The 112,444-nt window shown below is 43.2% G+C and overlaps 3 protein-coding genes across 4 annotated transcripts; 1 reads left to right on the plus strand and 2 right to left on the minus strand.

The window, feature by feature from the left end:
- Positions 1-2,180: 2,180 nt before the first annotated feature.
- Positions 2,181-65,742, minus strand: ZFYVE16 (zinc finger FYVE-type containing 16). Of its 2 annotated transcripts, XM_073679316.1 has the most exons (19): positions 65,593-65,742; positions 62,064-62,168; positions 55,531-57,467; positions 53,650-53,746; positions 51,844-52,014; positions 47,810-47,961; positions 45,122-45,368; positions 44,175-44,297; positions 43,921-44,076; positions 32,356-32,580; positions 31,153-31,235; positions 30,181-30,285; positions 29,847-29,997; positions 27,970-28,050; positions 16,598-16,760; positions 15,667-15,772; positions 15,004-15,171; positions 12,393-12,512; positions 2,181-11,452 (listed from the first exon to the last, which is right to left on the minus strand). In XM_073679316.1, exons 2-19 carry the CDS (start codon positions 62,131-62,133, stop codon positions 11,300-11,302), a joined length of 4,308 nt encoding a protein of 1,435 aa, XP_073535417.1. In that variant the 5' UTR covers positions 62,134-62,168; positions 65,593-65,742; the 3' UTR covers positions 2,181-11,299. The 2 variants fall into 2 exon arrangements, with proteins under 2 accessions (XP_073535417.1, XP_073535425.1); XM_073679324.1 differs by lacking the exon at positions 51,844-52,014.
- A 315-nt stretch (positions 65,743-66,057) lies between these two features.
- LOC141167960 (histone H2AX-like) lies at positions 66,058-67,858 on the plus strand. The gene has a single exon (XM_073655031.1). It carries the CDS (start codon positions 66,190-66,192, stop codon positions 66,625-66,627), a length of 438 nt encoding a protein of 145 aa, XP_073511132.1. The 5' UTR covers positions 66,058-66,189; the 3' UTR covers positions 66,628-67,858.
- A 5,337-nt stretch (positions 67,859-73,195) lies between these two features.
- Positions 73,196-101,301, minus strand: CCDC125 (coiled-coil domain containing 125). Its single transcript, XM_073679337.1, is given in 13 exon segments — positions 73,196-73,428; positions 73,430-73,699; positions 75,017-75,150; positions 78,437-78,617; positions 79,500-79,604; positions 84,735-84,850; positions 85,867-85,949; positions 86,732-86,817; positions 89,728-89,805; positions 92,399-92,485; positions 93,178-93,236; positions 95,990-96,306; positions 101,177-101,301. Coding segments are annotated over 12 exon segments (1,572 nt in total). The 5' UTR covers positions 96,285-96,306; positions 101,177-101,301; the 3' UTR covers positions 73,196-73,350.
- Between the last annotated feature and the right edge of the window lie 11,143 nt (positions 101,302-112,444).

A 112,444-nucleotide genomic window follows, 5' to 3' on the forward strand; every position in this document is an offset into this window, starting at 1 on the left:
TTTATTTTTTATTTTACAGTATTAAATGGGAAAGAGGCTGGGGATTGTTTCTTTCAAATATAGGACTGTGTATTTCAAATAAAAGACTTTACTCTGTGTCTGTATTAAAAATTTGACTATGGGGTTAGTAATGGGGGAATCTTATAACCGCCTCTCCATTACTAACCCCTGGGCTTGATGTCAGCGGTCAAAAAACAGCTGACATCAACCTCAACCCTATTAACCCACTAGCCACTGCACCAGGGCAAGTGGGAAGAGCGAGGCTAAGCACCAGATTTGGCACATCTTAGGCATGCGCCATTTCTGGGGTGGCTGAGGGTTGATGTTCTTAGTCTGGGAGTGGAGCCAATATCCCTGGCCCCTTGCCAGGCTATTAATATCAGCCCATAGCTGTCTGTTTAGCCTTTGCTGGTTAGTACTTATAGGTGGACCCTACATCATTTTTTTCTGGGGTCCCCTGTAAACTAACCAGTAAAGGCTAAGCAAACAGCTGTGAGTTATTAATAGCCTGGGAACCTTTTGGGATATCATCCCTTCTCCCAGATTATCAGCCCCCAGCGGTCAGCTTTCCCTCTGCTGGTTATGAAAATTACGCTTGAGCCCACGCCATTTTTAAAAAAATTATTTAATACACGATGTACACAGCAGGTGCCGAATACAACTCCCATCATTGTCACCTGGTCACGCTGATTGCAGGGAGACCAACTGACAATGATGCCAGTAGTATTCAGCACCCAGCGCCTGGGAACAGCGTTAAATGTACGGCTTTTCCTAGGCGCCAGGTACCTGTGATACAGATGTGGCACATGGACGGCACAGGAATGCCACACGTATGTTGCACACTGACATCTCCGGAACTGTTTTTTCCAGTGCTGGAAATATCAGGATGTGTGAAAGAGGCCTTAGGGCCCACTCACACGGTATACAATCGAACGAGTGCTATCTGATTATTTATGGACAGCACACTGACCAATGTTATTCAATAGGGCAGTGCTGATGAACAATTTTTTTTTTCTTTAAAGGCAGAACCGGTCTGGAAAAAAACACAACTTGCTGATATTTCACTCTGAAATTGGATAGGTGCGAGAAAAAACAAACAATCGATGCCATACAGACCCACAGTATAGCATGCGATTTTTATGAATACATTACAATTCCATAGCATAGGAAACTGTAGGTGGTCCTGTAAATGATTAATAACTGCTGAATAAAAAAATCCGACAATTGAGGGGGAAAAAAAAGTCCCTCTTTTCTGGATGAAAATCGGACCGATTTTTTTTTTATACGCTTGTGTGACCCTAGCATTAACGTCCATGTGTAGACCAGCAATATGGTGTTGGCACTGCACCTTCTGGCAGTTTGTGTGTGCCCCCATAATGTCCTATAGGCTGAAGACATAAAGAAACCTGCGGCCTACTAGATAGAGAGCAGAAGAGCTGGAAGACCATGGTGCTCTAATCCATCATGTTTTAACTGTATCAGAGTCATGTAGATACAGATACATTGGATAATGGTGGTCTCCTGAAGATCTGACAGAGTCACGCCGTGTAAGGGTACTTTCACTTTGCCTTCTGGCACCTGTTCGTTGGTCCCGTCGGGCTTACGTCTGAACCGCCTGCAAAAAGGGATTCGGGCTAATGAGCTGACAGGGGCATAGACTATAATGGTGCTTGCAGAGCTTGGTCGTGCATCATTTTCGGGCGTGTATGCCTATTGGAGGTGGACACTCAAACGTAGTAGATGGCATCTTGGTGTCAGTCTCCAGTAGGAGTATACACCCGAAAATGCGCACGTTCACTCTACCGGCACCATTATAGTCTATGGCCCCGTCGGCGCATACCTCCCAATTCCCATTTTGCAGGGGGTTCAGACATAAGCCCCGATGGGACCAACAAATGGGTGCCTGAACTCCGTGTGAAAGCACCCTAAGCAGGGTCCCTGCTACTGATCTCTCCTCACTGTCTACACAGCTATATCCCCTCTGATCTCTCCTGTACCCCTGCACTCAGATACTACCTATGCGATTCCTTCGCCCCCTCTCACCATACACTAAGATGTGGGTTTTCAGAAGCAGTGAGCGGTGGCACCGTGCCATGGGCCCACAGTTTTGTAACACGCAGGCAATACCGTGTGTGTATGGCAACAGCTCAAGAGGTGCATTCAACAAACGCGGACACGACTGGACTGAATAACATTTATTTGCAGTTTATTAAATACAAATTGCTTTATTGTACAATGAATTAACATATTACAAATTATCTAAAAAAATCAAGACAAATGCAAAAATAAAGAAAAAATATAAAATAGGATAAAATTGTTTCCCAACCTTTACAAAGTGCAGAGGAATATTCCTATCTCACTCCTTGCTGCTTCTATCACCATTTTGTGCCATTTTTAATTATAATTGATTTTTTTTGCATAAAAAAAATCCAATATAACATTGGGTAATAGGTTTGGGTGATTGTAGTGAACATTTGGTGATGCTCAGGGCCACGGTTTGTCACTCATACTAATCCAGAAGGGTAAAGCGAATTTGTCAGCGTTTTACAACTACGTAAATAATATATATTACAATGTGAATGAACTGCATAATCTGGAGAAGAAAATGGATATTTCACACCAAAATGACATTACACACAGTTGAACAGGGCCATTGTGCATGACCGTTTTTGGTCAGTATTTAGCATTTTTTTTTTTTGTCAAAGAAAAACCAGGAGTGGGGTTAAAATACAGAAGTGGTACAATTCTTTTCATTAGGGCATTTTCACACACAGCGTTTTTTTCTGTGCAGGAAAAAAAAAGCAGCGTGTTACACAAGTAGAGAACAGATAAGATTTCTAAAGTGTTATTCACACAGTGCTTTTTGAGCTCTGGAGCATTTTTTTTTTTTTTATCGTGCATGCCAATGCTTTCGCCGTTTTTACTGCATTTTTTTTTATACATTCAATTGAATAGATAAAAAATATGCATCAAAAATAAAGGAAAAAAAAAAACACATGAAAAACTAGTCAAAAACACAGGTAATATGCGCATTGTTTCTCCTGCCAATGTTGGGTCTTTCAAGTGAAGTAAAAAAAACAGTGTGAACATACCCATAGAAAAATTAGGTTTTCCATCCACTCCTGGTTCTCTCTTACAAAACCTAATGCAAAATACTGACCCAGAATCCGGTCATAGATGAATTGCCTAAAGGGATATTACTGTTCCAGCTGCAGATGAGTAAAAAGTTTTGCAGTACCCAGTTGTGACATGTGGTCCGTTCCGGTGTTGCAGCTCTGACTTCAGCCCTGTGGCCAGCACCACTGGTATCTGCTGGGCGCCTGTCGCTTCCTGGACCCTGCAACATCATGACGTCGGGTGAGACCTTTGCACTATGAAGATGCCAGCAGCAGAAGTACGTTCAGCCGCAACAGAGGACCGGATGAGAGGTCGGAACGGAGTATTGCAAATTTTTTTGCACATCTCTACTTCCAGCAAATGAGTGTTATTCTTTGCATATAAATAATAGATATATAATCTTCCAATATATTTTCTATATCAGTTCCTCGCTGTTTTCAATACCTCTGCTTGCAGTCATACCACAGAAAGCAACATTATTACTTCCAGTGGATACAAATCTGGTTTGGTCATATAGTGATCACACTGAAAACCATTGGAAACCAAGAGAGAATGAATACAAATATTATATCGGATGGTTGTAAAGCTTTTCATTATACAAAATAATAGACAGAAAAGAATACACAGTCACAAAACAGATATTTGATCCTGTTGTGTAAATGGACCTTTGGATGAAATGGTGAAATGAGCACACAATGCACCGGACGTTGTTTAGTCAAATAATAAGCTTTCCAAAATCCTGGCTGCTCAGCATTACCGAGCTGTGTCCGTGAAGCAGGAATGCTTGATCTACGTGCAATGGTAGATAATGTGAATAGACTGCACGTAAGCTATGAAAATCCTGAGCGCATATATATATATGGGCACCGTTGTTAGGATAAATTCATGCTTGGCTTTTGCATATAAAGTTACAAAAAATAAATAATGGAAAAGAAAAGTAATTTCTCAAGAATGATGTTAAATAAAGTATGTTGATGGAGAAAGGAAGAAAAAAAAAAAAAAAAAAAAAAAAAAAACAAGCAAGAACCTTTATCATAAAAGAATTTTACAAATGTTAGAAAAACGCAGTAATGTGCATAACGAGCATTATGGAGGCCGGTATGTGGCAATCATATGGACTGACATGCCGAGCCTTTTACAAAGGAGGAAAAAAAAATCAAAGTCTAAATCGAGTATTTTGTCCAAATGCATAATTGTTCAAAACTGAACCATAAGGAGAATATTTAAAAGTCATTCTAATAAACTCTGATTTATTGATGTGCAATACCTATATAATGGAATTGAGGGTGCTGGTGATGTGACAACCTTCTACAGCCTCCGGCACAGGTGGCAGCACACGTATCACACTTGTCATTTTTCTGTTGTAAAAGTCCCACATGGGATTCAGACATCAGTTTTTTTTGGGTGGTGTGGGGGGGTGGGGTGTCTGGGGGTTTTGCATATGGGAAATAATGGGCTCTATCAGTGTGCTAGATCTAATTTGTATCCATTTTTGGTCCATGTGTTCATATTAGCCATCAGTATGGCATCCGTTTTTCTTGTATAGAAAAAAGACCAAAACACAATCTTCTCCTACCCATTAGAAAATTAAAAAAATCGGACAGTACTCAGATGACACCCAGATGGCATACACGCACAGTCCTTTATTTTTCACTGACTCATTGGTTTAAATAGGAGAGTTTGATCTGTTCCTTTTTTTTCTCTTTTGTGGACACTCCTGCTTAGCACCATAGACTATAATGGATAAGGTCTTTACTTTGCAGAAGCTTATGACTGGGAATGACTGAGAGTCAGCACACTCCCTTACCAAGTCAATCTTTAGCGTTCTGGCACAAGGCTGCATGTAAGATTATCTTTTTATGCAGATTAAATGTAATAGTGTTATAAAGTTGATTTAGGTTTAGCTGAAATAGAGGTTTATGGGATATATCTGGATTCGTTGGGATCTAAGAGCTAAGTCGTCACATTCCTGTTATCAAAGAGAGCCATGACGCTAATGTGAACCAAGCCTAGGCTCGTAAATATATTCCATTAAAAGAGGTTATTCCACGGAAAAAAAGTACATTTTAATCAATAGATCTTGACATAATAGTATGTTCCACAATTGGATGTGTAAATTTTTTTTCCTGTTCAGAGATAAATCTTAGAAATGTGCCCCTGATATGCACTCTGTAATGATTGTGTTTGACCATGCAGAGCTGCTCCAATTCATGGTCAGTACATATCACAACTCCTGGCTGGGATGTGGGAGGGGAGCACAAGTCACTTATGGTGAGTATACAGACGAAACCGCAGGGGCTTGCAGCTGCTGTTAACACATTTCCCTCCCTGCTTTATCACAGGAGCAAGTGTTTCTGCCACGTCTCCAGCCCTCTGATCCCATCATAAATCAAGTCAGTGACATATGAGCTCAACAGCAGCCGGAGATCCTACCTCATTGACTTGATTTATGATGATTTCAGAGGGCTGGAGACGCGTTAAAAAAAAAAAAAAAAATTTGCTCCTGTGATGAAACAGGCAGAGAAATATTTTATTTCAAAGAAAGCCCAGCTGCAATCCCCTGCCCAGGAGCTGTAGTATGTGTAGACCATGTTCCTGCATGGTGAGACACAGACATTACGCAGTACATAGCAGGAGCACATTTAGGCTATGTTCCCACGATGAGCTTTTGATGTTGCAGATTTTCTGCACCCATTAAGTAAAATAAATTACTTGCATTTTTTTTCCTTCTTAAATATGAGTAAAAAGCTCACCAAAATCGCATTGTGGGAACGTAGCCATATAATCTCAACACAGGAACATTTTTTTCTTTTTAACACATCCAATTGTAGAGCTTATTATTCCAAGATCTCTTGATTAAAATGTACTTCGTTAGTGGGACAACCCCTTTAATATTGAACTGATCCTGAGTGACATTAAGTGTTTTATTTTACGCTTCATTCACAATTCAGGCTTCAGTGCTGAAGTCTCAGAGCATTCTCTTGGCTCAAAACATGCACAGATCATTTTCCTAATTTCCAAATCTCTTTATAGGCATTGTACAATTATTATTGTACAATTATCTGGCTCAACGCTTTACAGAAGCCTAGCTCAGGGATGACAAACTTGTCAAGTGTTTGTAATAACTACCAAAAGAATTGTGAATGTCAGTCTAGGCTTATACAGCACCATCATATTCCGCAGTGGTGCATTTAGCATTGTTGCACACACAGGACCCTGCACGGGGGACCCAAGGGGCAGTATATCCCCCGTTTTTGTATTAGATTTTATTTAATCTTTGACAGACAAGTAGAAAAATGTACAGAGATTCAATATAAAACAAATGCTAATGCCTGTGACATTTACAAGAGATTTTAATGCACTGAAAAGCTAAGGACTGCCAGCAGTTTAGGGAATATATAGGATTGCATAGCTGAAATTTGCTATTTTTCAAGAGCTTCAGTTTAATGCATTGATCTTCACTTCATATACAAATACATGCTTTTCTAGCTTTAACCAATGTCATGCTACTACTATGAATGGGTCTGCATGTGACCCTAAATTATTTTACTACGACACCATAAAATACAGTAGTAGGAAACAATCCAGTTCATCATGGCTTGTCTATGGAAGCTTTGGATAATTGTACCTTGTGAAAGTGACTACAGCTCATCAAGGATGAAGGTGATCAAAAATGAGCGACCATGAAATTCTGATATTTTAAGATTTATTTTCATATAAAATCATGAAATAAATAATCTAAAGAACATGCAAGTATAAAAGTTTTTCCTGTTCAGAAGATGGTGATCAAAAAACCAAGATGTTTTCATCTCAGAGGTGGAGAAGCTTATCATTCGACATGTAGTTAATTAGGGTTAGAAAACTTACTGAAAAGACTTGCCCAAGATTAGCAGAATGTCCATCAGCTGCGTCGGGTATTTAAGTGAATAAGACTAAGCGGCAATACCAGACACCACCTATGGAAAAAATGGCGCTGTTTATAGGGAAACTGGGTTTAAAGGAAACCAGCCAGTCGATTCATGCTGCCAAAACCACAGGCAGCCTGTATTGGCATGATTGCAGCAAGATAGGTTTTTCCCTGAAAAAGATCTGGCAGGAAAACAGGCAGAGACTAGACTAGTCCGGCACAGCCCTCAGCCGGATTCTCCCAGCAACGCTCTATCGATTGGAAGATACCCGTCAATGTACTCACATGGGAGAGACCTCCTAATCAACCACAGCAGTGCGGCGAGAAGTAGGCCGGGGGCTGCACCAGACTGGTTCCGTCTCAGCCTATAGTACCAGCTTTTCAAATTATGTTTTAGCTGAAATGCCGGGGCATTTCAGATAAAAATACCTGGCTGTAATCATGCAGCTGGGCTCTGATTCATGCTGCCCATTTGATTGCCAGGTTCCTTTTAATTGGATTATCCATTGACATCCAAAGCAGATCACTACCGCTATGGAAATGAGTGGTGCCAATGATACACAACTGCCAAGACTTGTGCACAATTGGCAGGTAGGATCCAGTTCATTAGGACAGGCCACGAGCACAACATCTGCTGATTAGACACGTCTCGGCCGGTATGAGACTTGTAATGTCTCCAGCGCCGCTCATTTCCCATGTGGAAGGGAGCGGTTCTGGACGACGCCTGATAACGCTTTAAGCTGTTGTCACACAAGAGTGTGGTCAGAAAGTGAATAGTGAAGCAAGATTAACTATTAAAAAAATCTCTAAAGACTGAATCCATGGGATCCTTTTGGCACTATAGGAATATCTAACATACAGTAGTATGGGACACAGTAGGGTGTACCACATACGGTCTGTAATTTCGGGCTACGGATCTCCTGAATCAATAGCCTAATATATGCCTATGAGGTTTTTTAAGTTCATGTCAGGAGGTCTATGGGCAATCTGGAAATAACAAACTCTGAGAAACCAGCCTAAGAGAGCAAAAATGTATATATTTGTATTTTTGACTTGAAATAGCCATTCTCCAATTCTTACCTATCAGGGGTATAGCACTGTCAGGATCCCTAGAGTTCTTCTATCCGATAGCCTCCAGAACAGGGCAGTGAACGGCCTTGCCTTCAGCGGCCAGGTATCTGCATAGTAAATGCCCACTTTGCTGAACCCTAGTGGAGTCATCGGTGGCATCTCTAGGCAAAAACTGAATTTTCATAATGATTGGGATTTAAAGGTGTGTACTTAAATAAAGTGTACTCATTGCTAAATTTGTTAGGCTCTGTGTTTGCCATCAGTGACTGGAAGCATTCTTGCTGCAGACCTAATAATTCTCATAGCTAAAAGTCCGCTATAGCCGTATACAGTCTTCTTAGCCAAGAAGCCTCTGGTCTCAGGTGTGCAGATGGTTTCAGCCGCTCAATGTACACAGAGATGTTTCTGTTCACATAGCAGAAATCCCAAAATAGCGAGGGAATTTTAAGACATTGCAAACATATTATTGAATGATCAGGCTTATTTTACATGGGAAATATTTTGTAGCTTCCGAGGGACAGATGATATAACTGAAATGCAAGGCACCTGGTGAATAAATACATTACATGGTCATGAAAAAGGAGGGCAATCATTTATAAAAGGGGCAGACGGCTGTAAAGTAAAGTGATTTTGTTTGAGAAACAGAACGTGTATTCCTTATACCTGATGAGACTAAGAATTTGGTCCCCATAGCTGATCTTAGGAAATTACTGCTAGACAAAAATGATTCTTTAACTGAACCAATACCACATGTACATTAACTATTATCCGTCCTAAACAGCCATGAATGTTCTGTCAGAGCATCAAATTTTGACAAACTTTACAAAAAGTTTTGTGCCCTGATGGCTAAATTATAGGCACTGTCTTTAGGGGCTTAAAGGGGATGTCCAGTGAAAACAAGTCACCACCTATCTGAAGAAAGGATTGGTGATAACTTACTGATTGAGGGCGGTCCAACCACTGAGACCCGCAACGATCAGAAAAACAGGATTTTTTTTTCCCTGTTCTCAAACGGAGCCTGACTGCAGCTCCATTCACTCTCTATGTGGCTGCCGGAGGAATCAGTCACCAGACTTTGCAGCATAATGTAGGGGCAGAGACCCTGATTCCAGCAATCACTTACTGGGCGGCTTGCTGGCATTTTGACACAATTATCTGCTGCAGATCTAGCAGTTCTTTGAATGGTGAGCTCTGTATAACCCCGCCCACACTACTTATTGGCAGCTTTCTGTGTACACTGTGCATAGTGGGGGCAGGGTTGTGAATATGCTTGACTACCTGGCAACAGGCTTACTTGTCCTGTAATGATAAAATCACTGTTTTATCAGCAGGAGTTTATTAAAATTATAGCAAGCAGCCCAGCAAGTGATGAATCACTGGAATCATGCTCCCTGTCTCTACATTTTTCTGCTCTCTGTTAAGGTGGCAAAAACCTGGTGAAAGATTTCCTTTAACCTAATTACAAGAGAGTTAACCAGCATGTGCAAACCAATAACACAAGTATAAGCCATTATTGGCAAGGGGTACTACATTTGGATCAGCCACTTCAGAAACTCTGAAAGTTTTTGCATATGAAGTTTTTTTTTTTTTATTATGATTACACATGACTTAAATTCACTGGATACACTATGCAATACAAAAATATATGTGAGCCTTCTGTAAATTATTGCTTGTGTCGTTAGAAATATACAAAGTAAATTAAATTATTAGTCTTGTACTGATAGGTCGTATCTAAATATAGCTATTAGGATATAAAGGCATGACGAAGAACCTCATAAGCTCTACACAGGCGGGATGCAGCTATACGGATCTAAAATACACGTAAAGCACAAGATACATAACACTTTTATAGCTTTGCAAATGACAACACATGGGAGATCTTCATGCAGTAAGTTTACAGCCCTGTCCTAAAAACCAGCCTGGCATGTTCGATGTGAAAAACTGATCCAGCAGATTTTTAATTATAAGGCAGGAATAATTATACAAGCTTCATAATAATAAGCAAATGTACATAGGGATATATTGCACTGGGGATGCTGTAATGGCCAACCTCACGTCACGTGTCCAGTAGGAGGGAATTAGAAAGTGCTATTCTGAGCGGTTTCTCTTCCTTGTTATATTCATGGATTAGCAGAAGATACAATAGTTGTCTTATCACTTTTACAATGATACAAAAAGCAATATTACAATGTAGTGTTCAGTGCGTCCATACTGAGGACAGCGTCATCCGCAGCACGGGTTATCGGTTTTCTTAGCAATTATAGGCACTACAGAAGAGCTACAGTAAAATCATTCTCATCAGGTATAGCTTCCTGTGATTGCGGCAGATTTGAAGTTTGTAAATTGTGCTTACCGGGCAACGCTGGCTCCATATTTTATCATTTTTTAGCTCCTGCTTTATTAGGAAGGAATTATTCCAGACCCTTGTGATTTTTAATACTATGAGATCTGATCTTAAACACAAACTTTTCTAACTTAATTTGACTATTCGGCATAAGGATGAAGAAGTAGATGATAAAACCGAGGAAGCCATGAGAGAATGGTCATGGTTAGATCTAGTAGTGATCCTGCCTTCAGGGGGTCTGTACAAAGAAAGAGAAGCTGCTGGGCCTGAGTCTGTACAAGTTTCCATGAATAGATACACAGTTGAGCAAAACGATTTGCTGGTCCCCGGTCTGGTTGCCACACTGGTACTCCATGGCAGTCAGACCAGAGCACTGTGCACTTCCTACCACCTGCCAGCATCCTCTGCACCTTTTCCGACTAGTAGCCCCCTGCGACGTCATGTCATAATGTGGCACAACGTTGTCATAATGTGGCAGGACCTACTAATCAAAAAAGAGGCGCAGAGGAGGCAGACAGTTGGCTGTAAGCTTGCAGTGCTCTGCTAAGAAGTACCAACATATTCACTGGACCAGGGGCCAGTTAATTATTTTTCTCAACTCGAGGTACACATGGATTTTTCAGAATTATTTAAAGCCATATTTCCTTTATATAAAGTAATCACATATCGCCCAGGAATAGGGCTGCGCTGAGGACCCCAAGTGACAGGTGCCACTGCATAGGGGGGAAAAAAAAAAAACAGTGAAAAGGCCACAGCACTAAAGTAACCATATGTCCCTCCTTTCTCAGGATCAGTAAAGAAATACAGCTATGGCATGTTGCAAGATTTATGCAGTCACCTTATAAGATGGGAATAACACTTTAAGAGTTGTATAACCTCGGAAAATGAAGGCTCAGCTCTTCTCCCACTCCGGTCATTGCTCTGTGTCTGGCATGGCAGCTGAGCCCTGTACAACAGCAGATATAGACAGAAGTGCAGGAGAAAGCAGCATTAAGGGCAGCCAAGGACGGAACCTGTGGTGGGAAACCAATATCACTTGATTTCGTATGGAATAAAGTATGGTTATATTTTTTTGATACATGGATGAGCCTTGTAGTTTTGGGTGCAGCTTTTTTCCCCCCCCATTTTGTATAGATGTATATTCCTTACACATTAGTGGCTCTCCACTTTCTTTCTTAGCTGTGCCTACTTTGGTTGTATACCATTAAGTAAATATTGGGATATTATTAGAGATGCAGCAGGATCAGAGAGAAAACCTTAACTCTCACTTCAGGGGCAGAGTGAGAAGTAGTCACCACCTCCACACCTCAGTCGCTTCCAACATTCCGTTTACTACTGACGCCTAGATGAAACTTTTCTTCACAGATCACGGAGTAATCCCTTATATGAAGGCAGTAAGATCAGCTCAGGCAGGGGCTTTAGTGAACCCTCTTCCATTGATGACCTGCTACTCTAGTTGGTGGGTTTGGTTTGCTTTGGCTGGTGCCACAATTACCAGTCGTCTGTAGATGCAATCGCTATGGTGTCCTTCTTGTTTGTCACTCTGAGCCATACACTATGAAAAAGCTTCAATAATGCAGGAGCGTAAGGCATGCAAGAGAACGTCCCAGTCTTGAATATTAAGGAGACCATAGTAGATTTGGAAAATCAGCTATACATTAAAATTTAGGTAAGATTTCCCCCTTTTTGTTTGCACCAATGGGTATATTAGGTCCATCCTGTGGCACTATTAGAATGGAGGGCATCACAGAGAAGTTACTTCTACAATGGTTTTACAGCAATGAATTCTTAGTATAAAAGCATTTAGTGTCCAAAATATGCCGAGAGGTCATGAAGGAGCTGGTAAGAGAATGGGTGAGAGCCCATGCCTTCAGCGACGAATGAGTAAGATGATGCTATGGAGTACGCCAACTAACTAAGGCTCTCTATAAAGAAGATGATCAGTTCCATTACCAGAGGTAAAATGCTGGTGTCTGAGGTCCGGTTGTGGATGACTGGGATGAGTGCGCTGTCGAGGTCATTCAAGTACAGCTGGGGGAGAGGCTGACCCCCTGACCCTGCACGATACTCAACCTAAATATAAGACAATGTAAAAAGAAACATTTAGAGTTTACACTGTAAAAAACAATATAAGAACACTCGGGCAGATTTATGAAAAAGGTCCTAAAGAATAACGGGTTTTGGTGCCCATACCAACCAATCACAGTGTGGCTTTATTTGCCAGATCAGTTTTAAAAAAAACAAAGCTGAGCTCTGATTAGTTGCTACACAGCTTTTCTTCTAGACAGTTTTCATAAATAAGACAAACAATGTATACATCCCATGATAAATCATTTGTAGGATTCCCTTTAAATGGACCTTGCATTTCTCCTGACATGTCCATTTTTGTAAACACTTATTTTCCTCTTTCCAGCTTTTCTTTTTTTCTTCTGCATGATGTTCCTGGATTTATCCTACACATTTAATACAATTATTAATATATATATATTTTTTTAAGGTTGACAAGGTATTTAGATGCATTTGTGTAATGGTGAAATGAATAACTACATACAAAAATATTTAGATGTTTATCCCTCTCCCATAGTAATAGTTCTGCTTTACGTCACTTGTCTCATCTATTGCATTAATTCTTGTGCTCAGGTGTACATAAATATGTGACTCTTCAGATTTTGTCTTATACTATGCCTGAGGAAGAGGCCTGAGTAGTTTCAAAAGCTTGCAATTTGTTACCATCTGTTCAGTTAGCCACTAAAAGGTATCAACCATGGAGGACTCTCAAATCTAAATATTTTTCTATCTACTGGCTAACACAGTACACACACACACACAAATCTATCTATCACACACGGAAATATTGCTGCAAAGTAGGAATGCTTTTTTGAAGATATAACAGTGAATTTATTTTTATCAAGTTAAAAAAAGCAAAGTGAATGAACCAGACAAACAAAAGAGAAATCTAAATCACATCAATATTTGATGTGACTGCCTTATGCCTTCAAAGCAGCAACAATTCTCCTAGGTAGAGTATCAAATAGTATATTAAGGAACTCAGTTCTCCAAGATGTTAGGAACAACTTCCCTGATAACCACAGATCTGTGGATGTCGCTTGTGCAAATCCTTCTGTCTCTTTATGTAAACTAAGAGACTCAATTAAGTTGACATCAGGGCTCTGTGGAGGCCATATCACTTCCAGGACTCCTTTTTCTTCTTTAGGCTGTGTGCCCACTATGCGTTTTTTAAGCGTTTCCGCAGCGACAATTCCGCTGCAGAAACGCTTAAAAAACGCTTGGTAGAAAGTCTGCCATGTTCCCCAATGATAATCCGCATGTGCTGTGCACATGCTGCGGAAATCTCCGCTGCGGATTATCATTGCGGAAAAATCCGCAGCACTATCAGTTATTTTGCGTAAACGCGGCATTTTCGCCGCCATTGACTTGCATTGGAACGCATGGAATCCGCATCACTGAATCTGTACATGCGGATTACATGCGTTTCAATGTGGGGATGGTACCCGGGTTTGGAGAAGAGGAGACTCTCCTAAGGACCTGGGTACCATAGTACCTGTAAAAAAAAAAGAATAAAATAAAAAATAAATATTATACTTACCTTGTGATGGCCCCCGGTGTCCTTGTCTCGGCTTGCCGGCAGCTTGCAGTAGACTAGAAGGACCTGCGGTGACGTCATTTAGTCATGTGACCGGTCACGCGACCGCTGACGTCGGCAGGTCCTTTAGTCTACCGCGAGCTGCTGGCAAGCCAAGACAAGGACACCGGGGGCCATCAGAAGGTAAGTATAATATTTATTTTTTACCATTCTTTCTGTCACACTACATAAATCCATGCCGTTTGCATGGATTTATATATATAGTGTGACCAAGTTGTCAAGCACTTTCCAAGTGATGTTAAAATTGCTAGGAAAGCGCTTGACACCCGCATGCGGAAATGCATGTGAAGAAAGCTTCACATCCGCATGTCCCTGGCAGGAAAAACGCATGTACAATCCACATGTACAATCCGCATGCGTTTTTTCTGCCAGGGAGATGCAGAAACGCTCAGGAAAAATCGGGAGCATTTCTGTATTGTGGGCACAGAGCCTTACGCTGAAGATAGAACTTAGTGATATTGGCTGAATGTTTGGGGTCGTTGTCCTGCTACAGAACAGATTTATAGTCAGACACCTCCTGGATGGTGTTGCATAATTGATAAGTATCTGTCTGTAATGGAACTTTCCTTCAAAACTTGTGAGCAGGATTACCTAGAAGAATTTATGCCACTTTGAAGGTAAAGGGTGGTCACATCAAATACGGATTGTTTAATTTTCTCTTTTGTTCACTCACTTTGCATTTTGCTAATTGATAAAAATAAATGGTTATCACTATTTCTAAAAGCATTCTTACTTTGCAGCATTTTTCCTCTCACTCACCTAAAATTGTATTTATACACAGTACTCTGTATATAAATATATTAACAGTATATATTGATTTCTCTGAATATATACATATACATGAAAGTACTCAGCATAAATCAATGGCTAACACAATTAAACAAGGTGTAGAACTGTTACCATGTCGATATCCATGGAAACCCGCAGTCCTATCTTATTCATTCCCCCGTTCTTCAAGGTCTTGAGATGTGGACAGAGAGCAGCTCCACAAGCGGTTGCTATTTCTTTAGCAAACTGAATGTGAGCCATTGCATTGGTTGGTTCCCGGTCTCGGAGTAGATAAAACACCTAGAAGAAGAGGGACATCGGTATTTCTAAATTACATATTACTGCTGCTACCAATAATAAGCAAGTGAAGCTTTCATATCATACTACTAGCAAGGATTTACAGTGCCATCTTTACTCCCCGGTCTCAATGCATCCGATTGTTATCCAGCACCACTGCACAGTGGCAGTGCTGATAGTGTGATCCCCACACTCCTGCCAAGACGTATGCGCAAGCAGCGGGTATGTGAAAGTGTAAGATCTGCTCGGCTCCGATGCTGGATAACCACTATAATTGGATGCATTAAGGGCCAATAGTAAAGTAGGTACCTTGAGCTTATTATCAGTGCTTAAAGATGGCCGATCATGGTCGCAGTGACGGGCTCAATGTCAAATTGCTTGAAATCGCACAGTGTGTACGATATGAGGATTCACAAGTCTGCAGTCACACCGAGTGACTGCAGACTTTTGTGCCAAACCTGGACAACCCCTTTAAAAAAATAGTAGTCTTCCACTTACCTCTGTGCATTTCACAGCTTTATCGTGTGCTTCAAAATCAGTATCCTGACAAATCCTTTCACTTGGGATTCCTTCCATCGATTGTCCGTCAATGGGGCTTATTATCCTATAATTCAAAGCAAAACATTTCCACATAGGATGGATAATCGATAATGACATGTTATCCCGTGTTTTTATATGTGTTTGTATAGTTTTGTCCTGACAGCTTCGCCTGTATAGACATGTACACTGCACAGCCCATTATTCAGATGGCATATCTCATCATACTCACCACCATCCTCATATAAATCGCATGAGAGATCTGACAGAATTACTGTGATTCTCCAATCTTACAACAGAAGACTACAATTAAAGGGGTTATCTGCTTTTCTCCCCAGAATCAGTGCCACTCCTCTCTATTGGGTGCTCTGTTTTTGCCACTAGTTCCCCATTCAGGTGTACAATATTGGTTTTGAATATAATCATATGGCTATATCATTTTAAAACCAAGGGGATAGAGACAAAGATGAACCTCCAATATGGTGAGTAATTAACCAGTTCAGGACTGGGTCATTTAACCCCTTTCCTGACCAGGCACACTGTTGGGTTTTTTCATACATGCGATTTAAAGAGCTGTAAAAATTTCTCGTTTGGATACAGCGTTAAACAAGACAAAGACTGTAATAAACGGTCTCTGTCTTATGGGGAGCTTGGCCGTGTCTGACAGCCCGCTCTCCGCTCCCCAGCTGCGTGATCGCATGGAGCTGCTTTCTACTATGCAGTGATGCTTTAGAACATCACTGCAGAGTATAACAGGGACTGATCTGATGTTTAACGTCTATGGAAAATGTGAACATAGTTAAAAAAAAGACCAAAATAAACTATATTAGTGCTGGTTAGTCAGAAATTACAATACAAGAGTCATTAGTATTTTCACATGTTTTGCTTTTACCCTTTATTTTTACTGTCCACGGTCTCCACCCATCGAATTGTCACTTCTTCGGACAAGTCTCCTGAATCTACTTTTCCACATGTTATCCGGAAGTCTTTCTTGTCTCTTAGAGCTTGCCGTAGAGCTTCCATCATCTCCTGTGTAATTTGTACCATCATCCCATCTGATTAAAAAAAGGAAAAGTCGCCATTGTGAGTATGGAAAGGAAATTAAATATATATATATATTTTTTTTTTACGAAGGATTAAAAGGCAAGACAGGATTTTAATTTATGCATAAACTAGAAGAACTACTCCTACCTATCACATTTAGAAATCTACAAGTCATTAATCCCCTACACTCATCACTGTACCCAATTCTCCTCTTTTTCTGTCCTGATCTGGCTGTATATCACTCCAACGACACTCTCAGAAGCACTCTGGACCACGTTTGGTCCCTCACCCTCAGAACCTCCAAACACAGAGTAAAACAGCCCTGGCTCACACCTCAAACTCGATTTATCCTACAATGCTCTAGGAGGGCCAAACGCCTATGGAGGAAAACACACACACCAGAAAACTTTATCCACTATAAATTTATGTTAAGCACCAATAACTCTGCCCTTCACCTCGCCAAACAGACTTACTTCACCACCTTGATCTCCTCACTATCCAACAACCCAAAAAAACTCAACACCTTCCACTCCCTCCTCAGTCGTAAAGCACAGGTCCCTATCACAGACATTTGTGCTGATGATCTGACCTCCTACCTTACAGAGAAAACCGTAAATATCCATCAGGAAATCAGCTTCTGGCCACAAAGTGCTGTGACTCCCATTCCTCCCCACATCTCCTCTGGCTCACTCTCCACATTTGACCCATTCACAGAAGAAGTAGTCTCCAGAATCCTCTCCTTTTCTCGTCCTACTACATGAGCTACTGACCCATGCCCTCACACCTACTCCAGTCTCTCTCTCCAGTCGTCACTATCCACCTAACTAAAGTCTTCAATCCCTCCCTCTCTTCTGGTACCTTCCTCTCGTCCTCAAACACTCTATTATCACTACATTATTAAAAAACCACCCTCTCTTCACCCATCTTGCACAAACTACAGACCAGTCTCCAATCTCCCCATCATCTTTAAACTCTGAGCCTGGTCTACTCCCGCCTTACCCATTACCTCTGCACTCATTCTCTTCTAGATCCATCACAGCCTGGCTTCCGTGCCCTACATTCTACAGAAACTGCACTCAAAGTGACCAATGACCTTCGGACTACTCTCTGCAGCTTTTGACACTGTTGACCACCATCTCCTACTCTCTAGGCTCCACTCAATCGACATAAAGGACACTGCTCTCTCCTGGTTCTCCACCTACAGTACAGACCAAAAGTTTTGGACACACCTTCTCATTTTAAGATTTTTCTGTATTTTCATGACTATGAAAATTGTACATTCACACTGAAGGCATCAAAACTATGAATTAACACATGTGGAATTATATACTTAACAAAAAAGTGTGAAACAACTGAAAATATGTCTTATATTCTAGGTTCTTCAAAGTAGCCACCTTTTGCTTTGATGACTGCTTTGCACACTCTTGGCATTCTCTTGATGAGCTTCAAGAGGTAGTCACCGGAAATGGTCTTCCAACAATCTTGAAGGAGTTCCCAGAGATGCTTAGCACTTGTTGGCCCTTTTGCCTTCACTCTGCGGTCCAGCTCACCCCAAACCATCTCGATTAGGTTCAGGTCTGGTGACTGTGGAGGCCAGGTCATCTGGCGTAGCACCCCATCACTCTCCTTCTTGGTCAAATAGCCCTTACACAGCCTGGAGGTGTGTTTGGGGTCATTGTTCTGTTGAAAAATAAATGATGGTCCAACTAAACGCAAACCAGATGGAATAGCAAGATGCTGTGGTAGCCATGCTGGTTCAGTATGCCTTCAATTTTGAATAAATCTCCAACAGTGTCACCAGCAAAGCACCCCCACACCATCACACCTCCTCCTCCATGCTTCACGGTGGGAACCAGGCATGTAGAGTCCATCCGTTCACCTTTTCTGCGTCGCACAAAGACACGGTGGTTGGAACCAAAGATCTCAAATTTGGACTCATCAGACCAAAGCACAGATTTCCACTAGTCTAATGTCCATTCCTTTGAAGAACCTAGAATATAAGACCTATTTTCATTTGTTTCACACTTTTTTGTTAACACATGTGGAATTATATACTTAACTCATAGTTTTGATGCCTTCAGTGTGAATGTACAATTTTCATAGTATACAGAAAAATCTTAAAATGAGAAGGTGTGTCCAAACTTTTGGTCTGTACTGTATCTTTCTGACCGCTCCTTTATTGTATTGTTCACTGGCTCCACTTTTCTTCCTTTCAATATTGGGGTCCCTCAGGGTTAAGTGCTTTGCCCTCTTCTCTCTCTTCACGGCTCCAATTGGACAGACAATCAGCAAATTTGGCTTTCAGTATCATCTTTATGCTGATGACACACAACTATACACTTCATCCCCTGACCTTACCCCCCGCTGTACTACAGAACACCAGTGACTGTCCGCAGTTTCCAACATCACGTCCGCTCTCCACCTGAAACTCAACCTTTCCGAAACAGAACAACTTCTGCTCCCGCTGGCTACTTACCTCCCTAAATCTGACATCTCCCTCTCTGTGTGGCACCACAATAACGCCCAGGCAGCAGGTGCGCTGTCTGGGTGTTATGTTTGACACCAATCTTTCCTTCGCCTCCTATATACAATCTCTTGCCCGCTCTTGTCGCTTGCACCTGAAGAACATCTCTAGAATCCGCCCCTTTCTCACCATGGAAACAAAAACCCTCACTGTTGCCCTGATCCACTCCCACCTTGACTACTGTAATTCTCTATTAACTGGCCTCCCCCTCATTCGACTTTCCCCTCTCCAGTCAATCCTTAATGCAGCAGCCAGGGTCATCTATCTGGCTAATCGTTACTCGGACGCTTCCGCTCTGTGCCAGTCATTGCACTGGCTGCCCATACATTATAGGATCCAATTTAAATTGCTTGTTCTCACCCACAAAAGGTCTCCACTTTGCGGCACCCCCCTACATCTCCTCCCTCATTTCTGTTTATCGGCCTACCCGTTCTCTAAGCTCCGCAAGCGACTAACATCCGCACTAATCCGTACCTCCCACTCCCGGCTCCAATACTTCTCCCGAGTTGCACCTATTCTTTGGAATGCTCTACCCCAAGAAATTAGGACTAACCACAATTTACACAGTTTTAGGCGCTCCCTAAAAACACATTTGTTTAGGGCGGCATATCAATTTCCCTAATCAAAGTTCTTTTATATATAGCCCATTCACTAGTTCTCTGAACATAATTCTCCATCAAATTACACCGCACCAAAAATCACTACAAATACTAACTGGTGACGAGCTCATGCAATCTTTATCTATCCCCCATTCCCTCAAAATGGCTGAACCATCATTGTAAATAAGCACCAGGACTTTGTGTCACCCCCATCTCATTGTAGATTGTAAGCGCTTACGAGCAGGGTCATCATTTTTTAAGCTGAAAAAGCCCCCCCCTCGGCTTATACTTGAGTACATACTTACATTTCGGCTGTGGAGGGTAGTGGTGGGGGAGGGGGACAGTGTTACAGTGGCGGAGGAGCAGTGACCAGGCAGTAGCCGGCTGCTGCAGCTACCACGTGTGCCCGCTGCTAAAGAGAATGAATATTCACTCTTCTCCACGCCCATGGAGAAGAGTGAATATTCATTCTCTTTAGTAGTGGGCATATGGGATCGCTGAGCCGCAGCAGGAGCTGCGGCCGCTGCAGACACAGCACGCCATTAAAGAAAATGAATATTCACTCCTCTCCTTGCCCATAGTCCCAGCGTGGAGAGTAGTGAATATCCCGGCAGCTCACCACAGCGTCTGAGGGCACATGGCAGTGACGTCATGCGCTGCACAGATGCGGAGATCAGCTGCTGACAGAACAGGACGCAGCGCTGGAGCAGATGGAAGGAAGGTGAGTAGAAGTGTTATTTTTTCATGTGTGCAGTGATGGGGGGCCATGCATACCAAGATTGGGGGATGAGGGGTGCGCCACGCATACCAAGATTGGGGGATGAGGGGTGCGCCACGCATACCAAGATTGGGGGATGAGGGGTGCGCCACGCATACCAAGATTGGGGGATGAGGGGTGCGCCACGCATACCAAGATTGGGGGATGAGGGGTGTGCCACGCATACCAAGATTGGGGGATGAGGGGTGCGCCACGCATACCAAGATTGGGGGATGAGGGGTGCGCCACGCATACCAAGATTGGGGGATGAGGGGTGCGCCACGCATACCAAGATTGGGGGATGAGGGGTGCGCCACGCATACCAAGATTGGGTGGAGTGGGGGGCCATGCATACCAGGATTGGGTGGTGTGGGGGGCCAAGCATACCAGGATTGGGTGGTGTGGGGGGGGCCCATGCATACCATACAGTGCCTCCATCTGCCTCATTACAAGGAATCTTCCACCGGGGGTTGCTTCTGAATCACGTATTTCAGAGATTTACACAGAAACCTCGGTGTAAGCGCTCAGAGCAGGATAAATGTGAGCCGAGCCATACTGTGGATCTTTGGGAGGCAGAATGAACAAATCAACAGCAGGTGAAGAATTGTTTTTTTTATTTATTTTTCACGCCATTCCTCGTGCGGTATAAGTGATTAGGCGACTTTATTCTTCGGGTCGGTGCGATTATAGCGATACCAGATTTATATCGGGTTAGGTTTGACAGCTGTCACACACTAAAAACACTTTTTATTGCAAAAAACTATTTTTTCCATCACCATATTTTGAGAGCTAGAATTTTTCTATATTTCGGCTGACAGAGTCATGTGATGGCTTGTTTTTTGCAGGATGAGTTGAAGTTTTTATTGCCACCATTTTCGAGCACATGATATTTTTTGAGAGCCAAACAAAAATCAGCGAAATATATATATATAAATCAATCAAAATAAATTTACTAACACAAGCATAACATTGACAATTAAATTTTATTCTGAATAATAATACAAAAGCCGTTAAATTTTATCAACGCAGGAGCTCAAACTGTTTTCCATTACAATTTGCACAGCTTTGAAGTCTGCCTCTTACGCTTCGACAAACTTTTTTGCACAAGTCTCTTTGGGTATTAATTTCTTGAAATGCATCTCTTATGTAATTTTTCAAATCACTGACACTTTTTGGTTTTCGACTATAAACTTTGTCCTTGAGTACTCCCCAAAAGAAAAAATCCATTGGGGTCAAGTCTGGTGAACGTGCCGGCCAATCAAGTGGGCCTCTTCGGCCAATCCATTTATTAGGAAATGTTTCATCAAGATACTCGCGGACTACTCTTGAATAATGTGGAGGGGCCCCATCTTGTTGGAAATAAAGGTCATTTGAATTCGGCTGTTGCTGTAACTGGGGAACAACTTGATTCATTAGAATTTCGAGATACTTATCTCCTGTGACTGTGCCATCAAAAAATATTGGTCCTAAAACACCAAAACTTGAAATACCACCCCAAACATTGACACCTGGCTCATTTAGTAGTTGCTCTAATGTTAAATGCATGTTCTCATTATACCAGTAAATACAATTATGTCTGTTAATATGGCGGGATAATTTGAAAGAAGCTTCATCACTCCACATAATGTTATCTAAAATTACTGGATTTTGTTCAATTTCGTTAAGCATAATCTCACTAAATTGCAGCCGCCTGTTTGGATCATCCTCCAAAAAAACATGAATTAGACGTGGACGATATTTTTCCACCCAATAGATTTCAGGATTCACATGATAGAAGCTCGTGAAATTCCCAATTCCAAAGAGGCTCTTCTGGTGGACTTTTTTGGACTCTGAACAAATGTTTCAGCAACAAGTTGTTTATTATCTTCTGTACAGACTGTTTTGGGTCGACCAGTTTTTGGAGCATTAAGGATTGAGCCAGTGGCATTGAATTTGTCACAAATGCAGTAAATGGTTTGTCTCTTTGGGGCTTGAGTACCAAATGTTTCAACCCAATTTGCTCTAACGGTTTCAGCATTTTGAGATTTCCAATACTCTGTTAACCCCTTAAGCCCCGGAGCATTTTCGTTTTTGCTCCCCTTGTTCCCAGAGCCATAACGTTTTTATTTTTTGGTCAATATGGCCATGTGAGGGCTTGTTTTTTGCGGGACGAGTTGTACTTTTCAACGCCATTACTAGTTTTACCATATCCTGTACGGGAAAACGGGAAAAAAATTCCAAGTGCGGTAAAATTGCAAAAAAAGTGCAATACCACAGTTGTTTTTTATTTATTTTTTTTACCACGTTCACTGAATGCTAAAACTGACCTGCCCTTCTTATTCTACAGGTCATTACGAGTTCATAGACACCAAACATGTATAGGTTCTTTTATATTTAAGTGGTGAAAAAAAATTCCAAAATTTGGTAAAAAAATAAAAAAATAGCGCCATTTTCTAAGACCCGTAGCGTCTCCATTTTTCGTGATCTGGGGCTGGTTGATGGCTTATTTTTTGCGTGCCGGGCTGACGTTTTTATTGATAACATTTGGGGTAGATCCGATGTTTTGATCGCCCGTTATTGCATTTTATTGCAATTTTGCGGCGACCAAAAAAACGTAATTCTGGCGTTTAGAATTTTTTCTCGTTACACCGTTTACCGATCGGATTAATTCTTTTTTTATATTGATAGATCGGGCAATTCTGAACGCGGCGATACCAAATATGTGTATGTGGGTTTTTTTTTTATATATTTTATTTTGAATGGGGCGAAAGGGGGGTGATTTAAACTTTTATATTTTTAAAAACTTTTTTTTTTTTACTTTTTGCATGCTTCTATAGTCTCCATAGGAGACTAGAAGCAGCAACTGTCCGATCGCCTCTGCTACATACAGGGGACGAGCAGGTCCCCTGCATGCAGCAGAAATGGTCCTGTGCTATGAGCGCCGACCACTAGGTGGCGCTCATAGCGACAAGATCATGACAACCACAGGCGTCTGCTGCAGACCCTGGGTTGTCATGCCCACCCATCGGTGACCCACGATCACGTGACGGGGTCGCCGGTGGGCGGGGCTTATGACGCGCTACCCGGAAGCGCGCGTTAAATACTGCTGTCGGAGATTGACAGCGGCATTTAACATGTTAACAGCCGCGGGTGGATCGCGATTCCACCCGCGGCTGTTGCGGGTACATGTCAGCTGTAAGAATCAGCTGACATGTGCTCCGTTCAGTGAGGGCTCAGCGCAGCAGCCCTCACTGAACGGGCAGTATGCAAATATGCGTACTAATACGTCCCCGGTAAGTAAGGGGTTAAAATCCATTTTCTTTGATCTGTATTTAAATTATTTGCCATTATGTGTTATCTGAATTATCTGAAAAGAAAACAGATTTGGGGGAGATCTATCTGTGAAAACTAGATCTGTGAAACTGGCTCAGTTGCACTTAGCAACCAATCAGATTTCACCTTTCATTTTCCAAAGAGTCTGTGAGGAATGAAAAGTGGAATCGGATTGGTTGCTAAGGACAACTGAGCCAGTTTCACTTTACACCATGTTTGATAAATCTCCCCCTTCATAACCTTATTACACTTTCTGACAACCCTGTATTGTATACAGTACAGAACAAAAGTTTGGACACACCTTCTCATTTAAAGATTTTTCTGTATTTTCATGACTATGAAAATTGTACATTCACACTGAAGGCATCAAAACTATGAATTAACACATGTGGAATTATATACTTAACAAAAAAGTGTGAAACAACTGAAAATATGTCTAATATTCTAGGTTCTTCAAAGTAGCCACCTTTTGCTTTGATGACTGTTTTGCACACTCTTGGCATTCTCTTGATGAGCTTCAAGAGGTAGTCACCGGAAATTGTCTTCCAACAATCTTGAAGGAGTTCCCAGAGATGCTTAGCACTTGTTGGCCCTTTTGCCTTCACTCTGCGGTCCAGCTCACCCCAAACCATCTCGATTAGGTTCAGGTCTGGTGACTGTGGAGGCCAGGTCATCTGGCGTAGCACCCCATCACTCTCCTTCTTGGTCAAATAGCCCTTACACAGCCTGGAGGTGTGTTTGGGGTCATTGTTCTGTTGAAAAATAAATGATGGTCCACCTAAACGCAAACCAGATGGAATAGCATGCTGCGGCAAGATACTGTGGTAGCCATGCTGATTCAGTATGCCTTCAATTTTGAATAAATCCCCAACAGTGTCACAAGCAAAGCACCCCCACACCATCACACCTCCTCCTCCATGCTTCACGGTGGGAACCAGGCATCTAAAGTCCATCCGTTCACCTTTTCTGCGTCGCACAAAGGCACGATGGTTGGAACCAAAGATATCAAATTTGGACTCATCAGACCAAAGCACAGATTTCCACTGGTCTAATGTCCATTTCTTGTGTTCTTTAGCCCAAACAAGTCTCTTCTGCTTGTTGCCTGTCCTTAGCAGTGGTTTCCTAGCAGCTATTTTACCATGAAGGCCTGCTGCACAAAATCTCCTCTTAACAGTTGTTGTAGAGATGCGTCTGCTGCTAGAACTCTGTGTGGCATTGACCTGGTCTCTAATCTTAGCTGCTGTTAACCTGCGATTTCTGAGGCTGGTGACTCGGATAAACTTATCCTCAGAAGCAGAGGTGACTCTTGGTCTTCCTTTCCTGGGGCGGTCCTCATGTGAGCCAGTTTCTTTGTAGCGCTTGATGGTTTTTGCAACTGCACTTGGGGACACTTTCAAAGTTTTCCCAATTTTTCGCACTGACTGACCTTCATTTCTTAAAGTAATGATGGCCACTCGTTTTTCTTTACTTAGTAGCTTTTTTCTTTCCATAATACAAATTCTAACAGTCTATTCAGTAGGACTATCAGCTGTGTATGCACTTGACTTCTGCACAACACAACTGATGGTCCCAACCCCATTTATAAGGCAAGAAATACCACTTATTATACACACACACACTACAAATATACACTGCTCAAAAAAAACAAAGGGAACTCAAACAACACAATGTACCTTCAAGTCAATAACACTTCTGTGAAATCTACCTGTTTAGTTATGAAGCAACACTGATTGTGAATCAATTTCTCCTGCTGTTGTGCAAATGGAACAGACGACTGGTAGAAATGATCGGCAATTAGCAAGATACCCCCTATAAAGGAGTGGTTCTGCAGGTGGTGAACACAGACCATTTCTCTGTTCTCATCCTTTTTGGCTGTTTTTGTCACTTTTTCATTTTGCCATTGCTCTCACCCCTAGAGGTACAATATCATGAGGCGGTGTCTACAGTACAACCCACAGAAGTTGCTCAGGTAGTGCAGTTCATCCAGGATGGCACATCAGTGTGAGCTGTGGCAAGATGGGTAGCTGCGTCTGTCAGCACAGTGTCCAGAGCATGGAGCAGATACCAGGAGACGTGGAGGGAGCCATAGGAGGGCAACAACCCAGCAGCAGGACCGTTACCTCCTCGTTTGTGCAAGGAGGAACAGGAGGAGCACTGCCAGAGCCCTGCAAAATGACCTCCAGCAAGCCACAAATGTGCATGTGTCTGAACAAACTGTTAGAAAATGACTCCATGAAAGTGGTATGAGGGCCCGACATCCACAGATGGGGGGTTGTGTTCACAGCCCAACACCATGCAGGAAGCTTGGCAATTGCCACAGAACACCATGATTGGCAAAGTCGCCACTGGCGCCCTGTGCTCTTCACAGATGAAAGCAGGTTCACACTGAGCACATGTGACAGACGAGACAGAGTATGGAGACTCGCGTGGAGAGCGATCTGCTGCCAGCAACATCCTTCAGCATGACCGGTTTGGCAGTAGGTCAGTAATGGTGTGGGGTGGCATTTCTTTGAAGGGCCGCACAGCCCTCCATGTGCTCACCAGAGGTAGCCTGACTGCCATTAGGTACCGAGATGAGATCCTCAGACCCCATGTGAGACCATATGCTGGTGCGGTTGGCCCTGGGTTCCTCCTAATGCAGGACAATGCCAGACCTCATGTGGCTGGAGTGTGTCAGCAGTTCCTGCAAGATGAAGGCATTGCAGCTATGGACTGGCCCGCCCGTTCCCCAGACCTGAATCCGATTAAGCACATCTGGGACATCATGTCTCGCTCCATCCACCAACGTCTCGTTGCACCACAGACTGTCCAGGAGTTGGTGGATGCTTTAGTCCAGGTCTGGGAGGAGATACCACAGACCATCCGCAACCTGATCAGGAGCATGCCCAGGCGTTGTAGGGAGGTCATACAGGCACGTGGAGGCCACACACAATACTGAGCCTCATTTTGACTTGTTTTAAGGACATTACATCAAAGTTGGATCAGCCTGTAGTGTGTTTTTCCACTTTAATTTTGGGGGTGACTCCAAATCCAGGCCTCCATTGGTTAATAATTTTGATTTCCATTGATGATTTTTGTGTGATTTTGTTGTCAGCACATTCAACTTTGTACAGAACAAAGTATTCAATGAGAATATTTCATTCATTCAGATCTAGGATGTGTTATTTGAGTGTTCCCTTTATTTTTTTTGAGCAGTGTATATACAATTCTTTTCACTTTGTCCCACTATGGGACTTTCACTTTTTGCAGTCTGATCGCTTGGAATGCAGCAGCATTCCTATGCTATGCAAATTGTCAGCGCTGCACTGAAAGGCAAACTTGTTAGATCATGCACTGTGCATTATCTAGCAACTTTGCTAACTTTGGCGACATGGATGTTGTCATGACGACATTGGCTCACCGTGGCAACGATCGGGCCCCGCGATGGCATTGCGGGGTCTCAGATACAAGGGCAGAGGAGCTTTCTTCCCTCTGCATGCGCGCTAGTTGCTGTGATTGTAGCATTTAGCGATTTAAAGTGCCAGAAGCGGTGCAGGCACCGCTCCCGGCACTGAGTCCCGGGTGTCAGCTGTCAGAATCCTGTGCACGGGTGATAGCCATGACGTATATGTACTGAATCAGTTGGGAAGTCCGACGATCATGTATATAAACTGCAAATGTCGGGAAGTTGTTAAAATAAATAAATACATTAAACACAAAGACCTGATTTAAACAATGGGTCATTTTCTGATTATAGCCCCTTAAGTAATGATTCACAAAAAATAAAAAACTTTCAAACTAGGTTGGGGGCTTTGTCCCCCAGTAAACACACTGGGTAACACAGGCTTCTTGAAAATATTCTAGAAAAGAGCATTGGGAACAACAGAAAGCGTTAATGTTGCCTAATCCATCACAGTCAGAAACAGGCAGTGACTGTACAAAGCGCCTGAGGACAGATGTGCGCCCTGTCAAAGTTGGTGAGGATGTAAAGTTGACCAGACACATGAGATAGCTGTTGCCTGAAAGTGCAGATCTACATTCCCACATACCTTCTACTATGCTAGATTTAGCAAGGAATCCAGATGAGGTTTTCAGGGCACCATTAAACACAACAAAACTTGCTCCAGTTACTAGGAAGCAATAGGAATAAGACACATTAGTAGAATTTACTTCTGAATTTCATTTAGGGAATCATTTGTATGAAGACCATTCACCAGCAGCTCAGAGACAAGCACAGGACATGCAGCCTATAAAGTTATTATAATCCTATGATCATAATTATTGCGATCCTTCCCTCATGAATCATTCATCGCACATGGAAACATTTCTCTCTGAAATTAGGTCATGTGCGTCGTGGTCAGGTTCTGTGTGACATGAATGATCTTGAAGCAGATCCAATACCTGCTCACATTTCCTTCTGGCACAAATTGCAATTTATTTAGCCCGTAGGCCAAAACATAGGTTCAAAACTAGAGAGGAGTGAATACATTTTCAGAACTCCGATCCAGGATCTTGAAAACCGCAAATTACCTGCCGGCATCTTCAGCTCCTCTTTCGATTAGTGGGTGCAATGTCATCAATGCGGCCAAACGCACAAACACAACGTCATCCAGGCCGGCTAATCAATGGAGGAGCTGGGGATGCTGGCATCAATCACGTCCCACCAAGTGGGTGCAGCCTAGCTACATAGTGGGACACTTAAAGGAGAGACTGAAAGTGAGCATGGATCCCTAGTCTAAATAATCCTCTCTACTATATCATAAACCAAACTAAGGTAGTTGTTCGAGATTGGAAAAAAAAAGGCTGCTTTTCTCCCCCAAAATCAGTGACAATTCTGTTTATTGGGTGGTCTGGCATTGCCCCCCACAGACATTCAGGTGTATGATCCTGTTTTTCATTTTCTCTTCCAAGTTAATCAAGTCAATCAAAAGCAGGTATATATCAGTCTAATTCCTGCCAATTTTTTTTAATAATAATATTTTTTTTTTATACTAGCCACTGGTTATTTATTTTTTTGTTAGACCCATAAGTGCCCGATTCAAAGTTTTTCCACCAAAGGCGAGGCGCATGCTGCTTATCATATGGGCCGGTGTGCACCTCTTAATGAATCAGAAGCGTCTAACTCGTGTACCTAGTCTTTTGACTATGCCACTATGAGACCATGAACACTGGGCGTCTCCCCAGCACAGTTGCTGGGTATTGACAGACCCAGGTCACCTCTCCCAGTGAATTAAGACAGAGCAGGCTGTTTTTCCCTGGTACTTGGGCTCTTATGAATATAGATGTAATAAAAGAAAAAACAACCTCCCTTCCTAATGATTATGTGATCGCCGGATGCCAGGAGGGATCTAGAGCTGCTGTGTCCTAACAGACCCAAATCAGCTCCTCTGTGCAGACAGGAGGCAGAATTTGCCCTGTAACTGGGGCAGATATGCAAGCCTCATCTAGAGGGAAAATCAGAGGTAACAAAAATGTATTTAAATGTTGAAACGCCTCTAAAAAGGTCTTGTGTGTGTCCTGCCACAACAATAACATCGGGTCTACTAATTAGAAAAGGTGTCAGCAAGTATGAGGTCCAGCAGCCATGAACTACAGACTTGGCCCCTGAACTGGGTTTTGCAAATCTTTTTGCCCAACTTTGTAAGAGGGATAATAAAAATGCATGCATACTGGGCATTATGACTGCTTATTATCCAGTGTGTCACACCAACAGAAATTACAGGCTGTGAGCTGACCGTATTTAATCTCAGATGAATAATCTGTTTATAGTAATGGCAGCTTGTACAGCAGTCTAGTAAGGAGACATAATTATATCCTAAAGCTGAGGCTTTACTCCAATAATAGTTTATGCAGACGTAAATCTGTTCACTATCAGATATACGGTATTATCATTGATGTAAAGCGTTTTTCCGGTATGGATTCTTACCTTTTCTAGGCTGTCCAGCAGCACTGTTCGCTTGTGTCTGATAGATGCCATCACTATTCTGCACACAAACCAGATGAGAGTCTGCATCCAGACTGAAGCTGGCACCGATGCTTATCACATGCTCATTGCAAGAATGAATCACTTTAAGGATCTTAAATTTAAAAAATAAATAATTGACAACACATACACAAAAAAAAAACAAAGACAAAATCCCCAAACAGGGTGTTCCCTTTGCAGGTTGCATTTCCACCAAGGATGTTAGAGTACAACTAATACGAAGGTCTGATATCAATATGAATAAAGCCTTGCCCACATTCACGTGCATCTTGCTCACCTCATTATGTCGCTTTGAAGGAATCTTTATGCAGCTTTTACCCATTTCCATGTGAATTACCAAATCCTCTACATGTGGAATTGTGTACTGGTAATTTCTGAGGTCCTGCATAAAAGAAAAAAATATAGGAATCTATAAGACAAAGCTATAAATTCATTGGGGTACCACAGAAACAAAAGCTTAAAAGAACATGTAGACAGTAACCCAGATTTTTTTTATTTCCTTCCTTAGAGAAAGGTTAAGCAACTTTCAAAGTAGTTTTCATAAAAAAACGTTCTACTTTTTTTTGCTGCCGAAGAGTGTCTGAGTCCCTTATTTAGCGGAGTGCTTTGCAGCAATGGTACAAATGCGTTCAAGTTCCTGCAGTCTCAGGGAGGGCAGAGAAAGCAAACTAAACAGAAGGATGAAAGAACATGAGCCTAATGAAGCAGGCAGCTCTCTGGATACACACAGTTCACACCCAGCCTGTATTACTGGGAGAAACACTCCCACAAGAAAAAAAAAATCTAACACTTGAAAAAGGCTGAAAACTTTATATAAAAAAAGGGTCTGACCACCAATATATTTAAAAAAAAAAAAAAAAAAAAGTGTCCATAGCCTGTATTAAATAGCTTTTGCCAGCAGTGGGGGAGCTTTATCCCTTCACCCATCCCTTCACTTGCTTTGACAGTACCAGGTGGTCGTCATATGCCGCACAAGAACATGCACAGGAGTAATTCTATACATAGAGAATTATCATATCTGTGCAGACTCCCAAGTGGTCTGTGATAATAAGAGCTTGGAAAAAGTGATGATGAGTTCTAAAGAAGATGATGGGCACTGCAGCAACAGCTGCTGAACCTTTACAAAGGAGCTGAATAAGTAAATATAACTGTAGGAAGGGTGGGTAGGGCTCACAAACTCCAACTAAAAACCTCTCAGTTGTTGCTCCAAATATATTTAATCTCTTTGCTATGTACAGGAAATACTTACAGTGAGAAGGTTTATTATAGTATGTCCAATCTCTCCAAATACAGATTTTCGATGTCTGCGGCTTGTTACAGGAGATGGATATACTTAAGGAATTAAACACAGACAGTCAGGAATAACTCAGGTGCCATTTTCAATCTATTTTGATGCTAGACAACTTTTTCTATTAATTATAGGGATAACTTACAAGTATTCTTCAAGATTACAAAGGCATCCCAATCTTCAGATATATCGTCCCAGCGGCTCCACTTTTGGCCTGGGTTGAACACAGGACAGCGTTTTCTATGTTGTCAGTGAATGGTTCTGTGTGTAAAGGGGGCTGGCTGAAAAGCTTATTTATATAGCTAAACAAGCCACAGTCTCTCATGGCCAATGAACAGACAAAAAAGGAGGCTGGCTTGGCTAGTGAAATGGTCCTGTCAGCCAGCCTTCGTTACCTAGAAGACCGGTACAGTGCCAAAACAGGAAACCCTCTTCTCAGTCAAGCAGAACTTTGAAGTGGAGCAGGGGATGCTGGGGGTGATATCTGGAGATTAGGGTACCTTTGGTAACTGAAGTCTATTTAGTAAGTGGTTATTTTAAACAGAAATTTATTTATTTTTTAGGTGGACAACCCCTCTAAGGCTCAGTTCACACTAATTTACCTACATTACCCAAAATAATTACAAAAATATTTTCTGCACTTAAATTCTCAAGTAAATATTCATATAAAAAGTGTAAAATCTATGGAAACAGAGTTCATTGCCAGGCTTTTCTATTTCCAAGAGAATACTGAACAATTTACACAACATTAGAAGCATAACCCAATCTTTTAATATACAAACATATTACTAGGAAATGGCAAAACATAATGATCGATGGTGTCCAACCTCCGAGAATGCTGAAAATGAGGGGGGAGAGGTTCCTTTGGCGTCTTCTCCTGCACCGCACTCCCAGACACCCGCTAGCAGAGAAGTGAAGCACAGAACAGTTTGCGGGTGTCTGGGAGAAAAATCATTCCGAAAGGAAAAAATGAAATACTAAAAGGCACCACAGCACTTAACAAGCACTGCCGAACTCTTATACAGAAGATCAGTGGAGGTCTCCGCAGTCAAGAAATGTTGGCATATCCTTATAATATGGCATCACGCTCGATGGATGGAAAATCCCTTTTAGGGGCTTACTACTGAACTGCTAACATTGCATATGGAATTTGACAACACTTACCACCACTTTCAGCTCCCAATGTCAACATTAATCGAATAGGAAAAACTTTTGCCCATGGAACCTCCATTTTCAGGATGATAACCCCACACAAGAAAGGACTATCTGGTACAGGCAGTCCGCTGAGATCCTGAAAAGTAGGAGCAAAGAACAGGAAGCCGCCATGATCCTTGCTGCCCAGAAAGCTTTCAGTAAAGGTAATATTTTCCAAATCGCCTATATATTTTCCTGTAAAAAAAAAAAAAAAAAAAAAAAGAAGAAGAAGAAGAAGAAAAAAAATCAAAACTTCAGTGAGAGAATATAGTAGATAATTCAGAATAGGAAACAAAGAATGATCATTTATCCTTGAATATCAATGACATTATACTTAAAGCAGATCTGGAACCAGAATTCACAGTACAAACTGGACACATTATTATACAGATCACTTAGACCTGATGAAGTTGGAACAACCGCATAATACCCCAGATAATATTAGGCATGAAAACTTTCAAAATGGATTATACAGCCATTCTAACATGGATTATCACAGTAAGTACACCAGCCTCATATGTTCTAGATCTATTTAATAGTGTATATACTTTGTATTGTGAAATCTGATGACAGATATGCTTTTATCACACTCTATACGACCATTGATTCATTCATTACACTGAATTGCAGACATTAGGAGCCTTTTCACAAATCATGAAGTCACTACTTTTGTTAGCAAATCATATGTAACTAAACACTTTCCACTTCCTTTCTGTGAAGTTTTCAATATCGTATCAGTACCTACATTGGACCCAATTCATCAAAGCTTTTAAGCCACAGTTCTGACAAAAAAGATTTGAAAAGTAGCAAAGATTTTGTGCAACGCAAACCTGCGCTAACATTTAGAGACTTTTGGCATTTTCCCAGCAGGGAAGAACAGGGGCAGGTCAACCCCTGTTCGTCAAATTCATGACAAGCGACGGTATTCACTATGCCCATAAAACTTATTCCAGTTGCCACCTCTTAATGAATCAGGAATATCTGACCCCAGCAGGCCCCCTCTTCAAGACTGGTGGGAAAACAGACTCAGGACTAATTTTTTTGTTTGAAGGGATCCTGTCACCTCCCCTAACATATGTTTTTAACAAATACTTGCATTGTCCATGAAAAAAAAATAAATAAAAGCAGTTTTTCTTGGATTGAGATGTTCCTCTGTTATTCCTCCTTGAAATTCATAAACTGTTCTGTGTGTGAAAAGGGACGTGTTCCTGAGCAGTCCAATGCTGGCAGAACTGATTACACACTGACACTGTCCAGAGTCACACCCCAAACTTGTAACACTAATTTACCAATTTATTCAAAAGTTTCTAGGAGGAATAAGTGAGAAACAGCACGTCGTCTTCTAAGAAAAGTCAGAAGAAGTTGGGTGAAATCTGCTATGCATTCTTGATAGCAAAGGATGACCTGAATAGCAGAGGATTTGATTTTTATTGACAAAAAAGTGAAAATCGTCAGTTTCTCCAACCAACCATTATCATTAACCCCTTTCCACAAATGGACCTAACTGTACATCCAGATTGCCAGTTTACCGAAATCAGACGTACGTTATGTCTCAGAGATGACTTGGGCACCGGAGTTATGGCCATTGCATCAGCTGCAGGAGCCGGCTGTACACAGCCAAGTTTCTGCTGCATGTGCAGTGACCGAAGCAGGAGCTAGCTTCAATCCCAGCACATTAAACCCTCACATGCCGCGATTAATAGTGATAGCGGCATGCGATGAGTAAACAATAGGAAAAAAATACACTTTAACCCCTTTACAACCCAAGGTGGTTTGCACGTTAATGACCAGGCCAATTTTTACAATTCTGACCACTGTCACTTTATGAGGTAATTACTCTGGAACGCTTCAACGGATCCCCCTGATTCTGAGACTGTTTTTTCGTGACATATTGTACTTCATGATTGTGGAAAAATTTCTTCGATATCACTTGCGTTTATTTGTGAAAAAAGCGGAAATTTGGCGAAAATGTTGAAAATTTTGCAATTTTCAAAATTTGAATTTTTAAGCCCGGAAATCAGAGCGATATGTCACACAAAAGAGTTAATAAATAACATTTCCCACATGTCTACTTTACATCAGCACAATTTTGGAACCAAAATTTTTTTTGTTAGGGAGCTATAAGGGTTAAAAGTTGACCAGCGATTTCTCATTTTTCCAACAAAATTTACAAAACCATTTTTTTAGGGACCACATCACATTTGAAGTCACTTGGAGAGGTCTTTTTGACAGAAAATACCCAAAAGTGACACCATTCTAAAAACTGCACCCCTCAAGGTGCTCAAAACCACATTCAAGAACTTTATTAACCCTTCAGGTGCTTCACAGGAATTTTTTGAATGTGGAAGAAAAAAATGAACATTTAACTTTTTTCACAAAAATGTTACTTTAGACCCAATTTTTTTTTATTTTCACAGGGGTAACAAGAAAAAATGGACCCCAAAATTTGTTGTGCAATTTCCCCTGGGCACGCAGATACCCAATATTTGGGGAAAAAACACTGTTTGGGCGCACGGCAGGGCTCGGAAGGGAAGGAGCGCCATTTGACTTTTTGATTGTAAAATTTGTTTGAATAATTAGCGGACGCCATGTTGTGTTTGGAGAGCCCCTGTGTGCCCAAACTTTGGAGCTCCCCCACAAGTGACCCCATTTTGGAAACTAGACCCCCCAAGGCACCTTTATAGATGCATAGTGAGCACTTGGAACCCCCAGGTGCTTCACAAATTGATTCGTAAAAATGAAAAAGTGAAAAAAAAAACACTTTTTCATTTTTACGAATCAATTTGTGAAGCACCTAGGGGTTCCAAGTGCTCACTATGCATCTAGATAGGTGCCTTGGGGGGTCTAGTTTCCAAAATGGGGTCACTTGTGGGGGGAGCTCCAATGTTTGGGCACACAGGGGCTCTCCAAACGCAACATGGCGTCCGCTAACAATTTGAGCCGATTTTCCATTCAATTTGTTAGCGGACACCATGTCGCGTTTGGAGAGCCCGTGATGTGCCTAAACAGTGGAGCTCCCCCACAAGTGTCCCCATTTTGGAAACTATACCCCTCAAGGATTTTATTAAGGTGTATAGTGAACATTTTGAACCCAGAGGTACGGCACAGAATTTGTTTACATTAGGTCATCATATTGAATAAGTTGTCATTATTCTTGAGCACAAGTGCTCGCTACTTGAGTTTGCATCGGGTACTCAGGTATGCACCATGTACAGCGTGTGCTCGAGTGACATGCTCGAGTCACTGCTCCGCATGTTTCACGGTTATTAGACACCCAAAAAAAAACATGCGGTGATCGCTCGTGCATGGCAGGCAATCCCCGTAAAGTTTTTTGGCCGCGAAGCATATGGGGCAGAGACTCGAGCATGTCACTCAAATACCCACGATACTCAATGCATACCAGAGCACCCGATGCAAACTCAAGTAGCGAGCACTTGCTCTCAACACTAGTCGCCATATCGTCATCTTTTTTTCTTACTTTTGAAAAAAATCCCAACCCCAGCCCTAACCCTAGCCCCAGCACAACCCTAGCCCCAAACCCAGCCCTAACCCTAGCCCAATCCTAACCCAAGAGTTTATTTTTGACGCCGTTCCTTGTGCGGTATAAGTGATTAGACGACTTTATTCTTCGGGTCGGTGTGATTACAGCAATGCCAGAATCATATGGGGTTTTTATGACTGACAGCTGTCACACACTAAAAGACGCATTTTTTGTAAAATCTAGTTTTTGCATCGCCATATTTTGAGAGCTATAATTTTTCCAGATTTTGGCAGACAGTCATGTGACGGCTCGTTTTTTGCGGGATGACTTGACGTTGTTATTGGTGCCATTTTCAGGCACGTGACATTTTTTGATCGCTTTCTATTCCGATTTTTGGGAGGCAGAATAAACAAAAACCAACAATTCAGGAATTTTTTTTTTAATTCTGTTCCGCATGTGGTAAAATTGATGAGGTAGCTTTATTCTTCGGGTCAGTACGTTTACAGCGGTACCACATTTGTATCATTTTTCTATGTTTTGGCGCTTATACACAATAAAAGCTATTTTATAGAAAAAAATATTTTTTAGCATCGCTTTATTCTGAGAGCTATAACTTTTTTATTTTTCGGCTGATGGAGCTGTATGGCGGCTTGTTTTTTGCGGGACGAGGTGACATTTTCAGCGGTATCATTTTTATTTATATGCGTCTTTTTGATCGCGTGTTATTCCATTTTGTTTGGCGGTATGGTGATAAAGCATTGTTTTTTGCTTCGTTTTTTTTTTTTTTTTTACCGTGTTCACTGAAGGGGTTAACTAGTGGGACAGTTTTATAGGTCAGGTTGTTCCGGACGCGGCGATACCAAATATGTGTACTTTTACTGTTTTTTTTTGTTTTTTTTTTATAATAATATTTATTGATGGGTACATTATATTTTTATTTTTGGTGTATTATTTTTTTTATAATATTTTTGCACATTTTTTTTTTTTTTTCCCACTTTCACACAGTTTATACACTTTATTACTTTGTCCCACTCTGGGACTTTCACTTTTTTTTTTCTGATCGCCTGCATGGCACAGGAATGAAGCACCATCCCTATGCCATGAAGGCTGTCAGAAGTGCACAGTGTGAAGATTGCTTGGAGATGCACTGCGCATGCCCAAGCAATCTTCCTGCTCTCTGGTGACCCGGATGTTGTCATGACGACATCGGGTCGTCATGGCAACACCCGGGAAGCCTTTGCAGACTGCGTTGGAAGCCGGAAGAGGAGGTGAGTATCGCCGATCACCTCCCCTTGCCCCCGCAATCGACTTCGATCGCAGCATCGCGGGGGTTAATGTGCTGGGAGCGGTGCAGGACCGCTCCCTGCACATAGTACTGGATGTCAGCTGTGACAATCAGCTGACACCCGGCGGCGATCGCGCCCGCACAGCCTGTGTGCGCGCGCGATCGCCATGACGCACTAAGATGGGTCTGGCTCTTAAGTCCCAGGGCACAGACGCGTATTAGTACGTCAGATGTTATTAAGGGGTTAAATCAGAGAGATATGTCACACAAAATAGTTAATAAACAACATTTCCCACATGTCTACTTTACATCAGCACAATTTTGGAACCAAAATTTTTTTTTGTTATGGAGCTATAAGGGTTAAAAGTTGACCAACGATTTCTCATTTTTCCAACAAAATTTACAAAACCATTTTTCTAGGGACCACATCACATTTGAAGTCACTTTGAGAGGTCTTTATGACAGAAAATACCTAAAAGTGACACCATTCTAAAAACTGCACCCCTCAAGGTGCTCAAAACCACATTCAAGAACTTTATTAACCCATCAGGTGCTTCACAGGAATTTTTGGAATGTGGAAGAAAAAAATGAACATTTAACTTTTTTCACAAAAATGTTACTTTAGACCCAATTTTTTTTATTTTCGCAGTGGTAACAGGAAAAAATGGACCCCAAAATTTGTTGTGCAATTTCCGCTGGGCACGCAGATACCCCATATGTGGGGAAAAACCACTGTTTGGGCGTACAGCAGGGCTCGGAAGGGAAGGAGCGCCATTTGAATTTTCGATTGTAAAATTTGCTTGAATAATTAGCGGACGCCATGTTGCGTTTGGAGACCCCTGATGTGCCTAAACAGTGGAAACCACCCACAAGTGACCCCATTTTGGAAACTAGACCCCCGTGGGAACTTATCTAGATGGGTGGTGAGCATTTTGAACCCCCAGGTGCTTCACAAATTAATCCGTAAAAATGAAAAAGTATTTTTTCCCCACTTTTTCATTTTTACGAATCAATTTGTGAAGCACCTGGGGGTTCCAAGTGCTCACTATGCATCTAGATAGGTGCCTTGGGGGGTCTAGTTTCCAAAATGGGGTCACTTGTGGGGGAGCTCCAATGTTTAGGCACACAGGGGCTCTCCAAACGCAACATGGTGTCTGCTAACAATTTGAGCCGATTTTCCATTCAATTTGTTAGCGGACACCATGTCGCGTTTGGAGAGCCCCTGTGTGCCTAAACAGTGGAAACCCCCCACAAGTGACCCCATTTTGGAAACTACACCCCTCAAGGATTTTATCAAGCGGTATAGTGAACATTTTGAACCCAGAGGTACGACAGAGAATTTGATAACATTAGGTCATCATATTGAATAAGTTGTCATTAGTCTTGAGCGCAAGTGCTCGCTACTTGAGTTTGCATCGGGTACTCAGGTATGCACCATGTACTGCGTGTGCTCGAGTGACATGCTCGAGTCCCTGCCCCGCATGTTTCACGGTTATTAGACACCCAAAAAAAACATGCAGGGATCGCTCGTGCATGGCAGGTAATCCCCGCAAAGTTTTTTTGGCCGTGAAGCATATGGGGCGGAGACTCGAGCATGTCACTCAAATACCCACGATACTCAATGCATACCAGAGCACCCGATGCAAACTCAAGTAGCGAGCACTTGCGCTCAACACTAGTCGCCATAACGTCATCTTTTTTTCTTCCGTTTGAAAAAAATCCCGAGCACAACCCCAACCCGAGCACAACCCCAACCCGAGCACAACCCCAACCCGAGCACAACCCCAACCCGAGCACAACCCCAACCCGAGCACAACCCCAACCCGAGCACAACCCCAACCCGAGCACAACCCCAACCCGAGCACAACCCCAACCCAAGCACAACCCCAACCCAAGCACAACCCCAACCCAAGCACAACCCCAACCCAAGCACAACCCCAACCCAAGCACAACCCCAACCCAAGCACAACCCCAACCCCAACCCAAGCACAACCCCAACCCAAGCACAACCCCAACCCAAGCACAACCCCAACCCAAGCACAACCCTAACCCAAGCACAACCCTAACCCAAGCACAACCCTAACCCGAGAGTTTATTTTTTACGCCGTTCCTCGTGCGGTATAAGTGATGAGATTACTTTATTCTTCGGGTCAGTGCGATTACAGTGATACCAGAATCATATGGGGTTTTTATGATTGACAGCTGTCACACACTAAAAGACGCATTTTTTGTAAAATCTAGTTTTTGCATCGCCATATTTTGAGAGCTATAATTTTTCCATATTTTGGCAGACAGAGTCATGTGATGGCTTGTTTTTTGCGGGACGAGTTGACAGTTTTATTGGTGCCATTTTCAGGCACGTGACATTTTTTGATCGCTTTCTATTCTGATTTTTGGGAGGCAGAATAAACAAAAACCAACAATTCAGGAATTTTTTTTTTTTTATTCTGTTCCGCGTGTGGTAAAATTGATAAGGTAGCTTTATTCTTTGGGTCAGTACGTTTACAACGGTACCACATTTATATTGTTTTTCTATGTTTTGGCGCTTTTACACAATAAAAGCTATTTTATAGAAAAAAATATTTGTTTGCATTGCTTTATTCTGAGAGCTATAACTTTTTTATTTTTCGGAAGATGGAGCTGTATGGCGGCTTGTTTTTTGCGGGACAAGATGACGTTTTCAGCGGTACCATTGTAATTTATATTCGTATTTTTGATCGCGTGTTATTCCATTTTTTGTTTGGCGGTATGATGATAAAAATAAAAAACAAAGCAAAAAACAATGCTTTATTTTTTACAGTGTTCACTGAAGGGGTTAACTAGTGGGACAGTTTTATAGGTCAGGTCGTTCCGGACGCGGCAATACCAAATATGTGTACTTTTATTGTTTGTTTGATTTTTTTTCATAATATTTATTGATGGGTACATTATATTTTTTTAAAAATATTTTTACAATTTTTTTTGTATTTTTTTTTTTCACCTTCTGAGAGTTTTTACACTTTTTTACTTTGTCCCACTCTGGGACTTTAACTTTTTTTATTCTGATCGCCTGCACAGCATAGGGATGGAGCACCCTGTGCCATGCAGGCAGTCAGCGCTGCACAGTGAGAACATTGTGTTGTCGTGCACTGCGCATGACCAAACAATGTTCCTGCTGCCTGGTGACAAGGATGTTGTCATGACGACATCGGGTCGTCATGGCAGCACACGGGAAGCCGCGGCAGACAGCGCTGGAGGCCGGAAGAGGAGGTGAGTATACCGATGACCTCCCCTTGCCACCGCAATGCTGCGATCGACTTCGAACAAAGCATTGCGGGGGTTAATGTGCCGGGAGCGGTGCGGGACCGCTCCCTGCACATAATACCGGGTGTCAGCTGTGACTATCAGCTGACACCCGGCGGCGATCGCGCCCGCACAGCCTGTGTGCGCGCGCGCGATGACGTACTAATACGGGTCAGGCTCTTAAAGCCCATGGCACTGACGCGTATTAATTCGTCATGGGCTGTAAAGGGGTTAAAAGATAGGCCGCGCAGCTGGCTGAATAAACAGTTCTTGCTGCTGTAGTAGTTAAATAAAAAAAAAAAATCTTTTTTCTACTATCGTCTTTTTCAAGTTAACATACAAACAAAACAGTCGTGATGGTTAAGGCCATGTGTGCACAATCAAGAATTGCTTGCAGAAATTTCTGCACCTCTTGGCAGCAAAAACGCTGAGGAAAATCCACAGCATTTTCATGCGTTTTTGCCATGCGTTTGCGTTTCTATTGCATTGTATTGTATTGGAAAAACGCTGGCCTAAACGCACAAAGAATGGACATGCTGCTTCTTTTTCTGCACATGAAATTCAGTCAGGAAAAATCCTGATCATGTGCACAGATCTTGCAAAAGGTCATAGGAAATCATGGGATAAGGTTTGCAATGTGTTTTTGGCCCATTTCTGCGCGGAAAAACGCACCAAAAATTCACTGTGTGCACATAGCCTTAATGTGCTTGGATCTGAGCTAGCTCCGGTCACTGCACATGCAGCAGGAACTTGGCTGCATACAGCAAGAACTGTTTATCCGTCCGCGTAGCCTGTCTTTAATGTGTATTTTAACTAATGGTTGATTTTATCTGGGAGTTACCTCCCAACCACAAGGCAGCAGCGTCTGTTATTTTTAAGGAGGTATCCCATATCCTCCTAGGTGAGCAATACCATTTTATTATAAATATTTTTCTCCTGTAATAAAGTCATCCTATTGTTTGTGCTTTCTTTCTCTCTGCAGTACATCCTGAATGTGAGGAGTCTTGATAGCGGGTGATCACGTCCTCTGTCAGCCCATTGGCACCCCCACAGCACAAATGTGGGGTGCCGAAAGTTTGCTATAGCCTCCATGTTAGCCACATACTTCAGCCTATCAGTCAAACGCTGAACGTGTAGGTAGGCAATGCACTATATAAGTGATGCAGTGTATTATCAATGTGATCAAATGACAGCAGGTTAAAGACCTCTGGAGGGACTATTAGGCTGCGTTCACACATTGCGTATTTCCCTGCGTTTTTTTACGCGCGCGTATTTCCTGTTTTTTTTTTACGGAGGTGCAGGAGAAAATGAAGTGTGAGGAGCATGGACACCTGTATGTAATGTACAGTATGTGTCTATGTGTCGTGTGTGTGAGTGTCCCCCTAGCAGTGTATGTACAGACAGCTTCTGGCTGCAGTACATACACTGCTTTAAAAGAAAAAAAAACTATGGATACTCACCTATCCGATGGATGGGAGAGGCGTCCGGTCCGGTCCCGCGGCTTCCAGCATCTGCCGTGAAGCGATCAGCTGACTGTCAGCTGACCGGCTTGTAAATCAGCTGACCGGAAGCCGGTAAGCTACAGTTACCTGATCGCTTCACCAGCAGATGCTGGAAGCACGGGACCGGACCGGACGCCTCTCCCATCCATCGGATAGGCGAGTATCCATAGTTTCTCCTGCGCCTCCATAAAAAAGCGCTGGAATTACTCAGTGTGTGAACACCGCTGCGTAATTCCATCGCTTATAATGGGCACAATAGGAGAAAGCGCAGGACGCTGCTGCGTAAAGAATTGACATGTCAATTCTTTACGCAGCTGCAATTTCGCGCTGCGTAAAATCACACAGTGTCTGAACGGCTAAGTGAATTTCCCATTCACTTTGCTGGCAGACACAAGGCACATTGCGTATTTTGAAAAAGTGCACGCAAAAAAGCGCGTGAAAATACGCAATGTGTGAACGTAGCCTAAGGCTGAGTTCACACGATGCGTTTTTCATGCGTTTCCGCGGCGTTTTTGCAGTTGCGTAAACGCCGCTGAAACGCATGAAAAACGCATGGTAGAAGGGCAGCAATGTTCCCCAATTGAAATCCGCATGTGCTGTGCCTATGATGCGGATTTTTCCGCAGCGTAAACGCTGCGGTCAAAAATCTGCAGCATGTCAATTAATTTTGCGGAAACGCTGCTCTTTTGCCGCCATTGACTTGCATTAGACCGCATGGAATCCGCATCACTGTATATGTTGATGCGCTTTTCATGCGGTCTAATGTGCGGATGGTACCCGGGTGTGGATGAGAGGACTCCCATCCAGACCCAGGTACCATTAAAAAAAAAAAAGAATAAAATAAAAAATATATATATTCTCACCTTCTGACGGCCCGCGCACCGCTCCTGCTTGATTCCCCGCACTTCGCGGTTGAATGAAGAAGGACCTTCGCTGACGTCAGAGTCATGTGACGGGTCACGTGACGCTGACGTCGGAAGGTCCTAAAGTCTTCACTGCCGGCAGCCGGGACCGAGCAAAGCCGGACACCGGGGGCCATCAGAGGGTAAAGTATATATTTATTTTTTGACATTCACACACTATATAAATCCATGCCGGTTGCATGGATTTATATAGTGTGAAGTTGACAAGCACTTTCCAAGTGATGTTAAAATCGTTTGGGAAGCGCTTGTCAACCCGCATGCGGAAATGAAAGTGAAGACCGCTTCATTTCCGCATGTCCCTGGCAGGAAACCACATGTACAATCCGCATGCGTTTTTTCCTGCCAGAGAGATGCAGAAACGCTCAGGAAAAAATCCTGAGCATTTCTGCATCGTGTGCACATTCCCTTAAGCATTAAGAAAATGTTTTAAAATAAATAAAAAAAAACAAAAACAACAAAAAAACACCCAGTTTTAAAAGAGTTGCTCAAGTAGTGTACATCTCCTTTTAATACTGGGTTGCAATGCTCTTAATTCCTTGGACAAAACTTGAGTTTGAGAACAGCAGCCCATCACAATGCTGATAGGCTGCAGCGCACATGTAGCATAATATCGTGTGAGCACCCGGTGACACGCCACGGCCATCGCTGGAATGGCTCAGATGAGGCAAGTTTTTAAATTTTACATGGGAGACTATAGCATCTAAGAAGGGGTTGTGCAAGTAATAGACGACCCACTTAATAGTGAACAAAAAAATGATTTACTTGTGAAAAGAAAACAAAACTCTCATAAAAACATTGTCATGGCCTGTCAGCAGGGGTACATGGTAAGAGATCCTCCCAATGTATACCTCCAGTATACACGTTAGATACTGTGCCAACATAGGACTGAAAAGCATGTGATGGAGGATCATTGTGCTCTCGGCCAATCAGCATTACACGTCTAGTGATGCTAGCAGGCTGCGGCAGAGCTGTCGCCACAATGCTCTTCTCACATGGTCAGACACTCTTACAGGCCAGGGGAGCATGAGGGCACAGGACATAAGCCGCCATCTCACAAAGTACCTTTCTGTGCATCCTTGTAGATGTTTACCATCAGTGTAAATACATCTTTTGGAACGGAGTCTTCATTCGGCAAGCAATTCAACATTACTACAATTTCAGCTTGGCCTAAGCCAAGTAATCCATTGGTTGCGAAAAACCAGCACTTTTCTGAAGCATCTGAAGAGAGTCCAAAAACAAAGTAATAAGTACTATTCACGTGGCTTACATGTTGCACCAAGGATATCTGTAAGTCTTAGACACACAAGCTTACTTACAAGTTACTAACTTGACATTAACAAGTAAATTAGCATTTAGGATAAATGTTATTGGGTTAGGTCCATCTTCTTCCAAAAGTAACATGACTCCTTCATGGGTTGGTCTGTTTTCCACCACAGCATCTGCAATATATGAAATGTGGAAGATGTCAATAGCTCAACAGACAAGTGTGTACTAAGTATAAAAAGGAAACAATGCAATTCATTCACGACACATTAATAGATATGAATCTCCCATTAATGTCCACAGTGTACACGGTTTATCTTAAACAGTTTTGCAAGACTCAAAAAACAGAAAAACAATTGTTGCTGAATTGGCTAATGTCAGAAATCCCAGGAATTGTGGGGCTCGATTGTCCAGATGAAGGCACATCTGGGTGTAGGCCATGTAGATGCAAAAATACACAAGGAATCACACACCAAAAGAATCTTCAAGAAGTTAAACACAGTTATGGGATCTCATTACTCCAAAAGAGGAAAATGAAGCTATGGTGTGCCCATTACAAACAAAAATTGGTAACTAACTGCTGATCTGCCAGGTTGTTCAGAAATCCTGAAACCAAGCAATCACTTTGCTAACCACCTAGCTGAGGGGAGAGAGAGGCCTTCGCTTGTCAGATTTGTGGCCAACACCAAATTTTGGCTGCAAACTTCTGAAACCCATGTTATTTGTACTGTAATGCCAGGAGTTTGGAGGTCCCTCAGATGGCAAATAATTCTACACTCCTTCATCCTTGTCTCCCCATTCTTCTTTCTTGCCTCCTTTAAGTTCCACACAATCTGGTGTAAATCTGGAATGTTTTATGTAATGTAATTTTGAGGCTTTTATAATGCCCAGGTATTGGCAAAGTTCTTTATTTTTCATCATAAAAGCATATTAAAGTCCAATTAATAACTGTTAAAAATATACAGTCTTATTAATAAAAGCGTAACTTCACAGCGATTACCTTCACTTTCTCCAATTGTCATTAACAGAGGGGGCAGGCCGGCTTCATCGTCGGGAATCAGACTGACATCTCGGCTCACGCATTTCTCAGTGCAGCACAGCATCCTGTAATCGGATGCAGAAGACACCTTGAAGACACTGCTTGTTTCCTCCGTAGCAGACACCTCCGCCACAGGCACTTCATGTGGGGTCTCTGGCTTTTCTATGTCATCAGATTGCTTAGCACTATCCTGAGGGGATCCAAGGGCCTGTGGAGAGAAATTTTGCATTTTCTGATCAGATTCTTTCTAATGTCAATAACACTGCCCAATAACCCCAGGTATTAGTCCTAATTCTTAGATCAGTAATTCTACCACAATGATTATTCTGATCCATTTACTTTCAAGATCCTACTAGTTAGACTGCAGTCACATATCCGTGTGTCCAAGTCTGTGATTCAGACAGGCCTCATGGGCATATATTCAAGAGACTCGCGACAGGTCTGTGCACCATGGTCTGTACTCGGCCGCAACACAAAGATGTGAATCCAGTTATACTTGGTATTAGAGGCAAATAGACAACAAATTAATAGGACCCATCATTGCTTTTATTCATAAACTCCAAATCCAAGCAGTACTACTCTATCCTCCTCCTCCTGGACCTGTCATCTGCCTTTGACACCGTGGGTCATTCCCTCTTACTACAGACTCATCTCTTGGCATCACAGACTTGGCCCTATCTTGGATCTCTTCATACCTAACAGACCGGACATTCAGTGTCCCCCACTCACACATCATCTCGCCCCCTATCTGTCGGTGTTCCCCAAGGTTCAGTCCTAGGGCCCCTGCTCTTCTCCATCTACACCTTCGGCCTGGGACAGGTCAGTCTCACGGCTTTCAGCATCACCTCTATGCTCACACAGATCTATCTCTCTGGACCCGACATCTCCTCCCTACTAACCAAAATCCCACAATGTCTGTCCGCTATTTCACCCTTCTCTGCTCGATTTCTAAAACTTAACATGGATAAAACTGAATTCATATCTTTCCACCAGCTCACTCAACCCCCCTCCTCCCAACAGACCTATCCATCAAAGTCAATGTCTGCCCACTGTCCCCAGTCCCGCAAGCTCGCAGCCTTGGGGTAACCCTGGACTCTCCTTCAAATCACATATCCTAGCCCTTTCCACTTCCTGCCGACTCCAACTCAAAAAATATCTCCCGGATCCGCACATTCCTCAACCACAAATCTGCAAAAACACCAATGCATGCACTCATCATCTCCCGCCTCGACTACTGCAACCTCCTGCTCTGTGGCCTCCCTTCCAATCTATCCTAAACTCTGCTGCCCGACGAATCCACCTGTCGCTCCTGCTATTCCCCGGCCTCTCCTCTCTGTCAATCCCTTCACTGGCTTCCTATTACCCAGAGACTCAAATTCAAAACCCTAATCACGACATACAAAGCCATCCACAACCTGTCTCCTCCATACATCTGTAACTTAGTATTCCAGTATGTACCTGCATGCAATCTCCGATCCTCACAAGATCTCCTTCTCTACTCCCCTCTCATCTCCTCTTTCCACAATCGTATACAAGATTTCTCTCGTGCATCCCCCCTACTCTGGAACTCTCTACCCCAACATATCAGATTCTCGCCTACCGTGGAAACCTTCAAAAGGAACCTGAAGACCTACCTCTTCCGACAGGCCTACAACCTACAGTAACCACTGCTCCACCATACAACTGCACTACCAGCTGTACCCTCACCTACTGTATCTTCACCCATCCCTTGTAGACTGTGAGCCCTCGCGGGCAGGGTCCTCTCCTCCTGTACCAGTCACGTTTTTTTTCAAGATTATTGTAATTGTTTTTGCCATGTAAACCCCCTTTTTCACATGTAAACTGCCATGAATAAATGGCGCTAGAATAATAAATAATAATAATAGAATGAATATCTGTTGCGGTCATGTGATGGAGACACAGTAGCATGGTACGTAACAAGATCTAGCTCTGACAACTGTACTGTAAGGAGCCATGCACCTGCATGTCCATCACATGAATGGGCCAGATTTTCATTCTTCAGAGGTAAAGGTTTCTCTTCAAAGACTGCAAATCTCCCTAACCCATTCCTAATGGGGCTATCTTTCGTTTGTTCTTCCTAGCAGCAGAATTGAATTAATAAAAATAAAAATATGGCAGAGTTGGGAGCATTCAGTAGGCCCTCGGCTTCCATCGCAACCGATCGGCAATCTGTGATAATGCTGCATGAGGGACCATGGGTACTGTGCCTCTTAAATGCCAATGTTAGAGATTGACAGCAGTGTTTAAGTGGATAAACAGCAGTGATTTCAGCGGAGCCCACTCCACTGATGCGCAAATGACATCCAACGTACATGAAAAGGTTAAAGACTGTATTACAATGGGTCTTGAAGTGCACTTCAGTCACGTGGACAAACTATTCACAATTTGCATCTTCACGTAAAGGATATAAAAATTCGCAGACGGTACGGGGAAAGCGGATGATTTTTTTTAAATGCTGGTTTTTGGCCACATAAAAATCCGGCCTAAAAGTAGATAGGGAACTTGTATAAAACTTTAGACAATACACAGAATAGTTTTAGTTAAAACTAATACCCAGAACTGATTCCATGAAGAGTCTGTGCGTGTCCTGCTAAATGCACAAATCTAAGACATTTATTATAATCTCACCATGGCAGAATCAGGCGAAACTGGTGTTACTGGACAGGAGTCTTGAGGAGTTTTCTTGCCAGCAGCAGCAAGTTTACTTGTGTCTGCAACTTCACCATTCGGTAATAAGCCATCGGCAAACCACACTCTTTTCTGTTCCTTCACATTCATTCCTAGAAACATGAAGAAAAACGGTCACAAGCTGCACAAAGCAGATACTAGACCATCCGAGCACCACGTGCAATTCAATAACTCAAAAAGGTACAGTCCGCAAAGGAACAAACAGAAGAGGTCGCTGCTACTGCCTTGTAACTCTGCACAACCATCCAGGGGTCTGTGTGATCTCCCAAATCATATAGTAGTAGTAAACATATGAAGGTGGGAGATGCAGGGAGTCAGCTGGAATAGACCTTTTTCCTCTCAGATCTCCTCGGCTCATCTGACGGCAGAGCATGTGTTTACAATACACCTGGACCCTGCAGAGGGCGGTGAAGGCAGTAAGATCTGCTCACAGCCTGTTAGTAATCACATAGATCAGCATAATCAAGTCTACCAGGTACTTTTAGGGTAAAAAGCATTTTTGCAATAGGATTTTATTAAAGAAGCACTCCCATGAAATGTTTTTTGTCCTAAAGCTGTGTGAATGTATATGTAATGTAGTGTGTTAATATACTCACAGATGGCCGCCTTCTATGGTTTCCAGAGCCATTATGTTCCTCTTCTCGCTCACCATGTGGGCCTATGGAGCCTTGGTCTGACACTCATACTCTCCAAAGATTTACATTGTAAAAGCGACTTTCGGCTCACACACAAATCCCATTGTGATCCGGTGAGTCAGAATTATAGTCAAGCCAGTGAGAAGAGGACCGCAGCGGCGATGGAAACCGGGGATCAATAAGTATATTAAAGCACTTACAATATGTTGCGTACACATTTACACAGCTTTAGGACATAAAACATTTCTTGGGAGTGCTTCTTTAATTCATAACAGATTAAGAAACAGTCCAGATTTTTTTTTTAGTAGAAGCAAGCTGCAGAATGAGGCAACAATCAGTCTGTCAGTAAGCTCATCTGACAGCATTTCTCTTCTACAAGGCAGATTCATCATATCAAAACTTTGATTTGGACATAAATTAGCTTTGGGTGCATTTAACTGTGCTGCTTTTGCCTACGCTATGCACCATTAATCAGTGGCGATCATCAATATACGGCATTTGGTGTTCAATTTTGAACGAACAATGATGGAGACAGAACAATTGCTCATAGGATTGCGGTCCCCGTACAGTATCATGTTATCAGGACGATGCACAGCCGATAATGATGATTTGCATAAACGATCCAATCACCCAACAAATGAGCGTTTTGCTTGTTCATCAGATGATTACCGACATGTTAACACTGGTAGATAATTGGGAGTGTGCGTTCCTCCTCACCAATTATCTCCAGGTATAACTGCACCATTAGAAGGGATTTCCAGAGAAGATGTGGGTCACAGACCCTTCCGAACAGGTTTGTTCTTTTTAACTTTGTTATACTGAATGCTATATAAACTCCGGACTTTGGTACGTATGGCACCAGGGAGCCTGGTAATACACGGCACAGTCCTTGGCTCTGGAGGCTGTATGGACATTCACTGTATCCTACTCCTGTTTTCCTGCCCAATCAGCTAATGAAGGACATTCACAACTCGACATAACACAATGACGTAGGATTGTATGTTCTCTGTGTGAGCACACGATTAATCTATTAAATGACTGTTTAGTAGCGCTAGAGGCAGCATATGACGGTATATCAGCTGTGTCTCTGCAAAAAAAATGTCTACAGCAGCAAATGAGAAGTATAACGTAAAGCAAATACAGACAACGTTGTGGATGTGAATGAGCACAAACACATGAAGTCAAAGGATCAAAAGCATTTAAATATCTTTTATCCAATGCCCTCAGCTCGCCGACTTTACATAGCTATAGATTTCTCCAAATCACGGATGGATAACCGGTGCAGTCCTACTGGTGACGAGTCATATACATCCACAATTTGAGGGAATATCTAAGTGTCATGGTTTTTGCAATGATTTTTCAAAAATTTAACAAAAAAAAAAACCATTAAGATTTTGAAAAAATCTGTCAAAAGATGATCACATCCTGCACCTACTCCTAATGACTTTGATGAAATTACCATTTTATGATTTATTACGGGGACTGTCCACTATTCAGACAACCCGTTCTGAATCCCTATATTTCCCCCATGTAAATTAATAACCGGTATATGAACCTCTAATGACAGCAACAGTCCAGCGATGTTGGCACCTGGTCAACCGGGGCTCTCGTCACGTTGTTATATCACGTGGGCCCTGCAGCCAATCAGCTGCCGCGTCAATCTCACGTCCTTCAGACGCAACTGACATCCGGAAGAAGTGAGAGCTGCACTGCTCTCCGACTTCCCCCGAATGTCAGTTACATCCAAAGTAAGGGTGAGTGAAGAAAACACTGATTGGCTGCTGGGCTCACATGGCATAAAAATGTCAAGTGAGCCTCGGGATACCTGGCGCCGACAGTACTGGAGAAAAGTATAGCTGCTATTATTTTACATAGGGGAAATATAGTGATTGAGAATGGGTTGCCCGAGTAGCGGACGAGCCCTTTAACTTATTGCTAGAATTCCCTGAAAAGCATTTTAAACCAGAGGATAAAAGGCACCATTTTATATCATGGTTATAATGGAGTTGTAAAGTTTGCATTCCACATTTTAAAGGGCATCCATCACCACATAGATGCACATGGAATAAAAATATTTAAAAAAAAGTAAGAAGAAAGGGACAGATGGTAATAAACTGTCTCCGCCGTCTCTATGTGGAGTCCCGCTGTGTCTGACCGTCGGCTCTCCATTCCTACAAGATCTCAGGGCAGCTCCTTATTCTTATCGCAGAGTAACATTTGGACCGCCTTGATCCTGAAGCCATTAAAAAGATATGGACACCTTCCAGGGTAATATTTTTTTCTTACGTGCGGGTATCTTGGAATAAAAATAATTATTGCAATTGGGTTTCATTAAAATTTTTGAACTGTTAGCCTATTATGGACCCTGTGTTACACTGTCTATTATTGACTACAGAATGAAACAACTGGCAATCAGTCAGTGAGCTCATCCTGACAGAAACATGTAGAACTAATTTCTATCATATGAGCTTCTCCCAGCTGATTTATGACCGCACAAAAGTAGAGCTGAATTTTGTGGTCATAAATCAGGTGAAAGGACCTAAGAAAAGAAGATAGGCGTTAAAAACTCGCCGATCATAACAAGCTCACTTCCATAGGCAGCTGTAATGTGATACCTCAGTGAGCGGGAGGGCTATTTTGTTTTGACCAATATGGATGTTAGCTATTTTTTCAGAGTGAATGATAATTCAGAAGGGAGAAGAACCTCCGATGAGAGATATTACAAAGTCTCTTTTATTCGCTTGTACTATTGCTTGATAAATGTTCGCTGAAGCGACAGCAACCGATCAAACAACGGCACTGATAACTCAACAACAGGACAGGGATTGTCGTCGCTCGCACCACACTGACAATTGGCCATTAGTAATGCCACCGGTTGCACCATGCTGTTCCACTGAGATACTTCAGTTCTGGGCACTTGTGCAGTTGGCACACGTGAAACATCTATAAAGAGTTGATTAGTCTCACCCCACAAGAGAACTGACAGGTTTACCCATCAGTGATTTTAGAGTCTTGCAATAAAAGTACAAAGAAAGCAATAAAAGCTATGCAAACAAACGTGAAGCTGGGCGCAGATAAAGGCTACAACAAGGATCTTGCACAAGTTGCAAGGGAAAAAACTATGGTATGTCTTGCATTAGGCCGAAATTGGTTTTGCCTGGTTTTTCTTTAAAACTCACTTCCATTGTGGGTGCAATGCTCTGCAGAGCTTCCTCTGACAGCTCATTTATTTCCGCATATAAGAAAGAAGATATTTAAGTGCAGATTCCTCCTTTGCATTGATAGGTGCTCGTGTTCCCCAACTACTTATTTTCCATCTAGTCATCAGCTCCGATTTACCTTCAGCTCCTGGATGCTTACGTACTGAGCCAGGCACCAGAATAGTGGGCGGAGGAGAGTTAATTGTACCTGCTGCCTGCACCAAAGGAGGAATGGTAGAACAGTACTCAGGGGGGGCAGTGGGATTTGGACTAGGAGCGGTTGGGCTCATCATCCTCTTAATGGCCTGTACTAAAGGAAGGGAAACAAAACAGAACACTTCATAGGGATGCACTAACTTGCAGAAGTCTAAGTTGCAGATTGCATGAAAGATCTGTGGAGTAGGAGAAAAACCTCACCCAAGAGGAAAGAAAGAAGTACCAGGAGCAAACACAGAAGTTTCTAAAGTTGGTAAAGAAGTTGCAGCATTGTGGAAGAAGAGTTCACTCTCACTGACATCCTCTAAGCGACCACCCAGCACAACTACCTACAAACTCTGTGTCTAGGTATTGTACCCTGATGGACTGCTGATAACAGAGACCTTTGGTTGCATTAAGGGATTATCACATAAACAAGAAAGCCCCACCAAAAAAGAAGATTGGCAGGGGGCATAGACAGTGAATGAAAAAGTGGTCACTGCATACCAGCTACGGCTTCATTCCCAGAGGAGAGCTAAAGCGAGAGAGATCGGTGCGGATCCCAACCATCATACAATTTTCACCTATAATGTGACTAGCAGATGAATGAGGTTTGTGGGATAACCCCTTTAAGGATATAGAATAACATCGCTCTTTGCACTGGGTTCATATTACATCCAGATATGGCTTAATTTGAGTCTCCCTTTTATCCATCATATATGCCATAGTATTCAAATGCAAAAATAAGTGAGATGGAAATGTTAAAGGAATACTTTTTATTATAGGTGGCCTATCATAAGGATAGACCATTAGTATCTGATCGGTGGGGGTGCGACACCTGGCATCCGCTGTTATTAGTGGCGGCAGATCTCCGATGCTGCTGAAACAGCAGCTCCATCAATACTATGGTGGCTGCGGCCAGGTACTACAGATTCACCCCTTATTCATTTGAATGAAGGGTGTGGGGTGGAGTTATACTAGTACCTGGCAGCTGCCACTATAGGAATGACGGAGCAACTGTGTTCCAGCTCGGATATTGATGGTCTATCTTAAAAGGAAAATGTCAGCAGGTTTTTGCTGTTCCGTCTGAGAGCAGTATGGACAGAGATCCTGATTCCAGCAATGTATTGCTTATTGGGCTGCTTCTTGTAGTTTTGATAGAATCCCTGTTTTCTCTGCTGTAGATGTAGCAGAATGGAGAGCTGTTTATAACTCCACCCCCACCCCCGATTGGCAGCTTTCTGTGTACGCTGTGAGCAAGCTGCCAATCAGTGGTGGGATTACACAAATCATCTAGACTGCTGTGCATGTGAGACCTAGTCAGTCAGTGATTATCTCCTATTGATAAAAAACCGATTGTATTGAAACTACAATACACAGTCTAGTAAGTAATACATCCCTGGAATCAGGCTCACTTGTCCTATATTATGCTGCTCTCAGATTAAATAGCAAAAACCTGCTGACAGATTCCCTCGAAAGATATACCATCAATAAAAAAAAAGAAGGTGCCAACCCCATTAATATCCACCACCTGGAGTAGATCTCAACGTTTATGGCATATTAATAATTTGTAGGATTCATGTCGCTCTTTGAGGACGTCAGTAAGCAGGAAAAAGGTTAGTAAAGGGTGAAATGGAATATTAGATCACGAGATGCCACATCTACTGATGGTATAACCAGGACTAGTGGCATGGGAAAGCCGTAACTAATATACGCTGTCAACACATTTAAAGCACAAAGATATCCTTACCTTTAGTAATAGAGTCATAGCAAACCACACAGACTCTGGCCTCCTTATCCAGGTACTGTAGACGGCACCTCTGACTACAGCAGACAGCGCAAAAAACCTACAGAAACAACATATAGCGCATCCTCATTTACAGTGTATGTGATTACACAGCTCTGATCTATAAATACACGGAGATGATTTACCCGATGACTAAACTGGAGCTACGCCCAGCACGCTTCACGTTAAATAGGTTTCTGATGTCTTGCTCTTTTGATGCGGGTTCCTCCAATTTTTACACAGGTACCAGTGAAAGAGGACACTTACCTTCACAATATAAACACCAATAATGGGTATTTTGCACCCATAGATTTTTTACTTGATTAAAAAACATCCCATCAGTCTCTTATGCAGACCTATGTCCGATTCTGCAGTCATTTTTCACTCTGATCTATTTGGAAACACACAGACCGTAGGAGAGAGGGTAGATGGAGTAGCGTAATACATGACCATGGGATCAGACACACAGGACTACATGGGAGCTGTATAAAAGCTTAGTTTGTCATCTGTAACAGAGACAAATAGGTCTGCATAAAAGCTGCATACAGAAAAACAGCAGGATATCAGGATATTTTATTTTAGATGCACTCAAGAAGTGCACTTAGTCTTTAACGGAAGGTATTTAGCTTTTGTGAAAGTAGGTTTGTGGGGTGCAAACAATGTCAAAGCATCTCAAGTCCCGCGTTAAAGGTGTTCTCCGGTATAGAAACATCCTTTTCATATATCCTGTTAGAGATTCTGACTTAACACTCTTATAATCATCTTTTCAGGATCTCATGTCTGTAAGGGAAAGAGCATCCCTAGCACTGGAGGACCTGTCCAGTCCTTCTTTACACAGAAAGCACTGATCTGAATGCACACTGTGTAATTATTCATATCTCCTGTGGTGGTGCTGCAGGGAAATTGAACACTCGTTGCCTACTTTTATCGTTATTTCATTTTTGAAATTAAATCATATGACTTTTTGTATATTTACCAGATTTAAAGGGAATCTGTCACCAGGTTTTTGCTACCTAATCCGAGAGCAGCATGGTATAGGAAAAGAGACCCTGATTCCAGCGATTTATCACTTAGATTACTGAGTGCAGCAGTTGTGACACAGTTTTAGATGTAAAATGCAGCAGAGCTCAGATAGCTGCCTCCGCCCACACCAGGCTCTGTATGTACATTATCTATAGACAGTGAGCTGTTTATCACAGGAGGGGCATGCTAGGACTACTTGGCAGGGAGCTAGTCTGGGCATTGAAATTCCTACTAATAAAACATTCATTGTATGCAAACAACAGCACACACCCTAATAAGTGACACATCCCTGAAATCAGTATCTCAGCCCCTACCTCATGCTGTTGTCAGATTACATAGCAAAAACCTGTTAACCAATTCCCTTTAATTTAGTTATAGGAGTAAATCCCTTTTGAACCTCAAACGCAAGAGAGAGATATATATATATATATATATATATATATATATATATATATATATATATATATATATATATATATATATATATATATATATATATATATATATATATATATATATATATATATATAGTGAAGAACGGTAAAATTATATTTATATGCTTGTAGAAAATAAATCTTCAATCTAACATCTATATAGCTGGAACAGTCATGTGGACAAGTGTTTTAAAAGGGTTTTCCGGGCCAGGGCAAATTTTCAGCACGCAGTGCAGCATTCTGAATCCTCACAGTGTTTATGTTACACTTAGAATGCTACAGTGCTTGCCGAAAATGTGCCTTGGCCCGGTAAAAAGAGAAGAAAAGCAGTTTTAAAAGGCATTATCCCCCTTCAAGTTAGTGCAAGCATTCCATATAGCCAACTTACTTTCCCACAAGCTCTACAATGGTGTCTCCGCTTAGTAAAAGTGAAGCGAGTGCTGCAGTTCATGCAGTTTGGAGCTTCAGAGTCAGGGATCCAGGTTGGCTGCCTCTGACCCATTGCTTCCTTGTCTGCTTCTTTTACACTGAGCTCAGGACTGTCATCAGTATCTTCAGTCACCGACCCTTGCAATACACCGTGATAGTACAAGCTGTCCGATCCAGATGCTTCAGGTGTTTGGTCAGTAAGACTTTGTTCTAAGCTCTGGTTATTCAGCTTTTCAGGCTGGCTCAGAGTCAGGGACTTTGGTGGCTGATTAAGCGACTGTTTTGGCCTAAGATTTATATTCTGAGAAACAATACCATCATTGAAAGAAAGAGTCTCTGGATTTTGAGTCGGAGTAGTGGAAGTAGCTCCACTCTTGGAAGCATCCACAGTCTTACTCGGAGCTTTGTCTTGATCTATTACTTGAGACGATAACTCCTCACCACTAGTCCCACAAGATTCAGCCCCAGTTAAATCACGAGCTATGGGGTTTTCCTTATTTAAAGGAACACCCTCCTCGCTAAGAAAAGCATCCAGCTCCGCATCACTGACATATGTGTCACTTAACAGGTCATTATGGTCACTTATGAAATCACATAATACGGCGTGTTCAAAATCAGGGCTATAGATATTGTCTGGAGGAGCAGGGCTCGGACCAATGGACTGACATGTTTCCACCGTAGGTAATTTGGTAACAGGTTGTGGTGAGAAATCGTTGTCTGCTGACTTAATTTCACTTGCTGCATATTTCTCTGCAGAAACTGATGGTGTAGGTGGTAAAGCAGCATTTTTAGAAATTGGCATCTCAAAATCATTTTGGGAAACGCCAGCAGGTACTTCTGAGGCTCGGCTGTAAAGCTCCTCTGAATGGTCTTTCACAGGCAGATGACTATTTTGAGTATGTAACATAGGACGAGGAAGGAATCCGGTGTGAGTGGTCAGCTCATGGGGTGCAGATGCTGCCGAAACCTTTGCCATATCAGCATTGCACTCTGGCGTGATCACGCTTGAGATCTCCTCCGTTTGGCAAGCACCTAAATTACTATAAATCTCACTTTTCAATCCAAAGTCTGAATTTTCTGTAGATAACACTGAGACATCTAAATGTCCGATCGGTTTGACTTCCCTACACTCAAATGTTAGAGTATGAACTAATTCACCCTCCTGTACTTTAGGCTCCACACCAATTTGATCTTCAGTCAAGGCCTCATAACAGAGATCGTCGCTCACGTAGCCATCAGTACTGGAGGAACTTGAAGTACTAGTGGAGTCAATGCTAGAAGCCATGTCAGAAGCTTCTTTTGCATCTTCCAAGTCAGCACTAAGACTGATATTTGTACTTCTAGCTTCAGGGCTTAGGTTGAGAAGACTGGACTGGCTCTCAGGTAGCCAGGCTGATTTCTCCATAGAGACATCTACACAACATAGTTCCTCATTTCCTAATGAAATGGCCAGATCTGAAGCTGGAACTGTAAAGAACCCGGGGTCAGAAAGCAATTCAAGGTCAGAGACCAGATTTACGCTTGTCTGAGGAGCATCAGTAATTAATGACTCATTGCTACTTGCAGTATGAAGCGAGCTGCCCGTGTCACTGATCAGGTCACATATAGGAACACTGCTCCTCCCAGTGCTCGATTCATCTTCATTGGATTTTCCTTCCTCCACACATGATAAGAGATCTGGACCTGTGACATTTCTTTCACTGTGTGAGACAGGAGTTGCATTTTTAAACTCCTCCTCATTCAGACAGACTGAAGGCAGAGGTTCTTCACAATACCCGCCAGGGGGCTGCTTCACGGGAGCTGCAAAATCTGGCTGCAGGTAGAAGTCCCCTGAAGAAAGAGCACTTTGGTTTGGGCTGAAAGGTGCGCCACCTGTCTGGCAAGTTTCCAACTCGTCTATGAAAAAATAAGAACATGCATACCATTAACAGAGAGCTATATTTATATATACATAAATGCCATTAACAGAGAGCTATGTTTATATACACACACATCGATTGATTACTATTGTATCTGAGGGTAAACACTTCTGTGCTCCTCTACTCCTGGCCCTAGACCCCACACGAAATACACAGCCTTATACTTTATAATATTTCACGCCTCGTGTCTGGTTACATATCAATATAAAAAATCTGTGTAAACTGATAGGGTTAAAAGCAGAGGATTATACAGAGATGAAAGGTTTCCTGCAGAAACGGATGGAGGTACAATGAACCTACAGAAATCTCTTCTCTTGCGTCAGTCACTGAATGGCAGAAGGTAGTTCTTCCTCTATCATTACTGTATTCCCAGCTAGAATATACCATCCCTATAAAACTGGTGAGGATCCGACTTCTGGACTTCTACTTATCCTAAGGATTAAGCAGATTCAGTGCTGATGCTCCTTTCTAGCATTTCCCTGCACAGGACCACCTTGCCCACCGCCACTATGAACGGGCACTGCAGCACAGTGTCATTCCAATTGGTGTCTGCTGCACAACAGGTCGCCCAGAAAAAGTAATAAAGGAGCCACCACATGGAGTCCCCGCAGCAGACCTTTATTCTTGAGATCAGGGACTATAAATCTATAGCATATCCTAGCAGAGCTGGTGCAAATTGATTTGCATCACCTGGTCCATCGGCCACATCAGAATCAAGTGTCTTATCTTCACTTGTCCCGTTGATTTATGAAATAGATATTCCCATCTCAAACTGACAGTAAACAGCTAGGATATACAGTTGGTGTGAATCGATTCACAGGGACCGGGCGATCAGCCATGCCAGAAATCTGAGGTCGCTGGATGAGAGACCCAATAACCGCCTCTTACCTGATGGCACCCTCAACGCTTCTTTTGATTAGCTTGTCTGACACAACATCATATATGCATCATGTCACAATGAAGACGTAATGGTAGGCCGGCTATGCCATCAAGTAGACAGCAGTTCTCAGGGCTCTCATCCAGCAGCCACAAATTAATGATGTGGCTGAGCGCACAAAAAGAAACTGCTGCAGTTTCTTGTGCAAAGAGGAAAACTGCTAAAAATGCAAAATACAAGTCATACGATAGGCAGAAATAGTGCGATACCTCAGGTACAAACACGACAGCTTATTTTGAAAGTTTCCTTAAACTACACATGTGTATTAAACACAATTTCATATTGAAAAAGCTGCATGAAAAAGCAGTGGGCTTTCATATCAATCAATTAAATAGTGCGCAGGAAGCTCACCTTTTCTGTGTAAGAAAAGATTTTCCAACTGCAGAGGTATTATAAGGAATACTTTCTATAATTTATAAAAATGGGTATCAGAAGACTTTCTCCACTTGTGGTGGCCAATATTCTAATCATTCATAGTAGGACGTCCGTCAACTCATACAAAATATTGTGCAAGATGACAGGAGGCGAACCCGCGACATAGGACCACTTGTAAAAAATGTCTTTGTTGCATAGAGCAGCCAATCACAGTGCAGCTTTCATTATTAAAGAGCAGAATGCAAAATAAAAGCTGCCCTATGATTGGTAGTTAATGGAAAAAAAGTGTTCTTTAGATAGCTTAAAGTCCCATTCCAGCATCAGTAAAGTATGATTAGAGTGTCATTAAAATGATTATCAGTCACCGTGTTCTGCAGTTCCCAGCGCTGCTTCGGTTCTTTCCAGCATCATGGAACCACAGATCTTTCTTGTCGGCTCACATGGGGGATCGTTACTTCCTCTCCTAATGTAAATCTACGAGAGCCTGGCTACGAGTGTCATAGACTTACATTGAGTGACTTTCAGTAAAATAAACCCTGGAGCAAGCCGACTGTTCACAACTGCAGTCATGCGGTCCAAGAGAGGACAGAAGCAGAGGTGGCAAAAGACAACAACCGGTAAGTATTTTAACCCCATAACGCTCAATAACGGACAATTCACGGCATGAGCGGGTGTAAGTTCCTGCTCATTGCCGTGCAGTGTCCGTCATGGCTTTAAATTGTCACTGAGTGTAAACACGCAGTGATAGTTAAGTGCCGACTGCTGACACTGACAACCTAGCGGCAGGGGAAGAGGTGCAGGGACCCATGACGGCGGGCCCCGCACCCAGATCGCTGTGATCGGTCAGTCAATCTGACAATTCTGCTGTTAGGGCACCTCAGGGAATCTCCTAGTGTGTAATGGCACCCTCAAACCATAACAGTAAAATCTGCACTATAATATACTGCTCCTTCCCTTCTGACCTTTGCACTATGCCTTAAAAGTAGTTCCCAATTACATATAGGGTATTGGCGTACTCAAAAGAAATTGCACAACAAAATGAGAGGTCAATTTTCTCCTGTTACCCTTGTGAAAATAAAAAATTTGGGGCTAAAAGAAAATTTGTGTGGAAAAAAATTTATTTTTTTATTTTCATGGCTCTACGTTATAGACTTCTGTGAAGCACTTTGGGGTTCCAAGTGCTCATCACACATCTAAAGCTCCTCAAGGGGTCTAGTCTCCAAAATGGTGTCACTTGTGTTTTTTTTTTCACTGTTTAGGCACATCAGGGGCTCTCCAAATGTGACATGGCGTCCGCTAATTATTCCAGCAAATTTTGAATTCAAAAAGTCAAATGGCACTCCGTTCCTTCCAAGACCAGCCATGCGCCCATACAGTGGTTTTCCGCCACATATGGCATATTGGCGTGCTCAGGAGAAATTGCACAATACATTTTGGGGTCCATTTTTATCTGTTACCCTTGTTGAAATAAAAAAAAAAAATGGGTCTAAATTAATTTTTTTGTGATAAAAAGTTAAATGTTATTTTTTTTCTTCCTCATTGCTTCAGTTGCTGTGAAGCACCTGAAGGGTTAATAAACTTCTTGAATGTGGTTTTGAGCACCTTGAGCGGTTCAGTTTTTAGAATGGTGTCACTTTTGGGTATTTTCTGTCATTAAGACCCCTCAAAGTCACTTCAATGATGATGTGGTCCGTAAAAAAAAATGGTTTTGTAAATTTTGTTGGAAAAATGAGAAATCGCTGGTCAACTTTTAACCCTTATAACTTCCTAACAAAAAAAAAAAAATTGCTTCCAAAATTGTGCTGATGTAAAGCAGACATGTGGGAAATATTATTTATTATTAATATCTCTCTGATTTAAGGGCATAACAATTCCAGGTTCGAAAATTGCAAAATATTCGCCAAATTTACGTTTTTTTCACAAATAAACGCCAGTCATATTGAATAAATTTTACCACCATCATGAAGTACAATATGTCACAAAAAAAAAATCTCAGAATCAGTGGGATCCGTTGAAGCGTTCCAGAGTTATTACCTCAAAGTGACAGTGGTCAGATTTAAAAAAAGAAGGCCAGGTCATTAACCTATAAAGTGGCTCAGTCCTAAAGAGGTTAATGCACACCCTGAACATACCATAACGATTGCTAATGGATGTGAGATAAGTAATAAAAAAAAAACCTCCCCGATCATATCCTTATCATACCAGTGTAAGATTATTAGGAAAAAGAGGATCTTATAAACCCGCAAAATAAGTGATTAGCATTTTCTACACTTTTAGTTTCAAAAGAGCTTTATAAGCATTTTAACATTGTATTTAACATACAAATTACCTAAAATTCCTTTAATCCAGCACAACAAGCAATCTTTCAACATTATAGTTTACAGGTTAGGGTGATAAAGACAGAGCATGATTTAGCATAGGATCAGAATGGATGTCCATCCACTTGGCCCAGACATTATAGAAGAGCTCAAAGGTGTCTGATCTAGTAGCTTCAATACGCTCGTATAACATCAGTGTGTCAATTTTTATCTTAACTGAATTTATGGATAAAACTGACGGTTTCCATTTTGAGGCTATATGAATCTGTGCGGCCATAGTGATAAAATTAAGTAAATAAAAGGATTTATTAGGTAATCCTAAAGGTTTATCACCAAAAAGTAAAACAGTTGGGCCAAGATGGATCGACCCCCCAACTACACTCCTAATCAAGGTTTTAACCTCCTTCCAGAATGTTTTTACCAAGGAGCATGTCCACCATACATGTTTCATGTCACCCAAAGAACCAGAACCCCTGAAGCACCTAGCTGTTGTATTGGGATATATCTTATACAATTTTGCTGGCACATAATATGTTCTGTGGAGAACCTTTAAAGACGATTCTGTGAGTGAGGTTTGGTTACTGCCTTTTGATATGACTTTTCTAGACTTTTAATATCACCCCCCAGGAATATAGAAAAACAGAGCAAAAATAAGGGAAAAAAATAATATAATGCAAGACTATAATGATTTACCATTCATGGCAATTCTGACATCTTGGTGATAAATATAATGAATGACAAAAACATTGGAAATTCTTGCTCAGAATTTTGTGTTCTAGATGCAGCAACATACAGATTGAAGCGCGATTATGTGGTATCTTCATCCAGCAATGTCAGGTGCATGAGGGTCATGTAGACTAAGAAAAGACAAAATTCTCATACTGTTTACTGAGAAATATTCCCAACTGAAAAGATTATATCATCAGAAGATGACAAGTCTCACCTGTATTCTGCTCAAAGTCATCCAACAATTTATCCAGATCCACAACTGCTGCTTGAAAGTAACTGTCCATCTTCCTTTGGATCCGCAATGAGTTTTCTTTGGGACCTGAAATAACAAAGCACTTATTAAAACACAGAATAGTCAAACCTCCAGATTACTACTTTTCTTGTAGGACTTTACAGGGGTTGTCCTGTGAAAACAAGTTATCACCTATCCATAGAATAGGATATTACTTGTTGATCGCAGAAAGTTTGACCACTGGGAATGGAGTGTCAGTGAGACCACGGCTCCTTTCATTCTCTATGGGGATGCTGAGGGCTGCACTTGGCTTTTTCTGGCAGCCCCATAGAGAATGAATGGAGCAGAGTTCAGGCATCCAACCTGCTCTGCTGTAAAGTTCCCTGCTGGGAATCAAGATTAATCGGTGCGGGTCCCGGCGGTGGAACACCCACCGATCTGAAAGTTATCACCTATCTTCTGGATAAATGATAATTTGCTTTAACTGGAAAACCCCTTTAATTTCCATTTTACTACAAATCAAACAAGTCAATAAATGACATTTCATAAAACGGTGTCTTCTTTACGCTGTCCCATGCTTGCCCCCTTCACCCCATAGAGCAGTTTGCTGCCCTCATTATGTGTCTGCTTCATCCAATAGAGCAACCAAAACAGTCATACGACCATGTGCTGATAAGAAATTAAAGATGTAACCTGAATCGATCAATGTCACCTCCTGTATGTTCTATCTTACAGTACAACAGGCGCTGCACAACCCATTTAACTGGATTACATGTGGACGGCAATATTTAAAGGGAACCAGTCAGCCTGGAAATGCAGTGCAGGAGGAGTTGAACAGAATGATATATACAGTAGTTTTGTTGGAAAAGACTAAGTATAACTTGTATTTTATACAATGAAGTCCCTGCTCTTTCTGTGCACTCGGGTCCAGAGGGTGGTTTTAATCGGTGATTGACAGTTTCTCAGTATGAACATTCACAAGGAAAGCAGTGGATCAATGATTAGGACCCGAGTGCCCAGAAAGAACCGGGCACTTCACTGTATAAAATACAAGTTAAGGCTTGTGAACACGTCCGTATTTATCATCAGTGTTTGAATGCCAAAACAAGGAGTGGGACATACAGAGAAAAGCTGTAATTGAAATATTGACACCTTTTCTGTATTTTGGAGACTCTCTTGGTTTTGCCATACAAATACTGATGTGTGAATGAGGTCTTATACTGAGGCATTTCTCACATAAACACTATATATCTTTCATCTGATCAACTGGCGGATTGCATTGCATTTTAAAGCTGACAGGTGCCCTTTAAGTGCAGAAGCACCGCACTCTGGATCCTCGTGATACAGTTTCTAAAGAACAAGAAATTTTTTTTTTTTTCAATTATGGGGGAAATTGTAAGTGTACGTTCACAATTATTTTCAAAGTGGGAGAAATCTGACGTACATTTGCTGTGAAACCATACGGTCTCTACCATCTGCTGCGCAGTTTTGCAGATGAAACAGTTATTTCTTGCAAGATTAGAAGGGGCTGTCTACTACACAGACAACCCCTTCTCAATCACTATGCCCACCCCAAGTAAAATTAGATCTACACTCACCTCTGATGCTGGCGCCATTCTAGTGGTGTCGGCATGGCTCTCCCAGGCTCCAATCAGTGGCTGTTTTACTGCCCCCTCCTTCGGATAAATCAAGATATCCGGAGGAAATGAGAGAACTTTCTCTGGATGTCAGTTATATCTGACGGAGGGGAGAGTGAAGCCTGCACTGATTGACAGTAGGGATCTCATGACAATGTCACGCAAGTCCCAGGAGAGAACGTGCTGACACCGCTGGAACATTGGCAGCACTGGATGCGAATATAGCGGTTATTTCAATTGGGGGGAACATAGTAATTGAGAAGGGGTTGTCTGAGTGGTAGACAACCCCTGTAAAGGCACAGGCTGCGTGGTCAAAGTCACTCTATGGTGCTGCAACACAGGAAATCTCAACTGCAACAAGCAATAGCAAAAGTTAGAACTAGTTGTATATTTTTTTGGGGTACTTGCTTGTTGTAGTCATGTTACCCTGCAGGTCGCAGTTTTATAGTGTCTGCAGCTGGGTACTGCATATCCACATCCTATTCGAATCAATAAGTAGCGGATGTGCTGTACCTGGCCACGGTAACTATTCCGCTGACAGAGCTGTCAACTGAGCAGTTCTGGACGCAGCCGACGACTGGAATAGTTGATCGGCAAGAGTACTGGGTGTTGCAATTCCACCGATCAGACATAGATGACCTACGCTAAGGATAAACCATCAATGTTAAAGAGGTGGGCCACTACAATATATAATTCGCCCATCGATTTGAACCTTGTTATTTTTCCCATGGTCTCTAAATCCAATCTCTGGGTATCACTGCATCCAAGACAAAAGTGGACTGATCTCTAAGAGGACAGACTTCTGCACCATGATAATCCTTCAAAGAGTGGTGTGAAATCAATGACGCAGCTGTGGTGGACTTCTGGTTTGAAGTCCAATCTCAAGCTGCAGACTTCTGATTCTGTGTGTAGATACTGTTTGAGGTCTTAGACTTTGTATGTGAAGTCCTATGGATCAATCATAGAACCAGTGATGCAGCCATTTCTCCAAAGTGTCCCTGGAGATGTTAGAGGTTGTCCACAAATATTAACATTGCCCCCATGGATTTAAATTGTGGCAACAAGTCTTTTTGTAAATAGCTTGCATGTTCCTTATTGCCTGTGAGCGGCGCTATCGCCCAGCACCCATGTGCATTCCCTCTCCTTTCGTTGAGAAAGCGCGCGGCAGACGCTGGGCTGAGGCGCCAGCTGGAACTTGGCGTGACATCAGCGGATGTCGGAGCCAGCTGCAGCCGGGGTCATGTGATGCGATAGTTCACAGGCAATAAAGAACACCCAAGGTATTTACAAAGAGACTTGTTACCACAATTTAAATCCATAGACGGATTTTAATAGTTGTTGACAACCTCTTTAATCATCGTGACAATAATGCACATTGTCCGCGCTACTGTACTGCCTAAATGTGCTACCATGGCTGCAGAGTCTCCAATCGAGCACAGCTGGAATAACATTGGTTGACAATTGCACAGGGAGCTGCCAGCAGCGGATCTTGATGATTTGTCCAAGTGCATTTAGAGCGGCAGAACCTTCTCCAGACAGTAATAACCTCAGTGATAGCAGCCAGGATGTGCGGGGACGTCAGGGCTCACACTGGATAAATCGAGAGGTTTTTAAAATATAGTTTCCATCATTTCCCTATTCTCAGGGGCTGAATGGTGAGGAGTGCCCCACACAGCCGTACAATACATACACAGTCTCTGCCATTTCTGACCACAGACTCCCCCATTATTACACCCGGGGTAACACGGCCAGGTCTGGGGAATGACCTTATAAGATGGCACCTTACACTACCCGCCATTACTGGGGGCCAGACTGAGCCGTGAGCGCCACACACCGGCCGCTCCTCCCCGCCGCGCAACACTCGGCCCTCTCACCTCCGCCGTCACCCCGGCCTCATCCTGACCCTCTAGCTGCGTTTTGTGTCTCTCAGATTCTTTTCACCTCTGACGTTACGACGCCCCGCCTCCACCATGTGATAGGTCACATGACCCCTAAGGCGTGTCGTACGTCTGTCATGTGACCTGGTTCTCGCGTTGCTATGTCTGCCTGTGGCGATGGCAGAAAACGTCACTCCTGACTTCCTACATGCAAACAGGATTCGGTGTGAAAAAAAAAAATGTATATTTATGTTAGCGGCAATAATTAACCGAATGGGGGAGAAATCCGACAGAATGTGAGGGACTCCGGGCAGGAACACTCCCCCGTGTGTGCGCGCGCCACTAGACACCCCGCCCACACCACATGGTTCATGTGGAGGCGGAGCTGAAACGCCAGCGCCTCACGCTGGCTATCACGTGACTGGTGTAACGTTCTTTTTGATTGGTCCTTTTTAAATTAATGAGATTCATTGGCTGTCTTGAAAAACAACCAATCACGGGCGCAGGTGACTGTATAAAAACGGAGGCGGCGGCAGCGTACGGTTACTGTCTAGGCGGTATACTTTGAAGAAAGACTCTTTTCAGACGATCAGAATGTCAGGACGTGGGAAGCAAGGCGGCGGCGGCGGCAAAGCTCGGGCCAAGGCTAAGACGCGCTCTTCTCGGGCCGGCCTTCAGTTTCCTGTGGGTCGTGTTCACAGGCTCCTCCGCAAGGGCCATTATGCCGAGAGGGTCGGTGCCGGCGCTCCCGTGTACTTGGCGGCCGTGCTGGAATACCTCACTGCCGAGATCCTGGAGCTGGCGGGGAACGCGGCCCGAGACAACAAAAAGACCCGCATCATCCCCCGCCACCTGCAGCTGGCCGTGCGTAACGACGAGGAGCTGAACCGGCTGCTGGGCGGCGTGACCATCGCCCAGGGAGGCGTCCTGCCCAACATCCAGGCCGTGCTGCTGCCCAAGAAGACGGCGAGCTCCGCTCCCGCCTCAGGAAAGGGCGGGAAGAAGAGCGCCCAGCAATCCCAGGAGTACTGAGCCCGGAGGGGACGTGCAGAACTGATAATAACCCAAAGGCCCTTTTAAGGGCCACCCACATGTATAAGAGAGCTGGGAACCGTGATTATACCGTGTCGTGATATCTGTTACCGTGTGTCGCCCCCCTCATCTAGGGGAGCAGCGCCATTGTAGATGCACCACTGTACTGTAGCACTCTGTATATTCGCGTGCAACCCCCCCCCCCATAGGTAGGAGCTGCTCCCCCTTCTTACACCGGGCTCCTCGGCATCTGTAGGGGCAGTTGTATTGTGTGAGCGGCTCTAGCTGTTACAATGGTGCTGTTCGGGGTTTGCCGCCATTTTTGTGAGGAGCGGTCATGGCGGTCCGTTGTACCAGTTATATTAACAAGTGGAGAATAAAGCCTCAATTATAGAGGGGGAGAAAGATCTATACACGTGGTAGGGGGTACACATCCCTACAGTAGTATACTACGTTATATATACCCCCTGAGAGAATCTTGATGTAGATCTGTGTAGTATGGAGATACACGTATGCACACACCCCTGTAGTAGTGATAAATTGTGTATATGCAGCTTACTTTCCTGGAGGTGTGATGTCTGTACACAGCCCTATAGTGAGATCTATACATACCCCCTGTAGTAGTGATATTTACACACCTCTGCTAGTGAAAGATATGCACGCTATACTGAAAACAATAAAAGCGCACGTGTGCTTTGATGATATATAGATATGATACGCACAAGAGTAGTTATTGTAGTATCAGGTACACTGCTCAGGACGGCCCCATATGATCGAGCCCAAGGAGGTGAACAAAGAACTATTCCTGTTCTGGACCACGCCGCTCCCTCCATCAGCACTGGAGCCTCTAGGTTAGCCGCAATCACTGGAATCCCAAATGGGTCTCGATGAAATATGTGCTCACAGTTGAGGTAAAATCACCGCAGTCAGCCAATGGCAACAATTCAGGAGCTGCACATGAATGTGTGCCGACTTCTATCCCGAGCGAATTATCTTTCCCTGCTGAAGAAGCCGTTAATTGGCCAGGGGTTGATCCCACCTTAGTATGAGAGGGTGGCAACAACTGGCCACTTTTAACCTAATGACATGTCCCCTTTCATAAGGGATTGTTAAGCTATTCCTAAAAAAATATCATCTCCAGCCAGGCATTCATGTGAATTCAAATCCAGAGTAAACCCCTACAAACCACCACTGGCTGTGATCTCCCCTGTGCATGGAGAGATACAATAAACTAATACACATTAAATGGTCGGGTAATACAATTTAAATTGCTGGGTTTGGCTAACATTAAAGAAGGGGTTGTCCGGCCTTAAGGCCCCGTCACACGTAACGAGATCGCTAGTGAGATCGTTGATACGTCACGGTTTTTGTGACGCAATAGCAATCTCGTTATGTCTGACAGGTGGCAACGATCAGGCCCCTGCTGTGAGATCGCTGATCGTTACAAAGCTTCCTGGGTCGTTGCGCTCCCGCTGGGCAGTGTGCATCGCTGTATTTAACACCTTATCAACGACCTCGTTAGCGATTCAGAACTGAGACACGTAGGCGTGCATAAATTGGACTTTTCCGTTCCCCTCGTCTCTGATTGGTGGTCGCTACAGCGTTCTCATTTTCCACCGTGCATAAAGAAGGCAACAGAATAGCGATTCCATCCTTTGTTTCTGACCTCGTGCTGGATTGCAGATCCTAGCAGAATTCTCCGGGCTGTTGATATGTGGAGTCACAGCCGAAGAACACTACTACAATCCACAAACCAGAACGCTTGTCAGGAACAAAGCCCAGATGAATGGATACAGAGTCACAGTCGCCAATCGGAGATGAGGGGGCGCGGAGAAGTAATTTTATGCACACCTTTGTGACACAGTACAGTCCCTATCAAGGTGTGGATCGTTGAAATAGCTGCTGTGTGAAAGCGTCCCAACGACCGCCGAAATCGTTAGTTAGATCGCTGGGGCGGCCGAAATCGTTGGGAAGTTCTGCATGTTTGACAGCTCCCCAGCGATCACGAAACGACTCTCCAGCGATCCCAAAACCGTGACGTAATAACGATCTCGCTAGCGATCTCGTTATGTGTGACGGGGCCTTTAGGCTACAAGTCACTTATGAATCCTCACATCACACTTTGAGGATTGTCCAGCCACATTCTAACTAGACTTTCCCACCTCGCTTAAGACACTTGCACTGAGCGAGTCCATGCCCATCTAGTCAACACATGACAGTGTATGCAAATCACATACTTGCAATCATGTGGCCGTCACTCATGGCCCTGGAAAATCCCCACAGCGCACAGAGCTTAAGGCTACACAACCCCTTTAATGTTAATATGTCAAAACGACATTACTCTGCACATGTGCCTTCTTTTGTCTCTTTCTTGAACCTTTTCAGGGTTTGGAAATCTTGAATCAATGAAAGGAAGTGACATGTTCAATCTTCAGGTGTCATTGGAAGCCACCTGCTTTATATACCTGAAAGCGTAGAGCAAAGTTGCCGCAACAATGACTGGAAAGACTTCAGGAACTTGATCATCAGCATTTTCCTGAAATGTCTTAGAACTGGAAAACTTGGTAGTTCCTCCTACATCTTAAAGGTGCCATATGCACATGGGCTTAAAAGATAAGACTGCTGTGCTCCAAGAGAAAATAAAAGCATTTTGTTTAGGCAGAATGAATCTAGTTCCCTTTAACCACAAGAGAATTTGACAATCTGAATTTCAATGTCTAATCCAGGTTAATTTCTGCAGTGGAAAAAAACAAGAAAAACCCCAGCACAGTGGGCATGAGATTTGTATAATTGTTATCTACTTTTCTCAAACAGTAATTGCATTTTTTCTCTACACAAATATGCGCGTAAAAACTGCAGGATTCACGGACCATAGGAACATAGCAGTGATGAGCACTTAATTTGCAATACCCTAGTCCAGAGCCAGGTCAGTATTCTGTGGCTGATGGATGGGAACCCTGTGAACCACCCACTACCTGCTGAAATCCTGGGCTCCTCTTTTGACTAATCAAAAGAATAGCCTTGAATGGCAGCAGGTAGGAGGTGGTGCGCAGCGCTCCATCCAATTGCCATGTAATACTGACCTGGCTCTGCACTAAGGTCCCGTGAATCACATTGCACAACTCCACCGGAAAAATAATTTAACACTTTGCCTTCTGGAAGTAAATTACACTTGTGTTATAAAACTGTATCAGCACCTACACTCTGTATGTTTTTCTATAAATATTGCTACCCTTAGGCTCTGTGCCCACGATGCAGAAATGCTCCGCATTTGTTCCTGAGCATTTCAGCATCTCCCTGGCAGAAAAAACGCATGTGGATTGTACATGCGTTTTTCCTGCCAGGGACATGCGGAAGTGAAGCGTTCTTCACATGCATTTCCACTTGCGGGTTGACAAGCGCTTTCCAATCGATTTTAGCATCACTTGGAAAGTGCTTGACAACTTGGTCACACTATATAAATCCATGCAAACGGCATGGATTTATATAGTGTGACCCGAGAGAGTGGTTAAAAATAAATCTATACTTACCTTCTGATGGCCACCGCAGTCTTTATTCGCTCCGTCCTGGCTTGCCGGTTGCTCGCGGTGCACTACACTGAAGGACCTGCCGTCACATGACTAAATGACGTCAGCGCAGGTCCTTCAGTCCACCGCTATCTGCCGGCAAGCGAAGACTAGCACACCGCGATCAGAAGGTAAATATATTTATTTTTTATTTTATTCTTTTTTTTTTTTTTTTACAGGTTCTATGGTATCCGGGTCGTGGAGGAGAGTCTCCTCTCCTCCACACCCGGGTACCATCCGCACATTGAAACGCATGTAATCCGCATGTACAGATTCAGTGATGCGTAATCCATGCGTTCCAATGCAAGTCAATGGCGGCGAAAACGCAGCGCTGCCACAAAATAATTGGTAGTTCTGCGTTTTTTTCCGCAATGATAATCCGCAGCGGAAATTTCCACACAGCACATGCGGATTATCATTGGGGAACATGGCAGACCTTCTACCAAGCGTTTTTTAAGCGTTTCTGCAGTGTTTTTGCCGCTGCGGAAACGCTTAAAAAACGCATCGTGGGCACACAGCTAAGAAATGTCAATGTAAAATGTCCTAAAAATACTCAACGAAATGAAAAACGGAAAATCTTTTATTAGGCACAATAGAACATATGGCTAAGTGTTATAAAAGGGACTTGGCCCTAAGAATCTACAAGTTCAAAGCTTTATAAATAAATATTTAAAAGATCACATTCAAAAACATGAGAAAACCAACCATTATGGAGAATTGTGTCATAGATGTAAGGGGTGCAGAGGTTATAACTCCACCCATAACATTTACCTGTGGATGTCGAAACACCTCTGTGCCTCAGAAGATAAATCACTTAAAGGGAAACTAATCAGCAGGTTTTTGCTACCTTATCTGAGAGCAGCATAATGTAGGGAAACAGACCCTGATTCCAGAGAAGTGTCACTTACTACGCTGTCATTTTGATAAAATCACTGTTTTCTCTGCTGCAGATTTACCAGTTCTCTGAATGCTGAGCTCTGTATAACCCTGTCCACACCACTGATTGGCAGCTTTCTGCCTATGCACAGTATACAATCATGGCGAGTTCGAGGTTGTACAGAGCTCATGAATATGGAGGACTACATGGCAGCAGGTTTACTAGTCCTAAAATGGTAATCTCCTGCTGATAAAATAGTGATTTTATGAAAACTGCACTAAGTAGCCCAGTAAGTGACACATCGCTGGAATCAGGGTCTCTGTCTCTACAGTATGCTGCTCTCAGATTAGGTGGCAAAAACTTGGAGACAGATTCCCTTTAAGGGTTCGCTCAGACGAGCATATCATACAGATGTGTGCGGTCTGATTAAACCGATGGCTGTTCAGATGACTGTGTGAGAAAAAAAAAAAAATGAGCGGCATACCTGATCACAATACCCAGCGGTTTCCCTGAAGCGTCTTCCTTGGCATCGCTCTGGCCATTTTTGGGTCAGCTTTGCCACTGCAGTCTTATATTAAAAGCAAATGAGCAGCTTCCAAGCAGAAGCTGCCTGACAAATGGACAAGTCACTTTCAGCAGCTTCACTGCTTTTAAAGCCTGAGGTGGTTAAAAGTGGCTTAAAAAAACCTGAACATATGCACAGCAAGTCGTTTTGACAATGCTGTACATATGTTCATTCGAGTTCATATTTTTAAGCACTTTTTCAGGCAGATTCCTGAGAAAACCTGACTGAAAGACGTTGTGTGCACATACCTTAAATGTATGCTGAAAGCTTTTCTTGACATAGTTTAACTTTGTTATATGTCACCATATATTTAACAGTATAAGGTTCAATGCAAAAAAATAAAAATACATTTATATATGCAATGCCTTTGGATTGCTGTGGCATTCTGTCACCAACCAGACTGTAGCCACAGTGGGGTATATTCCTCCTGAACATAAACGCCTGATTTTGGGGGGTGGGGGGGGGGGTCTAATGGGGGTAGTCAGCAGCATACACCAATGGTTTCCTGTGTCCCCCTATGAAGCGATGAGAGAAACTCGTTTTCATGTACCTCTTTTGGTCCTGCTCCTCTACAAACACCACCTTTCACATGACTCCGATAGCTCATCGATTTCAGTGGGCCCCCGTGCAATGCAAAATTTTGCCTGAGGCGATGATACATTAAAAAAAAAAAAACACGATAAACTTAGTGTCAGAAGGACTCTTAACCTTGTGTTTTCTATCACTTGAATAAGTTGTGAAATTTTCATAGCACTAACGTCACTGGGGATGACTAGGGCCACTTTCACATAAGTGCGTTGTAACTGCTCAGCCACCACTCCATTCATTCTCTTTGGGGCTTCTTCGGACATCGGCCCGAGACATTTCACGTAACTTGATGCAGTTAATGTGATAAGTGTGGTAATGAGCCTTAATAAGTGCACATGGTAGCATGAGAACATGGTCTACTTGCTTGAAGATGAAAACAATGCTGTCTGTGGCCTTGACCTACCACTGTTCCTGGAGGTCAAGATGGTATAAAGAAAAATGTAAGATGAAGAGGTCACAGTACCGATTTAGCTCCGCCACTTTCTAGGCTTTCATTTACAGAGCAGGACTTCCAACCACAAGGCTGTGCAGAGAATTACAAGACGGCCAACTCAATCAACGCTTTGCAGGAGAGTCAAAGAAGTATTCATTATGGCCTGAGAAGTCTGGCCCTCACTGATCATATCCTAGCTAAATGCCTGAATTTTGTTAAGGTTGAAAATACCTCTGTAAAGGGGTTTTATGGGATACAGGAAAAAAAAAACCCTAAACGCCATAAAATAACGTATTTGTTACCAGATGAATCCCGTCGCTCCAGCACGCTGCTCAAAAGCTTCTTGTCAGCCGCCATTTACCACTTTTGTTGCACTAGCCTCAGTGATGACGCTGTGGTGGCTAATACAAGACCAATGAGGTTAGTGATCAGCTACCATGGTCATGTACAGGGAGAGCCTTTATTAATGTTGTTAAAAAGATAGGGTACAAATACTTATAATATACAAAGACTTTGTGTAAAATGTAAAACAGTTGTTTTTTTTACTTATAAATAAAAATCCATAATCTGGCAGTAAATATTGAAAATCCTCATCAAGTACAAATTGAATCCATCATGCTGCTAAAATGTTCACAAATAAAATTATAAATTCAGAAAATTACTAATCAATTTTAAAAGCCTCCATTTCTACAGATCAGGTTTGAGGAAGCCCTTCAGGAAGAGTCTCCTGGTTTATCACAGTCTCTTCTGTATGTTCTTGTTGGGGGGTAGCCATTGTTTAGCAGCAAGGAAAATGAGGTTTCCAGAGTCCTCAGCGTGGCCTGTTCTTGGCTCCCTCTCCCATGTGATGCGTGGTCTGTCTGGCAGTGACACGCAACCACAGTCATCCCTATGTCAGAGGATTGGTGCTGGTCGCTGCTCACAGGGGGCTCTTCGTTATTTTTACCGTGGGTTCTTTCTGGATCGACTTTGCCTTCTATCGTTCGTGCAAGCATGTAGCTTACTTTCCTTTGATGAGCTAAAGCTTCTTCCTTGTCATTAAGCTGCAAATCCAAATGACAGAAATATTAGCCTTTACAACATATATTGTGTATGCCACATACAAAACACTAAAATAAAATGCACAATAGACTGGAAAACATAAGATTATTAATAGTGTGCTTAAGAATTAGGCATTCATTATAATAAAGGCAGCAGATCGCTCTCCACGGCGTCTCCAGACTCTGTCACATGTGCTCAGTGTGAACCTGCTTTCATCTGTGAAGAGCACAGGGTGCCAGTGGAAACTTTGCCAATCCTGGTGTTCTGTGGCAAATGCAAAGCGTCCTGCACGGTGTTGGGCTGTGAGCACAACTCCCATCTGTGGACGTCGGGCCCTCATACCACCCTCATGGAGTCGGTTTCTAACCGTTTGTGCAGACACATGCACATTTGTGGCCGGCTGGAGGTCATTTTGCAGGGCTCTGGCAGTGCTGCTCCTGTTCCTCCTTGCACAAAGGCGGAGGTAGCGGTCCTGCTGCTGGGTTGTTGCCCTCCTACACGGCCCCCTCTACGTCTCCTGTTGTACTGGCCTGTCTTCTGGTAGCGCCTCCAGCCTCTGGACACTATGCTGACAGACACAGCAAACCTTCTTGCCACAGCTCGCATTGATGTGCCATCCTGCATGAGCTGCACTACCTGAGCAACTTCTGTGGGTTGTAGAGTCCATCTCGTGCTACGACGAGTGTGAAAGCTCAAGCAACATTCAAAAGTGATCAAAACATCAGCCAGAAAGCATTGGTACTGAGATGTGGTCTGTGGTCCCCACCTGCAGAAACACTCCTTTATCGAGTGTGTCTTGATAATTGCCAATAATTTCCATCTATTGTCTGTTCCATTTGCACAACAGCATGTGAAATTGATTGTCAAACAGTGTTGCTTCCTAAGTGGACAGTTTGATTTACTTGGAGTTATATTCTGTTTAAGTGTTCCCTTTATTTTTTTTTCAGCAGTGTATAATGGTGCGAGCCAAATGCCATTTCTGCTTGCATTTTTTACTGTTTTTCCCATTCATTTGAATGGGTGAAAAACAGTGAAAGAACTGACATGCTGCAGAGTTGAAAAAAAGAATGAAAAAAAACAAAAACATGTGCCTGAGATTTCAGAAATCTTATTCACTTTGCTGGTACAGGAAAACGCTTTTTTTTTTCTGCAGCGAAAACAAGTAGAAAAAATTACACGAAAAACAGAAGATGTGAACAAGCTCTAATGTGTCAAACTAGCAGGAATCCTGCAGATATAACACTTATCACCTCTTAATATCCTGTATTACTCAATTAGTAAAAATAATTTATAATATAAAATGTCATATTCTCACTCACCAGGTCAATTAATATCCTGAGAACTTCCTGTGGGTCATCTGCAGCATGTAGGTTCATGCTATCGGCTGATGATACCAACATGTCCTTTAGTTTTTGACCTAAACTTCTGTTTGTAGCTCTTGAAATGGAATCTTCTTAAAGAAAAAAAAAAAAAGACACACACAAACAATATATACTAATACATTAGATGTATGTGCAACACAAACACGGTCATCTAGTACAGTAGGTTTAGTATAATCTGATAACCTTGGTGCCTGTTTTGTACATATGTTGGCAACCTCAGTAGGGATAACGTACTGTACTATTACTTGGTGCCCATTTAAATAATTATATACAATCGACCTGCGCTTGCCGTAGGAAAAGACATCCTTTGCAAGAGTTTCATGCTATACGTAATAGTTTGGAGTCCTAAATGGGGCACTAATACGGCATATGAAAAGAGGTGGCTTTGATGGGACAACCCACTTGTACACACAATGATACAGTTAAACCCTGGGGTAGAGAAGAGAGACAAGGGCTCCTTGCCCTTCTGCTCTCTGTTTTGTAGGCCGCAGGTTGCTTTACACCTGCAGCCTACAGATCGGCAGGGTGGCACACAGGCATCAAAGAGCAACGTGGCCATATCTGTGCGTGCCCCAGCACGATGACACTGCCGCATTGGTCCGCTCGAAGACACCAATATCGGGGTTAAGAGAGTATATGATGTTTATTTAAAGAGTCAGTATTTGTAAGGAGACTGTGGGGACATTATACGGTGGGTGGGCTACAATATTATATATTGTATACTATATATACAATAATATGTATATAGTACAGACCAAAAGTTTAGACACACCTTCTCATTTAAAGATTTTTCTGTATTTTCATGACTATGAAAATTGTACATTCACACTGAAGGCATCAAAACTATGAATTAACACATGTGGAATTATATACTTAACAAAAAAGTGTGAAACAACTGAAAATATGTCTTATATTCTAGGTTCTTCAAAGTAGCCACCTTTTGCTTTGATGACTGCTTTGCACACTCTTGGCATTCTCTTGATGAGCTTCAAGAGGTAGTCACCCGAAATGGTTTTCACTTCACAGGTGTGCCCTGTCAGGTTTAATAAGTGGGATTTCTTGCCTTATAAATGGGGTTGGGACCATCAGTTGTGTTGTGCAGAAGTCTGGTGGATACACAGCTGATAATCCTACTGAATAGACTGTTAGAATTTGTATTATGGCAAGAAAAAAGCAGCTAAGTAAAGAAAAACGAGTGGCCATCATTACTTTAAGAAATGAAGGTCAGTCAGTGCGAAAAATTGGAAAAACTTTGAAAGTGTCCCCAAGAGCAGTTGCAAAAACCATCAAGCGCTACAAAGAAACTGGCTCACATGAGGACCGCCCCAGGAAAGGAAGACCAAGAGTCACCTCTGCTTCTGAGGATAAGTTTATCCGATTCACCAGCCTCAGAAATCGCAGGTTAACAGCAGCTTAGATTAGAGACCAGGTCAATGCCACACAGAGTTCTAGCAGCAGACACATCTCTACAACAACTGTTAAGAGGAGACTTTGTGCAGCAGGCCTTCATGGTAAAATAGCTGCTAGGAAACCACTGCTAAGGACAGGCAACAAGCAGAAGAAACTTGTTTGGGCTAAAGAACACAAGGAATGGACATTAGACCAGTGGAAATCTGTGCTTTGGTCTGATGAGTCCAAATTTGAGATCTTTGGTTCCAACCACCGTGTCTTTGTGCGACACAGAAAAGGAGAACGGATGGACTCTACATGCCTGGTTCCCACCGTGAAGCATGGAGGAGGAGGTGTGATGGTGTGGGGGTGCTTTGCTGGTGACACTGTTGGGGATTTATTCAAAATTGAAGGCATACTGAACCAGCATGGCTACCACAGCATCTTGCAGCAGCATGCTATTCCATCCGGTTTGCGTTTAGTTGGACGATCATTTATTTTTCAACAGGACAATGACCCCAAACACACCTCCAGGCTGTGTAAGGGCTTTTTGACCAAGAAGGAGAGTGATGGGGTGCTACGCCAGATGACCTGGCCTCCACAGTCACCAGACCTGAACCCAATCGAGATGGTTTGGGGGTGAGCTGGACCGCAGAGTGAAGGCAAAAGGGCCAACAAGTGCTAAGCATCTCTGGGAACTCCTTCAAGATTGTTGGAAGACAATTTCCGATGACTACCTCTTGAAGCTCATCAAGAGAATGCCAAGAGTGTGCAAAGCAGACATCAAAGCAAAAGGTGGCTACTTTGAAGAACCTAGAATATAAGACATTTTCAGTAGTTTCACACTTTTTTGTTAAGTATATAATTCCACATGTGTTAATTCATAGTTTTGATGCCTTCAGTGTGAATGTATAATTTTCATAGTCATGAAAATACAGAAAAATCTTTAAATGAGAAGGTGTGTCCAAACTTTTGGTCTGTACTGTACATACATACATACATATATATAAATAATATATATATATTTTTTTACAAACACTTTTTTTGTGGGAGAACTCAGGGGGCTCTGTTATTGTATGTGGAGGGACTAAGGGACCATTATTACTGTGTGTGGAGGGATTAAGGAGCCATTATTATGATATATGTGTGGAGGGGGACTCAGGGGCAATTATTACTGTATTTAGGGGACTCAGTGGCTATTAGTGAGTGATACATGGACATTTAAAAAGGCATTATTAGAGTATAGGGGCATTTTGTATTGCAAAAATCAAAAGAGGCATAAAGGCTGTACTGGCATTAATATTCTCTAGGGGGCAATCATACCATCTAGAGGCACAAAAGGTAGCATTTTACTTTCTATGAGGCACAGTTGTGGACATTATTATGTAGAGCAGTAAGAGGAGCACTGTTACCATACCACACAGTAGGTGCAATAATAGAGAAAAATATGGAATCAGCGGCTCAGCATTGGGGTGACAGCAGGATGGGGAGTTTGTGCAGGTTGGGAATAGATGGGGACGGCTCTGGGAAAGTCAAATGTGTCTTTGTTCTAAACTCTGCAGATGAGTCATAGCTGGAAGAAGTTATCATGTGGGTCTGGGCCAGATGGAAAAGATGGGCAAAATTGATAGACTCCATCAGAAAGGACGTCAGCTGTAAGTCACCATGTGTAACTGTACTGTAATCACTTGTTTGTTCCGCAGGACTGGTATCTACCACTATAGATCACCATATTGCGGTAATATCGGTGTTGGTCTTTGTACAATCGTTTTTTCTCAGTTAACAGTACAGTCATCTACTGTGGATCCCCTTTACCCACTATTGGGGTGCACCACCATAGGTGTAAACATGGTTATCTAGGTTAGGGGCCCACTCTGATCTGTTTTGCCTCCCTGCTGAAGCCCTAGCTACGCCTCTGCTGAAAAGCAATATTAATCAGCTACAGTAAACTATCCACACCAGGATTACCACCATCCTCTTTAAGCCGTTTCCAGCTGTTCAGTCTTTTGCTCCCTTTCTTGCAGAGTCTTTCAATTTCACTTATAGGCAGAGTCGCATCATTCCTGCGCTTCAGTTGCTGCTCAAAGGCAATGCGAAAGGCGTCAGCCATCACATAGGCTTCCTCCTTGCTCTTCTTCTCCACTTCAAACTGCGCAAAAGGATGAAACATTTTCGCCATATCATACATTACTGTATTAATTTCATTCAATGCTATATAAAAGGCCTTCTACTGCACATGAGAAAGGAAAGCTAAAATGACATATAAACCCTATCAGTTCTCTGATTGTTTAGCACTGTGCGGATACAAACCTTCATCCTCATCAATTTCCTGGAAAATGGCTTAAACAGAACATGTGATATTTGATCTCTTTATCAAAGACTGACGCAAGTGAAGTAGAGGAAGTGTTGTCATGGGGACATATGAGTAGAGGAACTGCATGGATCAGGATTGTCAGCTCAAGCAATTACATAGCAAATAAGCAAGATGTTAAATGCTTTTAAGTAAAGACTCATAGAAGTACTTCTTTAAAAATTATCCATCAGGTCACCTAAAATGTCGGTTTTAATTAATATTTGAATTCCCTTGGAGCATTGTGCTGTTCCTCAGATAGATCTCCTGGAATTGGAAATGTATATGGACACCCAATTGTCATCATTCCCTCTGTTTGTTTGCACAAAGCCTTACATTGTCAGCACAGATCACAGTGCCAGGGTGTGTGGGGACAGACATTGTTTATAATTTAGTTATTTCCAGGAAGAACTAACAGAGGAAAAACAAAATGCAGGATCGTAGGAATATACTCTATAAAATGGTTATTTTAAAAAGAACCCAAGTATTTAGTAAGGAGAGCTGACAGGTAATAATAACTAATATAAGATATACTAAGTACATGGAGAACAAATATTTAAATCCCTTTAATAAAACAATGCAAAGTGATAATCAGTACTGGACAAATACAGATACGTGTTTGTACTTTTTATCTTCCGTAAGAAAGTAAAGTACCATTAAAACAGATTTACAATAAGTTACCTCTTGGCGGAGCTGGAGGACCTGTTTGCGAGTTGCAGCTGACATCTTAGCACACGAGCAGGGCTCTCCTCCAGGACAACACGTACAGGCACCGAGCACTGCGAGCTAAACACAAGTATACCAAGTGTGTGAATAGGACGCCATGTACACCACTAAGGTTCAGCTGCAGTTCTCACAGTAGTGTGTTCTACATAATTATAACATTATTATTAAGCACCAACATATTTCACAGCATTTTACAACTCAGAGGTACAGGTACAAACAATATCTGACATCAGAGTATCACATTCAAACAAGAGTGGTGATGGTCGTGCTCAGAAGAGCTTGCAATCTATAAGGCAATAGGGGTGACATAACTGTCACAGGTGTATCAAGTGTGACAGACAGTCACTCTGAATCCAACTATAGAAGGTCACTGAGCTTGGCACTGCATACGTCTCCTTGATCCTCTCATCTCTGTAGTGTAGGGATATCCTTCTTCCTTTAGGACCCAGCGGCGACCTCCACCTTCTGTTGCTAATTTACACACCCTTGCTTGGTAGTTAAAAACTCTGTGTCTCCAGAGAGTCGCCGGTGATAGTTTTATGTGCCTCTTCCATGCCTGGAGTACAAGTAGTTGGCTAGTTTCTTCTTGGACGTCCCTTGGAGGACAGTTGGCGTTATCTCTCTGGTGTCTTCTCAAGCCAAGTGTATCCCCTTTTGTTTGTTTACCTTGTCATCTTTAGTTACAGTGCGGCCTGACTAGTGTTCACCCCGTCCCCTCCCTACCTAGGGCCTAGCTCTAGGGACATTCAGAGATTAGGTTTCCTGCTCGGCGAAAGGTGCGGAAAGGGTAGTCAGGGTGATATTAGATCTGCCTAGGGGTCTCCACTCCCCCTTTCCCTAGTTGTTGGGCTCCCTTCCCCCACTTCCCGTCATTGTACACTTGTTCCTTCCCTTACTTTGCTTGACAATAACAGGTAAAAAGTGATTGTATTGTATGGTCCAGCTATGGTTATAATAAATAAGGGTTTTCATGTAAAGCAGCATGAACCAGTCATCTACAGTATCTGTAAATGTCCAGATATAAAGTGAGTGTATGGGAGGGTGTGGGAAACATATTAAAAGGGACCAGATTCTGAGGAGAAACATAGGAAGGGAGAACAGAGATGTTAGATTAATGAAGTGATGCAATCAGTGGCATACATAGCATTCACAGGGGTCCATAGCAAAAGTTCTATTTGTTCAATTGTCAATTCTGAAAGATGCTTTGTAGGATCGTGTCACCGTGAAATATTCTTCAGTGCACAGTGACAGTGCGCTCCATCCCTGGCCGGCAAGACAGCACACTTTATATTTCTTTAATTTAGATACAACGGTCCCAAAAGGGATGAATCTCAAAAGGGATGCATCATTTCATTATTAAACACTTTAATAAGCAGAATTGGTGCTATGCATGGTTACTATTCTTATATATAAATGTGTTTTTTTTATATACACTACCGTTCAAAAGTTTGGGGTCATTTAGAAATTTAATTATTTTTGAAAGAAAAGCACATTTTTTTTTTTCAATGAAGCTAACATTAAATGAATCAGAAATACACTCTATACATTGTTAAGGTGGTAAATGACTATTCTAGCTGCAAACGTCTTGTTTTTATTGCAATATCTGCATAGGTGTATAGAGGCCCATTTCCAACAACCACCACTCCAGTGTTTTAATGGTACATTGTGTTTACTGTGTAAGAAGGCTAAGGCTCTGTGCCCACGATGCAGAAATGCTCAGGATTTTTTCCTGAGCGTTTTTGCATCTCCCTGGCAGAAAAAACGCATGCGGATTGACAAGCGCTTTCCAAGCGATTTTAGCATCACTTGGAAAGTGCTTGTCAACTTGGTCACACTATATAAATCCATGCAAACGGCATGGATTTATATAGTGTGACCTTAAAGAATGTTTAAAAATAAAAAAATAAATCTATACTTACCTTCCGGTGGCCCCCGCAGTCTTGCTTCGCTCCGTCCTGGCTGCCGGCAGCTCGCGGTGCACTACACTGAAGGACCTGCCGTCACATGACTATGACATCAGCGCAAGTCCTTCAGTCCACCGCGAGCTGCCGGCAAGGGAGGACAAGCACAGCGGGGGCCATCAGAAGGTAAATATGATATTTTTTATTTTATTCTTTTTTTTTACAGGTTCTATGGTACCCCGGTCTGGAGGAGAGTCTCCTGTCCTCCACACCCGGGTACCAACCGCACATTGAAACGCTTGGATTCCGCATCTACAGATCCAGTGATGTGGAATTCAAGCGATTCAATGCAAGTCAATGGCGGCGAAAACACAGCGCTTCCGCAAAATAATTGATAGTGCTGCGTTTTTTTCCGCAATGATAACCCGCAGCGGAAATTTCCGCAGCATGTGCACAGCACATGCGGATTATCATTAGGGAACATGGCAGGCCTTCTACCATGCGTTTTTTAAGCATTTCTGCAGCGTTTTTGCTGCTGCGGAAACGCTTAAAAAACGCATCATGGGCACACAGCCTAATGGATGTTTAGAAAACCCTTGCACAAGTATGTTAGCCTAGCTGAAAACGGTTTGGCTGATTTGAGAAGCTATAAAATTGACCTTCCTTTGAGCTAGTTGAGAATCTGGAGCATTACATTTGTTCTAGGAAACTCTCAAAATGGCCAGAAAAAGAGAACTTTCATGTGAAACTTGACAGTCTATTCTTGTTCTTAGAAATGAAGGGTATTCCATGCGAGAAATTGCCAAGAAACTGTAGATTTCCTACAACGGTGTGTACTACTCCCTTCAGAGAGCACAAACGGGCTCTAACCAGAGTAGAAAGAGAAGTGGGAGGCCTCGCTGCACAACAAGACAAGTACATTAGAGTCTCTAGTTTGAGAAATCGACGCCTCACAGCTCCTCAACTGGCAGCTTCATTAAATAGTACACGCAAAACGCCAGTGTCAACGTCTACAGTGAAGAGGCGACTCAGGGATGCTGGCCTTCAGGGCAAAGTAAAAGCCATATCTGAGACTGGCTAATAAAAGGAAAAGATTAAATATGGGCAAAAGAACACAGACATTGGACAGAGGAAGATTGGAAAAAAGTTTTATGGACAGACGAATCAAAGTTTGAGGTGTTTGGATCACACAGAAGAACATTTGTGAGACGCAGAACAACTGAAAAGATGCTGGAAGAGTGCCTGATGCCATCTGTCAAGCATGGTGGAGGTAATGTGATGTTCTGGGGTTGCTTTGGTGCTGGTAAAGTGGGAGATTTGTACAAGGTAAATAGGATTTTGAATAAGGAAGGCTATCACTCCATTTTGCAACGCCATTCCCTTCACTGTGGACAGCGCTTGCTTGGACCCAATTTCATCCTACAACAGTACAATGAGCCAAAGCACACCTCCAAATTATGCATGAACTATTTAGGGAAGAAGCAGGCAGCTGGTATTCTATCTGTAATGGAGTGGCCAGCGCAGTCACCAGATCTCAACCCCATTGAGCTGTTGTGGGAGCAGCTTGACCTTATGGTACGCAAAAAGTGCCCATCAAGCCAATCCAACTTGTGGGAGGGGCTTCAGGAAGCATGGGGGGGAATTTCTCAAGATTACCTCAGCAAATTAACAGCTAGAATGCCAAAGGTCTGCAATGCTGGAATTGCTGCAAAGGGAGCATTCTTTGACGAAAGCGAAGATTGAAGGAGAAAATTTATTCTTTCAAATAAAAATCATTATTTCTAACCTTGTCAATGTCTGGACTATATTTTCTATTCATTTTGCAACTCATTTGATAAATAAAAGTATGAGTTTTCATGGAAAACACAAAATTGTCTGGGTGACCTCAAACTTTTGAACGGTAGTGTATATGCTCAGTGTTTACTGTTGACTTACAATTTATGAACTTAAGTGATATTTTATTATATATTAGTCAATAGTTCCACACTATTCAATATTTTTGCTATTTGGCAAGTTACATTGTTACCATATTTAACACCTTCACCCCTAGGCCATTTTTTTATTTTTTTTCCTTCCCTTCTTCCAAGAGCCATAACTTTTTTATTTTTCTGTCCATATAGCATGAGGGCTTATTTTTTGCAGGGCGAGTTGTACTTTAGAGTTACACCATTTACTTTACCATACAGTGTACTGGAAAATGAGAAGGAAATTCCACGGGCGGTGAAATTGCAAAAAAAGCGCAATTCCACAATTGTTTTTTTTTTTTTTTTTTAATTCACCATGTTCACTATATGGTAAAAATAACCAGGAAATAGGATTCTCCAGGTGAGTACGAGTATGCAGATACCAAACATGTATAGGTTTGTTTTATTTAAGTGGCGAAAAAAAAAAAATCTGAAATTTGTATGAAAACATTTTTTTGCTTTTGTTGCCATATTCGAGACCTGCAGCGGTTTCATTTTTCAGGATCTGGGGCTGAGTGAGGGCTTATTTTGTGTGCTCTGAACTAACAGTTTTACTGATACTATTTTGGGGTACATACAATGTTAATGCATCTCATCGCAATGTTGCGGCAGCCCAAAAAAACATTACTATGGAGTTTCACTTTTTTTTTCTTGTTGCGCTGTTTACCAATCGGATTAATTTATTATACATTTCCATAGATGGTACATTTCTGACCTCAGTGATACAAAATGTGTACTTTTTTAATGTTTATTTTCAAATGGGGCTAAATTTGAGCTTGTATTTATTTTTATTTTTTTTTACTGTATTTATTAGTCCCCTTAGGGAACTTGAAGCTGCGGCATTCACAGGAGGATCGTAATGACAGGCACGGAGGTCATGACAACCTATCAGCGCCCCATGATAATGTCACGGGTGCGCTGATGGTAGCGTGCACTGATTCTTTCTATAAGCTATAACCTGGTTGTTAGCCATTATCCACAATGACTAGAAGGCACCAGCAGTCCAAAATCTTACAAATCCTGAATCACCAGAGATTAGCCACAGAGACAGCAGCAGGCAGTGCCACACAAAGATGGTGGTGGGAACGGAAGGTCATGGGGGTACTTATCCCCATATAAACTGCCGCACACTCCGCTTGATCTTAAATTGTGGGCATGAGACATAGGGACTTTAACAAGATTTTTTCTGTAGTACAGTACACAAAAAAAATACATATGATTCTTAAAAAAAAAAACTAAAATTTAAAAAAGGGCAAAGCCAACTTCAAAGGTGGGTGTGTGGACGCCAGGGCAATGTGTCATTGCTAACATAATGATGAACTTACTTCAAGTGCTGTGACTTCCACTAGACTGCTTTTATCAAGAGACATGTTATCCTGGAACATTTTCTGCTGCTTCACATCGAGCATCGCTAACAGCTCCTGGCACTGCTGGTTTATAACTGGACAGAGAAACGATGGATTAAAATTACATGTGACATAAACTAATGACTCATAATCCAGAGTCGCAGAGAAATCTATATATCTATATACACACACAAGTCCAGCCATCCTGTTTAGTAACCAGAATATTTTTTAGAAACCATACACTGGCTGTGCCAAGTATAATGGAAGCTGATTGCAACGAACAAGTACAGTTATTACTAGAGTCTAAGCCGACTTTCAGCACATCTTTTATGCTGAAAAAACCCCCCTCATATATGTGTATTGCGCAATATATATATACATACATACACACACGCGGTGTTTTCGGCGGCGGAGGAGCGGGGCACATGCAGTAGCCGGCTGCTGCAGCTACCACATGTGCCCGCTGCTAAAGAAAATGAATATTCACTCTTCTCCACGCCCATAGGAGTGGAGAAGAGTGAATATTCATACTCTCTAATAGTGGGCACAGAGGATAGCTGAGCTGCAGCAGGAAGCCGGCAGCTGCGGCTACAGTGTGCGGTATTAGATAAAATGACTATTCACTCTTCTCCACGTCCATAGTCCCGGCGTGGAGAAGAGTGAATATTCCCGCAGCTCACCTCAGCGTCTGAGGGAGCATGGCAGTGAAGTCATGTGCTGCTCAGATGCGGAGGTGAGCTGCTGGCAAACAGGACACATTGCTGGAGCAGAAGTAAGGAAGGTGAGTAGAAGTGTTTATCTTTTTCATGTGTGCAGTGATGGGGGTCCATGTATACCAGGATAGGGGGGCCATGCATACCAGGATTGGGGATCAGTGGGTGGGCCATGCTTACCAGGATGGGGAAATTTACCAGTAGCTGCTGCATTTCCCGCCCTCGGCTTATACTCGAGTCAATAAGTTTTCCAAGTTTTTTTGTGGAAAAATGAAGTGCCTCGACTTCTATTCGGATCGGCTTATACACGAGTATATACGGTAAATACTATTCCAAATTCTTTAAACAAAAATAGTTGTCCCCTTACAGTATCATGTACTTCATACAGTAAATCTTACTTGTGTTCTCAGACTTCAGGACCTTCACTTCATTTGTCTGCAGCTCTAAACTTTCCTTCAGTGCTGCATTTTCATACTGTATGCTATGTGAAAAAAACAGCTTGTCAATTTCCACTGAAAACATTTAGAAGCAGCAAAGAAACAAAACAAAAACAATGTATGATGTAAGGAACATATGAACATATTGGTTAGAAGGACCCACAAATTGCCAAGGAAATGCCTTTTAATTAAAAATAAATAAAAGCAACCCAGCATGAGGATTTGCAGGGTGACTATCTTCAACATTTCTTCAACAGGATAAAGTCACAAGCACCCCATTCTTTTTTTATACATTGCACAATGTCAGACTTGTTAAGGGGAATCTGTCACCAGGTATCTGCTACCCAATCTTAAACCACCATGATGTCGGGGCAGAGACCCTGATTCCAGTGATGTATCACTTATTAGACTGCTTGCTACAGATTTATCTGCTGCTGATCTATCTGTCCTCTGAATGCTGAGCTGTGTATAACCGCACCCACGGATTGGCAGTTTTCTGTGTACACTTTGCATAGACAGAAAGTTGCCAATCAGTGGTGGGGGCGGGATTATACAGAGCTCATAAATATGGAGCACTACATATCAGCAGGTTTACTAGTCATATAGTGATAATCTCTTATCAAAACTATAGCAAGCAGCCCAATAAGTGTCACATCACTGGAATTAGCGTCTCAGTCTCTTGATTATTCTGCTCTCAGATTAGGTGGCAAAAACTTGGTGACAGATTCCCTTTAATAATCTTTATCAATATTGTCCTTGTGACTTATTCTCACACAACTACCATGAAACATTTGTATTATAAACCCAGGACACATAACTTACGCACCGTTCATACTTCTCCTTCCAGGACTCCTCCATGTTCTTAAGCCTCTCCTGATCAAACTCAATTTCCCACTGCAGAACATTTATCTCCTGTGTGGAGAGACACAAAGGCCAAATAATAAACCGCCATACTTAAACATTGTCTTTTATACTCCGGTATTTCACACAGCGCCCATGCACAATCACTGTTTGCTTTCCCTGTTCATTAACCATACATCAGAGTAAGGCTGTCAGCAGTGAGTGATGGATCGTAAAGGTCCTGCCATGTTACTTGTATGTGAGATATGTACTGTGGTCAATGCAACTCTCGTGAGAACAATCCTGGAAAGTCAGGAACAGAGATTCTGATCACCCTGAGCCCGGGAGGAGACCGGTCAACAACTGCAGCAATTAATCCCAATACCACCGTCAGATTCACCTCCTACTGTGATTTCTACACAAAACTGAACAATAAATGTGCTGCCAACTGGGTAAGAAAGCAGAATGTGTGTATATATAGAGCCGCCAGCCATTATTCAGGGAATGGGAAATGCATTTCATTAAAAGGAACCAGTCATGTTGAAAATGGTATCTGTTCTGCCAGCAGAAAGTTATCGAGCAGGAGGAGCTGATCAGGTAGATAGATATTTTTATGGGAAAAGTTTCAGCAAAACTTGCATTTTACTCATTGAAATTCCAGGCGTTTGTATACATAGGAGTCCAATGGGCGGTACTAATCAGTGATGGGTTCAATTTTAACACTGAATTAGAACTTTGGTATCAAACATAGTGGTCAATACATCCCATTACATTATATTAGCAAATTATATTCTTTAAAAGGGGTTGTCTAGCGTTGAGGTACAGGCTGTGCTGCACCCACTAAATAGTTTTTCTTAAAATTCTTAAAAATAAAGAAGTAAAAGCCATTTAGGCCACGTGCACACGTTGAGTATTTGGTGAGTTTTTTAACTCAGTATTTTACCTCCGTATTTGTAAGCGAAAACCAGGAGTGGAACAATCAGAGGAAAAGTAAAATAGAAATAGGTCACCACTTCTGTATTTATCACCCACTCCTGGTTTTGGCTTACAGATACTCAAATACTCAGCATGTATGTGTACATGGCCTAAATGCGGTTTTCTGAATATTTTCTCCCACCTAATCTCACATTGGGCATGCTGGAAGGGATAGTTGCTGATTTTACCAGCCATTCACGATACTCACTTGGTGAAGGACGGTGCCTATAATCAGGGCCAGCTCCAGGTTTTTGTGGGCCCCGGGCGAAAGAGTCTCAGTGGGCCCCTTTAGCACATACCACGATTCATGATGCACAGATACGGCGGAGAAATATAGGTATACAACACAGGGCCCAGCCTGCCCCCTCAGCCTTCATATATGCAAACATGCACGCGCACACACACACACACACACACACACACACACACACACACACACACAATACGCAGACACGCACACACAGTGCAGACACGCACACACATTGCAGACACGCACACACATACACACATGATCATGGTACACAGATATACACACAATACGCAGACACGCACAGATACATACATTTTTGAACACATTCTTAAAAACACATAAAAACAGACAAATATATATACACAGTCATACACAGACATTCACATCACACATTAGAAATATTTTTTATATGGGGATTGGGGGACGCTCGCTCACCTGCCCCCTGGCCTGTGTCCCGTACAGCTCCTCAGTCATGTGGCAGTGCAGGGCCTCAGGCGTGTCACATGGCCCTGGACCATCAGGGAGGCCCACTCGCCGTCAGGGCCCGGGCCGCTTCCCCGGCATCTGTGCAGGGCCGCCAGTGCTGTTCAAGCCCTGCTCTGCTACATGCGGTCAGTGTGCTGCTGCTCCACCAATCAGGCCCAGTGCTGTCACTTTCCAGACATGGCCGCGTGCTGTGCGGCTGTGTCTGGTAGCAATGACGCGGCAGGTGCGACACACAAGCACAATTAAAGGCGCAGTGTCGCCCCTGCGTGTCATTACTACCAGACACAGCTGCACTGCGCATAGCGCGCAGCCATGTCTGGAAAGGGACAGCACTGGGCCTGATTGGTGGAGCAGCAGCACACTGACCGCACATTGCTGCTGCTGCATGAAGCAGAGCAGGGCTTGAACAGCACCGGCAGCCCTGCACAGATGCCGGGGAAGCGGCCCGGGCCCCGATAACGAGTGGGCCCCCCCTGATGGTCCAGGGCCCCGGCACTTGCCCGGGTACGCCGGGTGTTGACGCAAGCCCTGCCTATAATGACCATACTGCATAATAAGCGAGGTCTAATAAAGAGTGATATATGACAACTGTATCAGGGCAGGAAAAGGGCAGCATGATGGCTCAGTGGTTAGCACTGCAGCTTCGCAGCACTGGGGTCAAAGCCCAGCAAGAACAACATCTGCAAGGAGTTTGTATGTTCTCCTCGTGTTTGCGTGGGTTTCCTCCGGGTTCTCTGGTTTCCTCCCACACCCAAAAGACATACTGATAGGGAATGTAGATTGTGAGTCCCAATGGGAACAGTGCCCATAATGTCTGTATATTGTCTGAAATGTAAAGCGCTGCAGAATATGTTGGCGCTATATAAATAAATAAAAATATTATTATTTATAAAATCTGCCTTTTAGTAGCCCATAAAAGAGGACAACCTCCAAGAGAGCTGTACTAGTAGCTGCTAAACTTAACATACTGGAACCTAATAACCAAAAAATAATGTTTTGTGAAGTTAATGGCTCCAGTGGGTCAGATAATAGCCACAGAGGTCAGGAGCATTCTGCACTCCAGCTCCCACACAACTGCCCAGCATGGTAGGTAGACGTTGTAGTGGCACACCAGATGGAGTGCCGAATGTTGCTGACCCCACCCAGGAGGTGCTAGTACAGAAACAGACCTGTAAGTGTAGATGAAAAGGGCTTAAATTATTTTTTTTTACAGCCATTTTATGGAAAAGAAATATTACAAGAGATGCACTATGGATTAGTGTGGTACTGACCTTTTCTAGGGCTCTGCGATGATCTCCTGCTTTCTGAAGCATGACCTTAGTGTGACTCGTGGCTTTATCAAACATTGCCTATGAAAGACAATGCATCACAAAAATCATTCAGTAATTTACTACCCAACACGTAGGGGGCGATTTATCAAAACATTTAAGCCAGAAAACTGTCGTACTTTTGAAAGTTGCAACATTTTTGCGCACTTTTCATGCCAGTATGAAGCAGCTCCACCAAAATGGGCTAGAGCTGAGAAAATGCGGGCGTCAAGATGTGGCCATCATAAGGACTGCTGTTTCTTACTCCAGAAATCTATCGAGGGGCAGTACCTCAAAACACAGTGTCTGCAAATTGAGTTTCTGGTTCTGGCTTTTATGCCAAGTCACGTGACAAGGCTCGTTAAAGGGTCAATATTGACTTTTAGGATCGCTACTTCCTATAGCGGTACTAGAGTTCTGGTCCTCTTCCTATTTGCAAATTTCCCAGAGGAGCATTGCGGCTTAAAAAGTCTCCTCACCTTGACATGCTTATCATGTAACTCTCCGCAAGGAATAATGTTACCCCTTAGATACCGGTCTGACGCCTCTCACCCAGCCAAACCAAAACTCACACTTTGCACTGACGAGGGACACTATCCCGAAACACAGTGTCTGCAAATTGAGTTTCTGGCTTTTATCCTAAGTCATGTGACAAGGTTCATTAAAGTGTCAACAGTGACTTTTAGGATTGCTACTTTTTATAGGTGGCACTAGAGTTCTAGTTCTCTTCCTCTCTGAAGAGACAATTTGCACTTACTCCAGAAATGCTATACCAGTACTATTCAGTGCATAGTACTCCAGCAAGCCCTTCATCAAGACCGGTGTGCGCAACACCAGCCTTAATGAATCGTCCCCCTTATGCCCATCACTTGATGTTTCTTAGATATTTTATATGGACAAAAGAAATAGAATCCTGACAGACCCTATTGACCATAATGGGTTTCATTGGGTTTCTGTCATGATGTCCATCATTTTAATGAAGGAAAAAAAGCCATTTCTTCACATAAGAATTGCAATGGAGCATCCTGATGAAACCTCCAACAGTTTGAGGAAGTAAAATAATGGTTATGATATGAACAGAGGTGTAAATTACCTGAATTCTACTAATTGTGAATTTCTGTTTCCCAAATATTTGGTAAAAAAGTGACTAAGCGTGCGTTCAAAAATTTTTGTTGAGGCATTTTTTACAAAACTGAGTGAAAACCTGTCAAATCTGCTCCGTTTCCACTCCAAAAAGTCATTAAAAAAATTCAGTATGAATACACCCTGAAGGTATGTGCATAAGACGTCTTTCAGGCAGATTTTGCCAGGAATTCGCCTGAATAAGTGTTGCAAGAAGTGAACATAAACCGTAATGTAAAAACGACATTGCTGTGCACGTTAAGTCTTTTGCTTCTTCTCTTTACCATCTGTTCCGCAACCATGAAAGGGTTAAAAGAAGTCACGTTCTCATTCTCCAGGCGACTTTAGGAAAAAGACCACTGAGTTTTCCTTATTCAGCTTTGCCTAGGAAAATATCAGAGGGTCTCTCACAGCTCTGATAGGATGCCTTTGGGCCATCCCGGTAAGCTCTGGCAGAGGTCTGACCGCTTCTACGGTGATCATTGCTCGCTGGATTATATCAGCCATTAGCGAGGCTTATAAGGTGCTCCCCCATTCAGGGTTAGGGTGCACTCTGTGTGGACTGCAAGAGCTTTCTGGGCAGTTCAACAGTTTTCCACCTTGCGGGTCTGTAAAGCAGCCACTTGCTCATCAGTTCATAACGTTTCCAAGTTTTACAGGGTCCACACATTTGCTTTGGCAAATGCAAATCTGGGGAGGCAGATACTGCAGGCAGAAATTGCTCAGGCAATTGCTTGAGCAATGGTGGAAAACGTTCTCTGGTAACTGTATAATGTGTAAATTATTCCCACCCTTGTACAGCTTTGAGACGTTCCACGGTTACTGTGTCTCCAAATAAGACGAATGAGAAAAAGATTTTACGGGGAGTAAAAAAATTTTCATTTTCTTTTCCCACCATATGGCGCAGACTAGTCCGATAGGCATCGCTGATCTTACTTCAGCACCTCATCTCTCATCGCAATCGCCGTCCTCCTGCTTGCTTCATGTGGATGACACGTCCTACGTCATTGACACAGTGTCCCCGAATTGCGCTCCTGCGCAGGCGCCGTTCTCTTTGCCCTACTGAGGGCAGAGCAAAGTACTGTAGTGTGCATGCATCGGGAAAGGCCAAAGAGCACAGAGGCATGAGTACTAAAGTACTTTGATCTGCCCTTGGCAGGACAGAGAGAAGTGCGCCTGCGCAGGAGAGCGATGGGGGACACTGTGTATGACGTAGGATGCCGTGCAAACCTACAAGAGAGGAGGCGCCGGATGAAGACCATTGACGCTAATCGGACTGGACCACACACCATATGGGGGTATAATAAAAGGTCTTTTTCACGCTGTGCAGAGGGGATTGGGGACTTGCATGCAGCTTACTAGAATGCGGTAAAAGAGGCCATAAAGGTAGTGGCCATATGTTATATTGGGAAAACCTGGTGACAGGTTCCCTTTAAGTGTACTTAACTTTATATTCATAGTCTTATCCTCACTGTGTCCATAGTGCCCCCTGATGCCAGCTTTTACGACTTACCATGCTTTGTAACATCTTCAACGCTTCATCCTTTCCATCAAGTTGTCTTTGGAAAGCTTCCAGTTCCACTCTTAAAAGTTCAACTTCCTAAAACCAGGATAGTTATAACTTCTATCAAATCAAATTTCATAAAATTAATTACAGTACACATTTTTTTTTTTTTTTTTTTTTTAATACATGGCACTGGAAGGTAAAATTAACCTGTCTGCCCATTTCACATTTACCTTGTATATCTGCTATGTGTATGATGGGAAGTTACACTTCACAAAGGGTTGAGAATGGTACAACTTAATCAGGCCACTACTGCTCGTAAACTTATGCTAAACGGTTTTCTTAAGACATGACTAAAAGAATGAATCTGAGCCTTAGATTTCCAGAAATGTAAATTTCTCATTTGTACCAAAAGGTTTAGGATCTGATAATTTGCCAAGACCCCCTTTGAACCAGAAAACAGGTGTCTTTCTAAGCTCAAACTCTACTCATCCAATCTATGTGCCATGTTTAAACACCATTTGAAGCCGGATTTCACAAATTTCATGGGAAATCCACCATTATGGACAAAAAAAAAAAAAAAAAAGCTTATGAAACGGGTTAAGAACAACCAAAGATGAGTCGCAAACTAAAATCAAACTATTACTGCACATCCAAAGAGTAATGTACAGTAGAGTTGTATTTCCACAAAGTACCAATGGATGAGGAATAACTTTACTCCTCATGTGGTACCCTGCAGGGGTAACAAGGAGATTATAAATAAAGGGTTACACTATAGAGAAGCTTACTTCTGTGACGTCTTGTAGACGCTGCCTCAGATCTTCATTAGAAATTTCAGAACTTGCATCTGCAGAGAATAGACAAATCTTAACGACTGCACTGTCCACACAATGTAGAGTTTAAAAACGAATGAAATTACTTATAACGTTAATCCATAAAAATATTTTTCCATGATGCCCAACTGTAGCCAAAAATCACATTGATCGGAGCGTTTAGTTAACCGGCACAGTTGCAGCACTACTAAAGATGGAGCATTATTTTAAATGGGTTGTCCACTGCACAGACAAGCCCTTCTCATTTGCAACATTCTCCCATATAAAATAACAGCATGTGCTCACCTCCAATGCTGTTGGCATTCCAGCAATGTCAGCGCCTGGTCTCCCGGGGCTCACGTGACATTATGTGATGTGAGCCCTGCAGCCAATCAGCAGCTGCTGCATTCTCATTGCCTTAGTCATAACGGATATATGTATGAAGTCAGAGAGCAGCTCTCACTTCTTCCAGGTATCAGTTTTGCATAAGCCATTTTACAGGGGAATATAGCAATTGAGAAGGGGTTATCTGAGTAGTGGACAACCCCTTTAACCCATTCCCATTTTTTGCATTTTTGGGTTTTCCTCTCCTTATTCCAAGAGCCATAACTTTTTTATTTTTCAGTCGGTATAGCCGTGTGAGGGCTTGCTTTTTGCAAGACGAGTTGTACTTTTGAATTACACCATCCATTGTATCCTGTGATGCACTGGAAAGCAGTAAAAAAATTCCAAGTGTGTCAAAATACAAAAAGATAGTGCAATTCCGCAATTCTTTTTTTAATTTACAGTGTTCACTTTAGGGTAAAAATGACCTTGCAATATGATTCTCCATTTCAGTACGATTACACAGATACCAAACATGCATAGTTTTTATTTAAAGTGGTAAACAAAAAAAATACATTTTGCTCGTGTTGCCATCTTCTGAGAGCCGTAACGGTTTCAATTTTTCAGAATATGGACTTGTTTGATGGCATGTTTTTTTAGCAACAAGTCTATGTGTTTATTCATATCACTTTGGGTTAGCTACGATGTTTTGATCTCCTGTTATTACATTTTTTTTGTGTTGTTGCGTTGGCCTGGAAAACCTAAATTCTGGCGTTTCCTGTTTCTCGTTACACCATTTACCGATTGGATTAATTTACTTTATATTTTGATACCAAACATGTATTTTTTTATTTCTTAATTTTTAATGGGGGAAAAGAGGAGTGATTTGAACCTTTTATTATTTTTTTAAAAATTTCTTTCAACTTTTCACTGTATTTGTTGGTCCCCTTAGGGGACTTGAAGATGTGATCGTCCGATCACTTGAGCTATATATAGCAGTGCATTAGCACCACTATGTATAGAGAAAATCACGATCTCCTATGAACGTCAGCCATAGGTTGATTTTCACAGCAGCACCATGATGATAGGCACAGGGGTCTTCAGCAGACTCTGGTCCTCTCATTGCTGTTAGAGGCATATGATGGCTGAATAACACAGCCATTATCTGCCGGTAAAGATGTGGGCAAGGCGTGTTAGCCCGCATCAAAGTCAGGGAGCCTGCATATGAAGTACCAGTTCGTCATATGTTGGTAAGAGGTTAACACAGGGCAACAAAATCAGGGGAGTAGTAAAAATAAAAAAGTAAAGATATGTTTGACCCACAGCAGCCAATCAATAGAGACTAAGGGCTCATGCAGTCATCCTTGGACCTCAGCCTGAGCATGGTTGCAATGCATGGACTGTCCGTGGGTCTCACAATCTGAACTCGACATGGTCATAAATGCCTATGAGGTTATTGAGTTTGGATCAGTAAACCCCCGGACAGACCATGCACGGACGTTTGTATGAGCCCTCACACTGAGCACCAATGGTCATCAATATAGTCATGAGATTCATACATTTACAAGTCAGAAAATAAATGACATAAATTGAAACAATTCTATTAAGATGGGGCACATGAAAATAGTTCAATCTGAAGTCTGTTATAGAGCAGGAGAAGCTGAGCAGAGTCAATACAATTTATTTTATTAATGTCTATCCCTGTTCAGTCTGAGCTTAGGAGTTCATATTGGTCTCGGTTTCGGCAATTTCCATCTTTTAATTAGACAAAAAAGCAAGGTTTTAGCTTTAAAAGGAGAAAAATAATCAGAGTTCCCCTTTCTCTATTTCAGCTCTTATATAAGCAAGTCTCAGACCCCTGTGCCATAAAACACCATGTTCACACTATCAGTATTTTTCATCAGTATTTGTAAGCCAAAACCAGGAGTGGGTGATAAATGCTGAAGTGGTGACGTGTTTCTATTATACTTTTCCTCTGATTGTTCCTCACCTGGTTTTGGCTTATACATACTGAAGTAAAATACTGAATGCGGCCTAAAGGTGAGGGAATATAGACCAAGATTTGTCAAAGCTGTATCTCTTCTCTTTCTTTGGCAATATGCACATGAAGATTTCGGAGGTGTCTTTTGGAGTGGGTTTGCTGAAAAGAAGCCTGAAAAATTGCTCAAAAAAGTTTAAAAGACTCTTCCTATTCATTTCTATTATAAAACAACTTTGCCATTTATACAGTGGGTACGGAAAGTATTCAGACCCCTTTAAATTTTTCACTCTTTGTTTCATTGCAGCCATTTGGTAAATTCTAAAAAGTTCATTTTTTTCTCATTAATGTACACTCTGCACACCATCTTAACTGAAAAAAACAAATAGAAATTTTTGCAAATTTATTAAAAAAGAAAAACTAAAATATCACATGGTCTGAAGTATTCAGTATACAGTAATTAGACTAAGTGTCTGCCAGTCTTACCAATGCTGTTCTGTCTGCACCGGGTGTAAAGCTCTTTCGCTGGCCTCACAGTCTCACTTTCTTCGGACATGCTATTTTTTCTTACATGATGTCTCGTGTTACAATAGTCTTCTCCCTTCTTAATAAGGTGGTAATGAAGAGAACTTGATCCTTTCCTTAGTTTGAATGATTTTGCCATAGTTTCATCAAGACTTTCGTAGAGTCCACCCGGTTTTCTCCCAAATCCTTCTCCCAAGTCTCCACCAGCCATAAAGTCTTCCTCATTCTCTGAAAGGGAGTCAGTCATGGCCAGCATGTGAAGGGATTGTCCTACAGATCTGAAACATAAATAACATATACAGTATAATATGTTTTAACATATCAGTATGTATACTAATTATATATTTATATTGCTCCACGGATCCTCACATTAGATCACTAATACTTACCTTGTCCATCATATAAAAGGATTATTTGTAGGAAGTAAATTGTGAGGCATCATTGAAGCACCACTCTAGCGTTTTGTTTTTTTTATTGCAGCGCTGGAGTGATGCTTCTAATGTAAGTTCCCTGCCCCTAGTTTTTCCACTTACCAGCCGCCGTCTTTATCTTTTAATCGGCGCCGCTCCAGTCTGTCTCCAGCAGTTTGTGACCTGCCGGATCGCTCCAGCGTTTGCTGGATAAGCCTTAAGTTACAACTCAATGTAAGTCTATGACAGCCATAACGAGGCATATACTGAAAATGCCCAAACCCCATTTCAGAATACTAGTAGTATACTAAACAAAAATGACCTCCAGATTCCCTTTAAATAAAAAAAACAACAAAAAAACTGTACGTACGTTTGGCATCGGTGTACTCGGAATGACCTGGGGAATCATATTGCCAGGTCAGTTTTACCTTATAGTAAACATGTTAGTTATAAAAAAAAAAAAAAACAATTGTGAAATTGCACTTTTGTTTACAATTTCAATGCACTTGGAATCCCCCCCCCCCCCATTTTCGAGTACATTATATGGTAGAATAAATGGTGTCATTCATAAGTACAACCCACAAAAAACAAGCCCTCATATAGGATACTGTTGGAAATTAAAAAAAATTATGGCTCTTGGACAAAAGGGAGGAAAAAACTAAAAAAAAAAACAAACAAACAAAAAAAAAAACTGAAAATCGCCATATCATGAAAGTGTTAAATCATCAGCATGTCAATTTATGCTTCAGATTAAACCCTCTGTGATATACACATGTGGATTAAGCTGCAAGTTTGTGCCAAGCTTTTGTCTTTCAGTCTTTTGTATTAGATCCATGGCAAAATCTGTAAAGGAAAAATTCTGTCACATTTAAATATAATCTTAGGCAAACTACTTAGAGACACAGACCCCGAATCATCAACACCGGCGATTTATACACCAGTCTTTATAAGGCGATATGCTGCCCCCGTCCAGTCGCTTCCATTCCACACAGAACAGCGGTGCCCCCCCCGTCCAGTCGCTTCCATTCCACACAGAACAGCGGTGCCCCCCCGTCCAGTCGCTTCCATTCCACACAGAACAGCGGTGCCCCCCCCATCCAGTCGCTTCCATTCCACACAGAACAGCGGTGCCCCCCCCATCCAGTCGCTTCCATTCCACACAGAACAGCGGTGCCCCCCCCATCCAGTCGCTTCCATTCCACAGAGAACAGCGGTGCCCCCCCGTCCAGTCGCTTCCATTCCACACAGAACAGCTGTGCCCCCCCCCGTCCAGTCGCTTCCATTCCACACAGAACAGCGGTGCCCCCCCCGTCCAGTCGCTTCCATTCCACACAGAACAGCGGTGCCCTCCCCATCCAGTCGCTTCCATTCCACACAGAACAGCTGTGCCCCCCCCCGTCCAGTCGCTTCCATTCCACACAGAACAGCGGTGCCCCCCCCCATCCAGTCGCTTCCATTCCACACAGAACAGCGGTGCCCCCCCCCGTCCAGTCGCTTCCATTCCACACAGAACAGCGGTGCCCCCCCCCATCCAGTCGCTTCCATTCCACACAGAACAGCGGTGCCCCCCCCATCCAGTCGCTTCCATTCCACACAGAACAGCGGTGCCCCCCCCCGTCCAGTCGCTTCCATTCCACACAGAACAGCGGTGCCCCCCCCCATCCAGTCGCTTCCATTCCACACAGAACAGCGGTGCCCCCCCCATCCAGTCGCTTCCATTCCACACAGAACAGCGGTGCCCCCCCCCGTCCAGTCGCTTCCATTCCACACAGAACAGCGGTGCCCCCCCCCGTCCAGTCGCTTCCATTCCACACAGAACAGCGGTGCCCCTCCCCATCCAGTCGCTTCCATTCCACACAGAACAGCGGTGCCCCCCCCATCCAGTCGCTTCCATTCCACAGAGAACAGCGGTGCCCCCCCCGTCCAGTCGCTTCCATTCCACACAGAACAGCTGTGCCCCCCCCGTCCAGTCGCTTCCATTCCACACAGAACAGCTGTGCCCCCCCGTCCAGTCGCTTCCATTCCACAAACAGCGGTGCCCCCCCCATCCAGTCGCTTCCATTCCACACAGAACAGCGGTGCCCCCCCCGTCCAGTCGCTTCCATTCCACACAGAACAGCTGTGCCCCCCCCGTCCAGTCGCTTCCATTCCACAAACAGCGGTGCCCCCCCCCCGTCCAGTCGCTTCCATTCCACAAACAGCGGTGCCCCCCCCCGTCCAGTCGCTTCCATTCCACACAGAACAGCTGTGCCCCCCCCGTCCAGTCGCTTCCATTCCACAAACAGCGGTGCCCCCCCCATCCAGTCGCTTCCATTCCACACAGAACAGCTGTGCCCCCCCCCATCCAGTCGCTTCCATTCCACACAGAACAGCGGTGCCCCCCCCGTCCAGTCGCTTCCATTCCACAAACAGCGGTGCCCCCCCACATCCAGTCGCTTCCATTCCACACAGAACAGCGGTGCCCCCCCCATCCAGTCGCTTCCATTCCACACAGAACAGCGGTGCCCCCCCCATCCAGTCGCTTCCATTCCACACAGAACAGCGGTGCCCCCCGTCCACTCGCTTCCATTCCACACAGAACAGCAGTGCCCCCCCCCGTCCAGTCGCTTCCATTCCACAAACAGCGGTGCCCCCCCCGTCCAGTCGCTTCCATTCCACACAGAACAGCTGTGCCCCCCCGTCCAGTCGCTTCCATTCCACACAGAACAGCGGTGCCCCCCCCCCGTCCAGTCGCTTCCATTCCACACAGAACAGCGGTGCCCCCCCAATCCAGTCGCTTCCATTCCACACAGAACAGCGGTGCCCCCCCAATCCAGTCGCTTCCATTCCACACAGAACAGCAGTGCCCCCCCCCCGTCGCTTCCATTCCACACAGAACAGCAGTGCCCCCCCCCCGTCGCTTCCATTCCACACAGAACAGCGGTGCCCCCCCGTCGCTTCCATTCCACACAGAACAGCGGTGCCCCCCCGTCGCTTCCATTCCACACAGAACAGCGGTGCCCCCCCCGTCCAGTCGCTTCCATTTCACACAGAACAGCGGTGCCCCCCCCCGTCCAGTCGCTTCCATTCCACATAGAACAGCGGTGCCCCCCCCGTCCAGTCGCTTCCATTCCACATAGAACAGCGGTGCCCCCCCCATCCAGTCGCTTCCATTCCACACAGAACAGCGGTGCCCCCCCCATCCAGTCGCTTCCATTCCACACAGAACAGCGGTGCCCCCCCCCATCCAGTCGCTTCCATTCCACACAGAACAGCGGTGCCCCCCCCATCCAGTCGCTTCCATTCCACACAGAACAGCGGTGCCCCCCCCATCCAGTCGCTTCCATTCCACACAGAACAGCGGTGCCCCCCCCATCCAGTCGCTTCCATTCCACACAGAACAGCGGTGCCCCCCCCATCCAGTCGCTTCCATTCCACACAGAACAGCGGTGCCCCCCCCATCCAGTCGCTTCCATTCCACACAGAACAGTGGTGCCCCCCCCATCCAGTCGCTTCCATTCCACACAGAACAGCTGTGCCCCCCCCGTCCAGTCGCTTCCATTCCACAAACAGCGGTGCCCCCCCCATCCAGTCGCTTCCATTCCACACAGAACAGCGGTGCCCCCCCATCCAGTCGCTTCCATTCCACACAGAACAGCGGTGCCCCCCCCATCCAGTCGCTTCCATTCCACACAGAACAGCCGTGCCCCCCCCATCCAGTCGCTTCCATTCCACACAGAACAGCCGTGCCCCCCCCATCCAGTCGCTTCCATTCCACACAGAACAGCGGTGCCCCCCCCATCCAGTCGCTTCCATTCCACACAGAACAGCGGTGCCCCCCCATCCAGTCGCTTCCATTCCACACAGAACAGCGGTGCCCCCCCCCATCCAGTCGCTTCCATTCCACACAGAACAGCGGTGCCCCCCCCCCATCCAGTCGCTTCCATTCCACAGAGAACAGCAGTGCCCCCCCCCGTCCAGTCGCTTCCATTCCACAGAGAACAGCAGTGCCCCCCCCGTCCAGTCGCTTCCATTCCACACAGAACAGCGGTGCCCCCCCATCCAGTCGCTTCCATTCCACACAGAACAGCGGTGCCCCCCCCCCATCCAGTCGCTTCCATTCCACACAGAACAGCGGTGCCCCCCCCATCCAGTCGCTTCCACTCCACAGAGAACAGCAGTGCCCCCCCCGTCCAGTCGCTTCCATTCCACACAGAACAGCGGTGCCCCCCCCATCCAGTCGCTTCCATTCCACAGAGAACAGCGGTGCCCCCCCCATCCAGTCGCTTCCATTCCACAGAGAACAGCGGTGCCCCCCCCGTCCAGTCGCTTCCATTCCACAGAGAACAGCGGTGCCCCCCTGTCCAGTCGCTTCCATTCCACACAGAACAGCGGTGCCCCCCCCATCCGGTCGCTTCCATTCCACACAGAACAGCGGTGCCCCTCTCACAAGCTCCTGCTCATTGTGTACTCAGGAAACGACACTACCACTCCCTGATACAGAGCAGATACAGCCTGGCAGTCCAGTATCTGCACACACTGGGCTAGAAATAAAAGGGAGCACACAAATCTGATCCCCCCCCCCGAGTATCCTGACCTCAGAGCGCCGCACTCCCCGACTATCCTCTAGTGACCAGTGCCGTGGTGCACATAGAGCTTCCCACTCTATGAACACCCGGATGACAGAGCAGCCAGGTAAATAAGGTCATCAGCTGAGTGTCCAGTTATAGCCTTGGTATATATAGAGGGTCTCACCCACCGTGCAGCAGGGGCTCCCGCCTGTCAGTCACTTCCTCCCCACAGATGTTACACTACACTCAACTCTGTGATTTCCTCCTCTACAGACGTGGCCGCCCCTCCTTCTACCGGTCACATGACCTGAAGGCTGGGCCCTGCCTATCTCACCTGAGTGCACCTGTCCTCAGCACACACACAAATGTATATATGCCGCAGTGTTATAATAATAAATAGCCTAATAATAATAATAATAATAATAATAATAATAATAATAAATAGCCTAATAATAATAATAAATAGCTTAAATAGGTTCTATGAGTTTATGAGATTATATAATCAAATCTGCCAAAAGAGAAACTCCCATATAACAAAGAGTAAGAAAATAGAACAAATTAATAAAATATAAATTTTATTGAACACATATTAAGATAACATACATTAAAACAAAAGTAAAATACAAAAAGGAGAACACACTGCCAATGAACAAGTATTAATTTGTTCTATTTTCTTACTCTTGTTTATATGGGAGTTTCTCTTTTGGCTGAAGTGTTACATACACTGCTCAAAAAAATAAAGGGAACACTCAAATAACACATCCTAGATCTGAATGAATGAAATATTCTCATTGAATACTTTGTTCTGTACAAAGCTGAATGTGGTGACAACAAAATCACACAAAAATCACCAATGGAAATCAAAATTATTAACCAATGGAGGCCTGGATATGGAGTCACCCCCAAAATTAAAGTGGAAAAACACACTACAGGCTGATCCAACTTTGATGTAATGTCCTTAAAACAAGTCAAAATGAGGCTCAGTATTGTGTGTGGCCTCCACGTGCCTGTATGACCTCCCTACAACGCCTGGGCATGCTCCTGATGAGGTTGCGTATGGTCTCCTGTGGGATCTCCTCCAAGACCGAGACTAAAGCATCTGCCAACTCCTGGACAGTCTGTGGTGCAACGTGACGTTGGTGGATGGAGCGAGACATGATGTCCCAGATGTGCTCAATCAGATTCAGGTCTGGCGAACGGACGGACCAGTCCAAAGCTTCAATGCCATCATCTTGCAGGAACTGCTGACACACTCCAGCCACATGAGGTCTGGCATTGTCCTGCATTAGGAGGAACCCAGGGCCAACCACACCATCAAAGGGTCTCACAAGGGGTCTGAGGATCTCATCTCGGTACTTAATGGCAGTCAGGCTACCTCTGGCAAGCACATGGAGGGCTGTGCGGCCCTCCAAAAGAAATGCCACCCCACACCATTACTGACGCACTGCCAAACCGGTCATGCTAAAGGATGTTGCAGGTAGCAGATCGCTGTCCACTGCATCTCCAGACTCTGCCACGTCTGTCACATGTGCTCAGTGTGAACCTGCTTTCATCTGTTAAGAGCACAGGGCGCCAGTGGTGACTTTGCCAATCCTGGTGTTCTGTGGCAAATGCCAAGCATCCTGCACGGTGTTGGGCTGTGAGCACAACCCCCATCTGTGGACGTAGGGCCCTCATACCACCCTCATGGAGTCGTTTTCTAACCGTTTGTGCAGACACATGCACATTTGTGGCCTGCTGGAGGTCATTTTGCAGGGCTCTGGCCGTGCTCTTCCTGTTCCTCCTTGCACAAAGGCGGAGTAGCGGTCCTGCTGCTGGGTTGTTGCCCTCCTACGGCCCCCTCCACGTCTCCTGGTGTACTGGCCTGTCTCCTGGTAGCGCATCCAGCCTCTGGACACTACGCTGACAGACACAGCAAACCTTCTTACCACAGCTCGCATTGATGTGCCATCCTGGATGAGCTGCACTACCTGAGCAACTTCTGTGTGTTGTAGAGTCCGTCTCATGCTACCACGAGTGTGAAAGCACAAGCAACATTCAAAAGTGACCAAAACATCAGCCAGAAAGCATTGGTACTGAGATGTGGTCTGTGGTCCCCACCTGCAGAACCATTCCTTTGAGTGTGTCTTGATAGTTGCCAATAATTTCCATCTATTGTCTATTCCATTTGCACAACAGCATGTGAAATTGATTGTCAATCAGTGTTGCTTCCTAAGTAGACAGTTTGATTTCACAGAAGTTTGATTTATTTGGAGTTATATTCTGTTGTTTAAGTGTTCCCTTTATTTTTTGAGCAGTGTATAACTAGTGTATACATCGTATATACCACAGTGTTATATATAGCTATTGTATATGCCGTATATACCGCAGTGTTATATATAACTAGTGTATACATCACATATACCGCAATGCTATATATAATTAGTGAATACATCATATATACAGCAGTGTTATACATAACTAGTATATACGTTGTATGTACTGAAGCGTTATATATAACTAGTGTATATGCCGTATATACCACAGTGTTATATATACAGTGGGTACGGAAAGTACTCAGACTCCTTTAAATTGTTCACTCTTTGTTTCATTGCAGCCATTTGGTAAATTCTAAAAAGTTTTTTTTTTCTCATTAAAGTACACTCTACACCCCATCTTGACTGAAAAAAACAGAAATGTAGAAATTTTTGCAAATTTATTAAAAAAGAAAAACTAAAATATCACATGGTCATAAATATTCAGACCCTTTGCTCAGACACACATATTTAAGTCCCTTAGTCTAGTCTAGTTTGCCTGTGTTCCTGTGACCGCTTCGGCGGTGTCTGTATCCTGAAACTGCATCGACTGTGCCTGCCACCCTGGGGACTGAATACCCATGCCAGAGCCCTGAACCTGAAACTGCGTAGGCGGTATCTGTACCCCATGGTCGCATTGGCGGTACCTGCTTTCTATCCTGCAACCAGTGTGTCAGAACCTATCTCAAGTGGCCGTCCTGTTGGCACAGTGTGAACCTGTCCCGGTGTCCGTCCTGTCTGCACAGTGTGAATCTTTCCCAGTGGTCGCCCCGTCTGAACCTGTCCCAGTGGCCGTCTTGTCTGCACAGTGTGAACCTGTCCTGGTGGCCGTCCTGTCTACACAGTGTGAACCTGTCCCAGTGGTCGTCCCGTCTGAACCTGTCTCAGTGGCCGTCCTGTCTGCACAGTGTGAACCTGTCCTGGTGGCTGTAATGTCTACACAGTGTGAATCTTTCCCAGTGGTCGTCCAGTCTGAACCTGTCCCAGTGGCCGTCCTGTCTGCACAGTGTGAACCTGTCCCGGTGGCCGTCCTGTCTACACAGTGTGAATCTTTCCCAGTGGTCATCCCGTCTGAACAGTGTGAACCTGCCCCAGTGGCCGTCCTGTCCTATTGAGAATCTGAAGTAACGTCTCTGCCCTTTGGGGTCAGTTGCTACTGCTGGACGTGGCCTGGAGTGGTACCTAGCAGCTACCTGCCGCAGAAGTCTGACCTCGCCACTAGAGGCTTCAGCGAACACCAAGGTAGCTGCATAGTTATGCCCCTCCAGGGTAAGTCCGGTCTGTGGTACAGTGGGTCCACGAACCACATACGCCACTTAGGAGCGTAACACAAGATACTAAATACAAGGTGCAACAATAAATAGGATTACAACCAATCAAGTATGAAGGATAATGCACAAAAAAAATGGCCAATAATGACAAATATCAACATATAAGTATTAGTTTAAAGTGTCAGATAACATATAAAATATATCAAAAATACTCAATTGATGTTATAAATAGCTGCATAAATAAAATGCCACTAATCCTGGTGAAATATAACCATATAAATGTAACTAAGATGGATACCAGAAGGACAATGTATATTTAGTATAAAACCCTGATAAGGAATACGAGTCATCTTAGAGAGACATCATCCTAATAGGTAATGATGAAAAAAAACAAGGAGACATGCATACAAATAATGGTATACCCTATTAGGATGGTTTCACTATAAAGAAACTTTTAGGATATCCCACTCTAAATCCAGATTTTAAAAGGGGCTACTGGACAGCCCCTTGTTAATTGCTCTTGTATTCTGCACAACAAAAAAATAAATACATTTATGTTTACTTTCCGGACTGGTGCCACTCCTTCACCCTCCCAGAAGTCACGTTACATAAGCAGTGCCATGTGATCTTGGGGAGACACCGCGGGGAGTAATGTGAATTTTTGGCCAGTTGGTAACCCAGATGGATATATATTATTTTTTAACATCATATGAAGGTTACAGCTAATATAATACATTCATGCAGCCTTGCTCTCCTTACTGTATCATTGTGCGTAAAAGTGAAAATGAAAGAAGTAGTTGGCATACATTATGGGTATACATTGGCTCTTCCGGACATATTCATTGTCATGTCCTTCGGGCTGTACGGAGTTAGACATACACTGGCATACATTTGAGGAATCCCTGGTTTCCGTTGTTCACATGTAGATCTCAAAATGATATTTGAACAGTATTTTACCATTTATAGCTAGCTGTACTGACGCAGTTCCGCACATGCACAGGTGCCATGATGTCACTGAGGGTCATCCGCTTTCTCACAGTAGGTATGTACCAGTTCTCTGCTGGAACTGCATGTGGATGATGCCGTAAGACTTATCCATGTCAATCGATGACTAGCAAGGACTCAGCAGGGCACTATGATGGTCTTGATATGCCCAACAGACACTTTGAGTCCTCAATAGAATACCACACACAATTAGGCAAATTAACTTTTAATATAGAACAAACCAATTTCATAAAAACAAGGCTCAAAGAAAGCCTAAGGCATCATTCAGACGACTAGTTTTCATGGATAGAACACGCACCTATTATATTCGGTGGGCCTGTTTACATGATTAAGATTATGTTTCTGAGGGCCATAAAAGCTGCATCGCGTGTTAGCTGAAGAAATGGTGTGGATTAGAAATCTGCTGCAGATTTTCCTTGAAGATTATAGAAAAAGGTTGTGCAGAGAAATCAAAGCAAAAAGAAAAGGATTTTTATTTAATGTAAAATATACTTTTATTGAAGAATATATAAAACATATTTAAAAATATCAACCAGCCAACAGGCGGCACCATATAACAGCATTGGGGAAACAAGATTGCTAGTAATCCTAACTAAAATGAGCACTTATAGTATTCCATATGACAGCATCATATATAAAATAGAGATTTTACAAGGATGACCAAAGTAAAAAAAATCTGAGAATAGTGAATTAACCCTGCTGGAATGTGGTGCCTGATTGCCGACACACACACAACACATGTTTTTGCTAACTATTGCTATTAAAAAAAAATTCTAGTTCTAGTAGCTAACAGATATTTCAGGTTTGTATTTCCTTTCCTTACACATTTTTTTTAAAGATACTTTCAATCTAGCGGTTCAGAGCCAGCAAAGAGCAGGTGAGTGCACTTTAGACTATGTTCACACTTCCAACAAAGCCTCTAAACATAGGCTCAAGAGCAAGTTCCCTTATTTTCACTGGAAGAAAAAATTAGCAGGATTCACTATTTTTTTTCAGTTAGAATAAGACATTCTAATGGAAACCCAACAGCCCTAATTCTAGTCAATGGGGCCCATCTGGTGCCATTGGTGTTCATTATGGCATGGATCTGTTTCTTTTATCAGATGGTACTCCAAATGCTTGTGTGAACCCAGCTTTGCATTTTTATTTTATATTTTAATACCGCACTTAATGTCTAAAAGGGGGTTTAACTCTTCACGCTCAACTTTTGTACAATATGAAAGTTTTGCCAGTCCTTTAATATTGATGACCCATCCTAAAGACACCCGGCACCCCCACCAATTAGATGTTAGCACCTCTGGCGGCTCCATAAACTGTTTAGTGGCTGTTTCGGTTCCTACAAATTAGCTCATAGTGAAAATAATTTTATTTCTGGAAATCACATCATTCTGGTTTGATATTATAGCTTATCCCCATGTAAGTGACTGAGACTAGGATGCAGCACCAAGCATAGATAACTCAAGGATTGGTTGGGGGTCAGACAATCCTGCAGCCAGGGCATTTGCCCCTTAAGAACAGAGCGGTGGCTGTGCATTTTCTATGGCGCTACCAGAAAAAGCTTTGTATTTGGCTATTTTCAACAGTCGTACAGGGAATGGAGTGGCAGAGCGGTTATACAACTATCAGTTGAGCTAGACATTTCACAGTCCCTTGGGATTAGGGGATTACCTTCAAGGTAATTGTACACAACGCCTTTTAGATGTGGTTGAACACGCGAGATTTTGAATAGTAAGAACATTAATGACACTTTTTTATCCTGTAGCGTCATTTTTCGTAGTTTTTTTGGTCGTATCAAGAGCACTTGCTTTGTTGTCACTGACAGCTGGCGGGTTTTTTTTAGCAATTTTTTTTCAATAAGTCTTCTTTTTTACTGGTGTTTTCCAATCTTTCTCTAAAGTCAACAATGAAGTAAACACTCATGATTTCTGAAGCAAAAATGATGGCAGAACGATCAAAAAGACACCCAGGGGTCTTTTCAGACTTCCATTGACTTCTATAATAACATATAGGGCGTCTTCAGACAGGAAAATGCCTGAAGAGAGGTGAGGTCACTTCTTTTAGCCACTCGGCATCTTTTGAAACCTAAAGCAGTTATAAAAAAGAAAAAAAATCCTGAACATGTGAACAGCAAGTAGTTTTTACACATTCTTTTGAATGTTTTCTGAGCGCTTTCAGGTGGGTTTCAGAGAGGGCTCGGGTAAAACATGTAATTACTTACCGGTAATGTGTTTTTTCGGAGTCCATGACAGCACCCAACGAGAGAGGGATCCGCCATCCAAGGACAGGGAACCAATAGGCTTAAAAGGGGTGGTTCCTCTCCCCACGTCAGATGGTTACAGAGTCTGAAAATCTGGATCTCCGGATATCGTTAGATCACCACAACCCAGAGCACCCCGTGTAAAACACCGACAGGAGAAGCAGAAAAAAGTGACAAACCCTCAACAATGGGAGGGAATAGGAGGGTGCCGTCATGGACTCCGAAAAAACACATTACCGGTAAGTAATTACATGTTTATCGGTCGTCCATGACAGCACCCAAAGAGAGAATTACAGAGAAGCGTAGAATTAGGGAGGGACCACAGCCTGCAGAACTCTACTCCCAAAGGTGATATCAGCACCAGAAAGATCCAATCTATAGTGCTTATAAAAAGTAGTAGGCGAAGACCACGTTGCCGCTCTACAAATTTGGTCGATAGACACACTTGACCTTTATGCCCAGGTAGTAGCAACGGCCTTCGTGGAATGAGCTCTGAGATTCTTCTCCACCTCTCTGTCGCTTGCGGAATAGGCCATACTAATAGCCTCGCTGACCCACCGGGCTAGCGTGGTTTAGAGGCCTTATATCTCATCATCTGTCCCTGAAAGCAGACAAAAAGGGATCTATCCTTCCTCCAGGAACTAGTGGATCCTAGGTACCTCTCTAAACAGCGTTTAACATCTAAGGAATGTAATTTTTGCTCTTTATCGTTAGTGGGGCTACTATAAAAAGTGGGTAGGACAATTTCTTGTGATCGGTGAAACATACAGACTACTTTCGGGAGGTATGCCGGGTCAGGTTTTAAGATTATCCTATCATCCTGAAACAGTGTAAAAGGAGGGTCTGCTGAGAGGGCCTGAATGTCTCCTATTCGCCGAGCGGAGGTCAAGGCTACCAAGAGAACCGTTTTAAGGGAAAGGACTTTAATAGGAACCTCCTGCAAGGGTTCAAAGGGAGGGGCTGTTAAGGCCGAGAGTACTAGATTAAGATCCCAAGGGGCTGAGCTAATGGACCAAACAGGTTTGGATCTGGCGTATGCCTTTATGAACTGCAAAACCCAAACGTCCCTTGCTAGGTTAAAGTTATAGAGAGCTCCAAGGGCCGATATCTGGACTTTGAGGGTACTAGCAGAGTCCCATCTCCACCCCCTTCTGTAGAAACTCCAAAACTAAATTAATCGGGACTTCCTCCTTCGGATCTGCCCCGGATACTGACAGGAATTTTTTCCAAGTCCTATGATAAATCCGGGAAGTTACAGGCTTTCTGGATTTAAGGAGAGTAGAAGATACCTCAGCCGAGAACCCTCTACTCCTCAGCATCTCCTTTTCAAATTCCAGGCAGTCAGATGCAATCTGCGGGTGATGGACTGGTACCTGGGAGAGGAGGTCTGGAAGATCCGGTAGAACCCGGAGACGGACATCTGCTGGAGCCAAAAAAACCATGGTCTTCTTGGCCAAAATGGGGCTATCAATATTACCCGAGCCCTGTCTTCTCAAATTTTGCGAAGAACTGTCGGTATCAGAATTAGAGGAGGAAAGGCATAACCCAGCCTGAATCTCCAGTTGATCAGAAGGGAATCTACAGCAAGAGGATGATCTTTGGGATTCAGGGAGCAAAAGAGATCCACCTTCCGGTTGGACCTGGTTGCAAAGATCAATGGAGGGGACTCCCCACATGAGCATAATTTGGTGGAATACTGCCTGATTCAAGACACATTCGCCCTGGTGAAGGTGTACTCGGCTGAGGAAATCCATTTTGCTGTTGTCTTCCCTTCTCATTTGTACTGCAGAGATAGAGGCTAAATGTGTCTCTGTCAGGAGAAAAATACGTTCTGTTATCCTCATCAGTGTCCTGGACTAAGTACCTCCTTGGAGATTTATATATGCTACCGATACTTGGTTGTCGGACAGAATTTTGACGTGTTGGCCCTGCAATGCCGACAGAAACCCCTCTATAGCTTTCTCCACAGGTACCAACTCCTTCACATTGGAGGAACTGGTTTTTAAAAGGACCTGACCAACTCCCCTCAAGTATGTGCCGATCTAAGTGGGCCCCCCCATCCCGAAGGACTGGCATCAGTTGTGACTATCCTTGTAGCTGGGGACCAACAGGAAACTCCTGTGGACAGTACTACACCGTCCAACCACCAGCGGAAAGACTCCAGCGTAGCTGGTTGCAGAGTCAGTTTGCTCTCTAGATTTTGGCGTAGGAATTCCAGATTCTCTAGAATGTCCCACTGTATAGTCCTGGTATGACCTGGGCCCAACGGACTCCTGGTATGCATGCCGTGAGAGACCCTAGGAGTGACATGGCCCGCCTCAGAGTCATAGTTGGAGAGTCTATGGCTTTTAATACTAACGTCTGAATTCTCATCACTTTGTCTGGTGGAAGGCGACACTCCTGAGTGACTGAGTCTAGTGTAAGACCTAGAAAGATCTGAGACGTCGATGGAGTTAATCTTGATTTGTCCATGTTGACAAGCCATCCCAAATTTTGCAGCATTTCAAGGATTTGTTGAATCTGTTCTAAACAATGCTGAGTCGATATTCCGACAATTAAAAAATCGTCCAGATGTGGCACAATCAAAACTTTCTTCTCCCGAAGATGAGCTGATACCTCCGAGATTACCTTGGTGAAGATTTGAGGGGCGATCGCTATGCCAAATGGAAGAGCCTGATACTGAAAATGTCTGACTTTTGAATCCACCTGAACCGCTACCCAAAGGAATTGTTGGGACTGGACGCATATGGGAATATGGTAATATGCGTCTTTTAAGTCCAGGACTGTCATGTGGCAGCCTGGAAAGAACAATTTTATTGCAGACCCAATTGACTCCATTTTGAAAGTAGGAACCTCCAAGATAGCTGTTCAGGTCTTTTAGGTTTAGGATAGTTCTGAAAGAACCCTCTGGTTTCCTTATCAGGAAGAGGGGAGAGTAATACCCTCTCACCTCCTCCCGGGTCGGAACCCGAACTAGAACTGCCTTGTCTAGGAGACTTTGGATTTCGGTCTCCAGCGCCCGCTACTCGTCTTGCGATGCTCTGGGGGGCGTAACGAGAAATCCGGCTGGTGGAAGATCTGGAAACCACAGCTTCAGCCCTGCCTTTTTGAGTTCTGGGATCCAGTTGCTTGAAGAAATCCATACCCAGGCTGGGAAGAAGTGATAGAGATGACTCCCCACCTGGGAAAAGCGTCACTTGGATGCCTTCTTGGTGACACGGAAAGATCCCTTAAGCATGAATCCTCTTCCTCCCTTTCTCTGGTCAGACAAATTAGATTGGTCTTTCTTCGGGGAATATTTTCTCGAGTATCTTCTGGTCCGAAAGAGCTTCCTGAATGAGGAATAAGAAACATCAGGGAATTTTTTCTTTATATCCCCTTTCTCCGAGATATCGTCGATGGCTGCTCCGAATAAATATTCCCCTTCGCAGGGGAGGAGGTTTAACTTATTCTTTGTTTGTAGGTCTCCCGGTCAATTTTTTAACAACGCTCTCCTGGCCGCATTGGAAGAGGCTGCAGATCTTGCTGAAAAAAATGGCGGAATCCGAGGCGGCCGCCAGAAACGCTGCAGCCCCTTGTATGACAGGGACTGAGGCCAAGATATCCTCCCTAGGAACTCTGTTTTTTAGCTGGTCAACAAGCTGATCTAGCCAAACCATTAGGGATCTGGTAGTATAGATGGCCACAATACCTGGTCTCAGTCCTCCTGCTGATGACTCCCAGGTATTTTTGAGGAACTGGTCAGCTTTTTTGTCTAATGGGTCCTTCAGCGTACCCATATCTTCAAAAAGGTAGCGCATATCTTTTAGAAGTTTTTGCAACTGCGACATCTAATTTCGGAGCTTTATCCCAAGAGAAGCAAGAAGCTTCCTCAATGGGATATTTGCGTTTCATAAAGGTCGTTGGAGCGCCTTTCCTATCTGGCTTCTTCCACTCTCTGGTTATGAGAGCCTGGATTCTTTCATCCAAGGGAAAGGGGTGTAGTTTTTTCTGCCCCAACCCCCTGAACATTAAATCCAATTTAGAAGGTTGTGTCTTCTCTTCTTCAATCCCCATTGTAAAAAAGATGGCCTTGATAAGGTTACCCACTTCCTCCACTGGAAAACAGTAGCATTTACTGGAATCTTCATCTGAAGAGGATGCCGAGGATTAACCCGAGGACCCACACTCTCCTTCTGATCTATCTGAATCCTCTAACGGCTGGTGGGACACTTTAGAAGAAGATGGCTGATTCCCCTGAGAAAAAGTCTTAAAGGTATTTTTTACTTCAGACCTAATTAGGGACTGCAGGCTGGAAGGAAAACCTGGCGACTCTTCCGCAACGGTCTGTTCTATACAGGCTCTGCATAATTTGACAGGGGACAGGGAGAACACACTCACAAAGCCTACATTGGAAATGTCTAGATTTAGCCGATGATTTCCCAGACTATTTCTGAGTCTAAGGACCCAAAAAAAAAAAGCAGGGAAAAACAAATTAATAAAATGACATTCTCTGAGTTCTCTCACCCATCAGATGTGAAGAGGTACCGGAGCTGGAGGAGGACCCTTGTCCTGGGACAAATCCCCTCTGGGAGGTCTTGCAGGAAGAATGACTGCCACTTCGGTGTGTCTTCTTCTGGGACTCCGTCT

This window comes from Phyllobates terribilis, unplaced genomic scaffold (assembly GCF_046119375.1).
Source record: "Phyllobates terribilis strain yellow unplaced genomic scaffold, ASM4611937v1 Scaffold_1__5_contigs__length_1240528914, whole genome shotgun sequence".
NCBI lineage: Eukaryota > Metazoa > Chordata > Amphibia > Anura > Dendrobatidae > Phyllobates > Phyllobates terribilis.

Bases quoted from the DNA above. Each gene is read 5' to 3' on its own strand.
- ZFYVE16 (XM_073679316.1), bottom strand. From the start codon at position 62,133: ATGGACAGTTACTTTCAAGCAGCAGTTGTGGATCTGGATAAATTGTTG. The intron at 52,015-53,649 runs GTAAGGATATCT...CCCTTCCTTTAG, and splicing joins CTATGACTCTATTACTAAAG to TACAGGCCATTAAGAGGATG. The intron at 15,773-16,597 runs GTAAAAGCAAAA...TTTGAATTATAG, and splicing joins GTGGACAGTAAAAATAAAGG to GATAATAAGCCCCATTGACG.
- LOC141167960 (XM_073655031.1), top strand. From the start codon at position 66,190: ATGTCAGGACGTGGGAAGCAAGGCGGCGGCGGCGGCAAAGCTCGGGCC.